At 38.9% G+C, this 127,321-nt stretch overlaps 1 protein-coding gene across 1 annotated transcript; it reads left to right on the top strand.

The window, feature by feature from the left end:
• The first annotated feature begins 13,000 nt into the window (after nucleotides 1–13,000).
• LOC126471166 (CLIP-associating protein 2-like) lies at nucleotides 13,001–75,255 on the top strand. Its single transcript, XM_050099269.1, has 10 exons — nucleotides 13,001–13,128; nucleotides 23,646–23,801; nucleotides 24,314–24,626; nucleotides 26,730–26,887; nucleotides 36,059–36,245; nucleotides 47,540–47,591; nucleotides 57,961–58,126; nucleotides 61,245–61,422; nucleotides 68,308–68,514; nucleotides 75,052–75,255. The coding sequence occupies exons 1-10, from the start codon at nucleotides 13,001–13,003 to the stop codon at nucleotides 75,253–75,255; spliced, it is 1,749 nt and encodes a 582-aa protein (XP_049955226.1).
• Nucleotides 75,256–127,321: the final 52,066 nt, after the last annotated feature.

Raw genomic sequence — 127,321 nt, 5'->3', positions numbered from 1 at the left:
AAGAGAAATACTCCAGTATTGTTCAGATACAGCATTAGCACTGTGCTGCTAATGTGGTCACTTCAATTAAATATTTATCTGTAATGTTGCAAAGTGATACGAGATGGAATGCGGACATAAGGACTGCAGTAGAAGGCAATGGTCGATTATGATTTAGTAGAAGAATTTTAGAAAAGTGTGGTTCATCTGTAAAGAAGACTGCATATATAACAGAAGTATGACCCATACTTGGCTACTACTCGAATCTTTGGGATACCCAGTAGGTCAGATTAAAGGAAGGCATCAAAGCAATTCAGACCAGGATGTTAGATTTGTTACTGGTAGGTTCGATCAGCATGTGAATATCACAGCGTGTCCCTGGTGGGAAGACTATGTTCTTTTCACAGAATACTATCAACAAAATGTAGAGAATCAGCATTTGGACCTGACTGCAGATTGATTCAACTGCCGCTGACGTACATTTCGTATAAGGACCATAAAGAACAAGTAAGAGAAATTAGGGCTCTTTCAGAGGCTTATAGATAGTCGTTTTTCCCTCACCACATTTAATAATGGAACAGCTAAGGAAATGACTAGTAGCTACTCACCGTATGGAGTAGGTATGTAGATGTACATCCATATTTGGTAACACTACAGAATGCAGATAGAACCAACAAGATAGTAGAAGCAGAACTGAAATATATGCATGCATTCCAGGAAGACTTCTGGTTGGGTAGCTGACTGAAATAGGTGAATCGATAGAAATCGAATGATGTTGACATGCAGTGATCGCTTGCTAGTCGCTAACAATAACATTATGTTTAAGGCCTCGCTAAAAATAACATTATGTTTAAGGCCAGTAACATTATGTTTAAGGCCACTATCTCTACAAAACCAAAGGCAAAAGGGTGAATTAATGATAGCTGAAATGTTGAGTGTAATTGAGTTTGAAATCAACTTATTTGTTGATGTATTTGATACGTTTAATTGTGTTGTCTTACGGCTGAACAGTAGCAACTGCAAACTGATAGGCCGTACTGGTCAACATGTTACAATTTTTATCAGTTTTCAGTTACTCCCATCCTGTTCACTTAGGTACATTTTACAAAGTAGCATTTATTAGGTAGTTTGCATTTTGAGCTGGAATTTGCACAGATATTAGCATTTATCACAAATGTGAATTTTTCAGGTCCATGTTTAAAGCATATTGATGTACCAGTTAAGACATTATTTGAGCATGTGAATGTATGTTTAATTTTCTTTCTTTATTACAGACATTATTATTTAATTTGTGTAATATATCCTATGTCCACCATAACTCGTTTTTTTTTTTTTTTTTTTTTTTTTTTTAAGTAAAACTAATGATAACCCAAAGGTTGGTATGAATATTACAGCGCTTTGCTATCCATTATGATTCATTAGAAATTGTCTCCCTATTACATTTTTTATGAACAGTACTTGGTGATATGAAAAGTACAGTTGAATTTTAGTAACAACAAACCAGACTTAGTATTGTTTTCAGGAATAAGAAGTACAGAGCTTTAAAAAAGGGAATGACTGAATGGGATAAATAAATTTAACTGTAATATTCTTGAAATATGTGATGTGATTTAAGAGTATTTTATACGAATGTGACTTAACACTCTGTGATGTTGCATTTTTCAGTATTTATTTAAACTATACTCGTAATAGAATTTGTTCTGCACTTGGAATTTGTATTTTCTACAGAGGGAGGTCTGGACATATTGGCAATGTGAGTGATCGCCAAGGACAGTCCCGACCAGTGATGGCCCAAAAAATATTACAACAGAGTCGGGAAGCTGAGTCTGCACTAGCTGATGCCTTGGTAAGTGTCCCATTGTTATTTTGAGTGTATTGTGTCACTATTTTTTTTCTTTTTTGTGTGTACACCTGTGTAACATAAATATATGTGCTAAGTCTGACAGTAGTTCATAGACATGCAATTCTTTCTTTAGATTACATTTATAGAAATGGAGAAGGGCCAGAACACTCAGATGACTACTTGTGATCTAAATACTATGTTTACTTGTTGGTATAAAAATTCCCTTTTTGAAACATGCTGAGTAAAAATCAAAGCATAATTTTGCACTCACTTAAAAAAGGAACTGAATATTTTTTATAAGCCTTAAGGCTACATATATTTTTTTTGGCAACACACGTAACTACGAGGAAACTGAACATAAAGTTTTCAGCATTATGAAAACTGGCATGGAATACACAGAAATAAAAGCAATTCATTCTCTTCAGTTTCACTCTTACTGTTCGTATTCTTGTAAGTCAAAAATTTACAAAAACATTATTTTTGAAATTGACATTTTGCAGATAAGGTAACTTAGTATTATTGTTTTACCAAATTTCTAGAATAACTAATGAAAATGTAGAGGTAACAACTCACCAAATAGTAGAAGCGTTAATTGTCTTTCATGCATTCTAAGAGTGTTACAGTAGAACCCTCATATATCTTAACTCATCACACACTATGACAGTTATATGTCGTTTTGCATATCTTCAGGGTGAAGGAAGGTCAAAAGTGAAAGATTGAGACATGCAGTAGTACAGAAAAATGTATATAGGAGGTGCTGGCAGATACAAAGTTTGACAGTTAGTCCTCTAAAGCAGTGAACATAGTGGTGAACCTGAGAAGTTAGAGAACATTACTAAACTGCAGAAAAGAGAGAATTTGTGTGTGTGTGTGTGTGTGTGTGTGTGTGTGTGTGTGTGTGTGTGTGTGTGTGTACCTCTAAAATAAATGTGACTGGAAAACACTCTGAGAATGTAATGTTGATGAGACTAAAATTCTATAAATAATTTGACAGGGTCCAGAAGAATAGAGGGCAGAGCGATGTAGTGAGAATGTCATGTTGATGAGACTAAACTAAATGATTTGACAGGGTCCAGGAGAATGGAGGCCAGAGAGATGTGGTGAGAGCTGTGCAGTTGAAATGGGAAATAAGAAATATAATGTTGTTCAGGTAGTTAAGGGGAAAGGAAAACCTAATTTTGAAGGGGGACTGGAATTTGACAGTAGTAAAGAGAAGAGAAGGAAAAATAGAAAGAAAGAAAGAAGAAAAAAAAGATGAATATGTACTGGGAAAAGGAATGAAAGAGTAAGGCACCTGGTAAAATTTTGGACACAGCATAATTTAAACATTCTTAACACTTGGTTTAAGAATCGTAAGGTTCAAACGTAGTATGTGTTCCAAAATCCTGCTGCAAATCAACATTAGTGGTATGGGTCTGTAATTCACTGGATTACTCATACTCTTACTCCAGTATTGGTGTGACCTTTGCAACTTTCCAGTCTGTAGGTTAGGATATTTTGGCAAGTGAGTGGTTGTATATGATTGTTAAGCATGGAGCTATTATATCAGCATACTCTAATTGGTATACAATCTGGACTGGAGGACTTTATTAAGTGATTTAGCTTTTTTTGCTACACTGATGATATCGACATCTAAGTTACTCATGTTGGCAGGAGCTCTTGATTCGAATTCTGGAAAACTTATGTTATCTTCTTTGGTAAAGGAATTTCAGAAAACTGTATTTTAACTCCATCTTACTGGCACTGTCTTTGACAACATGACCTTCACTATCGTGCATTGAAGGTGTTGATAGTGTCTTGCCGCTGGTGTACCTCCAGTATGACCAGAGTCTCTCTGGATTTTCTACCACATGTCAAAACAGAGTTTTGTTGTGAAAACTATTAAAATCACCTTGCATTGAAGCTCACCCTAAATTTCAAGCTTCTGTAAAACATCACCAACCTTGGAGATTTTGCATTCTTTTAAATTTGGTATGCTTTTTTGTTGCTTGTGCGACAGTGTTCTGACCTGTTTTTTGTATTATTGGAGTTTATTTCCATCTGCTATTAATTTGTTTGGTATAAATCTCTCTGTTGCTTTGATACCATTCCTTCGAATATAAGCTACATGTGGTCTACACTTTTATAGTTAGTTCATCGGGAATGGAGGCTGTCCCTTAAGAAAGCGTCGGGCGAATTTTTTCCGCTTTTTAAATAGGTATATTTTGTGTTTATTCTTGTTAGGTTTGGGTGTTGCGGTATTCAGTCTCGCTACAACGACCTTGCATTCACTGTACCCTGAATTCATCACAATGCTCCCAATTTGATCAGGGTTATTTGTTGCTAAGATGTCAAGTGTGTTTTCACCTCCATTCACACTTTTAGTGGGCTCCTGAACTAATTGTTTAAAATAATTTTCGAACAAACAATTTAGTACAGTTTCGGCCAATGTTTTGTATCTGCCACTGACTTCAAATATGTTATTTTGCTAACATATTGAGGCTAGACAAGGTCACCAACAAGAATAATTGTATGAGTGGGGTACCTGTTCGAAAGAAGACTGCTTTGAACTGTTCAGCAGCTGTATCATCTGACTTTGGAGGTCAGTAAAGGAACCAATTATTAATTTATTCTAGTTGTTGAGTATAACCTCTACATATACTAACTCACAGGAACTATCTACTTCGTTGTTGTTGTTGTTGTTGTTGTTGTGGTCTTCAGTCCGGAGACTGGTTTGATGCAGCTCTCCATGCTACTTTATCCTGTGCAAGCTTCTTCATCTCCCAGTACCTACTGCAGCCTACATCCTTCTGAATCTGCTTAGTGAATTCGTCTCTTGGTCTCTCTCTATGATTTTTACCCTCCACGCTACCCTCCATTACTAAATGGTGATCCCTTGATGCCTCAAAACATGTCCTACCAACCGATCCCTTCTTCTGGTCAAGTTGTGCCACAAACTCCTCTTCTCCCCAATTCTATTCAATACCTCCTCATTAGTTATGTGATCTAACCATATAATCTTCAGCATTCTTCTGTAGCACCACATTTCGAAAGCTTCTATTCTCTTCTTGTCCAAACTTCGTTAGACTACTTCTAACAGTAACCACCAACTGTATTTAAATGTATCCTCTCTGAACAACGTCAGGTCTTTTGTAATAATTTTGGCTCAATTTTTCTGTTGTTTACCTAGAACGAATTGTGCTTCAGTGCTTTCTAGCCCCTGGTTCTTTTGTTCTTTCCCAACACAACTACGACAATTTACTAATATAATACCTACGGTTCCTATGTCAACCCTTGTTCTGTGCCTGGCCATCACTCTTCAAAATTGAAACTTATTTTGTCTTTCCCTGAGGCCCTCTAACCTAAAAAATCACCCAGTCCAATCCACACGCGTGCACCCCCCTTCCTCCCCACTCAACACTTTCTGTGTTCAGTGGACCTCTGACCTGCCCACCATCCTGTGGCGCAACTCGAGGCTCCTCCAGTCTACATGGTTACAGAACTGTCGGAGCCTCTGATTCAGACCCTTCACTCAGCTCTGTATCAAAGGTCTATAATTGAAGGTCAACATTCAACCCTGTAGATGATGCTACAAATGGTGATCTCTGCCATCATCTTGCAAGTAAGACCGGCAGTCTGTACCATTTCTTCTAGCCACCTGAAACCAGAGAGAATCTCTTCTGATCCAAAGCAACATTTATTGTTGGTACGTACATGAGCCACCACCTACATCCTTTACTTTTTGTGGCATTCAGAAGGACCCATGCCACCTCTTGGGTGACTCCGCCAGGTATGCACACAGAGTGCCCACTGGATTTCTTCCCATCCATGGTAGCCATGTCCCTAATGGGTGCCATTACGTGCCTAACATTAGAGCTTCCAACGGCTGTTGATCCTACCCTCTGCAACCTTGCAGGTTGAGAGGCTTCCTCTAGAACAGGGCAAGCAACTACGTGTGGCTCAGGATGTGTATCAGCTGTAGATAGTACCATGATCCTGTTTGCCAGACAAAGCAGAGAGGTATTTTGATCAGTCTCCCCTCCCATCTCAGAAAGTCTTTCATTGCCTGTCACACCTTGGGATGACCTCCCATTCAGCCACTGGTGAGGGGTCAACCTCAGTGTGGGCAATAACAGGGACATCAACAGTAGTGGACCAGTCGAGGGACACATGGAATGTGCTGGACATACTATAGATCCCCACTTTCAGCCCTCCGCAGTGACGCCCATCGGCAGCAGCCTCAAGCTGAGTGACTGAAGACAGCACCGCATTGAGCTTTGAGTGAAGGTTCACCAATTCAACTTGCATACGAATACAGCAGTCCCAGTTCATATCCACACTGGACTACATTACATAGTCCCTATTCACACTACACTACCCAGGTATTAAAATGCTATACTGTGTATAGTAAGTACCCAAATATGCAATGTTGTTGTTGTTGTTGTGGTCTTCAGTCCTGAGACTGGTTTGATGCAGCTCTCCATGCTACTCTATCCTGTGCAAGCTTTTTCATCTCCCAGTACCTACTGCAACCTACATCCTTCTGAATCTGCTTAGTGTATTCATCTCCTGGTCTCCCTCTACGATTTTTACCCTCCACGCTGCCCTCCAATACTAAATTGGTGATCCCTTGATGCCTCAGAACATGTCCTACCAACCGATCCCTTCTTCTGGTCAAGTTGCGCCACAAACTTCTCTTCTCCCCAATACTATTCAATACTTCCTCATTAGTTATGTGATCTACCCATCTAATCTTCAGCGTTCTTCTGTAGCACCACATTTCGAAAGCTTCTATTCTCTTCTTGTCCAAACTATTTATCGTCCATGTTTCACTTCCATACATGGCTACACTCCATACAAATACTTTCAGAAATGACTTCCTGACACTTAAATCAATACTGGATGTTAACAAATTTCTCTTCTTCAGAAACGCTTTCCTTGCCATTGCCAGCCTACATTTTATATCCTCTCTACTTCGACCATCATCAGTTATTTTGCTCCCCAAATAGCAAAACTCCTTTACTACTTTAAGTGCCTCATTTCCTAATCTAATTCCCTCAGCATCACCCGACTTAATTAGACTACATTCCATTATCCTTGTTTTGCTTTTGTTGATGTTCATCATATATCTTCCTTTCAAGACACTGTCCATTCCATTCAACTGCTCTTCCAAGTCCTTTGCTGTCTCTGACAGAATTACAATGTCATCGGCGAACCTCAAAGTTTTTATTTCTTCTCCATGAATTTTAATACCTACTCCGAATTTTTCTTTTGTTTCCTTTACTGCTTGCTCAATATACAGATTGAACAACATCGGGGAGAGGCTACAACCCTGTCTTACTCCCTTCCCAACCACTGCTTCCCTTTCATGTCCCTCGACTCTTATAACTGCCATCTGGTTTCTGTACAAATTGTAAATAGCCTTTCACTCCCTGTATTTTACCCCTGCCACCTTTAGAATTTGAAAGAGAGTATTGCAGTCAACATTGTCAAAAGCTTTCTCTAAGTCTACAAATGCTAGAAACGTAGGTTTGCCTTTCCTTAATCTTTCTTCCAAGATAAGTCGTAAGGTCAGTATTGCCTCACGTGTTCCAATGTTTCTACGGAATCCAAACTGATCTTCCCCGAGGTTGGCTTCTACTAGTTTTTCCATTCGTCTGTAAAGAATTCGTGTTAGTATTTTGCAGCTGTGACTTATTAAGCTGATAGTTCGGTAATTTTCACATCTGTCAACACCTGCTTTCTTTGGGATTGGAATTATTATATTCTTCTTGAAGTCTGAGGGTATTTCGCCTGTCTCATACATCTTCCTCACCAGATGGTAGAGTTTTGTCAGGACTGGCTCTCCCACGGCCGTCAGTAGTTCCAATGGAATATTGTCTACTCCGGGGGCTTTGTTTCGACTCAGGTCTTTCAGTGCTCTGTCAAACTCTTCACGCAGTATCATATCTCCCATTTCATCTTCATCTACATCCTCTTCCATTTCCATAATATTGTCCTCAAGTACATCGCCCTTGTATAGACCCTCTATATACTCCTTCCACCTTTCTGCTTTCCCTTCTTTGCTTAGAACTGGGTTTCCATCTGAGCTCTTGATATTCATACAAGTCGTTCTCTTATCTCCAAAGGTCTCTTTAATTTTCCTGTAGGCGGTATCTATCTTACCCCTAGTGAGATAGACCTCTACATCCTTACATTTGTCCTCTAGCCATCCCTGCTTAGCCATTTTGCACTTCCTGTCGATCTCATTTTTAAGACGTTTGTATTCCTTTTTGCCCGTTTCACTTACTGCATTTTTATATTTTCTCCTTTCATCAATTAAATTCAATATTTCTTCTGTTACCCAAGGATTTCTACTAGCCCTCGTCTTTTTACCTACTTGATCCTCTGCTGCCTTCACTACTTCATCCCTCAAAGCTACCCATTCTTCTTCTACTGTATTTATTTCCCCCATTCCTGTCAATTGCTCCCTTATGCTCTCCCTGAATCTCTGTACAACCTCTGGTTCTTTTAGTTTATCCAGGTCCCATCTCCTTAAATTCCCACCTTTTTGCAGTTTCTTCAGTTTTAGTCTACAGGTCATAACCAATAGACTGTGGTCAGAGTCCACATCTGCCCCTGGAAATGTCTTACAATTTAAAACCTGGTTCCTAAATCTCTGTCTTACCATTATATAATCTATCTGATACCTTTTAGTATCTCCAGGGTTCTTCCATGTATACAACCTTCTTTCATGATTCTTAAACCAAGTGTTAGTTATGATTATGTTATGCTCTGTGCAAAATTCTACCAGGCGGCTTCCTCTTTCATTTCTGTCCCCCAATCCATATTCACCTACTATGTTTCCTTCTCTCCCTTTTCCTACACTCGAATTCCAGTCACCCATGACTATTAAATTTTCGTCTCCCTTCACAATCTGAATAATTTCTTTTATTTCATCATACATTTCTTCAATTTCTTCGTCATCTGCAGAGCTAGTTGGCATATAAACTTGTACTACTGTAGTAGGTGTGGGCTTCGTATCTATCTTGGCCACAATAATGCGTTCACTATGCTGTTTGTAGTAGCTTACCCGCATTCCTATTTTCCTATTCATTATTAAACCTACTCCTGCATTACCCCTATTTGATTTTGTGTTTATAACCCTGTAGTCACCTGACCAGAAGTCTTGTTCCTCCTGCCACCGAACTTCACTAATTCCCACTATATCTAACTTCAACCTATCCATTTCCCTTTTTAAATTTTCTAACCTACCTGCCCGATTAAGGGATCTGACACTCCACGCTCCGATCCGTAGAACGCCAGTTTTCTTTCTCCTGATAACAACATCCTCTTGAATAGTCCCCGCCCGGAGATCCGAATGGGGGACTATTTTACCTCCGGAATATTTTACCCAAGAAGACGCCATCATCATGTAATCATACAGTAAAGCTGCATGCCCTCGGGAAAAATTACGGCTGTAGTTTCCCCTTGCTTTCAGCCGTTCGCAGTACCGGCACGGCAATGCCGTTTTGGTTATTCTTACAAGGCCAGCTCAGTCAATCATCCAGACTGTTGCCCTTGCAACTACTGAAAAGGCTGCTGCCCCTCTTCAGGAACCACACGTTTGTCTGGCCTCTCAACAGATACCCCTCCGTTGTGGTTGCACCTACGGTACGGCTATCTGTATCGCTGAGGCACGCAAGCCTCCCCACCAACGGCAAGGTCCATGGTTCAAATTTAAAAATTAATCTAGTAACCACCCAGATAACTGAAAATAAATCACTCCTGTTTTAAGCTCATAAAAATAATTCATAAATGAAGGATGTACTCGTCTGTCCTGCTGCGAGAACAGAAAGACTGCCTCATTGACATCCTAATCAATACTTCAAAGAAATTCTCAATACAGTCAAAGTCAATAAATACTGTGTGTACCAAACTACTTTGGTCCTTCGCTTTAAGTATGTCATGTGCAAAATATGTTAGTTAGTTTTACATGACCAATGTTTTCAGAATGTACGCTGGTTGGCAGACGAGGTCATTCTCTTTGAAGTACCTCATTATGTTTAAGTTCAGACTGTCCTACAGCAGATGGATGTCAATGAAACTGAACAATAGTTTTGTGCATCACTTCTGCCGCTCATCTTGTCAATGTGCATGACGTGTGTTTTCTTCCAGCCACTGGGGACAGTCATCATCCCCCTTCCTGCAGATTCGTGATACATTATGCTTAAAAGAGAGACTGACTCAGCCACAGAATTCTTCATATAATTTTATAAGTGGTCTATTGGGTCCTGGAACTTCATTCAATAGTTAAGAAACATTTGGAAACAAGAGTTCCACATTTATGCTTTTGGTTTACTACCCTCTATTTCAATTCCTGTATCATCCATGAGTTCCTGGACACTAACTATGGTGCTGCTTACAACCTTTACATATGACCAGAATTGCATTGGATTTTTCAAGATTCTGTAGCGATAGTCATGGAAGTTTTCCCTCGTAGCCCCGTTAACAAGGAAATGTGCGTTATTCAGCATCCGTCTGTCTGTAGCCTAACATTCTGTTTTACATCTGCTGTTCAACAAATATAGATCTACATCTACGATCATAATCTGCATGATACTGTATGATGTACTTTCCATTCCACTCGCAAATAGAGCGAGGGAAAAACGACTATCTATGTGCCAAGTAGCATATGTTTCTTTAGGTTTACATAAATTATATACCATGAAGGATCTCCTCCATCACATGCTGTTGTACTATTTGTTGCCATGAGATGTAATATACTTCCCTCATTGAGCGGGCTTCTGTAGTACTTGTTCCAAATAATTTTCGGAGAAAGCAATTAGTATTGTTTCAAAGTTTTTCTGTCATGTCAACTCCTTACAAAATTGTAATTTTCCCAACTGATTGCTGGATGATTAAAGTCTCCTGCTATGATTACAGTATGACTGGGAAATGTATGTAATACTGAGGTGAGGGGATGGTTCTGGTGGGCAACAGAGCAACTCCTAAGCTTACACTCACCCTTGAATCTGACTCTTGCCCACGCCATCTTGAATGCAGCATCAGTTTTTATCTCAGTGAAATTTCTTGCCTACTGTGATGAATACACCACCTCAATTTACCACTAACCTATCCTTTCGATATACACTTTGATTTACCCTGAAACTCATACTGCTGTGCATTAACAGCTGATCACTAAGATTGTAATTGTCTTTTTCTGAGGGGGACATTTCTTCAGATCTTAGACTAAAACTTCAAGGCCTCCTATAGCTATCATTATCTTAAACTGGATCAGTAATCAAATTGAAATAATAATAATAATAATTATAATAATAGTAGTTAACAATAGCTTGTGTGCACCCTGCATCCAATCAGCAACTTGTGTAGCAGCCTCTGATGTGTAGCACACCCCTTATCAATTTAGGAAAACTCTACAGTTCTCAATCTGCTGTCCCAAGTGTTGGAAGTCTCAGCCTAACTTGTTGCATAACCATTGAAATCTCTGGTTCAAACCTAGCACTCAGCTAAGAATCAGATGGCAGCAATCAGTTCTGAGGGCAGCGCTGCATATTGTCATTGCAGTTCCATGAACAGGATGTGTCTTCTCACTTCTATCTGCTGGTCGCTAGAATGACCAAAGTACAACCTTGGAATTGACAAGTAATGATAGATTCAGTATTTCCTGGAAAGGAGTCAGTATCCCTGGGAGAGGATAGTGCATAAGGCACTTTGGTGAATCTTGTATGTTTCTCTCTCTGTCAAAAGCCAACCCAGAAAACCCCTTAAAGCAGCTTCCAGTCAACTGACAGCAGTTAGAACAATTTCCATATGTTTAGAAATATTAACTGGCTGAGTCTGGGCCTGTTAATAGCGTTTACTATGGGGCTGCAGTGTCTCTCTTGCAATATTTTTTTTCTGTTTAGCAAATAAATTACTTAAAATTAGGGGTGCAGCTTCACTTTTAACTTTTGGATCTGTTGCTCTTCAAAAATTAGAAGTTCTGTTTAAGAACTGAAGTGTTTTCAGCCGGTATTTGATTTGTTTTATGATGATAAAGAAATTGTAATCAAATTTTCTGATTCTTTCAAGCTGTTGGAACTTTCTGTCTCAAACTTCTGTTTTGTCATAATTATGCTCACTAATCGACCCATATAACAAGGTTTGAAAAAAGCAGACCTTTATGACTGCTACAGGCAGTATGTACTGTTATTGAGAGGAAAAATGAATGGAATGCAATTTGATATTTATAGTAGCAGAAAAAAAGTATAAACATATTCAAATTATGTAAGTACCTACACTCCAAGTGCTTCTGATAAAATCTGTCGAATGCACAACTGTAGCTTGCAGCTATTGATATACTATGAAATATGTTGTACACCTCACTCAAACTTCTAAAATTCCTCAAAACAGGTTCTTTAATTAAAATAGATGTAAACTGAAATTATGATTGTTCAAGTTAGGATGCTACTACCAAAGTTTATAGAATGCTTAAAGTGTGGTTTACAACGGATGACTTACATATTCTGATATAAACAGTTATAGTTAGTGTGGTTAAGGCATTAACACCATGTTCAGTTTGTACATAAAAAATATTAGGCTCTTGATATTCGAAGCAAACTTATCTGCCACACGTGATCTCATCACAAAGAAAAACTGGAAGTGGATTTAAGTATATTGAAGAAGATAAAGTGGTGACTGTAAATTTATTTACTGCAACAACCTAATGAGGTTTTGGAAAGACTCCACATAATGAGGAAAGAGATATACCTACGTCAGACAATGTGTGTGTCTGTCATCAGGGCAACCAAACCTAAATATTTTGTGACACTCCTAAAATGAGTTGTTGTCATCTTACAGCCCTTATCTAGTCTTGTGCGATTCCTTTCTCTTTACAAAAGTAAACAAAATGTTCAGCCGACATGGTTTTGACCCTCTCAAAAGTGATGGTGTTTGCTTGGATAAAAATATCTAGGTTAATATCTTAGGAAGGTATATTGTGATTTTGAGAGGACCAGTAAACATATGTGAAGGAGAGGACTTAATGGTTTGCTGTTAAGGTTTTGGAGAACCAGTAATTTGCGTTACTTTCTCAGAACATTCATTGTAATTGTTGTTTTAATTGTTGTACATTTAAGTGTTAAAATACTTTATACGGCTATTCTTACATCAGTAACTTTCTTACTTCCAAACAGACATTCGACTCAGTTGACGGAAATGAAGTTGGCAGCCGAGTACCACTCAGCCGCAAGGCATACAGATCGTTTGATGATCATTCAGATGACAGTGAGACATCCAGTGTGTGTTCAGAGCGATCTCTTGATTGCTACAGGAGGTCTGGTGATGTAAGTTTTATATTTGTAAGTTTTATATTTTTCTGCTCGTCTTTCATAGCATTTGAAGGAAAATGTCTGTTTCAATTGTCAGCTTTAAAGAATTATTAAGAGTAACCTTTTAGTAGTACCAGTATTTACAAAATATATTCAAAATATTCTGTACTTAATTATTGTATGAGAGTTCAGTGAGAGTGGGAAAAGGGAGAACAGGATGACTAACACAGAAAAATGATCTAAAACTAGGAAGTGTAGTATCTCCATTGCTTTTCATTGTGATGATGGATAATATATGTAATGTCACAAGTGACAATAGGGATAGGTGAGAGAATAACAACAAAATTGTTTGCTGAAAATTTAATGGTTCTGGGGACCAATTAGAAGGAATTGCAGAAGCAAGTAAACCACCCATCTGCAGGAGACTGTACTTTAACTATGTAAAACGTAGAAACTTGGGCTTATAGCACTATCTATTATGATTTTTATAGTACCACTACACCCTAGAGTCAGTTGCTTCACTCTGAAAGTGGCCATTTGTCTATGGCAACTATCCTAAGTTGACTGGGGTTGCCTACACCCAAGGGTGTCAAGTTAGATCGAGTCTGCGAAATTTAAATGCATTTTATTTCAAGTATGTGCACTTTGTTTTATCATGTCTTCTCCCCTTCTTTTCTTTACAATAGATGTTCTGTTCTAATAATGAGATGGTGTGTAATTTGCAAACTCGACGTATATGTGATAGGTTACTTGAAGTGTACAAAAATCATTAATCTGTGACAGCTCTAAGCACTATGGGACTTACATTAATCTGTGATGAGTGTGCATGTTAAAGCTATGCAAATTTGACTGAAATTCTTTCATTTCATTATAATGAACAGGTTTCTTCTATTTTCTAATCAAAATCACTTGAATATTGTTCTTAAACAATAAAAACTTTGCTTATTTTGATGGTAACAGCTTTTTCACTTCTTCACGATAGGCATACCTTTCATTTTTCAGAATAAATATGCTTCTTTATGTAGTTGATAGTGACTGGGCCAAACATCTCACGAAATAAGCATCAAACGAAAAAAACTACAAAGAATGAAACTCGTCTAGCTTGAAGGGGGAAACCAGATGGCACTATGGTTGGCCCGTTAGATGGTGCTGCCATAGGTAAAACGGATATCAACTGCGTTTTTTTCAATAGGAGCCCCCATTTTTTATTACATATTCGTGTAATACGTAAAGAAATATGAATGTTTTAGTTGAACCACTTTTTTCGCTTTGTGATAGATAGCACTGTAATAGTCACAAACCTATAAGTACGTGGTACCACGTAACATTCCGCCAATGCGGACGGCATTTGCTTCATGATACATTACCCGTGTTAAAATGGACTGTTTACCAATTGCGGAAAACGTCAATATTGTGGTGATGTATGGTTATTGTGATCAAAATGCCCAACGGGTGTGTGCTATGTATGCTGCTCGGTATCCTGGACAACATCATCGAAGTGTCCTGACTGTTCGCTGGATAGTTACGTTATTTAAGGAAACAGGAAGTGTTTAGCCACATGTGAAACATCAACCACGACCTGCAACAAATGATGATGCTCAAATAGGTGTTTTAGCTGCTGTCACGGCTAATCCATACATCAGTAGCAGACAAATTGCGCGAGAATCGGGAATCTCAAAAACATCGGTGTTGAGAATGCTACATCAACATTGATTGCACCCATACTATATTTCTATACACCAGGCATTGCATGGTGATGACTTTGAACGTCGTGTACAGTTCTTCCACTGGCCACAAGAGAAATTACGGGATGATGACAGATTTTTTGCACGCGTTCTATTTAGCGACGAAGCGTCATTCACCAACAGCGGTAATGTAAACCGGCATAATATGCACTACTGAGCAACGGAAAATCCACGATGGGTACGACAAGTGGAACATCAGCGATCTTGGCGGATTAGTGTATGGTGCGGCATTATTGGAGGAAGGATAATTGGCCCCCATTTTATCGATGGCAATCTAAATAGTGCAATGTATGCTGATTTCCTACGTAATGTTCTACCGATGTTTCTACAAGATGTTTCACTGCATGACAGATTGGCGATGTACTTCCAACATGATGTATGTCCAGCACATAGCCCATGTGCAGTTGAAATGGTACTGAATAGATAGCCCATGTGCAGTTGAAGTGGTACTGAATAGCATATTTCATGACAGGTGGATTGGTCGTCGAAGCACCATACCATGGCCCGCACAATTACCAGATCTGACGTCCCCAGATTTCTTTCTGTGGCGAAAGTTGAAGGATATTTGCTATCGTGATCCACCGACAGTGCCTGACAACATGCATCAGCGCATTGTCAATGCATGTGCGAACAGTACGGAAGGCGTACTACTCGCTGTTGAGAGGAATGTCGTTACACGTATTGCCAAATGCATTGAGGTTGACAGACATCATTTTGAGCATTTATTGCATTAATGTGGTATGTACAGGTAATCACGCTGTAACAGCATGCGTTCTCAGAAATGATAAGTTCACAAAGGTACATGTATCACATTGGAACAACCGAAATAAAATGTTCAAATGTACCTATGTTCTGTATTTTAATTTCAAAAAACTACCTGTTACCAACTGTTTGTCTAAAATTGTGAGCCATAAGTTTGTGATTATTACAGCACCATCTATCACAAAGCGAAAAAGTGGTCCAACTAAAACATTCATATTTCCTTACGTACTACACGAATATGTGATAAAAAATGGGGTTTCCTATTTAAAAAAATGCAGTTTGATATCCATTTGACCAATGGCAGCGCCATCTAGCGGGCCAAACATAGCGCCATCTGGTTTCCCCATTCAGTTTTGTTCTTTGTAGTTTTTTCATTTGACGCTTATTTCATGATATATTTGGCCCGGTCATGATCAGTGGACCACCCTGTATATCTCTAACTTCAGGAAACTCAGTTAAATTTTTGGCCATTTACATGATTTCTTTTAAAGAACCTTTAATGTTTTCAATTTTTTGTTGTTTTTTTTCTTATTTTTTGATTATATAACCCATATAACTTCAAAAAGTGAGTTTTTTGAGCAGCTATAAAAGTTTTCAAGTGAAGTTGTTCAGTAGATTATTTGTTATAACAGTTTTTGTCATTGGAGTGCGATCCCCCCACCCACTACTTCCATGCCCCAATGTGTCAAGCATGTTGCTCCATAAAAGCGTATCAAGTAAGGGTTACAATAATTAGATTGATTTTTTTACTTGTTTTCTGTTCTTTTTATGATGACAGCAGGGTTTAATTGTGCTCTCTACAGAAATCTAATTTGTTTTTGTTTTTGGAGTATTTGGGTCGAAGCGAGCTTCGAGGTGTGATGGAGATCCAGTTTTTACCACCATAAACAGTTTGTTAACATTGTAGTTTTATCATCATTTTGACACTACTTTTTTTATTATTTTTTGTTTATAGTATCACCTTTTGGTACTCAGTGTCACGAGACACTTAACAGGGTTGTATCTTTCATCATGACACACTACCACTACACCACCAGCAGTGTCACTGCCATTAATCATTACTGCTTTGAAGGTATTTGTAATGATCAGATTTATAACATTGAACACAATTGAATTAATTTAAATTTGTTGATCATCACACTTTTGAATAGTACTTGTGGAACTGTTGTCCCAAACATTTGCTGTGCTGTCATGTGAGTAGTTGACATTCCCTTTGATGGGTGTTTATGCCTGTAATATCTCTCTTCTCCCACATCAGTCTCTTCTTCTCACTGTGTAACTGCTCTTCTGCGTAATAAAGACTTTTTATATTCTCCTGCCATATATTTGCTCATTCTTTGCACATAATCATGTCCCCACAAATGTACTTTATAAGTGGTTTCCCAAATATTATGTTTGAAATTTTTATATGTGGTGACTCTTTTCTTGTGAACAAGTGTTTCCTGTTGCCCTACAAGTTCTTTCTCATTTACCTTGATTTTGTTTATTTCTCATTTTGATTTCGTATTAAGCATGTAGTACTGTTGTTTAGCAATCATGTCCTTTGATTCCATATATTTCCTTATTTCATTGATGAGTGCCTATATTTCATCAGTAATTCGTGTCTTAGCCACCTCTGCCTTCAATGTTTCTAAGCTTGCCTTACCAGTGTTTGTAATTCAACTATCTGAATACTTGGCATTGCCTGCATACTCCATCTCTCTATCCATCTCCTCCTACACCCGTCTCTGCCTATCTACTCCTTCCTTCTATCTCTGTCCATCTGCTACCCCTCTCTTCTGTCCGTCTCCTCCCCACCTCTTCTGTCCGTCTCCTCCCCACCTCTTCTGTCCGTCTCCTCCCCACCTCTTCTGTCCGTCTCCTCCCCACCACTTCTGTCCATCTCCTCCCCACCTCTTCTGTCCGTCTCCTCCCCACCTCTTCTGTCCGTCTCCTCCCCACCTCTTCTGTCCGTCTCCTCCCCACCTCTTCTGTCCGTCTCCTCCCCACCTCTTCTGTCCGTCTCCTCCCCACCTCTTCTGTCCGTCTCCTCCCCACCTCTTCTGTCCGTCTCCTCCCCACCTCTTCTGTCCGTCTCCTCCCCACCTCTTCTGTCCGTCTCCTCCCCACCTCTTCTGTCCGTCTCCTCCCCACCTCTTCTGTCCGTCTCCTCCCCACCTCTTCTGTCCGTCTCCTCCCACCTCTGTCTGTGTGCTCTTCCCCCCCTCTGTCTGTGTGCTCCTCCCCCGCTCTGTCTGTGTGCTCCTCCCCCCCCCCTCTGGCTGTGTGCTCCACCCCTCTGTCTGTGTGCTCCACCCCTCTGTCTGTGTGCTCCACCCCTCTGTCTGTGTGCTCCACCCCTCTTTCTGTGTGCTCCCCCCCTGTCTGTGTGCTCCTCCCCCCCTGTCTGTGCGCTCCTCCCCCCTCTGTCTGTGCGCTCCCCCCCCCCCTCTGTCTGTGCGCTCCCCCCCTCTGTCTGTGCGCTCCTCACCCCCTCTGTCTGTGCGCTCCTCCCCTCCCCCCTCTGTCTGTGTGCTCCTCCCCTCCCCCCTCTGTCTGTGCGCTCCTCCCCTCCCCCCTCTGTCTGTGCGCTCCTCCCCTCCCCCCTCTGTCTGTGCGCTCCTCCCCTCCCCCCTCTGTCTGTGCGCTCCTCCCCTCCCCCCTCTGTCTGTGCGCTCCTCCCCTCCCCCCTCTGTCTGTGCGCTCCTCCCCTCCCCCCTCTGTCTGTGCGCTCCTCCCCTCCCCCCTCTGTCTGTGCGCTCCTCCCCTCCCCCCTCTGTCTGTGCGCTCCTCCCCTCCCCCCTCTGTCTGTGCGCTCCTCCCCTCCCCCCTCTGTCTGTGCGCTCCTCCCCTCCCCCCTCTGTCTGTGCGCTCCTCCCCTCCCCCCTCTGTCTGTGCGCCCCTCCCCTCCCCCCTCTGACTGTGCGCCCCTCCCCTCCCCCCTCTGTCGGTCTGCTCCTCCCCTCCCCCCACTGTCGGTCTGCTCCTCCCCCCCCCCCACTGGCGGTCTGCTCCCTCCCCCCTCTGTCGGTCTGCTCCTCCCCCCCACTGTCGGTCTGCTCCCCCCCCCTCCACTGTCGGTCTGCTCCTCCCCCCGTCTGTCTGCTTCTCTCCCATTTCATTCCATTTCCTCTTCTTCCTGTGTTTGTCTGTCTGGTTCCCCCCCCCCCCTCCCACCCCCGTATCTCCTACTCAATATCTGTCCACTACCTCCGCTATCCTTTCCCTGTTCATCTCCTCGTCTGCCCTCTTTCTGTTCATTTCGTCTTCCTCCCCCTCTCTCTCTTCATTTCCTCCTCCCTCTCTCTATACCTATATCTTCCTCCCTCTGTTTCTGTCCCTCTCCTCATCTTTCCTTTCTCTGTCCATCCCCCCCCCCCCCCCTCCGCTTTCCATTTTTTACGTTCCCTTATCTCTGTCCATCTCCTCCACTCCTCATATCCCTCCATGGTATCACCCTCTTCTCAATAGGAGGCTGGTGGATTTTACTCCCGCAGTATCTCTTTCTAGATCGTAATTAATGTGTGTACCAAATTTGGTTGAAATTGTTCCAGGGGTTTAGGATGAGCCTTTTACCTGTAGCATTGCCCACATATGCACATATTAAATATGTTTAACATATATTTAATGTATTTTACATGTATTTATACACATATTGAGAATTTCACCCTGCAGATCAATTTTCATGCAGCTCAATAAATAGTGTCCAGGAATTTGTCTCCGTTAACTGTCATCATCATTAATGTTTTTACATTATTACCATATGTATTGTTTTACAAGTAACATTCTGAGAACATGTCTGTAGAACCATCTTCCATGGCACACAGTTTTTTTAAATCCATTGATGATGCCACAACTTTAAGTGTCACAATTTTAAAATTTGACAGAAATAATAAAAAAGACCCATTTGAGTATACTTGTGTAATTAATTGTCTCAAAATAAACATGAACTTAAATGTGTTTCTCACTGGGACATGGAGACAAAATATTATAATGTGTTTTAACATGTTACAGTTGGTACACTTTTTTGTTTCTTTTCCCTGTAGAACATTTCGGACATCATAAACAACTGTGCCAGCACACACTGGAATGAGCGTAAGGATGGGCTGGTCTCATTGCAAGCATATTTCCAAAATGAAAACAGACTAAGACGCGTTAAACTCCAATGAGTAACTGAAATTTTTACCAAAATGTTCATGGACTCCCATACAAAAGTAAGTTTAGACATATTAATATTTAACTTTGTCTTTCTTTTCAACAATAAAGGTTGATTTAAATTTTATTTTATTTAGACTTAGAATTGATGTCTTGAACAATTGTATTTTTGTTGTATCCATGTTCAATTCAAAACACTTTGTTTATACTAACTGCTTTCTTTTAAGTTGTATTTATGAACTGAGTTAGATTGCATCTTGTGTGTATAGTCAGGTGACAGGAATAATGTCCCTTGACACTACCCACACTTGGAGCGCATCGTGTGGGGGGAGCCTAGGAATTTGTAAATATTGCCATAGGGCACTACCATAAAGATCCAATCTCATCTACCATGAGGATCCAATCTCATTAACTCTTATATAATGTACAATGCTATTTCGAGGAAGAAAGGGATAATGATGGACCATTTACACTGTCTTCAGAAGTCATAGAATGAGTAGCTGCTGCTCTGAAAACTGAAGCGACCTCTGTAAGGATAAAAATGAGGGAGAGAGTACTGGAGATCTGGAGGAACCAACTGCTGCTATTTTGACTCCATGGTAGTGCATGCTGCTAAAACAGTAGAACTGGATAATGTTAAGGAGGGTGCACTTCAGGGACCTGTGAGACTATTACATGCAGAAAGAATATCCTACCCAGAAGAAGCTGCTTCTCTCACTACAAGGCAGCGAGTTGAGTTGTTTTCCAGAGAAAAAACTCAGCCTTTTAGTGATACTAAAAAAGTAGTGCAGACATTAAAAAATCATTTGATTGGACAAAATGTTGGTAAGTGCTGGTCGTTCCCTACTGACTCTGTGGAATTATGACATCACATGAGGAACGATGAAAGCTCCAGTTGGAAAAGGCAGTCAGCTCAATCTTTTACATGCTGGAGCAATTGGTGGGTTTGTTCCAAATGCTTTTATTATCCTCCACAGTTTTTTACATCAAAGAAATCGGGGGGGGACTAGCGCATATAAATGTCGGCAAAAAAATTTAAAGAGTGGTTCTTCCAAAAATAAGAACTTCCTGTAATATAATGCACCATACCACTTAGTGCAGTTAAGTAGAGCCCCTACATGCTGCAGCATCAGGAAGAATGACATTATGGATGGGCTAGGAAGAACTGCAAAGATTCACTTGATAGGGAAATGAAGAAGTCAGAACTGCTGTCATTCTTGAAAGAGCGTAATACCGTTTATGAAATTGACAAAATTACTGAATACAATGGTCATATGTTCCAACTTCCACCTTAGTACTGCCGTTTCAATGCAAATAGAACTTGTGTCACCTCAGTTGAAATCATATGTTGCAGACTAAAATAAAACTCTTAAAATTAAAAGATGTCGAATTTTCTGCGTGTGAAGTATTGGGCAGTATCACGATCATAAAGTGAAACAATACAGTCTAACGTATGTGGTACATCTGGGAAGAGGCATGACAACAAGAAGGTGCTCTGTAACAAAGAGTGGAAGAGGTTATAATAAGATTAGGGGATGATAGCAGCAGAAGTGAAGATGGGGACAATGACATAGGAGATGTGGATAATGATGACACTCTTTGAAGACTGTGGAGAGTGCCCTTTTACATAGCTGTGGGTAAGAGATGAATCTATGCATTCAAATACTGAAACATTGTAATCTTTACTTTTCCACAGCATATATTTCCAAACTTTCTCTTTATAACAACAAAGAGAGTATGTTTTGATCCTCTGAGGTTATTAGCATTTTTTTTTTTTTTTTTTTTTTCCACACTTCACTAGTATCGTATTGTAACAAACCTACAATTATCTGGTGTGATATTCAGTCAGACGACTGACATGGTGTAACAACAAACAGCCGCATAATAGCATTGGCAACATTTCCGTTGGCTGTCACAGATTTTCTTTCAGTGACCCAGTTATACCTCTACAGTTCCCAAGCAGTCTTACCTCAATTTATGGTAGAGAGTACTTTGGTATCACTATAATTTGCATACTTTCATGTTCCATTTGCAAATTATGCACAAATGGATGATTATTGGTAAGCCTCTGTATGAGTTTGCATTTCTCCGCCATTCCTGGCACAGTCATTTTGCGGTGTGTGTGTGTGTGTGTTTGTTTGTGTGTGTGTGTGTGTGTGTGTGTGAGAGAGAGAGAGAGAGAGAGAGAGAGAAGAAAAGAAAAGAAGTTTGTGCTGGGGGAAGGAGGGAGGGGGGGGGGGGGCAGAAAAGGAGAAAGGATTATGTAGGTGATCTGGTGGATAGAAGGCTTCTTTGGGAATAAGGAAGGGGATAGTCAGGTGGACAACAAGGACTAATTAAGGCTGAGTCCAGGGAACGAAGGAATTAGTGGTGTATATGGAGGGGGACTGCTCATCATTACAGAGAAACAAACAAATGAACACTCTCACCCTTCCCTACTACTGGGTTCCACCCAGAACTGGAGCTAATGAATCTGTTCTCCACCAAGATTTTGCATACTTCTTGTCACACTCTGAAGTAATAACCCCTACCACTGTCTGATATTCCAACATGCACACAATGGACACGACATCCTTTTCTTCCCAACTCCAATCTTGTTCCCAATCCCTCTGTATCAGGCTCATATCCTTTCAATAAACTTGCATCCAAAACCTATTCCTTACATCCTCCTCCCACCACCTATTCCAGTCCTGTCACAGGCATCTCCTACCCCATCAGCAGCAGGGCCACTTTTGGAAGCAGCTGTATGATCTATGAACTTAGCTGGAACCACTGTGTCACATTCTATGTGGGCATGATCACCAACTAGCTGTCTGTCTAATTGAATGGCCACTACGAAACTGTGGTCTAGAGACAGCTGGACCACCTAGTTGCTGAGCATGCTGTCCAACACTATGTGCTTGACCTCTGCAACTGCTTTGCAGTCTCTGACTTGTGGATTCTTCCCACCAACATCAGCTTTTGTGAATAGCACACGTGAGAACTCTCCGTGCAACATATCCTCCGTCGTGCCGTTGACCTTCACTAATCCCTTTCCCTGCACCTGTCTATCCTCTTCCCAGCTCCCACTCCAGCCCTGCACACACCTTACATCCTTGCAGAACGTCTGTATAGACCTTTCCCCTTCTCTGCTTTTCACTCCCCCCCCCCCCTCCCCCCCCCTTTCCCTCCTCAAGCAAAATTTCCTGATGCGGCACCTAGTAGCCCACTATCCTGTCCCTACACGCTGCCACAGGCAGGACTAGCACCTTCCTCAATATGTAACGTGCTATCCCCCCCCCCCCCCCCCCCCCCCCCCCCCACACACACACACACACACACACACACACACTCACTGCTCCGCACCTCTTTTGTACCCACAACTACCTACCACAACAAATATGCAATAAGGAAAACGTGGTTCCACCTTGGACAAACACAGTTTCTCTTGTCTTACTAGCCAAGCGTGTTTTGGAGTTTTCCTATCTTCAGTTGGTTTTATTTATTATCTTATTATTACATATTTGTATTCACAAGTCTCTTTGGTATTTGTAGTACAGCTATGATTATTGCCTTCCGTTATGTCATTTTTTGTAGATTTTGTGTTTTCGTGCTTCTGCAGGATGTCTAACTGAAGATGGAGAAACTTCACTGAAACGTGGTAGTAAAACAAGAAAAATTGTGTTTGCTGAAGGCAGAACCAAATTTCTCTCATTATATATTAGGAAGCAAGTGCAGACAAAGAAAGAGATTCAACCACAAAATGATCACCACACACACTCCTTTGTCATTTATTTACTAGCTTATTGACTTTTTCTTATCACTCTGTTGACAGTTTTCATTTTATCAATTATTTGTTTCTGTTCTGCGTATAATCTTTTGTACTGATATTCTCAAACTGTGCTTTGACAGTATGTTTCTGGATACTCTAAATGAACTAATTCTAGCACATAAAGATGATTTACATGATTGGATATACATTCTGCTTACACGTCTCATGAATAAACTTGGTGGAGATTTGCTGGGTTCAATCCAAAATAAAATACACAAGTCATTATCTATTGTAAGGTAAGTGTTATATATTTTAAATTTGCAAAATGTGTTATCTGTTCTGTGTTGAAGTAGGTATTCGGATTTGAGTTTTACATTACTACACAAATTAACAAATTCTGTTGATGTAAGACAATAGTAGCTTTCATAATTTTGCGCTTTCATATTCAGAGCCAGCTGGGGAATCTTAGCAGCAGAAAACAAGAAAGAGGTGCAACTATTCATTTGAATTATGAAAGGGAGCTTTATATTTATGGTCCCCCCGCCCCCCACCCGTAGCAGTACACATTTTTATTAAATGTTTTATCTGTGTTTTTAGTCATGCGTTCTCTCCCTCCCTCCCTCCATAATCCTCTACAACTATATTTAGTTTTAAAATTTTCCATTATAATATTTTTAAGATGCACATGCAACTTGCCAAAGTGGTGTGAAAGTTTTAAATCTCATTTGGCTGTGTGTGCTGCTGTTTTCTAAGTTTGCTTAATATTTCTAATAATATTGTTTTTATATTTTCTTGCTTTATCCTGCAGGGAATCATTTCCACTGGAACTCCAAATGAATGCAATTATAAGGTTCCTGGTTGATCAGACTCAAACACCCAATTCTAAAGTTAAAGTAGCTGTTCTTCAATACTTGGCCCAGCTTGCATCCTATATGGATGCCTCATCCTTTAACCCAGGTGCCCGAGAAGCAGCTGCAGCTTTAGCCAAAGTAATCAGTTGGACAAATGATCAGAAATCAGCTGAAATCAGAAAAGCCGCTCAGAACGCTCTAATTGCATTATTCAACCTGAATACACCTCAGGTGACAATGATTTTGTCATCACTGTCTCCAGATTACCAGGTAAGCATACATTATCAGGAAACACTTTCACTTATACATTGTTTAATTATGTGTAGCTTGAAACTTCATGTAGATTAGCTTGTGTGGTAATTAATAGTGATAATGTTAAGATTTAGGACACTCGATGTGGAACTGATTATTACTGCAATTCTGTTCAAATTCTGCCTCTGTATGTATAGCATTATGACAAACATTTATACTTGATGCACACTATTTCTGCTATGCTGTGAGCTTTGTTTGACTTTTTTTATCACTGAGATGACTATTTTTGTGAAAACCATCAGTGAACATTGTTTTAACACATTGCCAGTATAATAATGTCATGTGACGAGGGCCTCCCGTCGGGTAGACTGTTCGCCTGGTGCAAGTCTTTCAAGTTGGCGCCACTTCGGCGACTTGCGTGTCGATGCAGATGAAATAATGATGATGATTAGGACAACAGAACACCCAGTCCCTGAGCGGAGAAAACCTCCGACCCAGCCGGGAATCAAACCCGGACCCTTTGGATTGACATTCTGTCGCGCTGACCGCTCAGCTACCGGGCTCGGACATTGCCAGTTATTGTACTTTCTGTAATTTTGTGTTGTATTAAACATCTTGATTCCTGTAGTGATTCAAGCAACAATGTAGAAATCTTTTTTACCATTACATTTATATTTGGCAAGCCACAAATCATGCATGGCAGGTTTTACTTATCACTAGTATCACTTCTGCCTGCCCCACCTTGTTCACAATCAAGTGTAATATGATGTGGGAGAAGAATGAGACCCCCACCACTTGTCTGTTACCTCCAGTAATTGTTTGTTCCTGACTCCAGTGGCAATGTTGAAGTCAAAGCTCAGTGTTCTGCTCTCCCGGCCTTTTTTGTCAGCTTTCCTGACCTTGGAGCCACTACTTCTCACTCCTGTAGCTCCTCAGTTGGTATCATGAAGCTGAGTGCTCCCCATTTCAGTCCTCATACTAAGGAAAAATCCCAGCAGTACCAGAAATTGAACCCAAGTTGTCCACATAGCAGCCAGAGCTATCGAGATAGACACCAGGGCAATATGATCAACACAGTTTATAGTAGTATGTTGTGAGAATTTTCTAGAAAAACACATTACACAAAATTATTTTGTTCTGTAGTTAAAGGGGTTCAGAAAGATGTAGAAAAGTTTTTTATAAATTGCTGAGGTGAACAAGAAAGTAACGGACAGGATAAATTTTTTTTTTTTGTGATTGGGGTGATTCAGTAGGGTAAGCTGTTGGTTGTAGTTTGTTGCTGTCACACTCAGTCTTATTGTAGCATGGCAGCTATGAAATCTGTATATCTTTTATGGAGACAAGTTCTTTACTAAAGGCAGTAATCTCTAAGTTCATTACTCTTGATCAAACGCAGTCCTAAGAAATTAAACCAAAATTATGCCATCTATTTCGTAATGATATCACACATGTACACAATTTATACCTGAGAAGAACAGTGTTGTGTTTTATGCAAAACTTTAACATTTTTTGCTCGTCTCTCACTCTTTTGTTTCTTTTCATTTCCCCCTCCCTCTGCCAAATAATTGTATTTTTTCCCATTAAATAGTGAAATATTGCTGAAATGTTCAATCTAGTTTGTAATCAACTGTCCTTAACTGCCGTTGAATTCTATGTTGTACACTCCTGCCTGAAAATGTAATACATATAAATTAAACAGTGGCCAGTATGTGCTTCAACAGTTGGTCAGTTTTATATCCTCATGTTTCTGGCCTCACACCTTAATGAGGTCTTTGAACTTTGTTTGGATTAGAATACAGTGTGCAATTAAATGGTTTGCTAGTGTATCAATTGTCATGCGAGTGAGCTATGAACTAGTAGACAGTTCATTCAAGTCCATCACATGAAATGTGTAATAGGAGTAAAACTCAGTCACTAACAGTATCATCACTGTTGTTATCAGTAGTAGTAGAACTTTTAGTTGTAGTGGTGGTGGTGGTTCTGGTTGTAGTTGGAGGAGGATAAATAGAGTTGTAGAACTAGAGAGATGAAATTTGAATCATGTGAGAAATGTTAATGTAAGTACACTTCGACAATAGCAAAATCAAATGCAGGTTTATATGAAGTCATTTAATTGTACAGGAAACAGCAGCAAGCCTTGTAAATAGCCATGTAAGGCGCAGTAGCACAGGAAGTTCGCCCCCATCACCATCACCACATGTTCAGTCTCCAGCAACTCCACAGTCTAGGCCTTCTCTGGAGATGGATGAGGGAAGTCTCAATCCAGAAGAAGTGTACAGGTAACTAGAACCTCTTTTGTTGATATTTCTTTGTTCTTAGTCTATGGAGCCTTAATTATTATTTATTTATTCAAATCAGAAACAAAACCATACATGGTTATTACCATTAAAAACAAATGAAAGAATAACTGCTCTTTAATTTCACTCAGACTCACAAATAGATCTTCTTCCATGCAAGGTGCAGACCACAGTAGGTAATCCAGTAGATGCTCCAAGTTCTGTGGTAATTGCAAAAGGTAGTAAAGGAAAAAGATGGTGCACGGCTAGCCCACCATTCGTAGCTATAAATGCCTAATTTGGACTGAAAACGTTGCCGGCCGGAGTGGCCTTGCAGTTCTAGGCGCTACAGTCTGGAACCGAGCAACCGCTATGGTCGCAGGTTCGAATCCTGCCTCGGGGCATGGATGTGTGTGCTGTCCTTGGGTTAGTTAGGTTTAATTAGTTCGAAGTTCTAGGCGACTGATGACCTCAGAAGTTAAGTTGCATAGTGCTCACAGCCATTTGATTGAAAACATTGTGTATTGATTGACCAGTACCATGTAAAGCAGCTTGTGTGCTTTGCATTAGAAATGAACAAGATTTTGAGAAGTACTATGAGAGAACTACAGAAAAGTACACAACCCAGTATGGTGGTAAATGACTGAAAAACCACCAAACTTTTGGCAAGAACTTTCAACAATACTTGCTTTTGATTTATTCCTTTATTTTCTCATTCATTTCAGTACTCCCTCTTCGTCTTTACTCCTCTTCATTGAATTTCATTTTTAATGTGTGAATAATAACCACTGGTTTTGTTTCTTCTGTGATATTCATAGTGCTTAACAGAAATAAGCAAATTTTTCAATTTTACCTGTAGTCTTCAGAATATATTTCTATGATACTAGTAATAACAAGTCTCTGTGGTGAGTGTCCATTGAGATGAAGCATTGTGTAAATTAAAACTGTTTTCTGGGCTAGAAATAAATTTCCACATTTCACATAATGCAGCACTACTACACAAGATGTTGCGTTTGTAACGTGCGCGTGGGGCACACAATACTCCTTAAAGCCTGTACTATGGTAAGTTGACGGGCTTCACCTTATGAGAAAGGATTTTTGTATAGAAATTGACCGCGTGTACCTGAATGGAGGCAAATCAGACTTACACCCACTCTGTAATAACAATGATACGTCATGCAAGTCCGAAATGCAACTACACGTCAGGATGGACAAGAAACAACACAGAATATGCTACCAATTTGCTAATAATACGGTCGCCAGCCTAATTAGGCATTAACTGAGTTTCTTCCCTGTACAAGTTGATGTACGTTCATACAAAACAACACGTAATAACACTGCATAATATGGTAAATTTTAGAACCAGAAAATCTACCGAACTGATAATTTCACTTTCTGTACTAATATGGATAAACCATAAATACACAACATTACACTATAATGTTTACTACAAAACTTCGTACTGTCTATTGATCTGATTAAAATCGGGCATAGGTTACCCTAGAAATAGCACTTTGGAAACACAAACACAATGTCAATTTTGATAAAGGTAAAACACTGATAAATTTTGGTTTTTTGATATTGACTTTAACTTTACTGATCAAATCAGTTTGGAACACTTCAGAACTCAAATGAATAAAAAAGGGGGGGACCCTGAAACTGTTATGATCTCTGTATACAAAAAATTTAATTACTGAAATCATTGCGTGCTCAAAATTTCCACTATATGAGTTACTACTCTTTTTATCTTATTTCCTGCTCATTTAAATACCATTATATCTGTCTCGACATAATTAAACTTCATTACTAAACCAATTTCAAAATTATCTTCCAACTTTGTCAGACCTTCGTTATCTATCTAATGGTTCATTAACAAGACAGTTCCTTAAACATCACTCTAACATAGCTAGGTCTGCAGGTAATTATTATTAACATAAACTTTAATTCTTCATTTCGGGACGCTCGGATTGCACAACATTTGGAAAGGACCCTGGCTAGGTTAGTTGTGAGGATAATTAAATGATAGGACAGTTCTGGTAAAATTTAAGTTGTTATTGAACAGTATGGAACAAAAGTAACACTGGTCCACACGAATACAGTACTAAAAGTTTCAACCTGTTCGTATCGATGCGGCGGTTGGCGGGCAGCAAGATGGCGAGGCACAGAGCACACATACAACCACAGCAATGGCTCGTGATGTATCGGCACTTTACTTCTTCATAGCGTCGCAATGCTTTTCCATTTAGTGCCTATGGAATTTTGCCATGCTGTATAGGCGTCGGAATGGCATATCCGAGGCTCAATGAAACTATGTCTTCCAGGAGAGCCTCCTCGATCCGGACCGGGTTGCTCAGACCAATGCCAAACTCCAACTACTACTGCTGAGCCCGTTATGCCGTGCAGCGCCCGTGTGCATTTTCCTGCGCTCGCCTGCCATCCACCTTTTACCGCTCCCTTACAAGCCGGGTATTCACCCGAGGTTTTGCATTCTACGTATCCTAATACATTGCCTACGTATGGACCAGACGCACAATTAAAACTTTAACATCTTACAACAGTTACAACATTTGTTACACTTCAATTCTATTATAATATTGCTTGAAATTTGACATAAACATTAATATTCACATCGAAAATTGTTTACAGTTTCTTTATCATAATGGCATGAAAAAGAAAAGAAATGAAATCAGAACATCGATTACACTAATTTATCGAAAAATCAGAAAAAAATTATTATATGTACAATAGTACAGCGTTGTTGTTGTTACACGTTGATATGTAAGAACTTTGGAAAGTTTGTTAAACATGTCATCCCACACTACGACCATTGTGAAACAAGAGTGGCACATTGTCAGAACAGAATTCAGGTCCCAGTTTTCCTTCAGACTCAGTTGTGCTACATTACGAATAACAGATGTAACATAGTGTGTGAGGGAAATAGCACGGTAACTGGAGACGTCCTCCAAAGTTGAAGTACATGCAACAGTAAGATTGTTGCAGGCAAAACATGTACTTCCCGTAGTTCCCAAAGTGATAATTCACCACTCACCACCCAATGTACAAAATACTCTGGCCCATTCTTATGACACAGCTACTCTTAACCCTGGCCACATGTGTCATACTCTTGTGGAAAACAAAATTTCTAAATATGCACAGTGCACCGCAGCACATCATATTCAAGACCTATCACCTGTGAAAGCAGTCATGTTATTTACTGCTCCATTGTAACTTTTATGTGGACATGATTACCTACCAGTTATCTACCCGAATGAATGGCCACTGTGAAAATGTATCCAAGAGCAGAGTTAACCACCCAGTTGTGGAACACACTACTGAGCACAACATACTCGATGTCAGTGGCTGCTGAACAATCCATGTCCCCATGTCCCTCCTCCCCCAATGTCAGCTTCTCTGTACTGCATAGATGAACATTGCCCTTATACATCCTTCTATCCTTCAGTCCTCTTGGCTTATCCTGTCGTGTTGCTGCACCTTCCTCCCAGCTGTCAGCCACCCTCACCACCAATACTTCCTCCCCTTCCCCACCAACCCTTCCCCCTCTCCACCTTCTTTTTCCCTTTCCTTACTAGACCTGATACAACCCTTGCCCAAGTCTAGCTGCAGTACTGATACATGTAGTTGGGCAGTACAATATACACCTGCAGGTGTATGTATATGTGTATTCTGCACTAGTTAGCTCTGTAGACAGACATCGTCCAAGCTCAGCAACATTGTTAGTCTTGTTTTTGTGCCTTCAATCACTCGACACCAGAACTATACGGTGAGATGTTACCTTTACCCATTTAATTATTTATAGTGCACCAAGGAATTTCCGTTACATGTAACACAAGTTAGATTAGAGAAGCTTGCATTAGATTTTCCTCTAAGTCACATATTGTGTGAGGTGGTGCAGTTGTGTTTAAAACATTTGAGTGGAATGTAGTTCAAACTCATTTTTGGTTATTCTGATTTGGATTTCTCATAAATCTCTTGCGGCAGAGGATTTTAACCTAATTAGTCCTGCTCTTACCCACCCACACCTGGAGGGGTTTGAAATTTTGTAACCCTATTTAAAATGCAGTGCAGTATCACATGTCAGTGTAAAATACATTTAAGACTACATATTCAAAACGATTCACAAAATCAAATTTTTCATTTCCTATTTTTCTAGGAATCTGTATCTAAATGTCTTCAGAGCTGAAGATCACAGTTTATGAACATTTCAAAATAAATTTATTGCCTTTTGGCTTTCTCTGTTACTTGTCATTGGAGTTACATACAAATATTTTTAGAGTTCAGAGGTCAAGTATAAACAGTGTTACAAGCTTTTCACTTTGACATTGGTTCTTACAGGTAACCAGAATGAATTGGTGTTAACAATTTGAAATTATTGTGAAGCTAAATTCAAACTTACAGATGATCATGTCTGTTTTCAGAACAGAGCTTAACAGAGCATTATGTGATGCTTGAAATGGCTACGTGTTCCGAGTATTTTATTTTTATTCAAACACCCCCCCCCCCCCCCCCCTTACAGTCATCCCAATGTTGGTGAATATAATAGTTAGTCATTATGAAAGTTCTGTTTAAAGTATTACAGTATCTTTTAAATACATTTTGTGACAACCCAAAGAAGAATTGTAATTCTGCATTGCATGAATGTCCCTGAATCATAGAACTGATACAATCCGTCCAAAAGATATTGGAAAGCAGAACTGTCATTCAGCAGTTCTGTTGATGAATTAGGCACATTTTGCAAATTTTTGTGAGCAGAGGAAAAACATTATTTTAAAAATGAAGCATTCAGCAGCTATGTTTCAGCCCAAAGTGAAAATCAAACTATAATGGTGTACTCTGAGGTGACAGAAGTCATGGGATAGCGATATGCACATATATATACATGGCAGTAGTGTCGGGTCCACAAGGTACGGAGGTATGGCAGTAGTATTGGGTCCACAGGGTAGAAAAGGGCTGTGTATTGACAGAGGTGTCTTTTGCATCCGTATGATTTATGTGGAAATGTTTCTGAATGTGACTGTGGCCTCATGATGGGCATTGACAGACTTTGAACGCCAAATGGTAGTTGGAGTTAGACGCCTGGGGCATTCCATTTTGGAAATCATTAGCAAATTCACTATTCAAAGATCCACAGTGCCAAGAGGGTGCTGAGCAGCAGTGTTTGCGTAAAGTTGTCAGTGCTGACAGACAAGCAACACTGCAAGAAATAACCACTGAAATCAATGTGGGACGTACGATGAACATATCCATTAAGGCAACACAACAAAATTTGGCGTTAATGGGCTAGGGCGGCAGACAACTGATTAGAGTGCCTTTGCTAGCAGCACGTCATCACAATCATCGTGTCTCCTGGGCTCGTGACCATTTCAGTTGGGCCCTAGATTATTGGAAAACAGTGGCCTGATTAGATGAGTCTCAATTTCAGCTGATGAGAGCCGATTGTAGGGTTTGAGTGTGGCAGAGACCCAGCAAAGCTATGGACCTGGATTGTCAACAAGGCTCTACAAGGTTGCTTTGTAATGAGGTGGGCTATGCATACATGGAATGGACTGGGTCCTCCAGTCCAACTGAACCAATAATTGACAGGAAATGGTTGTGTTAGGAGACTATTTGCAGTCGCCCATGGGCTTGATGCTCCGAAACAACAATGAAATTTTCATGGTTGACAATGCGCCATGACACCAGACCACAGTTGTTTGCGCTTGGTTTGAAGAACAGTCTGGAAAATTTGAGCGAATGATTCGGCCAACCAGATAGCCTGACATGAATCCCATTGAACATTTATGGAACATAATCAGGAAATCAGTTCATGCGCAGAATCCTGCAGTGGCGACACTTTCACAATTATAAATGGCTATAGAGGCAGCATGGCTCAGTATTTCTGCAGGGGATTTCCAACATCCTGCAGGTCGAGTTGCTGCACTACACCAGGCAAAAAAAGAAAGGCCCAATACGATATTAGGAAGTATCCCATTACTTTTGTCACCTCAGTTTAATATCAAGTTCCAGAGTTTTCAACTGGGTGAGCTTGTCAAAAAAGTGCTGGAAATAGCTGTATTTTTCCCAGATACATTTATATGTGTGATATTTACTAACTAAAGTGCATTGCACAAGCTGATTGTTGTGATCATATCAGTGAAAACAAGTTTATTACTCTCTTTTTGTCACTATTCAAAAGATCCAATTTTTTACCGTGTGTTATCATTAGTATGAATATTGACAACCATATATTAAAATTTATTTCTTCTGTTGTGTCTTCAGTCTTCTTACGAAGCAGACGTGTTTTACCTTCTGTGTGGGATGTTTGTTACAGTTATTTACTGACATGCATTGAGGTGGTTTTCCGCTCTTCCAGAGAATCTTTAAGTGTAGCTTTTGAAATCCCTAGATGGTTATGCAATGTCTACAGAACATTTTCCATAGAAATTGGAAGGTAGTACTTACATACATGCAGGAAGATAAGAGCTAAAACTAGCCGTGTTTCACAAGTGTTGACAATTTTGTATAGATTAACTAAAAAGAGAACCAGTTTGGCACAGGTGTCACTGCTCCGGAGTGTACATGTCCATGTGGAAATTTGTGTGTTCTTCATTGACTCAAACCACTGATGTGGGTGATGGCAATAGTATCACCTAATTGACCCTGTAGGTTAGTTTCCACACATTTGCATCAGTTGGAAACGGCACACACTGGGGATGCAATGGTTTGAAAGTACTATGTGTTGTGTTCCTACCATGACTGAAAGCAGTTTTCATGGATAAGGGGGCCGGGCGCTGATAACCACGCAGTTGAGCGCCCCACAAACCTAACATCATCATGGATATGGGGTGGACACTAATACTGGCAGTTACTAGAACCAGGAAGAACAGATAAGCAGTCAATATCATCCTTTTTAGACAGTGAGGTGACATCATTTAGTTCCAGTATGATGAACATAGAAGATTTATGGGCAAAGTTTAAACGGATTGTAAATTACACTGTGGAGAAATGTGTGCCGAGTAAATGGATTAAGCAAGCAAAAGACCCACCTTCATTTAGCAACGAAATTCAGAAAAGTCTGAGGAAGCAAAGGCTATTGCACTCTTGATTCAAAAGAGGCCGTGCAAATGATGACAGGCAAAAGTTAGTAGAAATTTGTGCAGCTATAAAAGGATTGATGTGCGTGCCATACGAAGTCTACCACCTCCATACCTTAGCAAAAGATCTTGACGAGAACGCCAAAAATTCTGGTCCTGCATACAATCATGTAGCAGATCTAAGGCTTCTATCTAGGCACTCATCATAAGTCTGGTGTATTTATAGTGAATCTCTTGTTCGCACGAAGTCCCAAGTGGCTGGAATTTGTGCAAGTGACTCCTGTATATGAGAAGGGTAAAAAAACATACTGAAAAACTTACAGACCAATATCCTTAACATCAGTGTGCTGCAGAATTCTTGAACATATTCTTATTTCAAATATAATAAATTTCCTCCAGACTGAAGAGATTTTGTCCACAAATCAGCATGGTTTTAGGAAGCATCCCTCATGAGAGCTCAGCTTGCCCTTTTCTCATGTGATATCCTGCAAACTATGGATGAAGGGCAACAAGCAGATTCCATAGTCCCAGATTTCTGAAAAGCATTTGACGCAGTGCACCACTACAGACTATTAACGAAGGTATGAGCATACTGAATAGGTTTCCAAATATGTGGGTGGCATGAACACTTCTTAAATAACAGAAGCCAGTGTGTTGTCCTCGATGGCGAGTATTCATCAGAGGAAAGGTTATTGCCAGGAGTGCCCCAGGGAATTGTGCTGGACCGCTTTTATTTTCTATATAGACAAATGATCTGTGGACATGATCTGTGGACATGGTGAGTGGAAATTTAGGACTGTTTGCTAATGACACTGTGATGTATGGGAAGGATACAAGTTGGCTTAGACAAAATTTCTAGTTGGTGTGATAATAGCAGCTTGCTCTAAATGTAGAAAAATTTAAGTTAATGCAGATGAGTAGGAGAAACAAACCCTTAATGTTCTAATATAGCATAAGTAGTGTGCTACTTGACACAAGTCACATTGATTAAATGTCTAGGCGCAACGGTGCAAAGTGATGTAAAATGTAACGAGCGCATAAGGGCAGTAGTAGGACACAAATAGGACACATATAGGACACAAATGTGACTCCACAGAACAACCACAGAAATACAGAATTATAGTTTTGTTGATGGCCTCAGTTCTGTGAAAATGCTGGATAAAGAACGAGAAACTACATCACATGATTCTGGCATCAGTCAGATGTCGTGCGGTATGGAGAAATTAGAAGAACAAATGGAACTGCTTGAGTATTTGAGGTCCGCAGCAGGTTGCATTAAAGGAAAACTTTGAAGCAATTCAAAGTCAAGCTGCTAGTTACCGGTAGGTTCGAACAACACTCAAGTATTATGGACACACTTTGGGAACTCAAATGTGGGTACATGCAGGGAAGACAACATTGTTTTCAAGGAACACCATTGAGAAAATCTAGAGAACTGGTGTTGGAAGCAAACTGTAGAATGAGTTTACTGCCGCCAACATACACTGCATGCAAGGACCATGAAGAGAAGATGCAAGAGGTTAAGACTCGTGTGGAGTCATATAAATACTTGTTGTAGCACTCTGTTTGCTAGTGGAACAGAAAAGGAAGTGACTATTAGTGGTACAGGGAATCCTCTGTCAAGCACTGTTTGGTGGCTTGCCGAGTGCATATGTAGAGGTAGATGTAGAAGGCAAGTAAAATTTGTAGAATAAAGACTAAGGTGGTCTGTATGCCATGTATTAGGTCTCTGTAAGAAACAAAGGAAAGTGGTTGAGGTGTTCACCTCACCTTCAGGAGTGGGCTTTGTGTTCCTATCCCACAAACTTGATTTGCATTTTTCATTGGTTTTTTAAATAATTGCAGATAAATGTCAGAATGGTTCCTTAAACAGTCCATGGCTACTTTCCTTTTCATCCTCTTCTAGCTGGTTTAGTATCCCTCTTAAACTCCAACCCTCCTACATGAGTGGTCTGCAAGTAACGATTTACATAAATAGCAGGTCAGTATGTAATTTTTTTTTAAAATCAATATACTGCAGGGTTTCTACCTTTCAAATTTATTTTCTAACTTTCTGTTAATTAGGAATCTTTGTGTTTTGCAGGTCACTCCACAGAACAACCACAGAAATACAGAATTATAGTTTTGATGGTGGCCTCAGTTCTGTGAAAATGCTGGATAAGGAACGAGAAACTACATCACACGATTCTGGCATCAGTCAGATGTCTTGCGGTATGGAGAAATTAGAAGAACAAATGGAACATCTTCTGTCAATTAGTAGAGAACCTACAGTAAGTATTTAATAACTAACTCAAAGTTCTGAGCTTTATTAGAGATATTGTTCGATGACTGGATGGATAAATAGAAAATTTGGTTCAGCCAGATTATTAGAACCAGTGACACACAATACACAATGGAAACAAGAAATATCCCAGTCTGTGAAGCATATTGTGTGGAATAGCATACCTTATCAGGAAACTTTAAGATACAATTCCAGTTTGGTGTGTGAAATGACTTAAGTTGCACAGTTGTAGTCACTTTACTATCAAATGGGACTTCTGTTAGTAACTCAGTGGGATCCTTTCTGGTAGTGCAGGCGCACAGCAGCGGCAACTCCCATGGAGGCAGCTATAGCCATGCAATTTTCCTGCTCTGCAAAGCAGTTCATTTGAAACAGCTGTGTGCAGTTGGAAGTACTGTCATTGCAGCTTGTCTTAGTCTGTGGCAGCTCAAAATGAATTATTCACAGCTCATTGAATTAGCATGAGAACATCTAGGATTGTTTATCTCCAAACACTGTGAATACGAACATAGTAGTAGTAGTAGTAGTAGTAGTAGTAGTAGTGTTAGTGTTAGTGTTAGTGTTAGTGGTTGGTGTTGTTGTAGTTGTGAATATGTGAGTACAGATCATTTCACTGAATTCCTTCGTGATGCATCTTTATTAGAGTTTTTTGTGGTTCCTACTTGGAACATATCCTGCAATGAATCTGAAAACCTAAATCCCTGGGTGATGAGCTATTAACAGTCAAACTAGATTAGTATAACCAGTCCTAATATGGATTTTGATCTGCACTAAGAAACACTACTGCAGCCTACATATCACAAAGGCAGAACTCAAAATATCTTTAAAAACTATGGAGGAAAGGCATCTGATGTCTCTTAAGACATACTCCGTATACACTGACGACACAAAACATTAGGATCACTGCCCACCATGAGAGTGAATGACACCTGCTTGTGGTGTAGGCATGTGATACAGTAAGGAAAGTATATCAGTGGAGAGCAGAGGTGAAAGGGGAAGCATTTTAGTGACAATATTATCTGCAAATTGGGAAATCCACCAACATTAACGACTTTCACAGTGAAGTTCGTTGGCTGTTCATGTGCTGCTACCATGAGTATGTATGGAAGGTGGTTGAAGGATAGTGAAACCATGAGTAGGCGACAAGCCTCATCGCAGAACATAGAGGTTGGAGGCTTGCCCACTTTGTAAACCAGGGTAGACAGTGATACATGCAAATCTGACTACAGAGTACAATGCTTCTGTAGATATGTGTGTTTTGGAGCACACCTTTGATGACCCCATGTTGACTCCATGAGATCATCAAGTTTGGACCGTAGATCATTGCAAGTGTGTCAGCTGATTAGATGAATCACATTTCTCGTTACACCAGGTCAAAGGTTGTATTCTAGCATGCCACCGTCCAGGTGAACAGCTGCTCGAAATATGCAGTTGTCATAGTTGTATCATTTTCGTATATGAGCAGGCACGTGCGTGCATGGCTGCTTACACACACACACACACACACACACACACACACACACACACACACACACACGCAAACCACTTTTATAAGAAAAAACTTGCATGTATGTGTATGATACTTCCATGCCTTCTGTTTGATACCACATATCATGAGAAATAGGCCTGAATTATTATTGAATGCTGACAACCTCTCAGTTATGGTGGCCGTCCTTTGCTGGCCTGATGGTATGCAAAAACAATGTTTTGACACACATTTTATGGAAAAAAGGTGTTTTTCTATTGGGAACTTCATTGGGAGTGAATGGCTTTTTAAAAAGTGGCTACCAGCAAAAGACAGAGGACCATTGTATATTTGGCAAAGAATATCGTTTACAGTGCCAGGTTAGAAATACCTTATTAATGTCCATATCAATTTCATTGACACTTCTTTTCAGACTGCAGGCAAAGAATATGTAGCAATTTCTAACATGCAGAATAAAAAGTAAGAGCTTTAACGAATTTTTCCCTCTTTCCTGCCCACAAATGAGCTGTGGTATTTGCAACATTTCTCTGATTTTGGCTCTCTAATGCTGCTAAGTGAAGGAAATTATTTCATTAAACATGTGTATAGGTAAAGCAATGTTTTGTGGTTTGACAGTGTGACCACTGATGTGAATAAAAATGTCATTAATAAAAAGAGCTTCTGCTATGACTCTTATGGTTGCAAAATAGTAATGGGATATTAGCAGTCACCTTTCAAAGAGATCAATCTAAAATGCTTGTAGACCTAATGTAACACTATGAAATACAACTACATAAATCAAGAGTACACTTGCAGTGGCATGCTATTGATTGCTGAGAGTGCAAGTTCCTAAGGGCAAGTTCCTTTATATGCAGTGATCCAATTCAGGTGTTTTATGGACAACTAATGTCAGTGTTTTAAGATGCCAGTCAATACCCCTCCTCATTTATATTTTCATGTACGTCTCAAATTTTCCATTGTCACAAACAACATGGAAAGGACCATTACTATCTGCCAACACCACCACTGCCAATTATCTGCATCCAGTGTGTTGCGTCTACTCAATCATGCAGTGCCTTCAGTAGATATGGGTGTAACTGCCTAAACAAGTGACTACAAGATATCTACTGCTGTGCTTCAATGAGTGTAATAAGTTAAACTTAATCCCTTGAAAATGAGCTTCCATATCACTGTTGGCTGCCAATTATCAGCATGACCTTCCTTGACATTATCCTTTTTTCCTGACTCTCAACAGTCGACTAGCATCTTTGAACAAATATGTTTGTTGTCACATGAAAGTTGATCTGTATCATTACATAAAATGTTAATCTTCAAGAAACAACAGTCTCAAAATATTTCCACACCTCTGAAGAATTCCATTGCAATACTCAAAGGATTGTTATAGGTAGGAGGCTACACACATCAGGTTATAACCAACTAGTTGCACTTCCATCGTGGATGTACTCCACTTAGATTTTCATATAGCCACAAAACCATTTTTGTGCAAGAATATTGTTCTTTTATACTCTAAATTATTTCTTTTAACACTGTCCCAAATATTTATAGTTCCTTCTGAAATATCCATCATTTATTACATCAGATGCAGTACTTAGATACATTTGAATATTAAAAAATACTTTTTCTGTTCTGTAAAAACATTCATATTTTTCGTAATAAAGAAATTCATTATATGATATGGAAGAGGTCTTAATAGAAATTCTCCTCAGTTACTTGAGTCTTTGAAAATGGTAATTGGTATTAAATAGACAGTTATGGGGACACATGAAACAAAAGTTAGGTTAAAGTAACGCTTTTTTTGGAAATAATTGTTGTATTTACAAATGATTGCTTTGTTTACTTATAAGTAGAAGGTTTTGAAGTTGACACCAGTTTTCCACATTTGCCTATGCTAGAGTATCATATTAACATTAATTTTTTCCTTACAAGGGTAGTTAGTTCACACAATCACAACGAGATGTCTGTACTCTGGGTAGAAATCTGTGATGTGGCGTCTCTTTGTTGTTGTTCCCATGTAGTAAAATGTGAGGATAGAAAAAACAAAATTTTGATTTGTTATTAAGTACTTCGTAAAGGAAGGTATGAAAGCAAAGGAAATTCATGCCAATTTTCAGAACACACAGGGAGACTGTGCATCTTAATTTTCAACTATTGCCAAGTGAAGAAATGAGTTTAAGTTTGGTCAAGACAGCTTAGATGATGATGATCCACTGTTTCAGATGTGCCACCGTTTCAGAAGTTACAGCAATAGTGCGTAGAATGCTCATGGAGGATCATCGATTGAAAATGCAAGAAATTGCTGAAGCTTTAAGGATGTTATCTGAATGGGCACATCACATTTTAACAGTGGAATTGGATATATGAAAATGATCTGCTGGACGAGTGCCTTGGCTCGTAATGCAGGTTCAGAAATGTATTAGAATGAAAATGTCTAAATGTTGTTTGACCCTGTTCATAGCACTACTAAACCCCAGAGACGAGACAACCATCAAAGCAGTAGAGACTTGTTGATTCACCACCACCGGAGAAAGCAAAAGCAATACAGTTGGGTGGTACGGTCATGTTGTCAGTTTTCTAGGATCCAAAAGGGATTCTGCTGATAGTTTATTTTCCAACTGGTCAAACAATTATGGAACAGTATTATGCTGACCTGGACTAACTACAGTAAAATATCCATGAGAGAAGTCCAGGTTTGGCAAGGAAGAACATCATCTTTCATCAACACAAGTACCATTGAAATGGCAAAAATACACAAACTAAAATACTAAAATACAAATTGCTGCTAAACCCACCTTATTTGCTGGATTTGGCTCTGTCAGTCTTCTTCTCTTCCTCAAGCTGAAAACTTTCCTCAGTGGACAGACATTCTCTTCAAACAAAGGACTGACAGTTGAAGTTGATGGATATTTTGCAGAGCTGAGATCAAGGCACTGACTGTTGCTGGGTCAAGTACAGTAGTGTAAACAGAGACTATATTGAAAAATAAAAAAGTGAGATAAGTCATTTCTTTCAATCCCATTCCAAGAACTTTTCAAGCTACCCTTGTATTTCAAGTTTTTGGAGTACCAGTCAAAAAATTTGTAAACCTCAGGAGACATCACACTAATGCCATGTAACACTGTCTCTAACCATCATATGAGCTGGAATCTAAAATTTTCGGGACTATTGTCACCATCTGGAAAGTAGAAGAGTAGATCTTTGCCCCACTAGGTGGCTAGAGCTGCGTATCTGATGAGTCAGTGTGCAGGGTGGCATTCAGCTGGGAGGATGTGTTGCATGTCCAAGTGATTTCCGTAATTCTCTGTGTTGGGTGTGTGATGATTTTACAATGGATCCGCGAACAGAACAGTGCGTGTGTATCAAATTCTGTGCGAATCTCAGGAAAAGTGCTTCGGAGACCCTTGGAATGATTCAACAGGTGTTTGGGGGACAGAGCATGAGCCGTACACATGTGTTTGAGTGGCATGCTCAGTTCAGGGCCAGCTGTACAGACGTCGAAGATGATGCTCACACTGGAAGGCCCATTAGTCGCACAATGCCAGACATTGTTGCCAAACTTCAACAACTGGTTTGTGCGGATCGATGTCGAACCATTCAAGACTTTGTGAATGAAGTGGGTATTGGTTATGGGACATGTAAACGAATGTTGACTGATGAGTTGGGTATGCATCGTGTCGCCACAAAATTTGTGCCAAAGATTTTGACTGCTGATCAGAAGGCACAGTGTGCTGAAGTGTGCATGGACCTTTGTCAGACCGCATCTGATGATCCAACCTTTTTGTCACGGGTTATCACTAATGATAACAGCTGGATTTACAGTTACGACCCAGAGACAAAGCAACAATTGCCCCAGTGGAAGAGCCTGGGCTCTCCAAGACCCAAAAAAGCAAGACAGATGAAGTGCAAAGTGAAGAGCATGATCATCGTTTTCTTTGATACCAAGGGAACTGAACACAAAGAATTTGTCCAATCCAACCAAACAGTGAATTCCTTGTACTACTGTGATGTTTTGCGATTGCTCCGTGAAAATGTGCGGCGATAGTGGCCCGAACTTTGGTGTCAAGGGAACTGACTCCTGCATCATGACAACACACCCTGTCGTGCATCCTTGCTCACCAGGACCTTTTCGGCAAAAAACGACATGGCGACACTGCCCTATCCACCGTACTCACCTGATTTGGCATGACTTTGCGCGCTATTCCCAAAACTGAAACTCAAGTTGAAAGGCCGTCGGTTCAACACTCAAGATTCAAGAAGCATCGCTGGCAGTGATAAACACCCTCAAAGAACAGAACTTCCAGAAAACGTTTGACCAGTGGCAGAATTACTGGGATTGGTGTGTACGTGCTGATGGAAACTACTTCGAGGGTGGTGGTGACCATTATTCCAAAGGTAAGGTTTTCAACAGATGGCAGCACCAGACCCGAAATTTTGGATAGCACCTCGTAATAACCTTAGTTTATCAAGGAAGACAAAGCACTAGTTTGTCAAGGAAGAGGATCTACGAACTTCTTCAGGTGTGTCTGCTAAAGCAAACTCATTGACGATTAGGTGCCATGGAGATACAGAATTGTGTAGATGTTGATTGCTACATTTTGCCTGTTGTTCAGAATAGTCCCAACATTTCTATTGGATTGCAATTAGACTAGTTGGGGTGCAGTAATATGCATGAGTGTTCATCGAACCAGGAATGTTTGCAAGCAACCCTGGGAACACAGTTGTTGTCATTTTGGAAGATGGAAGTGTTCACAGCATGACATCACGAAGACAGGGTAACACTTGGCCACCGAGAGTATTGAAGTAAACATCCTGGTTCATGTTCGAGGTAACATGAAGGAGAGGTGAGCTGCACGGAACCAGTCTACATACTGATGATTAAAACAACAAACAACATTAAGTGCAAAAAATTAATTTTCTTACATTCGTTCATAAAAATCTATTATTGAATACACGCAATTTTATTAATTACATACACATTGAATAGGAAATCAATATAATGAAAGTTATGATGTGCAAACCCCCCCCCCCCCCAACCCCACACACACGCGCGCACGCACGCACGCGCACACACACACACACACTGTCTCTAATTACAATGGAACATTAACAACAAAGCAATAAGCCTATTATACGTTTTAATTAGGCATGAAGTGTGGGTAGCAGAAATCCCTGTCTCTTCATCCTGATGTCAATTTCCATAGGAAGGCATGAGTCGTGCAGGTGTAGGAAAAAAGGAAATTTAGTACAACTGTGAATACAAAATTTATACTGTTCCAAGAAAACAATGTTCAGCATTTGCACTAAGCTGACCCACACTCCATGCCTAATTAAAAAGTATAATAGACTTATTGCTTTGTTGTTAATGTTCCATTGTAATTAGCGGTGTCAACCAATTCTGCAGATTTTCTTCGTGAATCTGGCAATGCGATTTAGTATGGTTCACCATCACACCTTCCCAGATACTTTATTCCAACTGCTGCAGTGGCTCAAAACTTTGATACTATATGTCCGGAAATGTTTAACCAATAGACACATCACTTTATATAAATGATTTGACACACAATTAGGCACGATTTTAAATTTTTATTTCTGGGCATCGAAAACACTTCCACACTCTTGGCTTCCTTCCTTCTGCTTCCTTTTCACCACTGCATTCGCCACTTGGTGCTCCAAGGTCAAGGATGAATATTTGAAAATTGACTATGAACGAAATACTGTTCTGTGTGAGTGTTACAGTCATTTACATTTTTACATAGTATCATATTCTAATTTCTATTTAATACTTACTAATAACATTTGTTTAAGTAGGTCTAAAGAAAGTAATGTTTTTTCCGTCATGACAATATCGATATTTTTCTATACACAGTTTCATCAAAAAATTTTAATTTTTCATAGTTACATTACTTTCAGTACAGTTGTTATGTTATACATGCATTTAAAGGAGTAACCGTTGACTTGGATTTCAGCATTTCTTCTCTGTATAGTTTTGAGCAGAGCTGGGAGCAATTATCAAACAGTAAGCTTTTAGGTTTCCCCACATTTACAAAAAATACATACTCAACGTGTCTCTTCCCATTATTTTCTCATAGCATGCGCTTCTGTACTGTAACATCATTCCGGAAATTCCGACTTGCTTTTACAGCTTGTTCTTTATCAGAAGGTTTCTTCCTCCTCCTAACCTCTACGTCTTCAACAGCTTTTTATCTCTGCTGAACACATGCTGTCTCTTTAATTTAATTTTCTACAACATTGACTTGTGTTACTAATTTTTTTCGTGAGCTACTGTAACCTTTGCAAACATATCTTAATGTAAAGATGTTCCGTCTGCACTGAATACACATTCCTCCTCTTTTTTCCCTAGTATCTAGTTTGCTATCACTAATAGTTGGCTTCTTTATTCACATTGTGACATAACAACACTAATAATTCTTTCAGTTTGTGTGTCTTTTTCTTGAAATGTTTCTCTTCTATTAAAAATTGGTCTGAATTTTACACATCTTCATCATTTTGAATCCACATTGATACTGTATTGTATTTTCAGGCAAAGCTGTTTCCCTACCACTTGATATGTACTCCTCCTCACTGTCACTAATATCCACTAATTATAGGCTTCTTTATTCATATGTTGCAAAGGGATTATAAATTCATCATCACTACTGTTACGTCATCATTACTACTAATTGAATTGCACTTGTCATTGTGTACGTCTGCTTTTACCTACAAGTAGGCAAAATCTTTATCGGACATTTGAGGCGTAAATTATAACCTCAAAAAATAATTTGTTCGAGTGAAAAGAGTGGCGTATCGTATGCAACTGTAGTGGATCTTTTTTGTTTTGTGGCAGAAGGACATTAGCTGTCTACAAATTATTATTACTGTTTACTGGCATTTTTACGCCAGTAGACCGGTGATTCTGTTACATGAAGTGGTTTGCAAACGTGGTGTGTTTGTGTGTTTGTGTGTGTGTGTGTGTGTGTGTGTGTGTATTTTTCTGCTTTCATTGATTTATGTATTCAGAGTATCTTATTCTAAACTTTGTTTGTCTTTCACATGTATGCTTAATGATAGTCATTGAAGGTTAATTGACGTATGTCTGCACAACTTCCAACAGTGTTGGTAACTTCACTTTTCAGAGTCGTCGCAGATCGTGTTGAATATGTACCAGAATGTTTTTCCCTTCATCTCAAATATTCGTAAAACTTGTTTGGTAATTCCAGTAACTGAGGACGAAGTGTAAAGTACTCACCACTTTCTTTTTAATACATGTATAGCTCATTCACATGCCTTTGGCATCCTTTTAATAGCTAAAGCCACATGGTAGCACTTATCTCCAAGCACAGAGGTGGTGGTGTATCCATCCCAACCTAGGAGGTTAAAGTATAACCTACTTCGTAAATAGAATAGATTCTAATCTAACCTAACCTTCTTGATCCTGTCAAAAACTGACGAAGAAGATTGGATGCACTGTGACCAAGCAGTCGTCCAACGTTATTGGGCGATCTCTGTCGATGGCCTATGATGACCGTTGTCAATACTGCTGTGAACGTACTGCTGTCAGAAATCATCCTCCCCCATTTCACCACTCGTGCTTCTCCTGTGTTGTCACTACCACATGGTGTGTGCACATTTCCCTCAATCCCCACCACACCAGAACTGGTCTGTTCATGATTAAGAGCATGAGCAGGTACAAGTGCTCATACTCAAAATGAGTGAGTGTCTTATCCTCTGATACTTTGTTACACATTTGTGAGTTTTTACTCTTCAGTAATTCATTCATTGATTCAACTTACTCCTTGCTAATTGATTATATGTGACATAATCATCAGAGAATGCCTGCTTTCTAAAGCCTTGCGCACTTGTCTGTTCCAATAAAATTTTGATTCAACTTGCCAACTATTGACAGGAAATAATTAGTAAATAGGTTACACAACACTACATTCTGCCCTGCTACTTCGGTAACTACGGGTCTTACAGTTTTAATTCCATTCTGAGACCTGTCTGTCCTCTTCATATAATACATTATTTTAGCATGTTCAATTATATTCTTAAGTAATTTACAGTTTTGCCTGTAATAATGTTCTGTAAATGGGCTGTGACTGTCTGTATTACGATATAGCTCCCATTTTCTCTCTCTGTGTGTAATAATGCCATTGCTTCTCCAAACTTATTACTTATTTCTGCTTACAATTTCTGAATGGAAAAGACCTAAATAATGCTGAAGTAAAGAATGTGCAAACTTCGTATGAAACTGCAATGTAGGTGTTTATTTTCTTTGGCTGTGTTGCATTACTGTATTTCTGCCAGGAACTTTTCTGTTAAACAATGTGATTTTTAAGTCGTACACTATAATTCATGCAATTTGCACAATAATGCAACTCTTTCCATTGTCCTTAAATATAAAATTTGATGCTTTACAACTTTCATTCTGTTGAAGCTTTTCTGTATACTGCGTTAAATTATGAAATAGGACAAAACTTTTATAAAGAAATGAGATACCCCCCACCCGCCCCCAAAAGCCCATATGTTTCCTGTACTACCAAGCCTAATTTGATTTATCAGTGACTGATTCACTTCAGTATTTGATGAGCTAAATTTGCTATAAAATTAACTGTGTGGGGTGCAGAGTCTTTGAATAACTCCAAAACTTTCTAAATAGCCCAAAATAATTTTTTGATGCCCTGACTTAACACATGTGGAAAATTGGCACAAACTTAAAAAGTCTCTTTTTTTTTTTTTTTTGCATGTTAATAAAGTCGTTAAAACTTTGCCCAGCTTTCTGTAAAGTATTACCAGCTACTGAGTTTCCTTTTGTGACGAAATTGTAATTCCAAACTGTTTGGAATTGTCACTGATTAATCTACATCTTTATTTAACCGGTTTCTCAGTGATTTTTTAAGAGTTCTCCATAATACTTAACTTTCAAATTCCTTATTCATTGTTTCATTAAAAATAATGTTTACAGCGGTCCATAGAACATAGAAATTGAACCAATAAGTTGTAACTTCACATTTGAGTGTGATTTGCATTTACACAGTGATTCTCAATATGCTACTGTGTGGCGGGAGCCAAAAACACTTTCTTATTAATTCAAGTCTGAAAAGTATCAGTATGGAGATGCAGGATTTTTGGTTTATGGTGGTACCCCCCTTGAATCCTGTTCACTCTTGTGCAGAAACATGACTGCTCAGAAGTGGTGGTGTAGATCATTGTATTCAACAGTTTCCACAAGAATGACATGAAAGACGCATTTTCCAAAGTAATGATGTCTGCAGACAGGTAGACACCAAAAAATTTCTTTATTAGCCAATGCTTGGAGCAGCATAGTAACTGATTGCTGTTGTGGTTAACGATACGGTCATGCATAATAACTTTTAATTATTGTGTTTGCTGATATTTTTGGGGGTTACTTTTGTTGTCATTTGAGATTTTCATTATATTCATCAATTGTATGTGTGTAATACACATGCAATTTCAAATAAGCCAAGCAACAGATGATATCATTTTTCATTAATTGTGTGATTCCCATTTTTCATTTAATTTAAAATGGACATTGTATCTTAATGTATCAATGACACATCAGATAGGAATATTAGACTCATTTGAGCATAAATTAAGTTATCAAGAGGTAGATGAAAATTCGCTTCACTGTACTGCAGTTTTTAACCATTTTGAGTAGCTGCATATAAGGAGTAATTTATTAATATCAATCTACAACACATTGTTCAAATTTTTTGGTAAAAGAACACATATACAGTAGTTGAACATTAACTTATTATTGCTGTTTCCATTTTCTGTTGCAGAATTTGGATGGCCAAGATTCAGATCAAGATTACAAGAATATGCCATCGGCAGGTTTGTCACTTTAAAATAATTTCCATATAAAACTACATACTAAGTAAAACGTAATTTTACAGACATAGTAAAATCATGAATTTATATTGTAACAAATGATATTGCATTTGTTTTACGTGGGAATTCTGTGTAAAGCTAAAAAAGGTGTGTGTGGCTTCATTCACAACTTCAATATTTTTACTTTTTTAATCAGTTTGGAAAGAGTTTACTTGGGTGTAATGCTGATACTTCATCCCCATCTGTTACTGTATTCTCTGATCCTATAAAGTCTGCTTACATCACAAATTCATGAACCTTAGAAGGAACCCACTCAGGTATGTAGACTGGGCATTTTAGAACTTCATACAAAAGTATTATTATTCATGCTCTGCAATGATCTAATTGTAAGTGGCACAAGTTCTAAGGCATTTAGAGATATCATCGACAGTTTCATCATAGATGCTTTGATTTGAAGATCAGTCAGTCTTCATTTTGACCCCAAATGAAGGTGAGGTTTCTTGTATCCTTTATAAATGTGTATAAGAAAGTAAGGGAATTCAGAAATGCATTGCAATGGAAAGGAACCAGAATTAGCCACAAAATAATTTGCAAAACAATTGTGATTTAGACTGGAGATTATATTGATTTGATTTGCACAGGGAACCAGAAAAACAGCTCACTACATTTTGCACCAGAAATGAGTTTATTGTGCAGTTTCTCTCCCTGCCATTCCCTCGAAGTGCAGTAGGAGACCAGTTACCATAGCGGCTGTCACTAAAATAGACATCTCAAGGTCATCTCACCGTCCTACAGCATTGCCAGTTAGTGATAATTTCAAAACCTTTTTAAATGTTAGACATCTCTATTTTTAGTCTAGAATATAATGGAGTTCTTCACAAAATAAAATTCTTCCCAGCTGCTACGAAAGAAAATAAATAAATAAAAACTGATGTTAAAATAAGTTTTGAACAAAAGTATTTCTTTCCTTCAAGCTGCAGAAGAAAACAGAATCACTGACATGTGTGAACAGAAAATAATGTATGAACATTCTCAAACTTTACAGATGCACGTGGTACATATTTTATCTTGAAAACGTGAAAGTATTCAGAGATTAAAATAGAACACTGTAACAGGTGTGAAACTGTTCAGCCCATGTAACGAAAAATGTCGTCGGTGATGAATTTGTGTTCTGTTAGACCTAGTAGAAACTTACAGTCAGAAAGTTGTTAAGAAAACTGTGAAATTAATTTTGGTAACATATGTGACACTATTATTGTATCGTGTCACATAAGAATGCATTTTATTATGAGACACTCCATACGCGACAGCACGCAAGTACACGTACACCATCAACAGGATTTTAGTTCCGACAGGTCACCTTAATACAACCGAAAACATTCCCTACCTCCCAAAAAATTTGTATTTGCAGATTGTACTTCTTCTTTACTGCACCCATCACCTAAATTGCTGATATATGCTGTACAAAAAAATTGTAGATACTTTCAGGCCAATATTTCCATTGAAAACGAGCAAAATATATTTTTGCGTATGATTTTGTGAGACCCAAATTTAACTGCAGTATACTACAAGACTATTACCCTCAGCACACAGTAAGTGTATTTTACACAAAATTTTGCTTTTGCTGCTGCAATGTCTCTACATTCAATTAAAAATTTGTGGCCATCATTGTACTTTCTGAACCAAAAGCAGAGAGAGAGGAGGCGACAAAGAACAGAGGTCTGTGAGACAGAATAATTTAATTTCTCAAAAAGACCACTCTGTATTTTTCTAGCTGTCAGATTCTCTCCTCTGTTGTAGTATTAAAGTACAGTTCTACGCACTTAACATTTTGTCAAAATTGTGAAATTGTGTAGTTTCCATTTTCATTTACATGCTCATATCTAGAGATTCTGCCATCTTTACTACACTGTTAATATGGGATACTGTCAATTTGGAATTATCACAAGGTTTTGTTGTCATTTTATGAACTTGCACAAAATTTATATTATTCCTGGCTACTTCACTATTGGCCAGCCCAATGAAAAACCTTCATTACGTATGATATGACAACCTTGTCCTTCACGCACATTGACTTGTGTAGCCCCTTGCTACTGCATTACACTCAGCAATAAAACATGACTACACCGTTGTATGGAAGACGAAAAAAACAGTGGAAGAAAATTTCTGAAGTGTAAGAGAGAGGACAATGCAATAAGATGAAATACAAATGTGAACAAATTCGATACATATTTTGTGAAAAACTGTCATTGTTAATGAATGCAGTACTGAGAATCTTATTTTTAATGGCGAGTAAGCTAATTGTGACCACTTTTTACAGATTTATCGCATATCTAAGAGAGAAATTCATTTACAATCACCTGCTATAACGAAAATTAATTGCGGAAAAAATTTAAATCAAGTAAGCTCTTTATGTAGCCTACAGTTACCTAAATTGGAGCATCTTTTGATTCTGTATCTTCAAATTCACTGTCGCTTGTTTCTGCCAGGCGTTTATCTTCGTAGGTTCCCCTATGCTGACTCTTAACCCATGGCTCACAAAATCAGCTTCTTGCACTGCTTCCGGATGTTTTCTGTACCTCACCCAGTCATGCTGAGTAACTTTGTAGAGAGCGTCATGTGTTAGATGGTTGACAGCAGCAAGTATGACAGTAGTGTGTGTGTGTGTGTGTGTGTGTGTGTGTGTGTGTGTGTGTGTGTGTGTGTGTGTGTGTGTGTGTGTCCAACCACTTCTTGTTTAACCTGGAACTATATCAGCTCAATAGGGTTATATTGGCAGTGATAGTGGCAAGCATACCATTTGGTGTCCCATTTCATTTGCCAGTTGATCAAATTCAAATGTCTTTCTTGTACCTAGGATTTCTTTTACAGCCAGGAGTTCATCCTTCGTTTCATTGATTGAAATGAAACATTCTTTCTCTTTGACCACTCCATAATGTCTGCCTTGCGCCTATTTGGATGTGGCAGCTTTTGTGTTTGAATAGAATGATAACTGTCATTATCCATCATGGTATCTGAGTCTTCTTCCAGTGGAACAGTAGTTTGATGTTACCGCCAAGTGCGAATTGCGCGCAGTTATTCGGTTTTTGAATGCAAAGGGCACTGCGCTGATTGAAATCCTACGCCAATTGACAGAAGTATATGGTGAGTTGTGCATGGATGTCAAAAAATGTTTGTAAGTGGTGTGGAGAGTTTGCAACTGGTCAGATTGAAATTCACGATGAACAAAGAAGCGGGAAACTGTCAGTTTCTGAGGAGACAGTGTTGACGGTTGAGCAAAGCATGCGTGAAGATCGGCGGATCACCCTGGATGATCTCTGCACGTTGGTCCCTGAGGTTTCTCGAAGCAACACTCATAGAATTTTAACGGAAACATTGAACACCGGAATGTGTGCGCAAGATGGGTACGGTACCATGCATGCTGACTGAGCACCACATGCGGCAACGAGTTGAAGCTTCCCGCGCATTTCTTCACTGCCTTGCAGCTGAACAGGACAACATTCTGGACTCAATTGTCACGTGTTATGAAACCTGGGCATACCACTTTACACCTGAGACCAAGCAACAATCATGCCAGTGGCGGCATCCTTCTTCACCAAAGCTGCGGAAAATCAAACAATCACAGTGTGCTGGTCATGACAACGGTTTTTTGGGATTGGAAAGGGGTATTGTTTGTCAACTTTATGCCCACTGGGACCACAGTTAACGCTGACAGGTACTGCAAGACTCTGAAAAAACTCAAACGGGCAATTCAGAACTGGAGAAGATGAATGTTGAGCAATGGCATACACATTCTCCATGACAACGCTAACCCATACATCGCTCGGCAAACAGTTGCTCTCCTGCATCAGTGGAACATAATCACCCACTCACCCTATAGTCCTGACTTGGCACCCAGTGACTATCACCTGTTCCCTAAGTTAAATGAACATTTTGCCGGAAAGCAATTCAGCTCCGACTACAAGGTGAAAGAAGAGGTTCATAACTTTCTGAACAGCATGGCGGCGAGCTGGTATGACATGGGCATACAAAAACTGCCACAGTGTCTACAAAAACGCATTGAGAGAAATGGCGATTATGTTGAAAAATAGCTAAATGTTCAAGCTGTAAACTGATGTAAACCATTGTAGAAATAAACAAGTCTATGTACTTACAAAAAATAGGAGACCTTACTTTTGGGACTACCCTCATAATTTGTCCTCTGGCATGAAGCCTGCAATCAGTGAACCACGATGTGTGATGATTAATCTGACACCTCCACCAGTAGGCACTTTCAAACCACCGTTAACTTGGGAGTCGTGCCATATACACTTATTGGTGTGGTTCTGTCACACGCAAGTTTTATCTAAGTACACTACAGGTCTATTGTCCTTAGCATGCGGTAAATGCTTTGTATGTAACAACTTCGCTCTTGCTGTTTCATTTTCTTTGCAGCCTATCAAAAATGTTTGCCCATCATTTTGTTTTCTGAATCAGAAACCAAGGGAGCAGAGAATACAAAGGAAGGAGGTCTATGAGCCAGAATAATTGATTTTTTCATGGGGATCACTCTGTATTGTTTTACTGTTGGATTGTATGAACATCAAGAGCTCTGATGGAAACCCAGTTCTATGCAAAGAAGGGAAAGCAGAAAGGTGGAAGGAGTATATAGAGGGTCTATACAAGGGCGATGTACTTGAGGACAATATTATGGAAATGGAAGAGGATGTAGATGAAGATGAAATGGGAGATACGATACTGCGTGAAGAGTATGACAGAGCACTGAAAGACCTGAGTCGAAACAAGGCCCCCGGAGTAGACAACATTCCATTGGAACTACTGACGGCCTTGGGAGAGCCAGTCCTGACAAAACTCTACCATCTGGTGAGCAAGATGTATGAAACAGGCGAAATACCCTCAGACTTCAAGAAGAATATAATAATTCCAATCCCAAAGAAAGCAGGTGTTGACAGATGTGAGAATTACCGAACAATCAGTTTAATAAGCCACAGCTGCAAAATACTAACACGAATTCTTTACAGACGAATGGAAAAACTAGTAGAAGCCAACCTCGGGGAAGATCAGTTTGGATTCCGTAGAAATACTGGAACACGTGAGGCAATACTGACCTTACGACTTATCTTAGAAGAAAGATTAAGGAAAGGCAAACCTACGTTTCTAGCATTTGTAGACATAGAGAAAGCTTTTGACGATGTTGACTGGAATACTCTCTTTCAAATTCTAAAGGTGGCAGGGGTAAAATACAGGGAGCGAAAGGCTATTTACAATTTGTACAGAAACCAGATGGCAGTTATAAGAGTCGAGGGACATGAAAGGGAAGCAGTGGTTGGGAAGGGAGTAAGACAGGGTTGTAGCCTCTCCCCGGTGTTATTCAATCTGTATATTGAGCAAGCAGTAAAGGAAACAAAGGAAAAATTCGGAGTAGGTATTAAAATCCATGGAGAAGAAATAAAAACTTTGTGGTTCGCCGATGACATTGTAATTCTGTCAGAGACAGCAAAGGACTTGGAAGAGCAGTTGAACGGAATGGATGGTGTCTTGAAGGGAGGATATAAGATGAACATCAACAAAGGCAAAACGAGGATAATGGAATGTAGTCGAATTAAGTCGGGTGATGTTGAGGGTATTAGATTAGGAAATGAGACACTTAAAGTAGTAAAGGAGTTTTGCTATTTAGGGAGCAAAATAACTGATGATGGTCGAAGTAGAGAGGATATAAAATGTAGACTGGCAATGGCAAGGAAAGCGTTTCTGAAGAAGAGAAATTTGTTAACATCGAGTATAGATTTAAGTGTGAGGAAGTCATTTCTGAAAGTATTTGTATGGAGTGTAACCATGTATGGAAGTGAAACATGGACGGTAAATAGTTTGGACAAGAAGAGAATAGAAGCTTTTGAAATGTGGTGCTACAGAAGAATGCTGAAGATTAGATGGGTATATCACATAACTAATGAGGAGGTACTGAATAGGATTGGGGAGAAGAGGAGTTTGTGGCAAAACTTGACCAGAAGAAGGGATCGGTTGGTAGGACATGTTCTGAGGCATCAAGGGATCACCAATTTAGTATTGGAGGGCAGCGTGGAGGGTAAAAATCGTAGGGGGAGACCAAGAGATGAATACACTAAGCAGATTCAGAAGGATGTAGGTTGCAGTAGGTACTGGGAGATGAAGAATCTTGTACAGGATAGAATAGCATGGAGAGCTGTGTCAAACCAGTCTCAGGACTGAAGACCACAACAACAACAACATCCTCCTCTGTTGCAATAACCAAGAACAGTTCCACATGCAACCTCCTTGTTGAAATCGTCAGATTCTGTAGATTTCTGTTCTCATTGCTATCCCTTTCTAGGAGAATCGATACAGTTTTTCACATCTAGAGATTCTGTTGAGCTAAGACGGCCTATAGAAGATTTGGGAATAGCACACTCTTTTCCTGTCAGTTTATGAGGTTACACAAAATTTATGGCTTTTTCATTGTTGACCTGATCAGTAAAAATTTCAGTACATTTGACATAATGATCTTAGATAGTTTTCGATTGTCTTTTCACCCTTTATGCGCACCGACCTGAGTGGCACTATGTGCAGGCCTTTGCTCTTGCATTTCGCTCACTACCAAACACAGGTCAATGCACTGTTCCATGGGAGACTGAAACCACAAGTGAACACACGATATCGCATGGAAACACTGAACGTTCAGCCGGTGCTCACCTAAGGAATTTTTAAGATATTACATGTGGCAACAAAGCTATCAGGTGAGCGAATTGCAACGCTATGTGCCAGCAGACTTCAGGGAGCAGGTGTGTCCTTGAGGTGCCTAGTTTCATGGTGGCTGCTCTAGGTCTTTATTATACACAATTTGTTTAGGAATTAATGACCTGAATATACTGTGTCTTTTGGCCTCAAACAATTTGCATTGGAAAATTGAATGTGGTGCAGTTTTATTGCCCTCCATATCCTTTCTGTGCAAGTGTTGATTGAAGTTCCCATGGCCATTTATTGTTCCTAAAATGAGTTTCATCTATCATTCAAATTATAGGACGTATGTTAAATAATGGGTTTGGCATCATTAGCTTGCAATTTTTTGTTTTTGGATCTTAGTCCAATATTCTGCATGCTGCTTACTAATGCAGCTATGTGGCTTTTCCATCACCTCGGTGATGATTATGACAGTTTTCAGCCCAATAAATAGAGTAGTCACTCCTGTCATTGCCAGTTCAGCGTTGTTCATTGCTGTTAATTCCTGGGTGAACAGGGACCACAGCAGGTTCACCCTGTGACAATCCCTGAGCCTCAGAAGGTCTTTATGGCATTCTGTGATGATCTTTGATCTCGTTTCTGGGGCTGGTAGAGATTTCAGAGCTGCTCGGTTGTCTGAGTGAATGCAACTGCCACAATCCTTGTAGCACCTAGGCAGATTCTCTTCCACACACACTCTCTAATAGCAAGGACTTCCTTCAGTAATATTGTTGCCAGCTTCCCTACTGAGATTGCTTTCTCATGTCTAGGCTGTAACCTGTCCCCAGCACTTTTGTCTGTTTTCAATCCACCAGTAAGCCAGACTGTCTCTCATGAATGGTATTGTGGTTCATTCTTCCACTGCCCCTGACTGCCATTTGTTGTCTTGAAATGTTTATTGAAGCAGCTGGAAGCTATTGTCTAGTTAGCTGGCATTTCCCTGACCATTCCTATACTTAACTACATTTACTAAATTGGTGTGGGATTCTGGATATCCTATAGGTTTCCAAGTTTTAACCTGTATGCCCTTCTGCTGCCTGCGTTGTAACCCAGGGATGTAATGGAGGATTGTCCAGTATACTCTCCATCCCAGCAGTTGGTGTGCTGCTAATTCCGCCTGTTATAGCTAAGGAGACCAGTCTCTGTAGTATGTCAAGCACCTTCTGTTCTACTTTATTCTACTGTACAGTAGCCCCATAGATTATCATAGGTTTTATTACAGAAGTGTATATCCAGTACGTGCTCCTGGGACTTACACACCAGTTTTTACCACAGGCCCTTTTAGTACACATAATAGCACCTTTTCTTTTGGGACAAATATTCTTAATGTGAGAGGTCAAAGATAGTTTTCCATCAAGGGTTATGTATAGATACTTCATTATCAACTCTGATGGTAGAACTTCCTTGAAGAGCATATGATTTCGGTACGTGTGCTGTATATGCTTCCTCATGAACGTTAAAAGTACAGTTTTCACTGTGTTTAGCACACTGGGTTCGCATTCGGGATGACAGCAGTTCAAACCCACATCTGGCCATCCACATTTAAGTTTTCCATGATTTCCCTAAATCAGTCCAAGCAAATGTCAGCGTGCTTCCTTTGAAACGGTGTGGCCCATTTCCTTCCCCATCCATCCCTTATTCAAGCTTGTGCTCTGTCTCTAATAACCTTGATGTTGACAGGACATTAAACATTAATCTGTTCCTCGTCATCCTCCTCCTACAATGTTTTCCTGGGACAGAACCTTAGATTCTATTTCCTGCTGCATTGTTGCACAATGTTCAGAGTGAATTGTGCCATTGTTGTGACATGATTAATTCATCTGTGTATTCTTGGCAAAGTATCCTCCAGTATTTAACTCTTTGACAAGTTCATTCACATCTAGGTTCCACAACTGTGGGGACAAAAGGATCAACATTTTCTCATTCCTCATGGTTCTTCTACCTATCGTCAACTCAGCATGGTCTTCAATCCACCTGGCATATCGTAATCTTAATGCTATGGTCTTCTTGAAACTCTATAATCATAAATTGTATTGCTAAAAGCTCCCTCAATATCTAGGAAGATGCAGGGAGCTGTTTTCTGAACGTATAAAGAATTTTTCCACCTTTCCAACAAGTTCATGATGTGCTGTTTTGCATGATTTGCCAAGTTAATATGCACGTTTGTTTTCACGTAGAGGAACCTAAGTTAACTTCCTTTCCCCAACATTCACATTAACCATATTTTATAATATCATTAGGAGAAAGGAGGATAGACTGATTGGTCTCAATTCCTCAGCCTTGGAACGTTCAGTGTTCCCTGGTTTGGAATGAAAACAATCTTTACTGTCCTCCAAGCATTAGGCTCCTGCTACCAGGCTGACTCTTAGTAGTCAGCACACGTGTCTGGTAAGCCCTCTCTTGTTTGTTGCAATAGAGCCAGAAAGATTCTGTCTCAGCTTGGTGACTTGAATGGTTGAAACATTCGGACCACCCATGTGATGTTTTTGAAATCAACACATTGTCTGACAGATTCTCAGTTCTCCTTTTGGTTACTTGTAAATCATTACCTTCCAGGAACTGAAACCTGGTCTGTGTTACCAGCTAGAGTGCATTGAGGGAAATGAGTTTTGGGAGCAAATCCAGGATCTTTTGTGCTATCCTTGTATACCCGCCATCCTCCTTCCTTAGAGTGTCTCCTGGGTTGGTTGGTATTCTTGTGGGGATTTTATGAAGTCTGGCTCTAGTAGCTGTACCTTTCACCTCACAGAATATCTCCGAGGGTGATAGTTCCCCTTGCTTAATGGCAGGATTGTATTTGGCAAGGGCATCCCAATATTTTGCCCATTGTATTTTCCTTCTCGCAAAGTTGAACGTTCTTCTTACCTGCTTCCATTGCAGTTCCAAATGATCATTCCATCCAGGTACGCTCCTGTTTGTGCACGTCTTGGTGACTGGACAATTTTCTAAGTATGAGGTCATAATACCAGACATCACTTCATCTGCCATTTCCTCAAGATCTACCGGATTTCTTATCGAAGTTTTGACTTCAGATAAGTTTTAGTTTAAGTCTCTCCTATGTCTGTTTTCCTATGATTCCTATAGGCCATAGTGTGTTTAACACCCATTTGAACCCCAAACTTATTATACATGTGATCAGATAAGGATGGTGCCCACATGGCGTCTGTCTTTAGACAGACCCAAAAGTATGTCAGTTACTTTTTCCCTTTTTCTACTCCTGAGACTAGATTCCTTATCCCTATTCAAGATCTCTGAATTGCTGTGCAGTAGGTGTTCACATATCTACTCGCCACACTAGGTTGTGAACATTGGCATCATAAACAGCCAACAGTTTATCATTCAGCTGCGAGCAGCTGCCTACCAGTCTCTTCACTTCCTGGGAAGGTTGGTGGTACCTATAGTCAGAAGGTCTGTTTGTTCCCAATTGTAGTTTACAGTCACAAATATTTCTCTTTGATTGCATCTAAAGCTAACAACCTGTTTACCCCACCATAGCACCTGGCCACTCATAAATGAATATATGTAAATAACATACTGAAATCTGTAACTTGCAAATTCAGTGTACAATCTTCCTACAGATAGTGTGTATTTATAAAATGCATTAATTATTTTATTTGTTTGTTTATTTTAATTGCAGCTCTAGTAGAAGAAAACTGTCAAATTGTGCAGAATGTGATTGACACTTTAAAAGTTGATGATGAAGGAAATGCAAAAGTATCTGAGCAAGACAGTAAGAAAGCACTTTCTCAGTTAAAACACCTAATAAAATCTGGAGCTGTTGGTATCATAGTCTATAATTTCAAGTAAGTTTCAGAAAATTTGTTCTGCAATTTCTGTTACATAGTTTCAGAAGATATTACAGTACCATCATTTTTTGTGTTGTCCAAATATAATTTTGTTATTTCTACATCATTCATGTGTAACTGAGTAGCTTGATTTTCTTTTAATTTATTTAACTGACCAGTATTGTATGTAATACAGGTAGTGGTTCCACATTTCCTGTTTAACTAAAACTGTCGTAGGTGTTCAGATGATTACCGTGGCACACTACGCCCAGATTGCATTATTCTGTATTATTTGTTGACTTGCCTTTATATTGTAAGGCACAGGTCTATAACCATAGAAAGTGATGTGTTGTAAAGCAGCTTGTGATACAGTCATGAAAAAGCCAAAGTAAAAATGAGCCTGGTCTCAAGACATTCAAATTTGTCTGTCTGTAACATAAAGTGGGAAAACTGGAATGAGAGAATGTGGTAAATGCTACAGAAGAAATACACACTTTTTAGAAACCAAATGATAAAATGAGACTAAACAGTTAAAAAAAATCACTTAGCATCATAAGATAGTCAGCAAGAGAAAGTAGTGTAACTGAAAATGATATGAACAAACACAGAAAAGGGTGAGAGTATTTTAATAAGTGAATAAGATGACTTTTAGTGTGTTTGGTGCTCTTTAGTAAACTTGTGTGGAAGGCTGCTACAGGACTGCAGGATTTTATTTAAATGGCCCTAGCACAGAAATTGTTTGTTGAAAATTAATGAAAGATCTGGAAATTTTTAATAACACACCTTTATTACTTTGAAACATATATGATCACTTAAATAACCTGACATTTATGTCTCTGTCTTCTTTTATCTTTTCAGTAGCTTGATAAACAACAAATGTGTTATCTGCTGAAATATTAGCAACCTTTTAAATATATTAATATATGGGTACCATTTTACACTTTTTTTTCTTTCAGTGAGGATAGTTTTTAGTTCCTCATTTCTTTCAACTTGCTCACTTCCCAAAAAAGATCATAAAGGTGTGTCAACACTAAAATCTGTGTGCATAGCTGATGAAGTAGTGTTGCCTATTGTCAACGAGATAGCAGCTGGCGAATACATTATTGGATCACCAACAGTGTGGAGGCTCAAGTGCTATGAGTATGTGCTAATAGTTCTTTGCTTTTGGGGTTAATCTGTTACCATTCATTCTGTGCAGTTGTCAGGAACAGCAACTTCCACCTCCTCACAGCCTCTGAAATTCTCTCTGTATTTAATGTTTTTTAATATTCTATTATCCAAAACCTCTAGCTCCTCATATAAAGTCATTCAGATGGCAAAAAGACATTATGTGTTGACCATGATTATATAGTGCTTTATTTTGGTGTTTTAAGAGATGGACTTGTTATTGTAGTATTGTCTCCCCCCTCCCCTCCGCCCGAACCCATACACACTGTCAGTTTTCAAGATGCAATATTCAAATGTTGCTTTCTCTAACCCGTTCCCCTGCATAGTCCACCAGTGTACAACTTCTTGACTCTTTTGCATCATCCTGTTTGTGTTGTGAGGAGTTTTGGTCCATATCTGTCACCTTTTCTTCTGTTGGTCATGTCTGAATTCTGTAAATTATTAATTACATATAAAACAATCTGCAACAATTTGGGCAGTGATTTTAAATTTCCACCACTATACTATGGACACTAAGCAGCTGTCTTTCCAACATTACCTGCAGCTGTTGAGATAATGTTAGTGTTCTTTCATGGAGATAGTGATCTTCATAATGGAAGTATTCATGTTGCCTCTTACATTTATTATTTAGATTTTGTTTTTCATCCAACTGCACACACAAAATTCTAATGAAAGCTATCAGTAGATCATGATGACAGTTGAAATCATTTAAAAATGTTGCATTTAGAAGAGGGGTTACTTCGGGGCTAGCTGAGTAGGTAGAGCGTGCAAGTTAGTACAATAGATACAGCACTGGGCTTGAATTCAGTAGGATTGGGGCTCAAATCCCTACCCAGCCTCTATGTTTTCCATGGTTTATGTAAATCACTTACGGCCACTGGTGGGATGCTTCCTTGGAAATGGACATGGGCCATTTTCTTTGTTATCCTTGTCTGATTCGAGTTTTGGCTCATTTCTAATTACCTTCTGATTGATGGGGTGTTCAACTCCAGTTGTCCTTCCTTCGATCCTTCCTGTATGATCAAGGTCACCATAATGCCAAAAGAGCAGATCAGCTTCTTCTGTTAAAAATGACTTCCTGCAATGCTAGAGAAAGCTCACATCCCCGAATGGTTACAGACGTGACCCCCTGTAAGATGGTTTATTAATCCAGGAAATGAAATTGGCTGACTGATGGCCATGTGGAACATATATAATCAGAGAGTTGATGTTGAAAGTGACTCAAAAATTTTGTGTGTATTTTCTACTGATTGCCCATGTGAGTTGCAAATTTTATTGTTGGCATAGTGACTGAAAGTAACCCTTAAGTGATCAGAGTTAATTGAATTATTTGACAAAAACCTTTAGTCATTCACAATATCAGAGTAACATAACATCTCTTAATTAAACATGTTTTGATGATTATCATGTTGTGTGTGTGTGTGTGTGTGTGTGTGTGTGTGTGTGTGTGTGTGTGTGTGTGATAGATAGATAGGTAGATAGATAGAAGAGAGGAGGGGGAGGGAGTGGGAAGATATCAACATGAACAGATAGTTTTCGTGTGCTCATCGTATGTATTGGCCATATTCGTGGCATGAATATTTCACAGTTTTAATTGCTTGGAAACTATCAGATAGAAGTTCATTTTTCCCTTTATCACATGCTCATAGAGTGATTGCCATGTCAGTGCACATGTCATGATAGACTATAGCCATCACCTTTCTAATTCCATACTTGTTGCTAATAAATTGTAATTAACATCTTAAGCAGTGGCATTGTTGTTATCATCATAATTATTTTTGTTATTAATAATATTCCATGCATTTAATTCAGATGCACATAATGTAAAAACATGCTTTGACTGTGGGTGGCATTTTAAATACTGACAATGAACATTGTACTCATCTAGGGCAAAAGCTAAATTCCTAATATTACTGATACAGTGCACGTATGATTTTGACTTACGTATGCCATTACTTTATTTTTATAGGGTTCTATTAAGGGTTCTGGTATCACAGTTGGCACTACCTCACTCTCCAGTGAAGACGTACATTTTAAATGTGCTACACGATATGATCAAAGACCCAACTGTGAGACATTGTTTTAATATGTACGTAGAGTTAATCGTGCTGCGAACGCTAACAGCTTACAGTGACCCGTGTAAAGAGGTTTGTGTAATATTTATTTACTGGCATTTAAAATATGCGCATTCTTTTGTACATGATTTATATTGTAGCTACTGTCTCTGTGGCATGCAATAAAATACTATACTTCAAGTATAAAATAAGGTAGTGATAAACAGGATTTCTTAGAAACCAATTTTTGCTTTCATTGTTCTCTGATGTTTCATAATGAGATTAAGTATATTGTTCCTCTTTTAAAGAATATGAGAATCTCTGCAAAAAGTCTCTAGTTGAAATGGTTGTTTCCCATAATACAGTCACTTAAATGGTGGCTAATTCTTTCTTTATTAGATAATTCATAATAATGGAAACATTAAAACATGCATTTTTAAATACCATTGAAGCTTCACAATTGCACTTGACACACATTTGTTTTCATTTTAAATAGTGTATATTTTTACACAGAGTTATACGCATAACACACTTTCTCAGGTATTTGTAAATTAACAAATTTGATGTGCATATCACTTTAAATTCCCATATCGCATGTGGTGTCTTCACGTGACAGCACAGGATGCACAAGTATTCCATTACAGCAGAACACGGCATGCAGTGTGACTGGTGGTAACATCTCTCATTACTGGACAGGTGCCTTACACAAGTCAGCAGTGGCCTATAGCATACCACACCGTGTGTATACAACCATATTTAATTTCTTGGACAAAGTGGCCACACTAAAAGAATGATGTTCACCTGGTGATGGCATATGACCACCAGGCCAGTCCAGTGTAATGGGGCATACTCATTCATCAGATGGATCCCAGCTTTGTAAACTTGATTAAAAATGCGTGCATAATTTTGCACGTTGTTGTTTGTGTAGACAGCAGGTATCACAATATCCCTAGAAACTCGTTGTGGTGGTGTACATGCTCTTAACGTGATATTGACCCAATTGACAAAGCTGGCAGTGTATTAATTATTTTCCTAAATACTGGCAATATTGTAACATTTCAGAGGGACTTACTAGATGAACAAATGGTGAGAATCCTTCTCTAGACTAAACTTCAACTCGTCTGTGAACAGCACCCATGTTTTTATGAGACTAATTCCTCTGATGAGCTGTAAAGCATAGATTGCAGCCTCTATAAACCAACAATACTCAGTCTGATGGGAAATGTGTGCTGTAGCGGCTACCATGTGGTTGCAATACTTTGCCATAAAATTGTTTGCCCTGCCATCTAATACTCATGGGGGACTGGAATGCAGTTATAAGGGAAGGAGTAGAAGAAAAGGTTACTGGAGATTATGGGCTTTGGACAAGGAACGAGAGAGGAGAAAGACTAATTGAGTTCTGTAACAAGTTTCAGCTAGTAATAGCGAATACCTTGTTCAAGAATCAAAATAGGGGGAGGTTTTGGTATGAAAGCTTTCATGACGGGATGACATATCTTCTGGTAAACCTTCCGGGATGTAAGGTCGTGGTCCATGAAACTCTTCAGCTCCTAACGTTTCGTCCAGAGCTGCGCTGGACATCATTGAGTCTTGCCGACTGACGGGTCGGACGTCTGAGAGCGACTTATGTATCGTAGAAAGTGGGCGTGACCAGAGTTACACGAGATATGCAGAGATAACCTTTGTCAGAGATAAAACTTAACTATCGATCGTAATCTCGTCACGGATAAAACTGTCTAGCAATTCTGTAGTACTACTGTCCAAATATCACTAAGTTTCATGGTCTCTTCTTTCCTATTAAAATTATCCCTATGTTTATATATTTCAATTGCTTCTCTACAAAGCCGTGGGTAATAGTTGGTCGTCGTAGATAACATTTTTGTTTCAGAAAACTTCACTTGATGATTTCCTGGCTGAAAAGCGTGTTCTGCTGCAGCCGATTTATCTGTTTTTCCTAATCGGCAAAGACTTCTGTGTTCTTTTAGCCGTGTATTTACGCTTCTTTTTGTTGTTCCAACATAAACTTTACCACATGAACACGGAATTTTATATACACCACTGGCTGATAGAGGAGCGCGTTTATCTTTTACAGACCGAAGAACATGACAAATTTTCTTCGTTGGTCTAAAAACAGGTCTAATATCATGTTTACTTAAGATCTTTCCAATCTGATCTGTTACTTTCTTAATAAAAGGGAGAGAGACTGTATTCTTCCATCGTTTTTCGGACTTGTCCTTAAGCTTATTGTTGTTTGGGTGCAGAATTCTGCTTACTTCTTTCTTTGAGTAGCCATTTTTCTCAAAAGCGTGCTTCAGATGTTTTAATTCGTCGTCTAGATACTCCGGCGTGCAAATCCGTCTGGCTCTGTCAACGAGACTTGTAATCACACCTCTTTTTTGTTTTGTATGGTGGTTAGAGTTTTTATGCAAGTATCTGTCTGTGTGCGTTATTTTTCTAGAAATCTGTTGTTTCAATCTTCCATCCGTCTGTCTCATAACTAAAACATCCAAAAACGGTATTTTGTTATCATTTTCTCTCTCCTTGGTAAACTGGATTTTTGGATTTATATTATTAAGATAATCAAAAAATTCGCCTAAGGCTTCTCTACCATGTGGCCAGACCTCAAATGTATCGTCTACATACCGATACCAGCGAGATGGTTTCTTATCTGCTTTTTCCAAGGCTGACTGTTCGAATTTCTCCATGTAGAAATTAGCTACTGCAGGAAAATACAAAAAACTTAAGAAAGATCCTACAGCCAGCGTACTACGGAAAACAAATAATTTGATAAAATCGGCCACTTCTATTCAAAAAGAAGAAAAAAGAGCTTTATTGAAGACTGAAGCTGTGTGTCCTGGACTCTATGGCCTACCCAAGGTACATAAGAAGGACCTACCTCTGAGACCGATTGTTAGTACTATCAATTCTCCTACGTACGAAATAGCAAGATATCTAACAACTCGTTTACAACCATATTTTGGAAAAACGGACTCATATATAAAGGACTCACGTCATTTTATTGAGCAAATTGAAGGTTTAATTCTGACTCCTGAAGATATTTTAGTAAGTTTCGATGTAGTATCTTTATTTACTATGATTCCAGTTAATGAAGTTATGGATTTTATAACGGATATTTTTCCAGAAGATCTGACTGCTCTTTTCAGACACTGTCTTACCATGGAGAGAGAAAATGATAACAAAATACCGTTTTTGGATGTTTTAGTTATGAGACAGACGGATGGAAGATTGAAACAACAGATTTTTAGAAAAATAACGCACACAGACAGATACTTGCATAAAAACTCTAACCACCATACAAAACAAAAAAGAGGTGTGATTACAAGTCTCGTTGACAGAGCCAGACGGATTTGCACGCCGGAGTATCTAGACGACGAATTAAAACATCTGAAGCACGCTTTTGAGAAAAATGGCTACTCAAAGAAAGAAGTAAGCAGAATTCTGCACCCAAACAACAAAAAGCTTAAGGACAAGTCCGAAAAACGATGGAAGAATACAGTCTCTCTCCCTTTTATAAAGAAAGTAACGGATCAGATGGAAAGATTTTAAGTAAACATGATATTAGACCTGTTTTTAGACCAACGAAGAAAATTTGTCATGTTCTTCGGTCTGTAAAAGATAAACGCGCTCCTCTATCAGCCAGTGGCGTATATAAAATTCCGTGTACATGTGGTAAAGTTTATGTTGGAACAACAAAAAGAAGCGTAAATACACGGTTAAAAGAACACAGAAGTCTTTGCCGATTAGGAAAAACAGATAAATCGGCTGTAGCAGAACACGCTTTTCAGCCAGTAAATCATCAAGTGAAGTTTTCCGAAACAAAAATTTTATCTACGACAACGAACTATTACCCACGGCTTTGTAGAGAAGCAATTGAAATATATAAACATAGGGATAATTTTAATCGGAAAGAAGAGACCATGAAACTTAGTGATATTTGGACAGTAGCACTACAGAATTGCTAGACAGTTTTATCCGTGACGAGATTACGATCTATAGTTAAGTTTTATCTCTGACAAAGGTTATCTCTGCATATCACGTGTAACTCTGGTCACGCCCACTTTCTACGATACATAAGTCGCTCTCAGACGTCCAACCCGTCAGTCGGCAAGACTCACCGGAGGAGAAACACCCCTCTGAAGATGTCCAGCGCAGCTCTGGACGAAACGTTAGGAGCTGAAGAGTTTCATGGACCACGACCTTACATCCCGGAAGGTTTACCAGAAGATAGGAGGAGGTTTACTTGGAAAAGGCCAGGTGATACGGGAAGATTTCAGTTAGATTACATTGTGGTCAGACAGAGATTCCGAAACCAGATATTGGATTGTAAGGTGTACCCAGGAGCAGATATAGACTCAGATCACAATATAGTAGTGATGAAGAGTAGGCTGAAGTTTAAGACATTAGTCAGGAAGAATCAATACACAAAGAAGTGGGACACGGAAGTGTTAAGGAATGATGAGATACGTTTCGAAGTTCTCTAAGGCTATAGATACAGCAGTAAGGAATAGCTCAGTAGCAGTGCAGTTGAAGAGGAATGGACATCTCTAAAAAGGGCCATCACAGAAGTTGGGGAGGAAAACATAGGTACAAAGAAGGTAACTGTGAAGAAACCATGGGTAACAGAAGAAATACTTCAGTTGGTTGAGGAAAGGAGGAAGTACAAAAATGTTCTGGAAAACTCAGGAATACAGAAATAGGAAGTGCAGGGAAGCTGAGACGAAATGGCTGCTGGAAAAATGTGAAGACATCGAAAAAGGCACGATTGTCGGAAGGACAGACCCAGCATGCAGGAAAGTCAAAACAGCCTTCGGTGACATTAAAAGCAAGGGTGGTAACATTAAGAGTGCAACAGGACTTCCACTATTAAATACAGAGGAGAGAGTGGATAGGTGGAAAGAATACATTTGAAAACCTCTACGAGGGGGAAGATTTGTCTGATGTGATGGAAGAAGAAACAGGAGTCAATTTAGAAGAGAGAGGGGATCCAGTATTAGAATCAGAATTTAAAAGAGCTTCCAAGGATTTGAGGTCAAATAAGGCAGAAGGGATAGATAACATTCCGTCAGAATTTCTAAAATCATTGGAGGAAGTGGCAATAAAACAACTGCTCACGTTGGTGTGTAGAATGTATGAGTCGGGCGACATACGATCTGACTTTTGGAAAAGCGTCATCCACACATTTCCGAAGTCAGCAAGAGCTGACAAGTGCGAGAATTATCGCACAATTGGCTTAACAGCTCATGCATCCAGGTTGCTTACAAGAATAATATACATAAGAATTGGGAAGAAAATTGAGGATATGCTAGATAACGATCAGTTTGGCTTTAGGAAAAGTAAAGGCACAAGAGAGGCAATTCTGACTTGGCGGTTAATAACGGAAGCAAGATTAAAGAAAAATCAAGACACATTCATAGGATTTGTTGACCTGGAAAAAGCGTTCAACGATGTATAATGGTGCAAGATGTTCGAAATTGTGAAAACGTTGGGGTAAGCTATAGGGAGAGACGTGTCATATACAATATGTACAACAGCCAAGAGGGAATAATAAGAGTTTATGACCAAGAACAGAGTGCTCGTATTAAAAAGGGTGTAAGAGAAGGATTAGATTTTCACCCCTACTGTTCAATCTGTACATCGAGAAAGCAATGACGGAAATAAAAGAAAGGTCCAGGAGTGGAATTAAAATCCAATGTGAAAGGATATCAGTGATGCAGTTCACTGACGACATTGCTATCCTGAGTGAAAGTGAAGAAGAATTACATGATCTGCTGAATGCAATGTACAGTCTAATGAGTACGTAGTATGGATTGAGAGTAAATTGAAGAAAGGCGAAGGTAATGAGAAGTAGCAGAAATGAGAACAGTGAGAAACTTAACATCGGGATTAATGGTCATGAAGTAGATGAAGTTAAGGAATTCTACTACCTAGGCAGTAAAATAACCAATGACAGATGGAGCAAGGAGGACATCAAAAACATATTAGCTATGGCAGAAAAGGCATTCTTGGCCAAGAGAAGTCTACTAATATCAAATATCAGCCTTAATTTGAGGAGGAAATTTCTAAGACTGTACGTCTGGAGTACAGCATTGTATGGTAGTGAAACATGGACTGTGGGGAAAAACGGGAACAGAAGAGAATCAAAGCATTTGAGATGTGGTGCTACAGACAAATGTTGAAAATTAGATGGACTGATAAGTTAAGGAATGAGGAGGTTTTGCGCAGAATTGGAGAGGAAAGCAATATGTGGAAAACACTTATAAAGAGAAGGGACACGATGATAGGACATCTGTTAAGACATGAGGGAATGACTTCCATGGTACTAGAGGGAGCTGTAGAGGGCAAAAACTGCAGAGGAAGACAGAGATTGGAATACATCCAGCAGATAATTGAGGAAGAAGGTTGCAAGTGCGTCTCGGAGATGAAGAGGTTAGTTCAGGAGAGGAATTTATGCTGGGCTGCATCAAACCAGTCAGAAGACTGATAAAAATGCCATCCTGCTACCTTAGACCTCGAGTACTGTGTGGCAGGTCCACTATACCCAAGATCTGCATGCAAGGCCCGTTGTAGGACCAAAACGTCTTACACTGGCATTCCATGTAGGTCTGGCCTTTCTATATTGTTCCACCACATTTTATCCTGTGCAATTTCACCATGAAACATTAGTTTTCACAGTTCTAATTGATTACTAAAAGTATAGGCATGAGAGTGTGCTAGAGCAAAAATGTGTAACTAATTTTGATAAAATCAACGTAATGCATCAATGTTTTTCTTTGGAATTAGCAGTATATTGCGGAGCTATAAATTTCAGCTTAGACTGGAAATACAGGGTGTGTCTTCTTTTTTATTATAAAACTATTTATTCTGCACATTGCATACCATGCTCGGCAACTTCAGCTTATTTTCTTTAGTAAATGTTCTCTTTAACAAGGAAAGGCATTTATGTGGAATATTTTTCAGGTGTCGAAAGCAGCTGAGCACTGCATTTCAGCTATTGGAAAATCACTGCCTCCTGAACAACTCATTAATGTAGTTTGTCCATTGATAAAAACAGGAGATCTTCCAATGAATTTGGGAGCTATAAAAATATTAACTCGGGTCATTGAACACACTACGCAAGATATTTTAGAACCACATCTGAAAGAAATAATGGAAAGTCTCGTCAAAGTGAGTGAATTATTTCAGTAATTAAGAACAAACTTAAACTATAATTACTATTTAACTTTTGTCATCTCTAACAGGTTTCATTGTCAGATAATAGTCTTTCGATATTTGGCTGTATGAGGTCTTTTCATGTGAGTTCAACAAAAGGGGGAAAAATAAATAAAGAAAAAAATACCCATCCAGCTCCGGTGCTCATGTGTCGCATGCCTAGCCCATGCAGCTGCCAATCATCCCCTCTGTATTCATATCCAGCACATCTACTGCCTTCCTCCAAGCAGCTCTACACACATGCCCAACCCCACCCACTTTCCACCTGTTTCTCCCGCTCTTTCATTTTATTTGAAATTTATTACATTTTTAATACCACGATAGTGCAGAATGATACTTCATAATATTTTGAAAATAAATTTAAGTTTTCTTTTTTCATTTACCATCCAGTTTATGGGAAATTTGCTGATTAAGTACTCTGAAGAACACATTGTATAACACACAAAGGTAATGGAAGGCTACCCAAAATAATCCTGAAAGCATTAGCATCTCAATTTAAAGTCATTTCACAGACATTTAGCGGCAAAGTAGAAAATTGAAGAAGAAAATCACTAGGGTGTTTCGTCTTGTGTGCTATGTTAAAAATTTTAGGTCAATTTTTATGAGTTTGTCTTACAGTATCTGTTGTTTCAAACGTATGTACAAATAATTATTAAGAAATATATGTGTTCAGTGTTACTGTTCTTAATAGTGAATAATATTTTGTTTAAAAACAAAGGGAGGAGTGGTAACTTAAGTCATATAGTGGTAGGGTTCTATCTTTTGTTATTATGTCACTTAATGAAAGCAGTAAAAAGGGATATACAGAAGTTAAAACTTTGAAAATTATGGGAAAATGTAAGAAAGAAAATAAGAATTGCATTAGATGCTGAAGTGCCAGAAAATTCTTTTCATATGGACTTGCTGCTTGATATGCAGGAACAGTTTTCACCAAGTTAAAAACTGCAATAACTGGCTGCATCAGCATCTACCTTGGTAAAACATTTGAAATACTCTTGCAGCTCCCGACTATTAGCTGTACCAAAAACTGAATATTTTAAAGAATAAGGTTTCTGAACAGAAACTAGCCTGAAAAGAGATGTGAAGCTTAAACCTTAGATAATTGATTTAGTAAATAGATTTTATGAACAGGGAAACCGCTGGTTTTTGTAAAAGTTGTGTGAAATGCATTCCAATTTTAAAAGTGAATATCCTGGAGGGGGGGGGGGGGGGGGGCAGTTTATTTTATTCTGGTCAATCTGCCCCAAAGCTTGTATTTCAGCCAGTGCTAAAGGTACCACCACACAGTATGTTTCTGCACCATTCATTAGAACATGCATTGAATTTAATCAGTGGGTTTCAACAGAAACAAGACAGATGATGACACATTCTGCAGACATAACAGATTTTATAATGAACCTTTCATGTAAATTGGAAAAACTTGTTCCACGCTCTTATTTTGCAAAGTTTCAGTCAAAATATAACAACGTGCTTAGGGTCAATTGCATAAAGCAGTCCGTCTTAGATTAGCACAAAAAATGAACTCAGATCAAGCTGGAGTAAGAAATCAGCATTTTTATAAACGTTCATCTCAAATTATATCACCCTGAACTGATATCATCCATGATTAACACACTTTTGTGGATCAAATCAATTTCAACTACAGCTGTAAGTTTCCCTTGTGACGGTACACACAACAACAGGTTCTGTTGTGCTAATACAAGTTGAAAAAATAATAAAGAAATTGTTGTTAACACAAGATGTGTCAAGTAAATATGTGAATATGACTCCCTCACTGCTGAAGTTCAAATAATATTTTCAATCTGTGAGGCTGTGTTAAGTAATTTACCTATGATTTATGTAATGGATGCAGATAATAAGTGATCTCATAATAACTCTTGGAGATAACTCATAATTAATGTGTTAATTTAAAGGCATTTCATAGACACTTAAGTGGCGGAGTAAAAAATGGAATTTAGAACTATTTGCAGACACCAGACAGTAATGACTCAACATTTACTACAAAAATGCTGTCTAGACATGAATAGCAGTAACTAAACAAGTGAAATTAAATTTTAACTGCTGAACAGATGCTTAAACTGCTGGCAACTGCACGTACATTGATGAACAGAAAAAGTAAACATATGTAAGTCAATTCATATCGATAACAGCTCTACTTAAACAGACAGTGCAAGTGTACAGTTCTGCCACTGTCTGCACGAATAGTTTCTTCAGTATTGAATAAAAATAACTTTAAAGCTTGTGAACTATTGGAGCTTTCATTCACACAGAAAAGCATCTAAATCCATTGCCAACAGTCTGCATTATGTATGTTTTTATCATGTTTAGCAAACTCCTGAAAACCTAATGCAAAGCAACAGTTGTTTACAGTTTGTCTCTGCAGTCAAATCAGCTGTGCCCTCTAACAGCCAAACCTGAGTGGCTTTAAATTATCAGCTGTCGAGTAGTGTATTATGTGCAATAATGGTTAAAAAATAATTATGACAGCTCTGTGTTTTGAAGCCACACCACCTAGCATTCTAGGCAGATGTGGTGGACAATGTTCTATGTAGAAGAACATTAGGCACTGAGAATTATGTTGTTTCTTTTCTTTTACTTGGGGGATGTCTTGACTATTTTAATCTTTTCGTGCTATGGGGAAGTTTGTTATGCTTATTTTCCACTGTCTTTACAACACAAACCTTTCAACAATAAATACTTTGTGTATGTGATGTACAATTTATTCCTGCAGTCAAAGCACGATAATCATGATAATAGATGATTTAGCAGTGTTGCCAAGCATGTCTCAGGGTAATTCAGATCAACACAGAACCTCATTAAGTTGATACAAGTTCAGTGTAATAAGGCACAGCGAAATTGTGAAATGGGTTCATTTTCTGAATTATGATCAAAATTGACCTCCAATCAATGATTTTTATACAGTCAACCCTTAAATGGTCATCTGATGTACACGTTGCCACAGTATCAGTGGACTTTCGTGAAAATTACTGCTTTACTACCCAGGAAGAAACCCAAGGTTACAGTTGGACATTTGACTCTTGCACTATACACCTATTGCAGTTAACCTCAGAAATACTGAGGATGAAAGATCATTTAAATGTCAGACCAGATGACACGCAACATGATACTTGTATGTTCTACAGAATTCAAAAACTATGCCAGATTTTATCAAAGAAATGTATTCATAAGCACAAGCTGTCATTATTTTAGTGATAATGTGCAAGCCAATACAAAAATGAATATAATTTGATCAACCTATCTCTCCCATCAAAATAGTTTTGAGATCAGTAATGGCTGAACAGTTATTCTTTGCAACACATGAAAAAAGTGGTTGTTAGGGTGTAGAGAGGACAATTAAAATGTTATCTCAAAAGGAATGTATACAAAGACCTATGTGAATCAGGCCAGTTTCAGTTTTGTAATATTACAATCACCAAAGCTATTGTACCATGGAATAGTCTGTATATCAGTCACCTTCAGAAGTTAAAATACTTTCAGGAACCAGAAGTATCCATAACTTTAAGCCACTGGATTTATTAGGAAAATTGGAAGCAAGTAGGATCTGTAATGATGTGAAACCCCTCTGGAAATATAATTTAAAGAATAAATTGAAATCCCTTTTGTGAGAAGAAAATTTGATCCTATCTTGTAATGTAGCTTGCAAATATTACAATTTGTGGTGTGTGGGATTATCACTGAAATAAATAAAATAGAAAAGATGTTACTGTTCAATTCACGAACCCTTCAGAATCATCACTAACATTCCATTGGCTCAGAGTCCATCCTCTATTCAAATAAAAATGTTGCTGTTTTAAATTGTATTATTTTTACACAGTGTGGTTAAAAACTGAATAAATCAGGAAGTTTTTTTATTTTTTATTTTCAACTTAATTTTTTAAAACTGCTCTTGGTTGAGCCAGTTTGTTTTATAGCTTTGATTAATTAAGATTTCTCACTTGCACAGTTATGGACTACACTTGTTGCCATTGTTTCCTTGGTGTTGAAATATTATTTATTAAAAAACATAACACTGAAAAGATTTTTTAAAAATACAAATGTTTGCGCAGAAACAAATTTATTTTATTTATTTCTTTTATGTAATATAATTCTGAAAACCAAAATGTAAATGTAGATGTTATGCTGCCTTGGTGAATTTGCTAAAAGGTATTACGTAACTACCACTACGTTACATACAAATACAATGTTAAATGAAAAATATAATTTAGATTCATAATTTTAGCAAGCATCATTTTGCACCATTGTGGTGTTAAAATAGTAAAAACTGGCAAACTTTGAAATGCTACAGTATGAAAACAGAAACAGATTTGGTGCATCCCCCCCCCCTCTCTTTTTCCTTCGTTGTGTACATGGTGAGTCAGGAGGAAAGGTATACACATTGAGGAGTGATTGTATTAGTGGTTGTGAACAACAACAAAAAAAAACTTCATATAGACACATTCCCTATATTTAACACTACTGTTGTCTATTTCTCTTGAATAACTCGAAACCTGCTCCTTCCCATGTAAACATTTTTCAGTGCAAAATTAAACTATATTAAATTTCCTTCAAAAAAGGTACTATTTATTTTCTCTCTAGGGCTAATAGTCTGTGCTCGCGAAGAGAACATGAGAATATTGAAAATCTCACGCAATGTGTACGCATCATAGCTTAGGTAGCTTTTGTATGACAATTTGAGGTAGTTTCCTGCCTTAATAGACCACAAGTGCCCCTGTCAAGTTGCTCGTCACAACTTCCTGTACACTGCTGTGTTATGTTGTCAGCAATGACAATGTTTGAATAATACGAAAAAACAAATAACAGTGTATATTGAATGTGATCTATGTCGGAAACCATTCAGAATATGGCGTATGTCCATATTAAGTTTCTTGTTCAGAATCACCTATTATCACCCCTAAAAGTATGTACCCTCTCTCCTGACTCACCCTATATACAGAAACACAAATGGCCGAATGCTGTTTATCTCAAGCACTTAATCCGTTGGGGTGATAGATGGCACCTTTGTTGTTGTGATATTGTAATTCCATATTACAACAATAAGAAGCATGATTGTGTGGACAGTTGTTGAATATCATTGGCAGTAACATGGTGGTGGAAAGTCTTGAAACTTAGTTTGTTAAGATTTTGCTAATGACATGTATTGCATTATGGGGCCCCCTTGATGCACTCTTGTATCTTCTACTTGTCTCTGCTGAAATTGTGTGTTCTTCAAAGTGTAAAGCCTTACAAGACATTTGAACTGATGTTCTGCACTACTGTCCAGACCTATCGCCTTTGCATGGTTTTTGACATTATGTTGTATGAAAGACAGAATTTTCTGGTTTCCATATTATTTCAAACCTGGCATTTCTTTGTTCTATTTGTAAAACTTTTCCAATGTTATTCTGAAGTTATAATAAGCTTCTAGTAGAAGAACTGATTATTTTTTAACTCTGTGTTGTCCAATACAGAATTAAACAAAGTTTGTGTGATGTCTGTATGTAATAATTGTGGTATCACTTTTGAACATCTGCAATCCTTGTTGTTGCTGCCATGAATATGATATATAATATATTTTGAATGTAAGTAGTGAATTATATATAAAAAAACAAAGATTAGGTGACTTACCGAACAAAAGCACTGGCAGGTCGATAGACACACAAACAAACACAAACACACACACAAAATTCAAGCTTTCGCAACAAACTGTTGCCTCATCAGGAAAGAGGGAAGGAGAGGGGAAGACGAAAGGAAGTGGGTTTTAAGGGAGAGGGTAAGGAGTCATTCCAATCCCGGGAGCGGAAAGACTTACCTTAGGGGGAAAAAAGGACAGGTATACACTCGCACACACGCACATATCCATCCACACATACAGACACAAGCAGACATATTTTGGGTGACATGGTATTAGAAGGTAGTGAATTAGAAATATTGTGATACATTGTGTACATTTTTGTTATATGATGTGAACTGCTATGTGATAGATGTCAGTTGTAACACAAACATTCAACTATTAGGAAAATCATTAATGAGAAATTGGTATTTGTAAATAACTTTGCATCACAGGGACATAATCTTTTTTGCATTCATAAGTAAATGTCATATAATCGATCAACAGACCAGCAGGAATACAGGAAATGGGGGTTTGAAAAGTATCATTTACAACAGAGTGTATTCAGAGTTATGTTAAAAATGAAAATGAAATTAAAGACTTGCCTAGTTAACATCACCCAACTTAAATATTATTCAGTTATATCATTAATTTGGGAGACTCACACATGTAACAAGCAAAAAAGTGCTATGGTGTGAAAGAAAGAGTACAGCCTGAAATAAAAACAAAATATCACCCCATACCATAAAAACAAAACATATAATATTTTGATCATTTCCAGATATTTACATTATTTTAGATAAATTTTAAGTGTTAACATTTCTAGGACTAATTAGCTACTTTATCTCATTTTTATTTCAATAAATAATTTGTTTTGTTTACAGGCATATGATAACGAAGAAAGTTCTGTGAGGAAATCTGCTGTATTTTGTATGGTTGAATTACACGGTATTGTTGGAGAGGCAGTTTTGCAACCGCATTTAGCTAGCTTAAACAATAGTAAGCTGAAACTTCTTCACCTGTATATCAAACGATCGCACCATGGTGGTTCGAGTGGCATGACTTCACCAAAAACCACAACGTCGTGAAACTTTTAATACTCGTTAATTTTGGCTTTAATGTATTCTATCATTCCAGTGCTTGTCAATTTTTTTAACGAAACAGAGTTTTCCAGTTATTAAAGCCCAAAAATAAACAGTATATTGCATGTATTTATTTTTCACCCATTAATTCCCATATATATTTCATTGCGTTGTTTTATAGCTACAGAAATTATTGTAGCACATATTTAGTTCAGTGTAATACATGTGTGTGAATGAACAGTGAACAGGAAGTAAGTAACATTTTCTGCCAACTGCCAATACTGGTAACAGGTGCAGATACCAGCAGTTAAATGTTTTATGTTAGTGGCTTTTCAACTAATTTGACAACCGGTGACAATATGAAACACAGTCAGTGAAATGACACACAATAATTGGAACCAATTCTGTTACATTCTGTATTGCTACGAAATATACAGGGTAATTATAATTAAAGTTAAACTTTCAAACCACTGTAGAAATAATACCACTGGTCATAATGACGTCAAATTGCAACGGAATATTATCGGAGAAGGGGGAAAACGTATGGCAGAAGAAAAATAAATACTTACAAAATGTCACAATAGATGGCGCTGTAAGCATTATAATTTAATAGTGGTCAATTACAAATGACAAATGAATCTCACAACCATTCCTAAGGTGTAAATTTGATGTTAAACAAACTGTACTACTCAGTGTGCATGGATGTATATATGTGATACTGTTAATTATGTAAGCTCATCCACCACGGCAAGGTCATATCACATCAGATGGGAAAAATCGGTTTTTAATTGTGCTGAGCCCAAAAACCGCATAAAAAGCATCACTCACATCAGTTTTTAATTGTCCTGAGGCCAAAGACCACATAGAAAGCATCAATCACATCAGTTTTTAATTGTCCTGAGGCTAAAATCCGCATGAAAAATCATCAATCAAAATCAAATCGGATTATTAATTTCCATTTGACTGGTGCAAAACATGTTCTATGCTGTCCACCGTTTTCTGCAACAAGTTGAAATTGAGAAACAGCATGTTCCACAACTGATCAAAATGTTTCTGGGGTCATATTCAGAATGTGTTGTGCCTTTAATGCAGCTATATTTGCAATCAGCACACTGAATGTAACATCTTTCATAGCCCCACAGCCAAAAGTCACTTGGATTAAGATCAGGTGATCGGGACAGCCAGGCTGTAGGGAAATGGTGGCTGATAATTCTAGCATTTCCAAAATGGTGCTTCAGCAGCTGATTAACTGGATTTTCAATGTGTTTAGATGTGCCATCTTGCATAAAAATGGTCCCATCCAAGTTGTTGCCGAGCTGGAATGACGTATTTGCGCAAAAGACACTCATAGTGCTTACCAGTGACGGTACAGGTGTACAAGTAACAGGACCGGAAGCACCTGTCTCTTCGAAAAAATATGGCCCTATGATAAATGATGCCGTAAACCTGCACCACACAGTGACCTTTTCAGGATGAAGTGGTACTGATTGATTTGCGTGTGGATTTTCCATTGCTCATATTCGATAATTCTGTGTACTGACATATCCTGTCAGATGGAAGTGGGCTTCGTCTGTCTACAAAATCTTCCATGGCCAATCATTGTCCTCTTCAGTGCGAGCAAGAAATTTTAAAGCAAAGGTCTCTCTTGCTGGCAGGTCAACAGGAAGCAACTCGTGCACATGGGTAATTTTGAATGGATAGCAAAGAGGGATGTTTCGTAGGATTTTACACACCGTGCTCACAGGTGTGTCCAATGTTCGAGCAATTCTCCGTGCACTACACATTTGCACACCACCACCTGTCTCCTCCTGCATTGCTGTGGCCACTGCTTCCACGGACGTTGAGTCAATTCTTTTCCTCCCTTTACCACGTTGCACACCAAAGGAACCCATCTTTTCAAATTTCTGAAACATTTTCTCCAGACCCACAGCAGTCATTAGACCAATGCCTTTTTTCAAACCCTTCAGTGTCTGGAACTTCTGCAAATAGTGATGTGTACACAGTCATCATTCTTGTAATACAGGTTTACAAGAAGAGCACGATCCTGCATTGAGACAGTCATTGCGTACGTCGCAGACGCAAAAGGAAGAAAAGCCGTGTACCCAGCATGTGTATACCAACATCTATGGGTTGTGCGCATGCCAGTTGTTTTCATTTACGTATCCTGACACATACAGTCCCATCTATTGATAAATTTTCACACTATTTTTCCTCCATACGTTTTCCCCCTTTTCTCATAACATTCCATTGCAGTTTGATGTATGTATTGAGGAAACTTATAATTCTTTACATAATATCACGATTTATTTTGGGTGTTTACTCAATAGACATTTGCAGTAAGACATATCTGAAATTATCTTATTTCATAGTTATTCTGGGGTTGACACATCTTCTGCCCATACCTTATTCCATTTGGCTGTATTGTCAGCATTGTATTTTTTTGACGGATTTAAAGGGTTAAAATTAAGTGAACAGAATTACTTCATTTGCAAAATGTGTGGATCATTGGTCTCCATAATAATCTTTCTCTACTTATCTCAAGGAACAGTAAATTTAAACACAAGTAATGTTGGAAGTAGTTGTTGTTTCTCAGTTATCTCCAACAAGAAATGATAGAATAATAGATGTTGCAGATAATTACATAAGGAAATAGGTATAGAAATGCATATTTTTAGAGTGAGTGGACCTTTTTTTTTATATTTGATAGAGCATGTTGAAATTTTGCAGTGGCACAAAACATTTGCATAGTCATCATTCAGTAAAACCACTTTTTCATATTAATTGCCTAAAAAATACACTTAACTCATACTAAGGTAATCTGATAAACAGATTGGCTGCATATTGTTGCATCATTGCCAAATGTCACTACTAGAGATTGAGATACCTGAAGTTAGTGGCCACTCTACAAACAACAGATATTGAAACTTTGCTATGGAAACTTGCCCATAGCAAACAACTGTCACTACTGAGATACATTGATGTTGCCTTTCATGATGAATCGATAAACAGCTGCTGTTGACGCCAAACATACATGCCCTCATCTGAGAAGTTAAAACAACGACTTGTCAGATGTTTCTCCAGTTGTTAATAACCCTTTTTGTTGCATAATACATACTGATTTGATCAATGATCACCTGTGAAGCAAGTTTGGGTGGTTGTGGGGTTTCTATGGGGCTAGCTAATATGTTTGGGGCCATAGCACATGATCATGATTGAAATCTTGCCAGATTGATGGCTGTAGAATTGCAGGGTGTCATGCTTCATACTGCTACATTTGTTGCCATATATTATGTACCAAACCAAGCATTCACTATGGTCTTTGTAATACTCTGTAGTCATGTTTATAGCCTTTAATGTGTCTACATTCACGCCAATTGTGATACATTTTAACTATTGCAGCTCTGTAACATCTCACAAATGTAGCAATTTGTTGCACAAAGGCACTAGTCTTCTCCAGAGAAGAGAGAACTGGGAGGGTGTGGTGTGGGTCAAAGGTAGACACATGCTAGCAGTGCCACAAAGTATTTTCAGTCCCCCCCCCCCCCCCCCCCCCCTGCGTCTCCCCCTCTTTCCAGAACACATTTACATTTTTACTTTCACACTACTTAAACAACTTTATATTTACTCATTACATTTGTTCCTTGCCTTCCTATCCCTATTATTTAAGTAAGAAAGCTGCTATTCTACATTAGTTTCAAAATAGATTAAAAAGAAAAATAGGACTCAGCTCCCATTTTGACAAATGTTTTGAGACTTCTTCAGCAACATTTCTTACAGTCGTGGCACTTTATCAAATTTTGTCTCTATCAGGATGTTTAGTCTTAAATTTTAACAAATTTACAGTTAAATCTGTTGAGAGAGTAGATGTTGTCAGTATTTTAGGCCAGCTGTGACACCAAACTTTATGGCAACAAGATGACAGCCAGTGTGAAAATTTATCACATAAGAACATTATTTTTTCTGTTATAAAGAAAATGTGTGCGAATTGTAATGATGAAATTGCAAAGCTGAATGAACAAGTGTAAGGTTAACAATTCAGAAACAATGTGCTGAAAATGGACATCTCACATTTCATGTAGGAAAAAGTGTTCTGAATACACTGGAAGTTTCACAAAATATCTCTTCTGTTTCTGAAAAATGATCAAAAGTTGCATACGAAAACAGCATGCTGAAAGTACATTATCATGTAAGTAGTGAAACATAACGTAAAATTTGTGCACAAAAATGTCTTTCAGGTAATTTCAATTATGAACTGTGGGAGTGCAACTAGTAATCTCGAATCACGTCGAAAGAAAATAAGCAGTGTAAGCAAAGCACAGAGATGGATACAACCACAGAAGAATTATATATCAATCACCAATTTGATCGTTGTCAATGAAGCTACCTTAAGAGTTTCTCATTATGCGTTATCAGCTACCATGGACAAAAAAGACATAACAAACAGTCTTGTCACACATCAAAAAATAGACTTAAAATCTGTAACCGTCAACTGGTAAGAACAGGTAAATTTTTTCTTCATGCAGATTGTCTAGGGCAAAACTTAGCTGCAAAATTTTTTGTGTAAATAAAGATATGAAAAATGGTAATAAAGGAATTCAAAATGTGTGCATGAGTTTTAAAAATATAATATTTGACAACATAAGCAACATAGAAAGAAGGTTCTGCATGATGCAGTCACCATCACTTTATAATAACAAGGAGCCTACGAACGGTAAATAATAAGTTGGATTTGCTCATTTATTCATTCCACCCAACCACAAAAATTAATATTTTGGGAGAATCAGTCATGAACTTCCGTACCAGTGAAGTAATACATCTGCAAGACAAGTGTACAAGTTCACCACTAGTCAGCTATACTAGATAATGGCAGTGTATGTATCCACACAGAATTTCATATGAGAATACTGTGTCTTTTTTCATTAAAATGAATATAGCTTAGATAATAAAACAGATGGCTTTGAAGCAGTTGTTATAGAGTCGGTACCACTTGCAGTCATGATGGAACACCAGCAATCTGTAGATAACATTCATTGTTTTGAAATACATGATTATACCGTAGCAACACTTGACTACAGAGCACGTAATACTCCCTGTGTACAAAGTTTGCACTAGGATCTCCTTTGGTAGCACTCTTGAGCTTGACACCTCAAGAGAGCACTTGTATCATTTCAGCCTCAAACCATCTCTATGAATAAATAGACTGATTCTATTACCACAACACCAGAAAAATCATCCGGCCGTGGATATTTAGTGTTACCTAGTGGATTGTTAGGAGGTGTGTATGTGGGTGGGGTGCAAAGATCTGCTTGGACTAGTTCCTTGTAGAATACTTCACACATGCTTGGTTAATACATCAATGCCATGACAAATTAGGATCAAATTGTCTCAACAGATTCTATAAATTATCACCTCTCAGATTATTTAGGCCAAACTTTATTACTAAAATTCAGACTAAGAAACACATGAGTGCAATCTACACAGGCTGCCTCCTAGTGGTATAAAGAACTCCACAAGCAGTGTAAACATTAATTTCACTAAGTAGTAAGAAGATTAACACTTTGGAGGCTGGCAACATAGAAGGATATCGGCCTTATGAAACCGGCCATTTATGCTATTATTTAAAGCATTACTAGAACATGTGTAATTGATATGTCTTCAAGGGTAATACATACTAAATAACTGCCAAACTTCAAGATTTATTGTTCGTATTTACTTTAGTTCTTTGATGCTTACAGATTTTAAAATAATGGTGACAGAAAGTATAATTATCCTCGCAAGAAAAAAGTTTGTGGTGAGTTATCGAGCAATTTATTTCTCATGAGTTTCCAAAATTTCTTGCTCACTTAATAAACGTGACATATTTGTATCATACTTACAGCAGACTGCAAAACCTAAAGATTACATGCACAGAATTACGTCAGTGCAATCATATTATCTCAACCATTTGCGACAGTAAAATAACTAGAAATTCACAACAGAAGGCTGCTCCATTCAGTTTCCAGTTAGCGAGACATCTGTACATTGTTCTCAACTGAAATGAGTCCCGTTTTTGAGCAATAGATTGCTCATATGGCAAGAAAATTGCAGCCCAATCTATACTGAGGCACAGCCTTTTTAACACAAAGTTGTGGTCTGTGCTATGCTTGGGCTTGGTCTCCAGAGTGTTAAAAGCAATAAGTATTAGCCAACAGATACAAAGCTGATATCATGTTTCAAAATCTTGCTGGTGAGTTGTAGTAAAATCAGAAACAATGCAACAGAAGCAAAAATTAATACTCTAGAATTAATTGAGTAAGTTATTGCAGCTCTGAACTCTTCTAGTCTTTAATATTTCTGATGATTACTTTATAGATACTGTTGAAAGTGATGTCGGTGTGAAACAGGATGCACAGCATACATATAAAACAACTAATTTAGGCTAGCTTCCATAAAATTACATACTTAGTTGATTCTGATCTCCACAGCTATGCTGTTTCGTCGGGCAGTAACTGTTGTTCTACTTGGGTTTTGGAAGATTGTTATTATATTTACCTTACGACTAGTTTCAGACAGCTAATTTCAAGCAGTGTGTAAGATGTAAGCATGTAATTTGAACTGCTTGAAATTAGCTAACAACTCAAAGTCATTGGTATGAGTACAGTATTTTGTAGCTGAGGTGATACAAAGGGTATTTCTTTTCCATATATCATAAAATTATATTCTGTAACTGAGAAATGAAGTGTGCTCCATATTTCAAAGTTTCTTTGAAGTCTACACATAAACTGTGAATGTCCAGTCACCAGGGCGAAATCTGAACACATTGCAAGGCACAGGAAAGTACACTAAATCCTTGCTAATCTGGTCCTCAGTAATACGGCCTGGCCCACATCCAGCCTCCAGTTGCTCAAGCAGAAATGACACATATGGTAATGAATTCTTCCTTACAATAATTAATGTTAGTTAATTACAGTGTTACACAATGCTATATATGCTTAAAATTGTGGCTATCTTTACAGTTCAGTAGAATGCCTTCCAAAGGAAACATGTTATGCTGGACCTCAAGCAGAAACTCGAAATCAGGAATAAGTTGAACTCAGGTTCTTCACAGAAACCTGTTGCTGCTGTGTAGAATGTTTAATGAGCAACTTTTAATGACCAATCTTTAACAGATGAAGAGACAATCAAATAGCTTAAAGGAAAGTTATGATAATAAGCTGGCACTTCCACTAGTCTGACATCCATGTGTGCAAGGAATGACCATGTTAGCAATAGTCTAGTGTATGTTACATGGTTGCAACTCGATTTATCTCATTCACTTATTAGATGCTCACTAAACAAGGCACAAAGAGCTTACAAAGCCTCCTCTTGAGAATGGCTATTAAAGATTGAAAATATGTAATAAAATAATATTCCAATGTTCGTGCCATTGCATCCTATACATAGCAAACACACAGCTCCGTGGCCGGAAACTTAGCAATGCAGTAATGCCAGTTGAAATACACTCCTGGAAATGGAAAAAAGAACACATTGACACCGGTGTGTCAGACCCACCATACTTGCTCCGGACACTGTGAGAGGGCTGTACAAGCAATGATCACACGCACGGCACAGCGGACACACCAGGAACCGCGATGTTGGCCGTCGAATGGCGCTAGCTGCGCAGCATTTGTGCACCGCCGCCGTCAGTGTCAGCCAGTTTGCCGCAGCATACGGAGCTCCATCGCAGTCTTTAACACTGGTAGCATGCCGCGACAGCGTGGACGTGAACCGTATGTGCAGTTAACGGACTTCGAACGAGGGCGTATAGTGGGCATGCGGGAGGCCGGGTGGACGTACCGCCGAATTGCTCAACACGTGGGGCGTGAGGTCTCCACAGTACATCGGTGTTGTCGCCAGTGGTCGGCAGAAAGTGCACGTGCCCGTCGACCTGGGACCGGACCGCAGCGACGCACGGATGCACGCCAAGACCGTAGGATCCTACGCAGTGCCGTAGGGGACCGCACCGCCACTTCCCAGCAAATTAGGGACACTGTTGCTCCTGGGGTATCGGCGAGGACCATTCGCAACCGTCTCCATGAAGCTGCGCTACGGTCCCGCACACCGTTAGGCCGTCTTCCGCTCACACCCCAACATCGTGCAGCCCGCCTCCAGTGATGTCGCGACAGGCGTGAATGGAGGGACGAATGGAGACGTGTCGTCTTCAGCGATGAGAGTCGCTTCTGCCTTGGTGCCAATGATGGTCGTATGCGTGTTTGGCGCCGTGCAGGTGAGCGCCACAATCAGGACTGCATACGACCGAGGCACACAGGGCCAACACCCGGCATCATGGTGTGGGGAGCGATCTCCTACACTGGCCATACACCACTGGTGATCGTCGAGGGGACACTGAATAGTGCACGGTACATCCAAACCGTCATCGAACCCATCGTTCTACCATTCCTAGACCGGCAAGGGAACTTGCTGTTCCAACAGGACAATGCACGTCCGCATGTATCCCGTGCCACCCAACATGCTCTAGAAGGTGTAAGTCAACTACCCTGGCCAGCAAGATCTCCGGATCTGTCCCCCATTGAGCATGTTTGGGACTGGATGAAGCGTCGTCTCACGCGGTCTGCACGTCCAGCACGAACGCTGGTCCAACTGAGGCGCCAGGTGGAAATGGCATGGCAAGCCGTTCCACAGGACTACATCCAGCATCTCTACGATCGTCTCCATGGGAGAATAGCAGCCTGCATTGCTGCGAAAGGTGGATATACACTGTACTAGTGCCGACATTGTGCATGCTCTGTTGCCTGTGTCTATGTGCCTGTGGTTCTGTCAGTGTGATCATGTGATGTATCTGACCCCAGGAATGTGTCAATAAAGTTTCCCCTTCCTGGGACAATGAATTCACGGTGTTCTTATTTCAATTTCCAGTAGTGTATGCTAATCATCTCAAGGACTGTCATAAACAGTTTCTAGGATACAGGGTCACTCTGCTTTACTCCTCTTCCAATCGAAAATTTTCTTTCATTTTCCTCGCTGACAGAATCCATCTATGATACCTCGATGACTTCTGTCAGCATAGAAAAAAACACGAGGGAATATTGCATTGAAAGAGCCATAGAGCAGAGTATTGCTGTATTCCAAAACTGTCTATAGCACTCCTTGAGATGGCTATGCCCAAAATTATTTGGAAGGAAAGAGGAACTAGAATAAATGGAGAGAGAGTCTCTAACTTGAGATTTGCAGACAATATAGTAGTCCTATCCAATGATATGATAAAATTGTAATCCTCTGTAAAAAATTTATCTGAGAGTTGCGAGAAAGTGGGCCTTAAGATATAGCTCCCCAAAACAGATACTAGCACAGATGGATAAGTGAAAGACAAATAATTTTGAACAATGACTGCCTAAAAATGTTAACAAATATGTTTATTTGGGACAGTTAATTGATATCCTAGGAGACTTACAACCTGAAATTTTTCACTGAATCTAGCTAGGGTGTATGGCTTATGGAAGAAATACACCTATTTTTGAATCTAATATGCCAACAAACTTTAAAAAAAAGTTTGTTTTTGAAAAGTGTGTTTCTTCTGTTCTAACTAATAGCTGTGAAACTTGTATTTTAAAAGAGTGTTTCAAATGAAAATTACAAACAGCTGAGGGAGCTATGGAAAGTTCACTACTAGGTCTCTATAAGACAGTTCAGGAAAGAAGTGAAGACTTACGAGCAATAATAGGCATTCAGATTGTTGTGAAAAGGGCTGTAAAATGGAAACGGGTAGGACATATCGCACAAAGAAACGTTTGAAGATGGACAAAGGCAGTACCAGAGTATAGCAGAGAAGATGAAGACACGAGGAAGACTATCTGACCATGAAGAATTTAAGAACGTTGCAGGCTTCAACTGGTAGGGATGAGAGAGAAAGAGAGGCATGGAAACAACTATTAAAATTGTGTTTGCTAGCTTTGAATTAAGGGAGGTTACACCTTGCAAATGTTGAATTAGTTGAACAATAAATAGAGAAAATATCTATAACCAGCCACTTTTTAAGATTTCACAGGCCTAAGTAAACTTAATGTAAAGTTTGTGTTTCAGGACAATAGCCGAGCGATCTGAGGCACCTTGCTACAATTAGCACGGTTTCCCCGTCGGAAGTTCGAGTCCTCCCTCAGGCGTGTGTGTGTGTGTGTGTGCGTGTGTGTGTGTGTGTGTGTGTGTGTGTGTGTGTGTGTGTGTGTGTGTGTGTGTGTTGTCCTTAGCATGAGTCAGTTTAAGTTGATTAAGTAGTGTGTAAGCCTAGGGACCGACGACTCAGCAGTTTGGTCACATAGGAACTTACCACAAATTTCTAAATTTTCAGGACGATAACAGATAATGGGACAGTGCTGTAATTAACAAAAAAGAGAACAGCAAATATCTGAAGAACTATAGATCCAGTAATTGTTTGTTAGTGGTATATAACAGTTTTATTAAAATTATTACTAATTGTCTAGAATAAATCTACTCTTAATCCAGCGGGGAAAAAGCTGACCGTGCAAGAGAATCTAATTTAGTGGACTATGTACCAACTAAGTTGCAGAAAGAAGTAATGAATATCACGTACCACTTTATGCTGGTTTTGTAGGCTATGAGAAAAGTGTTCATCTCTGTCATTATAAAATCTGTGTGTGCAGCTCTTGAATAACAAGGAATAAAATCTATCTACATTAGTATGTTGAATAATTGATACAACAAGGCTACAGTTTCCATTCAATTACACCAAGAGAATGTGGAAAGTTTTGAATTGCAAAATGAAACAGCCAAGAAGACATTCTGTCATCAAAACTTTTTTATGCAATTGTGGAAGATTTCTTGAAATCATCATAAATGAATAAACAGATCTTACCTCACCCTCATTTTATGTGGGATTATGCATTTTGGGTGTTTCAGAGTACAGAAAAAAGAGCAGATGGATAAGAGAAAGGGCAAGAATTAGAGGACATTGTCTGTCGTATTCCTTATGATCGGATAAGATTTAGAGGACACCTTAATTAAAGATGGATTGACAAACAGAATACATAACCAACATCTCATATGCACCCAAATCACTAAAGCATTATTTTTCCAAAATTAGTGATCTTCCAAACTTTAAATACCTCAGAGAAACAATTCAAGAAACAGAATCCCTAAAAGTTGTATAAAATGTCAGACTGTAAAATTGAAGATGACAAACCAGCTGTCCAAGGACACCAGTAATAAAAAGTCAGTACAGACAAGTAGAAAAATTAGGCATGTGCTACATAGTTGAATGAAGAGTTACATTCACAATAGGGGAAATAAGGCAAATGGAGAAAAAAGAAAAATTCTTAGAACTAAAACAGTGGAAATGATAGTTGCAGATTAAGAAACAGTAAAGAAGTCCACACAAATCTCCCAAAGCTCTGAGACTCAATCCAGGAAAGCCCTGCTGTGTATTTTGAACATAAGAAAGGAATGGAAGGCGCCAAAATTTCCAATATTTCAATAACAAAAAGAAAGAAATATTAATGGCTCAGTGAAATTTAATAAGTCCTAGATGAGGTAACTGTATCAAATGACGACATTAAAAAAACAGAACATTTCAAAACAATAATTAAACACTTTCAGCATTTTTAATATAATACATAAATTTGAATGCAGGAAAACTTTAACTGAGAAACAGAAGACATCAAAGTGAAATAATGAAACAATACAATAAAGAAAACAAGTCTATCAGCAGATAGAATAAATAATGAGCAGTTGTTTATGATGTGCAGATTCGGTCAACTTCTCATATAGTTTAAGTCAATACTTCATTTATAACATAACCATTTGAAATAGATATGAATTCAAACAGTTTTCTAGAAACTGCAAAACAATGAAAACACAAATTACTCGTCTGAGTGATGTAGATTCATATTCAGGATTAAGGTTCGCATTTGTATTCAACCATCCTGATTCAGGGGTTCCATGGTTCCTTTAAATCACTGCAGGTGAATGGTGGTATTGTCCTTAAAACAGGAAATGGCTACTTCTTCCCTTATCATTGTTCTGTTGATTCATTAATCTGTCTCTAGTAACTTCACCATCAGTGAGATGTTAAGTTCTTCATGTTCAGAGTACTTTCTTGGGGTGAACAGTATCAAATGTAACTATAACTTCCCAATTATTGGCTACACAGTTAATTAGTTAGTTAGTTAGTTATGTATTCCATGTGTGATGTTCATGGTAAATGTTATGATGTGGAAAGTGTCAACTAAACAAACATAGAACATGTATTGTAAACACTGAAAACCTTTGTATGGGTGTATGCTGACCATTTACAGGCCTTTTTCTGCATAAGAATCCCTGCATACAAGAATTTCTGTACAAGAGTTCCTCTAAGGCAGGTGTGGGCAAATAGCAGTCCACGGGCCGCAAGCAGCTCAGTAATGGTTTTTTTGTGACCTTCCAAGACAGACAGAATATTTATGTAACAATTTATACCTTTTCTGTAATGCAGAGTTAACTAATGCATGCAACCATTTTAAAAGGTGCGGGCCTCAGCTAACTTGTGCTTCCACAAAGTAGTCCCCAAGCCAAAACTATTCTCACCTTGCTCTGCCATGCAGAGGGATTTTTTAAGGAGAAAGATGTTTAATCTAAAACAAATTTTTCACTCGGTGCTGACATGAAACTTTCTGGCAGATGAAATCTGTGGTCTGGACTGAGACTTCAACTCAGGACTTTTGCTTTTGGTGGGCAAGTGCTCTATTAACTGAGCTACCCAAGCATGACTCACAACCCACCCTCATAGCTTTACTTTCACAAGTACATTATCTCCTGCCTTCCAAACTTCACAGAAGCTCTCCTCTGAAACTTGCGAGACTAGCACTTCTGGAAGAAAGGACATTGCAGAGATATGGCTTAGCCACAGCCTTGGGGAATGTGTCATGAGTTTCACATGTGTAGCTTAGTCAGTAGAGTGTTTGCCAATGAAAGGCAAAGGTCCAAAGTTAGAGTCTCAGTCCAGCACATAGTTTTAACCTTTCAGGAAGTTTTGTTTTGGTGCACAATCCACTGCAGAGTGAAAAATTCATTCTTTAAACATTCCCCAGGCTGTGTCTAAGCCTTCTCTCTGCAGTATCTTTTCTTACAGGATTGCCGGTCTTGCAAGTTTTGCAGGAGGGCTTCTGTGAAGTTTGGAAGGTAGGAGATGAGGTAAAGTTGTGAGGACAGGTCACAAGTCATGATTGGGGAACTCAGTTGGTAGGACAGTTGCCTACGAAAGACAAAGATCCAAAGTTTGAGCCTCGGTCCGGCACACAGTTTCAACCTGTCAGGAAGTTTCATGTTTAATCCACATTTGAAAACATGTCTGCTACCTCTCAGTCATTTTATTTCTGTGGGAAGATAGTCAAAATGTTTTATAGATGTATATTTCACCCCTTTTGTCACAAAGTTGGATTGATAAAAGGGTAATGCAGATTATTTTTCCTCCTAGTTTTGTACTTTTCAGCATCTCTATTACTCTCAAACTTAGATGCATTGTTGATAACAAATTTCATAAGTGAAATGAACATGCTGTAATTACAATGGAAAATGATCTAGAAGAAAAAAAAACAAAAACAAACAAAAAAAAAAAAAAAAGGACACAGAGACTATTACCATTGGGAACATTTTTATATACTCATACAAAAATTAACATGATATGAAATAATAAATGCAGTGGGTTAATGATTTGTATCTTGTCCACATGACAGAAAGCAGAGTGAATCAGGTTGATGTGAATCATGGAGCAAAAAGCATTCAAATTTTAAACAATCAGACATGGTATTATACAAAGTCCTGTTGCCAAGAACCTCATAAAATTCTGGTCCTATGCAAAATCACTAATTGGGTCTAAGGCTTCTATCCAGTCATTAATTGATCAGTAGAAGATAGTAAAAGTAAAGCTGGAGTTTGAAATTTCACATTTAAGAAATCATTTATGCAGGAGAATTGTACTACCATACCATCATTTGATCATCCCACAGACTCCTCAATGGAGGACATTGTAATAAGCATTACTGGTGTAGAGAAACAACTGAAAGAATTGAAAGCAAACAAGCTTTGGCCCTTACTTACTTGTAGTTTTCATGAATCTCTCACCCAGCACAAAGTCTCAAGCAACTGGAAAAAAAGTGCAGGTGACTCCTTTATATAAGAAGGGTAAAAGAATGGACACACAAAATTACAGGCAAATATCCTTAATATCAGTTTTGCTGCAGAATTCTTGAACATATTCTTAGTTCAAATATAATAAATGTCCTTGAGACAGAAGAGCTTTTGCCCACAAAGCAGCATCATTTTAGAAAGTGTCACTCATGCAAAATTCAACTTGTCCTTTTCTCATACAGTATCCTCTGAATTATGGATGAAGGGCAATGGACAGATTAAATATTCCTAGATTTATGAAAATCATTTGACACAATGTCCCTCTGCAGACAGCTAATGAAGGTATGAGCATACAGAACAGGACCCCAGATATGTGAGTGGCTTGAAGACTTCTTAAGTAACATAACTTACTATGTTATCCTTGACAGCGAGAGTTCATCAGAGACAAGGGTATTGTGAAGAGTGCCCCAGAGAAGTGTGATAGCATTGCTGTTATTTTCTATATATATAAATGATTTGGTGGACATAGTGAGAAGCAGTTTATAGCTGTTTGTTGATGATACTGTGGTGTATGGGAAGATGGCATTGCTGACTATCTGTAGGAGGATACTAGTTGACTTAGACAAAATTTCTAATTGGTGTGATGAATGGCAGCTTGCTCAAAATTTAGAAAAATGTGAGTTAATGCAGGTAAACAGGAAAAACAAACCCATAATATTTGACTATGCCATAAGCATTGTGCTACTTGACAGTCACATTGATTAAATATCTAGATGCAATGTTGCAAAGTGATATGAAGTCTAATTAGCATGTAACACTGGCAATAGGGAAGGGGAATGATTTACTTCAGTTTACTGGAAAAAATTTAGGGAAGTGTGGTTCATCTGTAAAGCAGACAGCATACAGGACACTAGTGTGACCCATTCTTGAGTACTGCACCCCGTCAGATAAAAGGAAAATGTTGAAGCAATTCAGAGGCAAGCTGCTAATTACCAGTAGGTTTGAACAACACACAAATATTACAGATATGCTTTGGGAAGTCAAATGAGGATCACTGGAGGGAAGGCAATGTTCTTTTTGAGGGGCACTATTGAGAAAATTTAGAGAACCAGCATTTGAAGTGAACCTCTGAACAATTCTATTGCAGCCAACGTGCATTTTGTATAAGTATTATGAAGATGAGATTTGAGAGATTAAGGCTTGTATAGAGGAATATAGTCTATTATTTTTCCCTTGCTCTATTTGTGATTGGAATAAGACAGGAAATGGCTAGAAGTGATACAGGGTACCCTCTGACACACACTGTACAGTGACATGTGGAGCATGTATGTAGATGTAGGTGTTTAAGGTCCATTGTTGTTTCTATTTTACAATGATCTACCACTAAGATTGAAAGAAGATAAAAATTTTGCCCTTTTTACAGATTATAGAAGCTTAGGAATAAATAGTAATACTGTACATGTCAGGATGAATTAAAGAGCATAAGTGGGCATCGAGGACTGATCCTGTTCACTCTAGAGTTGCTAAAAAAATGGAGATTTATTCTCCTCCTCCTATTCTATGGGATACATTTGGTCTGCCATCTGCTATGACCATGGGGGGAACCACGCATCATGGTGGAGAGTATTTTGTCCTCGATGGGAGGAGCAGGCAGACACATCTGTAGAGTATGAGAGCTGATAGGCAAAAGAGCAATCCACTGCTGTGGCCACTGTCTCACTGGTCAACCAACACCCGCCACGTGGCTGATATCTTCTCTCCCATTGGTTGGCTTTGAACCTTACAAAAGTGTAACCTGCTCATGAGCCCTGTGGATAGCATCCCTAGATCAGCAGAACCAAGCATGGGATGCATCCCCATTACACAGTGCCACTGATGCACAGTGGAAGTCATAAGAAAAATACTGCAAAATCTGAAAAAGAAAATAATGCTCTTTTTTAGCCTTAACACCACTTTGGGCTGCACAATTCCCTCCCCCTCCTGTGAGAGCCAGTTACGGGTCATTAATTGATTTGCATAAAGTTTGATAATAATCAAGTAATGTGTAACTGTCTAAACAGCTTTCTGGAGGTTGGTTGACATTTAGTGTTTTAAGAAAAGGGGACTTATCCTAATGGAGAGTGTAAATGAAATGTTGAAAAAATACGAGGGCCAAGCAAGGTGCACAAAGTTTCAGTATTGCAATAAATCATGTTCAAAAGTATTAGTTCTTGAAGCTTCTTGCTTGTTTAAAATGTTACTTCTCAAATGTGCGACATTGTTGGAGTTGGTGCAGTGGATGGTTGTCAACCATGCATGGCTCTGAGCGTAGTAGCGGCAGGCAGCTGCCCTGTAGTTGAGCCAGTGCATGGTTACAAGGGCACCGTGATAAGGTCCCTGTGTCACGGCCGACATGCAACAAGTGGGTTGACTACTGGTGACTGCAACACTCACAGACGGGAGTCGCATCAGTGGGGGTTTGAGTAGTTTACATTTCATAGAAAGGAACAGAAGAGTAATAATGACTGTCATTAGAAATACAACAGTTTGCCATTAAAGACATGATTACAAAAGAAATGAATTACAGAAACTTTACATAACTCATAATAGTTAGTAAACACTTGATATTTAAAGTTAACAAATAAATGTAGGTTTTCACTTTGCTTATCTGGTCTGATTGGAACTGCAGCAGAAATGGACTAATTACTAGAAATAGAATTCATATCTTAACCTAAAGGAGTGCCATGCCTTTGAAGTGACCTTTTCACCCCTGATATTTACTAACTGGTTTGAAATCTAGTACAGCCTGTGGTGCTTGCTCATGTGATTTACCATAGTCATATTTATATAAAATCCATATAATAAAGCCAATGACAAGTAGAGCTAAAGGTTCAGACATAACACTCAGAATGACCACTCAATTGGAATAATTTTGAGTTTCATTCGGCAGGGTGTGCAGTAGCATGATCAAGAGAAATTTGCCCATGCTCCTGGGCTAGGTGTTTATTGATGGATTCTAAGAGGTGAGTCCAAGATGCACTGGATAATGTCAGACAACTATGTAGTTGTGGCAAGGGGACTGGCACTTCAGGTAGGTACAGCAGGAAAGGCCTAAGGCTATTGTTATAGTTATAAACTAAATGTGCAGAGAGCTTAATAGTAGGGGCAGTTATATTGCATGAAGACATACTGAACAAAAGACATCATCCACTAAAGTGACCTGAAAAGTTGGGGACATGGCAATGGGTTGAATACAAATCAAAAATACTGTAATGGGCTGGTGTATGGAATACAATAAGCTATTGCCAACATGGACGAACCAAGGTTTTTACTCTGTCTGAAAAATTTGAGGGCAAGGAGAAGTAGATGTTTTTGTTAGGAATAATGCAAGTTCACAGTTCCTCACCCCAGTGTTGAGTGATACTGTAGGACACATGTACTAATTGGTATGTATAGAGTATTGAAATTCATTAAAATGCATAGTGACGTGTGTTTGATAGTATGTAAGTAGAACATCATGTACGGGCAGAACTGTAGGCAGCAGTGTTCTATCGCAGGCTGTATTTGTGTTTACATTAGATGATGTTGCCAGTTTGCCATTGAAAGAAGCTGGTGAAATATTAGGAGAGTTGTTGAGTAGAATTGAGAGCATGGCTATGGGAAAAAAATGTGAAAGCTGGACAAATAGATTTTAATTTACAGATAAACCCTCTAATGCACTTTTGGCATGAAAACAAAACAGATAAGTGTCTTGATCTTCTAAGGACTAAGGAAACATTTTTTATTCCAAGCTATGTGCCTGTAACACATGTGGTTGGCAACCACACTGAGCTATCTGCATGCACATTAAGTTACAATGGAACCATAATTTATTACTACATGTTGATCCATTTTGTCTGAATACAAACCTGAAGCTGTTAGGTAACTAATGTATGCTTCAGTGTTTCGTGAGTGAAATTACAGACTAGCAGTAAGTTGTCAGAAAGTGACACTTGTCAGAAAACAGTAGCAAATGAACAAAGAAGTTTAGGGATATCAACAAGGCATAAATATGTGTCCACACTAGAAGTGCAATCTGGTGCTTCTGTGCCAGGACATCGCATGCAGAGTGCACCTAGTCATTAGTGTTATCAGCATAACGTTGGAGTAGGGGGCATTCATTGGCTTCTCTAATCCAATGTTGTTTGCTAAAATAGGCATGAATTATCATGTTTATCTTCCTTTAAGTGGAGTTTGTGTGCCTGACTAGTTGGAGTGGTGGCTGATATCTCATGATTAGGTCTGATTAAAATAATATGGATACTGCAACAGGAGAGGAGTGATACCTCAATATTAAATGGCTGGGAAAGAATATGATAGTGCTGGTACTGCCAGGGGATTTAGTCTTGATTAATCCAGCTAGTTCCTCAACAACTGAAGAAAGAAATATAGAATAGAGCTGACAACATGGTAATAGGCTAAGTGATGAAAGCGGGAGGGTCAAAAAATTAACTGCAGCAACAATGCAGCAGTGGGCACCCACTGGTCAATCCCAGCAGAATGGATGCACCTATTCCATGTCCCACCAGTAGCATGAAGGAACTGTATTATCTGAATTGTTCCACACTATAGCCTATCTTGAACTGATTAACAGAACTATGCAGTACAAAGTTCCCATTTGCTTAGGGGCATGGTAGTGATGCTATTTGTATGTGATATTTAGTATTCCTTAATTCAGGTGCAAGCTAGAGCTTGTGGTATTGGCAAGGTGAACAAAAGTTCCAGAGCTGTGTTACACAAATAATTATGGTAGTTCTTATGGGAATAATCCATTGTAATCTGTAAGATGGAGATTATTACCATAAGCCAAATATAAATTAAGTGCATCTGAATGAGCATATTGTGCCTCAGGTCAGGCACAAAAAATGTCTATAATTCGAAAAATGATTTACAATATTAAGAGCAAGAAGAGAAATGTCCTCAAAGCTAGGGTATTTCCCATAGATATCACTTACAAATAAACAAAATTGTTATCCAGTGGACTAATTACATTTGCTAATTCCCAAAGGCTTGTGCTTAGCAATATCTAACTGCATTGAAATATTCACACCTATTCATAAAATTAAAACACATCTTCAAATGGTGGTCAAGCTCAGAGAGAAGAGGTGGACTGTCAAGGGAAATACATGAACATGTTACATGAAATACAATGCTTTAAGGTGGAGCTCCAAACATTAAATTAGCAAAATATATCTATTCTTAAATAACACATATAAATAGCGGCAGAGCAGGAGCAGATGAGATAATAGTTTAGTTATTATCTTCAGTATTACATATTTCTGATCTTGGTCAGTATAACTTACATGAAAGTGCTGAGTAGTACGTGTCTAACAGCTTGTCTCATGGTCTGTTATGCTCGTATACTTCAATATTATTCTCGTGGTGTAGAAGCAAGGAATGATCTCTTGTATGTATTGCTGACAATTTCAAGCTCTCTCAAATGTGTTAATAATTGTGTGGTTATCCATCGAGGTTTGGTATCTGTGCGTGTTTTTATTCCTGATATCTATGTTCTTCATTATCAAGTTTTTGCTGCCAAGTTATCCTTGATTGCTAACTCCTCAGTGGTGTTTGTGGTGGTTTTTTGACTTATCTCCAGCATCCAATCAGTTATCGAGGTGATTCAAAGGTTCTTGTAGACAGCGGCTGCGGATTCTCCAGCGATGAACTTACATTGATGCACGTAGACTGTTTGTCTGTGCAGTATATCATAAATAAATTGCTTAAAGCATAAGGTATTTGTTTCAGAACATTGTGTTTAGCATCTGATAGATGAAATAAAATTAATTCAAATTAAATTGGTTGTTGTATCAAATGTATGGTTCACATGTGCATAGACAGGTATGCACAATTATGTTATTGTGATTTGCAAATATAGAGAGATGAAATAACATTTTACTCCAAAGTTTTTAAGTACATTACATACACTGTTGAGGATTGCAGCAAATGTATGTTTGGTGTGGCTGGTCTGCTGCTAAGTGCTTATCAGCAATGCTACATGAGACTCAGCAGGTCAAGTGTCTTTCCTGTGTCTTGAGCATTTCTTCTGTAGTGCAGGCAGCTAGCACCGAAAATCACGCAAGAAAAATACATTCAGTGGTCTTTTATTTGTTTATGCAGCAGCAAAATCAGTTTTGATCTATGGTACACACTGGTTTCTTTTAGTTCTGTATGCAAAGCACATGTAATTACCTTTACATAAGTTCCTCAAGGGATACTAAATGCAAGTAAAAATGACAGTTTAATAGACTGGCTATGTATGGTTGCTCAAGAGGTTCAGTACAGCTGTTAACAAATGACAAATTTTGTCTCACCTAGGTGAAATGTTACCGCATATCGTCAATAATAAGTCTCTATCACATTGTGCTATAAAGTAATATTTCACAATTTTGCATTTCCATTAGAAATCACTGCTTGGACTAAAGTCTGTGTTAGACATTGATTTGCCCGGCAAGAGCTGTCTATGCTGTAGTATACTGTATTGCCTCTACCTCACATAGTGAGAACTTTTGCAAAAGTGCTTGCTGTATTGGCACCTGCTAAAACATGAATCTCCATCAATTGCCTCATCTACTGCAACAGGTAGGATGGCCCAATCTGCTGACAATCAGTGACTGTACTGGGTTGGAATAACTCTTTTTATTCAGAATTGTTGGCATTAATATCCTGAGTTTCCCATCATGTGATGCAGTTAAGTTGCATTAGAGGTCGTCAATATGCCTATTTTTTCCTCCAAGAGGAACTCAAATACTTCTTTGGTATGCAAGGATTGTACCAAATTACCCATATGAGTACTGTACCTTCAAAAACTGGTTTTATTCAAGTCATTAGGCAGATGCCTAACTATTCAGATGATGATTGGGTTTAATTTTCACTTTCTTGTTACAAAATTTCATTGTTAAAGTATGATACAACATACAAACTTGGCGAGAAGAATTCATTTTTCGATATTTGGAAAGTTAGCTTGCGGTGTGGGTGTGTGTCCTTGCACAGGCGCCTCACCAACATGTGGAGCACAGTGTGGAGCTGGTGGCTAAAGGCTCTGTGATGTCACAATGCAGCCATTTTTCTGTTTCGATCTCACAGAGCCATGTGCTTGTAGAATGGTGCTGTTTGCGACATAATGCATAATGTCAATGGACCATTTCGACTAATGTATTCTCCCATATTCGTTATGGAGAAGGGTTGAAAAGCATCTAATGATTAACTTGCATGTGATGCTATGGTTTGATGATATGTAGTGACAAATTTGTTGTTCTGCTGTTTCCAGGCTGGCAGAAGTAAACTTAGCTTGACAGACTTCTTGTTCTTCTAGTTGTTTTTGTAAGCAGGCACAGGAGTGATAAAGGCATTAATGTGATGAAGAACTTCAGCAGTTCTTATGAATTATTTGAGTTATGTATCAGGTAATCTGAATGAATGTATAATCAGCAGTTATAAGTGTTGAGCTTGGCTGTGTTATGTCATATACAAGAATCCTTAAAAAGCTTGCTCATGTCAATCACTTACTGAAAATATTTGTAGTAGACTCTATCCAATAGAACTGAGGTGTACATAAACAAAGTGTAAAATACTGGTGTAATGATTTACAGATGTTTTACTTAAGTGTGTGACTCTTGGCTCATTCATAATATTGAGATACAATGAAGTATTTGTTTACACTTGTAAGTGTGATTACAGTATAATGGCAGTATTTCTAAACCCAGGCAGCTTCAACATTTTGTTACATAGCAATTAAACGAGAATGAAAGTTAGACTGAAATGTAGCATATTATAAAATATGTAAGATCGATGTCTGGTCTCCTGTAGAAAGGCTGATGCAATAAAATTCAGCAGTTATTCTCCAAAAGTATAGCATAAGAAGTAGTTTATGAACTAGTTTCTGACAAATCCTCTAACAGAGTGTAATCAGTAGTCTTTGAATATATTTAATGTTCAGATGCGACTTGTGAGTATTTCTGAATGGAAGTTGTTGGTAAGCATTTGAGAGGCCTTTTATGACGGCTTACATCTGTTTCTAGTGGCAATAATATTCTGTAAACTAAATACATCGTATATGCCTCACAGAGGTCTTTTGTTGTACATGACTTCCAAATTCAATGACCTTGTAACTGCTTAGTCTTTTCTACGTGAAGTGTCCTCATCCACAACCAGGAACATCTGGTTGCAAATGCTAGTCTGTGTAACTTAGATATTTCTATATCAAAAGCCCAGTTGTAGCTTCATGTGTTTCTGCAATTTGCATGATTTTGCCATGACTGCAAAAACAGTTACTATGACTCTCATTTAACATTTATCCTCATGTCCTATTGTTAATTACAAAATTATTTCTCTCTGCTCTGGTTGCTAATTCTCAAAACTATGCTTTATATTTATAACATGACTTTTATATAAACACATATGATCATAAACATAAAAAGCACTAGCAAATTCTTACTGTGTATAGGGACAGCAATGGATCTCCTTGGCAATTGTCTTCATCCTCCCAATCTGTTGCATAAATAAAACTTCTATTAAACTTTATTCAGCAATAACATTGATGTTTTTGCTCACTTATGGAACATATTTAGTCCCAAGAGCAAAGGGCATAAGGGTGCTTATTCCTTAAGACATCTTGGGGATGGGCTAGCACCAGTAGGTCCTTTTTCTTCGGCTTCCCTGTTGTGGCATTTTTACGTGCCATAGTTGCTTTAGAAGGAGAGGCAGGCAGAGCTACTTGAAGCAGTGCAGCCGATTCATGATACAGCTTTAGCCAGTCAAAATATACTCTCTGTATGATAGTATGATCAGATAACTGTATTTCAGCTTTCCCTGGAGAAGTTATCCTTAAGAGAGGGTAAGGGCATCATAAGGAGGAGTGAACTCCTTGATTCATCCTTTTTTCACCACAGGATTTTGAATGAATGATAAATCACCAGGCTTGTACTGAGTAAGTGTAGCACCTTTGTTGCTATGTTCCAACTGTTTTTGTGTGTCTTTCGAATTACTGTGCTTAACCTATTTGCAAATGGCTTTGAGATGGCAGGCTAGCCTTTTCACTTTGCCTACACTAATACCAGGGGGCAGTTTGACAGTTTCAGAAGGTTGATTAATGGGTCTCCCAAAAACAGCTTCACATGGGGAGAATCCCGTTGCCTTATAGACATAACTGTTTTATGCAGAAGCAATGAATCCTACATATCTGTTCCAATCTAAGTGTGCTTTTGATACATAATATGATAACATCTGCACAATAGTTTTTTTGTGCACATGCTCCAGGCACCTGCTGGCTTTAAGGTGAATGGGTGTAGTTTGGCTTTTTTCAGTTCATAATATTTTGCAAGTGATTGATGAAGGCACAAGGAACAGTTTCAGCAGTCATATCCGTAAGTGGTATCAAAATTAAGTACCTTGAAAAGTGATCAGTAATTGACAATACATATTTAATATTCTTGGTGCTTTGTGGAAATGGGCCTCAGATATTCAAGGCCACAATCTGGAATGATTTTGATGCTTCTGGTAATGTTTGTAAAGGAACTTTAGTCCTCTGTGGAGATGCTCTTTGAGCACAAGGCAGACAGTTTTGAATATACTTCCAGTGTTGGTTTGTTGAACTCTCCACAAGTAATTTGAGGCTATTCTCACATTTGTGGCCCATTACCCATTATGGCAGGGCTGTAAACTGTCATGACACTGTGCTATTATATGTTGTTGCAGTTCATTAGGTATTACCACTCTGTCACCCAACTGGGTTTTGCAATGTAGCATACTGTCTTCTACAACAAAATCAGAGAGTGATGCATACTGATGGCATTCTGCATATCTCATGTGATTTTTTCAATTCTTCTATGGAAAGATCACCTGTCTGCACAACTCTAATTTTTCTGCTAAACATGTCAGCATTTCTGTGCAAATGGCTGGGTTTATGCCGAAATGTATAATCATACTCAGATAGTTTAATGCCCACCTACTCAAATGACTGCTGGGGTCCTTTAAACTCTAGCATCCATACCATTGCAGTGTGGTCTATGACCACAATGAATTGGCATCCATGCAAGTATCATTTAAAGTAATTTTTGCCGAAATGAGGGCTAACAAATCTTTCTCAGTAGTGCTGTAGTTAATTTCTGCAGAATTCATTTGCCTAGAGGCATAATCTATTGGTCTTTCCTCACCATCAATTTCATGGCTCAGAATGGCCCAAACCATGTAATCTGATCCATCCATCAAAAGGATGAATGGTTTTTCAAAATCTGGGTGTACTAACAGGGGTGAACTAGTCAATATGTTCCTAAATTTTCCCATCAATGCCTCACTTTTCTCTGTCCATTCAAACATTGTGCCTTTATTTAGTAGATTTCTCAATGATTCTACTATAGTAGCATAATCTTGTACAAATTGATGATAATAACTGGCTAAGCCTAGAAAAGATTGTAACTCTTTAACATTTTTGGTGCTGGGAAACTATCCACTGCCTCAGTTAGCCTAGGATCTGGCTTATCTCCTTCTTAACTAAAGACATGTTCCAGGTACTGAACCTGTGACTCTGCAAAAGAACATTTTTCTAAATTTAAACTTAAATTTGCATTTTAGAGTCAAGATAATACATTTCTTAATCTGTCAGCATGCTCTTAAATTGTTTTCGCAAAAAATATGATGCCATCAAGATACTTGAGACACAAAGTAGATTTCAACCTCTTATTAACAAGTTGGCAAATATTTGAAAAGTGGCAGGTGCATTTCTTAGAACAAAAGCATGCGTAAGAATTCATAGAGTCCAGGTGGAACCACAAAAGCAGTTTCTCATCTGTCTTTTAGTGCAATCGGAATTTGGTGATATCCAGAACACATGTACAGGGTAGTAAAGTATTTGCAGTTTCATAATCTGTGTAAGGTCTCATCAATATGTGGCAGGGCTAGTTATCAGGTATGGGAACCTTGCTTACTGCCTCACATATCAACACACAGACAATAGGCTTTTTCCCTGTTGATTAATTTTTTGGGCACAACAATGATAGGACTTGACTATGGACTTGCAGATGGTTGAATCATCGCCGCAGCCAGCTGCTGCTGAATAGTACCTTCAAAAACAGACTTTAGGAGGTATGGTATTTGATATCCTTTCTGTGCGATTGGTCTTGTGTCTCCTCTGTGAATTTCATGATGTATGAGGCCAGTAGCCGGCAAATACTGCCATTCCTCAAACAACCACATGTATTCCTCTAAAACTGGGTACAACAGATTTTGCTCTGGCCCTGGCAAATGTGACAATTTCTTCTTTAACTGATCCCTTAATGAAGGGGTGATCATGAAAGTCTACCTTACTGATAAATGCTTCTTTTTCTTTCTTTTAAACTGCTTTAGCTTTGCCACTTCAGTTTCTATAACTGCCTCACCACTGGCCAAAATTGTACCATGTGGTATTTCTATATGCTGTTGACTAAAATTGTCAACACACACAGGTATTTGAAACCTGTTCCCCTTAATCTCTGGTTTGCTCAAACCTCTCTTAACATGTGCTTGCAACTTGTTGAAAAAGTCATTCTGGGTGAGTGGATAAACCAGAAAGTCTGATCTGTGCCCATATATGTGGCTTGGTTAGAACTTGTGAGGTAGGCTGCCCTTCACAAGTTCCTTGCGATTGTGACGCACGCTCACTGCTAAAACAATGTATGGAATCACTGAACTGAAGAGAGTGCATTTTTGTATCTATCGCAGCCTGATAATATGTTAAGAAAATGTCCCCTAAGATAACATCAAAGTCCTGTGTGTGATTCCTATCTACTTCCATATCAGGGGCACACATTTTCCTTTCAGTGTGCAGGTCTATTGTGCAGGTGCCCCTGAAAGAATGATTATCTCATCTTCAAGTCCTCTTACATTGTAGTGTGGTGGTTTTAGCACACACTTGTCATTATTAGAAACAAAAAGAACACTAATCTGAGCTCTGATATCCACAAGAATTTAGACGGTCTTCCCTATGAACTTGCATTCTAAAACTGAATTTGCCACCTCAGTGGGGTCTCCCCTTTTTATAGGTTTCACATATTCCATTGGGGGTGAGAGTGGGTGGCAGAACCAACCCCATGCTCATTTCCCTGTGTGTGTACTTCTGTTTGGCTGATCGATTTCTTTTTCTTTTTTTCTTTATTTTTGCCTACTAGAATGTTTCTCTTGAGGGAATTTGGCCACTTATTTTGTGGGCAACAATCTTGTTTGTGATTGATGGGATGGCATTTCTTACAACAGGAATCCCAGCAGTGTTACAACAGGAATCCCAGCAGTGTTCAGCTGTACAGTTCGGCTTCCCTCATATAGTGCTTCACTGGCATGTGTGGGGACAGATACAAATCTTCCAGCTTCCTCCCATAATAGAGCAAGTCTGACTACTTCGTGCAAGGGGTTGGGGAAGGCTACCTTTACTTCACTCCTAATTTGTGGATAGATTCCACACATGAATACATCATTGGCTCTTGCTTCAGCTTCTTCAATTAACACTTCATTTCATGTATTGTCTCTCCCTAGGGCATATGTGTGACAAGATACTGCCCTAATTCTGTCTGCCAATTCTTCAAAGTCCTCCCTGCTTTTCTGTCTAAGGTCAGACAACCAATCACGATAATAGTTAACCCCACACTTATTGGAATAGCGGTTTGCTATCCCCTTTGCCAAGAATTCGACAGTTGGTACTTCCCATAGTGCATCTAATGATTCAACATAAGTTTGTTAATCACCAGAAAGCTTCAGCTTGGTGACATTTAACAAAAAATGGTCTGGCCATGCTCATGTACATCTCATGTTCCTGATATTTTGCAAAATGATGTTACATTTTCGCCTGGATTTCCAGCAAAAGGAAGTACAAAAGTTACAGCTGGAAGCCTACTGGCTATATCTGTTACTATTTTTCAGTTTCAACCTTAGAGGTTCTTGATGAACCTGGAATTGCCACATCTTTCACAGCTCTTGCTTTACATTTGTGAGTTATCACATTAAGCCATTCCTGTAGCTCTATTTTTTAAGTGCCAGCTTATCTGCTGTTGCAAAAAAATGATGTGATCATGCTCATCAATGGCTGAAGTTGCAGCATCAGGAGCCGATTCAGTCCTCTGTGCTGGTTGGCCAGGATGTAAATCAGGCATGGTTATAAAACTGGGTTGAGACCAAACTGATGCACACAAAAAAAAGTCTCACCTCCAGCGGAAGTTTGCTGGAGTTTTTAACTGGCAGAATGCATTGCAGTGACTGTTATATCATGTGGAGATGGTGATGGTGTCAGTGTCAGCATTGGGGGTGATGGAGGCAGCAGCGGCAGCCTCAGCAGCAACACGGTGGCCTCAGCAGTGGCACTGTCAGTGGTGGCGGCAAGGGTGACAATAGCATTGGAGGTGACTTGGGGCACCGTCCTGCATCCATCAAAGTAATGTGGACTGTGGCATTCCAGCAATTGCAAGCAACTCGCCTCTGCTTGGTTAGGGTGGTGGTGGCACACAGCTGATAATGCACTCAGCAGTGTTACTTAGCCATTCCAGCTGACTGCCGTGGCAGGAGCACTTATCAAGCAAACTTATGTGCATGCATCTGGTGCAGGCAGACATGTAACCGGCAACAAAGTACCACTGGGCACATGTGTGTCTACCAGTTCATGTTAGTGGATAGGTAAAGGTCAGTGATGATCCCACTTCAGGACACTACTTGTACATGTCAGGGTGGGTTAAGGAGCATAAGTGGTTGTCCAGAACTGATACTGTTCACTCTAACATATGAAATGATAACTGAGTTGCCAAAACATGGAGATCTGTTCTCCTTCTCCTATTCTAAAGGGTACATTTGGTCTATCATATTCTATGACTGTTGAGGGAACCTTGTGTAGTGGTGGAGAGCATTTTGCCCTCAATGAGAGAAGCAGGCAGACACATCTATAGAGTAGGAGGCCCGGTAGAGAAGAGAGCGATCTGCTGCTGCGGCCACTATCTCTTTATTTAACCAGCACACGTGACTGATCTCTGCTCCCCATTGGTTGGCTCTGAATCTTCTGAAAGCATTACCTGCTCATCAGCCTCATGCAAAGAATCCCTAGTTCAGCAGGACTTAATGTGGCAGCCATCCCTGATGTTGCAGTGCTGCTTATGTAACCTACATCACTCCACTGAGGCACAGTGGCAGTTGCAAGAAAAATGTTGCAAAATTTGAAAAATATAAAAATGCTCTGCTTTACCCTTAGCACTACTCTCGGCTGCACAATACAAGTCCTCTAGCTGAGAAGGCAGCTAAAATAATATTTGAAAACAGCAGATGGTTAAGCCTAAATGGATAATCATTAAATTTTGAGAAGACACAGTACATACAATTCGTCACTTACCATAACACATTGTAAGCAATAAAAATAGTCTACTCAAACAACAAAACATAAGAACTAGATAGTGTTGATATTTTGAGACTACAGGTAGATCATAACTTTCATTGGGAAACACATTCCATAAAATTAATGAGACACCACTATTTGCTAATAAGTTTGCAATCCATTTTTGGAGGAAACTTAACTTACAGGAACAGTATTTTAAAAATACCAAAGCATAGTATAAGAATATCTGGTGTTTGTTCTCGAATATCCTTCAGAGAGCTCTTCAAAGGTATGGTATTTTGATAAGTATTCCACAGTATGTGTATTTATTAATGTCCTTTGTCATTACTAATATTCTTCTTTTCTCAAGAAATAGTGAAAAGCATTAATAGAATACTAGGACCCAAAACAATCTCTACAATGATTTTGTGGGCTTAGTAGCAGTAGGAGAAAGGAGTCAGGTACATGCATACACACATACTCAAAATCCTCTAGAGCATTTTACAGTAAGTGACTCATGAGTAATGTTGTAGAGTTTAAGACTGAATCAAAGAAATTTCTGTTGGGCAACTTCTTCTACTCATTGAAAAGTGTGTACACAGAAAATCTCAGAAATATTGTTTTACATTGTGTCATACATAATTTTAGCGGTATAACAAAAAATGTTTTCTTGAATAGTAAGTCATTTAATTGCATTGTACTTGATTAAAATTTGTATCTGTAAGTCCTTTCCACATCCCAGAGACCCTTCTCTGCAAGACGTATAGAAATGACTAATGTAATGTACAGTAATGTAACATACTGGCTGGCAATCTCTTATAGCTTCTGCATATGGTGAGTGTTTTCCAAGTTTAATAACAATGAACTGACTATAAACCATTTGTCTGCATTCAAGATAATTATTTAACAATCTTTTCTAAAACTGTACTTCATTTCTTAGTTATTGCAATGATTATATTCTATGTCAACAAAGAATATAACTAATGAGAGTTAATGTACACAAGAAAAAGCAACAGCACTAACATGGAACCTCATGAAACACAAAGTCTGCCATCTCAGTCAGACAATGACTAATAACTTAAAACAGGGTGATTATAATTAAAGTTAAACTTTCACAACACTGTAGAAATAACAGCGCAGGTCAGAATGAAGTCAAATTGCAACAGAGTATTATCGGAGAATGAGGAAACCATATGGCAGGAGAAAAAAAAAGTGTGAAGTTTGATCAATAGATGGCGCTGTATGTGTTAGAAAATGTAAATAAAAACACCTGTCCTGTGCATGACTGATTTAAGTTGGTAAAAACATGTTGGGTACATGGCTTTTCCTCCTTTTGCATCTGCGATGTTCACAATGACTGTCTCAATGTAGGATTGCGCTCTGCTTGCATAGCTGTATTACAAGAATGATGACTGTGTACACATCACTATTTGCAGAAGTTCCAGACACTGAAGGGTTTGAAAAAAGGCATTGGTCTGAGATGACTGCTGTGGGTCTGGAGAAAATGATTCAGAAATTTAAAAAGATGGGTTCTTTTAGTGTGCAACGTGGTAGAGGGAGGGAATGAATTGATTCAACATCAGTGGAAATAGTAGTCACACCAATGCAGGAGGAGATGTGTGGTGGTGCACAAATGTGTAGTGCAAAGACAATTGCCCAAACATTGGACATACCCATGAGCACTGTGCGTAAAATCCTACGAAATATCCTTCTTTGCTATCCATTCAAAATTACCCATGTGCACGAGTTGCTTCCTGTTGACCTGCCAGCAAAAGAGACCTTTGCTTTAAAATTTCTTGCTCACACTGAAGAGGACAATAATTGGCCATGGAAGATTTTGTAGACAGACGAAGCCCACTTCCATCTGACAGGACATGTCAGTAACAGAATTATCGAATATGAGCAATGGAAAATCCACACGCAAATCAATCAGTACCGTTTCATCCTGAAAAGGTCACTGTGTGGTGCAGCTTTATGGCATCATTTATCATAGGGCCATATTTTTTCGAAGAGACAGGTGCTTCCAGTCCTGTTACTTGTACACCTGTACCGTCACTGGTAAGCACTATGAGTGTCTTTTGCACAAATATGTCATTCCAGCTCAGCAACAACTTGGATGGAATCATTTTTATGCAAGATGGCACACCTATACACATTGCAAATCCAGTTAAGCAGCTGCTGAAGCGCCATTTCGGAAATGCAATAATTATCAGCTGCCATTTCCCTACAGCCAGGCTCTCCTGATCACCTGATATCAATCTGTGTGACTTTTGGCTGTGGGGCTATCTGAAAGATGTTGTGTTCAATGTTCCAATTGTAAATTCAGCTTGATGGAAGGTACGCATTGTGCACCACATACTGAGCATGACCCTGGAAACACTTCGATCAATTGCAGAACATGCTGTTTCTCGATTTCAACTTGTTGCATATTGAACACGTTTTTTTCTCCAGTCACGCAGAAATTAATAATCTGATTTGATTTTGACAGATGCTTTTTATGTGGTTTTTGACCCCAGGACAATTAAAACCAATGTGAGAGATGCTTTTTATACCGTTTTTGGCCTCAGGACTATTAAAAACCGATTTTTCCATTCAATGTAATATGTCCTTGCCGTGATGGATGGGCTTATGTAACTAACACTTGTACACCTATGCATACTGAGCAGTACAGTTTGTTTAACATCAGATGTACACCTTGGGCATTGTTGTATGATTCAACAGTCAATCACTATTAAATTATAAAGCTTACACTGCCATCTATTGCTACATTTTGTAACTATTTATTTTTCTTCTGCCATACTTTTTCCCCTTTCTCCGATAATATTCTGTTGCAATTTGACATCATTCTGACCAGTGGTGTTATTTCTACAGCAGTTTGAAAGTTTATCTTTAATTATAATCACCCTGTACATCAGACTTTCATATAAACTACCTTTGATTCCCATGATAAAAATATGGATCAACCTTTTTTTTAGCATTTCCTTTGAGGTCATATACTCTATTGTACTTAAAAATACCATGTGATCTACAAAGTCAAACATCTTTGACAAGTTCCAAAAATACCATTAATCAGTTTACACAATTCATACTTGTAAGCACCATTCTGGCATCAGAACCCTTGAGAAATCCAAACTGTGATTCAGTCAATATATTACTTGTGATCAGTTTTTAGGAAGTTTCTTGTACATATTTTTCCTGAGATTTAAAGGAAAGCTTTCAAAAGTAAAACTGCACAGAAATTTGATTGCATTTCTTTAGCCTTATACATATTCCTGTTAAGATTTTGCTAAGCTTGCAATATTCCTTTTTAATTGTTTTCATTTAAAAATTTATCATAAATGTTAAAATATTTTTATTTTCTTCTGGTGAAGTCACTGTTACATTAATTTCACTTCAGTTTTTATAAATACTGATCTCAGATATGCTCTTAACTTATCAGTAACAAATAAATGTAGCAGCTAAATAAATTTATCATGCTACACCCATCTGTTATAAATGTATCATTTACCCTTCAATTTAACCTTTCTTTGTCTTTTTCTGATTCTGTCAGTGTGCTACACTATATACCAGTTACACAAATAAGTCAGGAGATTAAAAGCAGAAAGAATTAGCCAACAGATATGAAACTCAGATAATGTTTAAAATCTTGCTGATCTATTGTGAATCAAATTAGAAAGAATGCAACAGAAACTAAAATTAATGAATTAGGATTAACTGTGAATAATGATGACATTTCTGATACCCGTATAGTTATCAATATTTTTTAATAATGGCTTTATAGATGCAACTGAAGAGGATGTCTGCATGAAAGGGGCTGCTTGCTGACCACTACCAAACAGAACTACAGTAGTCAGTGACAACATTCTGAAACTTATAGATAGCATAAAAAAGACCAGAATCACATGCAATTTACCCATGTCTACTGATGAAGTGTAAACATGTGTTATTGAATGCATTAGTTAGTCTAATAAACAGTTTTCTTGAAGAAGGAGTTTTCCCCGGCAAGTTGAAAGTGGCTATTGTCCAATCCTCAAGAGGAAAAGGCATGTTCTAAATTGCAGACCTATTGCCATGATCTCAAATTTCAACAAACTGATTAAGAAATTAATGTTAAAGAGCATCTTGGAACATTAAAATAATGCTGACACATCAGGTAATTTCCACAATGGTCTCAGAAACTGTCAGTAGCAGATTATGTACTTTAAAAAAGTAGCAGTGTTCTTAGAGATCTCTAAAGGTTTCAGCAGAGTACATCATTATGTACCTTAACAAAAATCCCAATGGGCAGCATCACTGGAAAACTTATGCAAGTACTAGAAATATATTTGAAAGAGAGACAGTAGTGTATATAAATTATATAAGATAACAGAGAATTACTAGAAAGTAGATCATAAAAAACAAGAAATATAAATTTTGGCCTCCATCAGTGCTCCATCTAAGGTCCATTACTGTATATTTGTTACGCAAATGATTTTCCAAGTTCATATACTGATGTTATGGCTATCCTCTGTTGGCCAGACAGTGAACCCAAAATTGATAAAATATTATGAATGATTAAATTCTGTGAAAGATCTGTTTGGTATGTAAATTTTTGGGTTTATAATAGAAGTAGCAGGTTCATCTACATCTACATACACACTCCACAAACCACCATATGGTGCATGCCAGAGGGTACCACTGTACCACTACCAGTCTTTTGTTCTCTGTTCCACTCACAAATAGAGTGAGGGGAAAATGACTGTTTGTATGCCTCTGTACAAGCCCTACTCTCTCTAATCTTATCCTCATCGTCCTTATACGAAATGTACATTGGTGGCAGTAGAATCATTCTGCAGTCAGCCTCAAATGTTAGTACTCTAAATTTTCTCAATAGTGCTCCTTAAAAAGAACATTGCCTTCCCTCCAGTAATTCCCATTTGAGTTCTGCACACCATCTCTGTAATACTTATGTGTTGATCGAACCTACTGCTATCAAATCTAGCAGCCCACTTCCGAATTGCTTTGATGTTTTCCTTTAATCCAGCTTGGTGTGGATCCCAATCATTCAAACAGTACTCAACAATGGATCACACTAATGTCCTATATGTGGCCTCCTTTACAGGTGTACCACACTGTCTTAAAATTGTCCCAATAAACCAAAGTTGACCATTCACCTTCTCTACTACAATCAGTACATGCTCATTCCATTTCATACAGCTTTGCAACATTATGCCTAGGTATTTAATAGACATGGCTGTGTCAAGCAGCACACTACTAATACCATATTTGAACATTATGGGTTTGTTTTTCGTGCTCACCTGCATTAACTTGATGTGCGGGGTGGCTGCATGGTTTGAGGTGCCATGTCATGGACTGTGTGGCCACTCCCACCGGAGGTTCGAGTCCTCCCTTGGGCATGGGTGTGTGTGTTGTTCTCAGCATAAGTTACTTTGAGTTATTTTAAATACTGTGTAAGTCTTTTTCTACATTTAGAGATAGCTGCCATTTATCCTACCATTCAGATGTTTTGTCTAAGTCATAATGTATCCTCCTACAATCCCTCAACAATGACACATTTCTATACCCCACAGTATCACCAGCAAACACCTGCAACTGCTGCTAACCCTTTCTGCCAGATCATTTATGTATATAAAAGATAACAGCAATCCTATCACACTTCTGTGGGGTACTCCTAATGATACCCTTGTCCCTGATGAACATCTACATCTACATCTACATCCATACTCTGCAAGCCACCTGATGGTGTGTGGCGGAGGGTACCCTGAGTACCTCTATTGGTTCTCCCTTCTATTCCAGTCTCGTATTGTTCGTGAAAAGAAGGATTCTCAGTATGCTTCTGTGTGGGCTCTAATCTCTCTGATTTTATCCTCATGGTCTCTTCGAGAGATATACATAGGAGGGAGCAATATACTGCTTGACTCTTTGGTGAAGGTATGTTCTCGAAACTTTAACAAAAGCCCATACCGAGCTGCTGAGCGTCTCTCCTGCAGAGTCTTCCACTGGAGTTTATCTATCATCTCCGTAATGCTTTCGCGATTACTAAATGATCCTATAATGAAGCGCGCTGCTCTCCGTTGGATCTTCTCTATCTCTTCTATCAACCCTATCTGGTAAGGATCCAACACTGCTGAGCAGTATACAAGCAGTGGGCGAACAAGCATACTGTAACCTACTTCCTTTGTTTTCGGATTGCATTTCCTTAGCATTCTTCCAATGAATCTCAGTCTGGCATCTGCTTTACCGACGATCAACTTTACATGATCATTCCATTTGAAATCACTCCTAATGCGTACTCCCAGATATTTTATGGAATTAACTGCTTCCAGTTGCTGACCTGCTATATTGTAGCTAAATGATAAAGGATCTTTCTTTCTATGTATTTGCAGCACATTACACTTGTCTGCATTGAGATTCAATTGCCATTCCCTGCACCATGTGTCAATTTGTTGCAGATACTGCTGCATTTCAGTACAATTTTCCATTGTTACAACCTCTTGATACACCACAGCATCATCCACAAAAAGCCTCAGTGAACTTCCGATGTTATCCACAAGGTCATTTATGTATATTGTGAATAGCAACAGTCCTATGACACTCCCCTGCAGCACACCTGAAATCACTCATAATTTGGAAGACTTCTCTCCATTGAGAATGACATGCTGCGTTTTGTTATCTATCCAATCCAATCACACAATTGGTCTGATAGTCCGTATGCTCTTACTTTGTTCATTAAACGACTGTGGGGAGCTGTATCGAACGCCTTGCGGAAGTCAAGAAACATGGCATCTACCTGGGAACCCATGTCTATGGCCCTACGAGTCTCGTGGCTGAATAGCGCGAGCTGGGTTTCACACGACCGTCTTTTTTGAAACACATGCTGATTCCTACAGAGCAGATTTCTGGTCTCCAGAAAAATCATTATACTTGAACATAATACGTGTTCCAAAATTCTACAACTGATCGACGTTAGAGATATAGGTCTATAGTTCTGCACATCTGTTCGACGTCCCTTCTTGAAAACGGGGATGACCTGTGCCCTTTTCCAATCCTTTGGAATGCTACACTCTTCTAGAGACCTACGGTACACTGCTGCAAGAATGGGGTAAGTTCCTTCGTGTACTCTGTGTAAAATCGAACTGGTATCCCATCAGGTTCAGCGGTCTTTCCTCTTTTGAGCGATTTCAGTTGTTTCTCTATCCCTCTGTCGTCTATTTCGATATCTACCATTTTGTCATCTGTACGACAATCTAGAGAAGGAACTACAGTGCAGTCTTCCTCTGTGAAAAAGCTTTGGAAAAAAGACATTTAGTATTTTGGCCTTTCGTCTGTCATCCTCTGTTTCAGTACCATTTTGGTCACAGAGTGTCTGGAGATTTTGTTTTGATCCACCTACCGCTTTGACATAAGACCAAAATTTCTTAGGATTTTCTGTCAAGTCAGTACATAGAACATTACTTTCGAATTCATTGAATGCCTCTCGCATAGCCCTCCTCACACTAAATTTCTCTTCGCGTAATTTTTGTTTGTCTGCAAGGCTTTGGCTATGTTTATGTTTGCTGTGAAGCTCCCTTTGCTTCTGCAGCAGTTTTCTAACTCGGTTGTTGTCCCACGGTGGCTCTTTTCCATCTCTTATGATCTTGCTTGGCACATACTCATCTAATGCATATTGTACGATGGTTTTGAACTTTGTCCACTGATCCTCAACACTATCTGTACTTGAGACAAAACTTATGTGTTGAGCCGTCAGGTACTCTGTAATCTGCTTTTAGTCACTTTTGCTAAACAGAAAAATCTTCCTACCTTTTTTAATATTTCTATTTATGGCTGAAATCATCGATGCCGTAACCGCTTTATGATGGCTGATTCCCTGTTCTGCGTTATCTGTTTCAAATAGTTAGGGACTGTTTGTCACCAGAAGGTCTAATATGTTATCACCATGAGTCGGTTCTCTGTTTAACTGCTGAAGGTAGTTTTCAGATAAAGCACTTAAAAAAATTTCACTGGATTCTTTGTCCCTGCCACCGGTTATGAACGTTTGAATCTCCCAGTCTATATCCAGCAAATTAAAATCTCCACCCAGAACTATAACATGGTGGGGAAATCTACTCAAACTATTTTCCAAATTATCCTTCAGGTGCTCAGCCACAACAGGTGCTGAGCCAGGGGGCCTATAGAGACATCCAATTACCATGTTTGAGCCTGCTTTAATCATGACCTTCATCCAAATCATTTCACGTTTCGGATCCCCGTCAATTTCCTTCGATACTATTGCACTTCTTATCGCTATAAACATGCCTCCCCCTTCACTGTTCAGCCTGTCTCTGCGGTATACATTCCAATCTGAGTTTAGGATTTCATTACTGTTTACATCTGGTTTCAGCCAACTTTCTGTCCCTAGTACTATATGGGTGTTGTGACACCATACAGCATTCTGTTACTTAAGAAGTCTTCAAGCCTCTCACATACTTGGCCAACTACTCCATATGCTTGTAACTTTGATAACAGTCAGCAATGTGGCACCATGTCAAATGCTTCACAGTAATGTAGGGATATGGAAACCACCTGTTGCCCTTCTTCCATTGTTCATAGAATCTCATGTGAGTAAAGGGCAAGCTGAGTTTCACATGAGTGAAACTGTACTGATTTGTGGACAGAAGCTTTTCCCTTTCAGGGATATTTATTATATAGAAACTGAGAATATGTCCAAGTATTCTGCAGGAAACTGGTGTTAAAAATATTGGTCTGTAATTTTGTGGGTCTGTTCTTTTTTCAGCCACACAGTCTGAGGCATCTTGCCACGGTTCGCATGGCTCCCCATGTCGGAGGTTTGAGTCCTCCCTCGGGCATGGGTGTGTGTGTGTTGTCCTTAACGTAAGTTAGGTTAAGTTAGATTAGGTAGTGCGTAAGCTTAGGGACTGATGACCTTGGTAGTTTGGTCCCATAAGGCCTTACCACAAATTTCCAATTTTGTTCTTTTACCCTTCTTACTTACAGGAGTCACCTGCAGTTTTTTCCAGTTGCTTGGGACTTTTGTCTAGATGAGAGGTTCATGATAAATGCAAGTAAGTAAGGCACCAATGCTTATTTGCTTTCAGTTCTCTAGACTAGTTATGCTTATTATAATGTCCTCCATACAGGAGTCTGTGCAATGGACAAACAATGGTAGGTTTGTGTAATTCTCCTATGTGAACATTTTCTCAGATGCAAAAGTTAAAGCTTCTGCTTTACTTTTCCTGTTTCATCTGCAAAAAAATAACATGCAGTCTATATGTTATAGTCATACCATCATTCTGGTAGCCTAAGAACAGTGTATTTTGGATTATTACATTTTTTTTTTGTCATATGGTATAACGATGTTGGGTAGGCCCTGACAACTAATATGAAAAGGGTTTTCATTGAAAAGTGACACTACGAACATTGTGTAAAAGTTTAGATACTATTTTTTTTTTATATTCTTCTATGTGTATGTTATACATCATTAAGTTAGTGAAAGAACACATAATGTGGCAAATAGGAGCATGCAAATTCGTAACATTGATACTAGCCTTACAACACAATTTCATAAGGTCAACAGAATATTACCATTAACAGAAAAAAGTCTGTAGAGGTATGTCAAATGAGCTGTTTTTCTCAATTTGTCACCAAATGATCTTAAGATGTGCATTGGAGACATATTTAGAAAGCTGCTTAAGCAGTAGTAAATGCATATAATTTTGAACTAACATGAATAATAATGTAATCAACTATGCTGTCTTAGCAAGAAATGTAGTACTAAATTACATGTAAAGCCAACTGTTCACTATGGATGGAATTCTTGTCCTACCATAGGAATTAACTAATTGTAGAATAGTGTAAAAAGTTCTCTGTGTGCACAAAAAGTTCTGTAATTGTAGTTTGTTGTCATTGCCCACGAATCCAGAGTTGGAATATCAGCAACACAGCAGTAAGATGGAACCACAGCACTGTTGGTGGCCTGATTGATTCACATCTGAGCCATGGTTTTGTTGTGGCTCATGTGATAGAAACTGATTCTGTAACAAAACAAGAATGGGACACACCTGTATAAATGATCATCATTTTCAGTCAAAGGTATATCAGTCCACCAGACACTAGTCTTGAAGGGGATTTATGGTCTTTGAGTCTAAATGGCTCAACCAGTCACCCCCTCTGGATTTTTGCTGCTACTAGCTATGACCCATTTGATGACAACAAGTCTGATACTGTGGACTTAGTGGCTCTGACTGGCGGGTTACCTGGTGGCCTACTTCAGCTGTGTTGACCTCCTATGCCGCAGGTCTACAGGTTGAGCTCAGGGCTGTGTAGCCGTTCAACCACCATCACTTATGCAGGCAACCTCCCTGCTGCCTGCTTCTGTTCATGTTGGCAGCCACTGCTGATGCTGTGAAGCAATCTCATTCATCCTGAGCCCAAAGAATGATTCTGTGCACATCTGCACACTACATTCTGGACTGCTGGACAGTCTTTAGTCTTCATTACAAGTCACTGTTCACTGCTGCAGTTGGTATCCTTGCTGAACCTCTGCTATCATCACCAATGGCCATTCAATATTGTGGGCTCTGAGGTCACCTGCTGACAGTCATGCAGCCTCATGGGCCATAGACAGCTTATGTCTTTGGGACATTGACTTCTCTGAGTATCATCAAAATTGTTGTAGCTGAAGAACACTGAAGTCATATTTTTACAATGATATTTTTGTGAGAACACAATGAGCAATTGCCAAGCATCCCCTCAATGCTACACTGCTACCCACCCAGATGGTGGACCATGTTGCCTTTCTGACCACTGCCAAGCCATCTCCATCACAATCAGAGGCCTTCCACTGTGGCCTTCACAATTTTATTAACAAATATTTGATAATATTTGTGTGTTTCATGAACATGGAAAACATCTCTCCAGCACAATCTCATAAAATACACAGTTAATGATGTATTAACTAGCCTCTGATACACAGATGTAATAGGTTTGATATGCAAGTAAGTATTAATGCTCAACATTGGGAACTTTACAGCACAGTCTGGAAGGCCACTGAATATTGGTTTTGTGATACAATTTTGTTCATTAGACATGTCTATATAAATGTCATCATGGATGGCCTTAGGTACCCTAATTATCATGTTTGCTGTAGGGGTTGCTGGAAGAAATTTAAAGAAAAACCATATCACAAACATCAGTCACTTGTGTTTTGATTAATAAATACACCAACATAGCACCAAAACAAATTATAAACTGGTTAAAATTTGGTAGAGGTGCTTAATATACTGTCACTATTATAAACAGTCTGTTGGGAATTACACTTTTATTGTATGTGCTTCAAGATGCTCCACTAAGCAAAACTTACTAATGTCAGTATTCTTTAATTTATACACCTGCCACTACTGGCATTTTACAACCTGTGAGACAGTGACACACCCTATCCAAATCCACATGCACGCATGACATAGGAGTTCATCACAGACGCTATACACAATAACATATCTTGATGCACATCAAAAAGTGGCACACATTTTGTATGGAAGGATTCATAAATAGTGAGCATCTAATCAAGGGGGTGAAGCCAAATTTATCGGTGCAATACATTTGTTAGTGCACCCTGGTGGTAATACTGTTATGTTTGGAGAGAAAACTGAAAGTGTGTAGATCTGTGTGTAGATTATTTTACAAGATTGACTCAGTCTAGGACCAATGTGCCTCACAATGTCCCAGAAGTGGACATTTTAATATGCTCATCTATCCCAGTATGTATGGAAATACGTGCTTGTCAAAAATGTTAAGTTGAGCCATCCATAATTCATTCAACTTTAGAAGTTGTGGGGTTATTCCTTGGATTAAAAAATACTAAGAGCATATCACTTGCTATAATGTCAGGCCTAATGAATCTGTGAGGTGCCCATCCTTATCTTGACATACATGACTGCTCTATTTACATGTACTGCACAAGGTTTCAGGTGAAGATGATACAAATGTCCAAACTTATAGTTCACTTTCTGCATGGCATCTGACTCAGACTGCCCCATTGCTGGGTTGTATAATAGATTCTGGCGTGACCTCATCAGAGGGCAGTCCAGCTGACAAATGCTCTTTGACTAGTGGTGCCATGGCTGTTGACAGTAATGTTGTACCAGCTATTCAGTTCCCCAAGTGACATTTGGTGGTGTTACTACATCCCCTACCCATCCAGGTTGCAAGTGACTACCAGGGTGGAAGAAGCAGGTGTTGGGTAGTCTCTAGGAGCTGCCACTGGGGAAGATGGCAGGTTGTTGCTGGGGGAGTTACTGTGGAAGTCTGAAGCAGGACGAGGCTTGATGGATGATGTGTGAGTCACTATGGGACCAGAGGGCCACCTGAGGCCAGGAAGTAGTTGGCTGTCGACCGGAATGGAAAAGATGAAGTTGATTTCAACCCACCACAGAAACCTGTGAGTGGAGGCCATGGTATACATCAAGGACCTGTGGCAAATGGAAATAGTCCCTCAGATCCGGGTTGGTTGGTGCCTAAACTGATGGATCTCTACTGGGGTATCCTCTCAAAAGAGAGAGGCTGCAGCAATAATGTGCACTGTAGAGTGGGTGCAGCATATCCAAGAGAGTGCTATGAGCATAGCCTTGCAGCCATCCATCAGGCTGCAGCTCCTTCAACACAGAGGCCCTGTAAGTTGGCAGAAAATTACAGAGGGCTTTAATTTCAGTGTTAGATGTCATTTCCTTGTAGAACTGGGTTTTGAAGGTGTAGATAAAGCATTCCATACAACTGAACTGTCGCATGCAAGGTGAAAAGATGCAGCGGAAAGGTGTTACAAGCAAAAAGCCATTCGAAGTCACAGGAAGTAAATAACATTCCATTATCTGAAGCCAAGCACACAGGATGCCCTAGAGGGCAAAGTTTTTTTTTTCAACTGTAGAACTGCTGGAGAAGTGCAACTTGATGTGTGCGACAGGTGGGACATTGGTGGGCGAGGCCCACAATTTCAGAGTGAACTGCTGCCCAGAGTATCTGTTGTCCGACGGAAATTTTTATCTGGGAAATGCCTCAATTGACAATGTTCAGGAGGTGTGTCACTCATGGCCAAAGAAAGGGAGGCACTAGGATGCAGCTGTGGTTATTGTCCAAGACCACAATAGAACCTGTTTGTTTAGGTATGGTTGCTGCTACCATGACCAATAAGGACAAAATTCAGATCCAAGAGTTCTGTCTGATCACCCATACTTACGAAGTAAACAAGGCAGTGTAACATTGCAGCCTTGTGGGTAGTGGCTGTAGAAACACACAATTTCATGGTGATCACATGGGGAATTGGTGGAGCACATCCGCATTTGCATGAAGTGTTGCTGCTGGATAATGGATAGAATAATGAAAATTTGACAACTACTGAAGTTGATGGGCAGTCTAGTCTGGTAAGTGATGTTTAGGGTCAGGGATGGTGAGTGACAAGTGATGATTTATGGCAGGAAGAACATTCTGTCCATAAAGAAATTATTTAAATTTCTGGATTGCATAAATGATAGCAAGGACCTCCCATTCTACTTGACAGTAGCATTGCTAAGAATCAGATAAGGTCTTAGAAGCATAGAAAACAGGGCACTCATTGCCATCAGGGTATTTATGGGATAGGGCTGTGCTGATACTATGGGGAGAGACATCAGTTCCTACTGCCAGAGACAGACCAGGAATGTATGCTGTTAAAAATGGTGCCTGCTTAAGGCAACTATTTCAAGCCTGGAAAGCTTGTTGAAAAAGGCTGCTTGGCATCATAGCTTGTTCATTGGACAAGAGAATACTACTAGATTTGAAATGAATCTGACATATCAATTTATCTTTTCCAGAAACACTTGTAAGTTCCTGGCAGATTAGTACTGTGTGCCAGACTGGGACTCAAAACTGGGACCTTTGCCTTTCATGGGAAAATGCTCTAGCAACTGAGCTATCCAAGTATGACTCACAGTCTGCCATCACAGGTCTACTTTCAGCAGTACTTCGTCTTCTTCCAAATTTCACAAAAGTTCTTCTGCATATCCTGTGGGATTAGCACTCCTGGAAGAAAGGATGTCAAGGTGAATGGCTTAGCCACAGCCTGAGGGATTGCTTACAGAATGAATTTTCACTCTGAAGCAGAGTGTGCACTGCTTTGAAACTTCCTGTAAGATTAAAGTAAGCTTAAAATTGTGTGCTGGACCAGGATTAAAACCTGGGACTTTTACTTTTCTTGGGCAAGTACTCTACCAACCGAGTTATCCAAGCACATTTCACAACTCACCTCCACAGTTTTTCTTGCAACAGTACCTCACCTCCTACTTTCAAAACATCACAGAGGTTCTCCTGCATATGTTGCAGGTCTAGCTCTCCTGAAGAAAGTATATTGCAGAGAGAGATGGCTTAGCCACAGCACTTGCCTTTGAAAGGCAAAGGCCTTAGGTTTGAGTTCCAGTCTGACACACAGTTTTAATTTGCCAGGAAGTTTCAAACATGTGTACACTCTGCTGGAGAGTGAGAATTCATTCTGTAAACATTTGTAAGTCTTTTATATTCATGGCTGCTGCATTTGATTAATTGCCATAACATAATCCCTGACTTCCCAGGAGATTCAGTTCTAAATATATGAAGGAAGGTTGTGTGAAAGAACATTTGTGCAGGTTTCATTTAAGCACTTTCCTTCCAGTCTTTGGAACAAAAGCTCAAAGTCGTGAATGTGATCTGCATGAATTGCACCTGTGACCACAATATCACCCAGGTGTGTGGCACGATTGGGATTATGTTGTAGTAGCTGATCCATAAAATGCTGAAATGTGGCAGGGTAAAGTCCATAACGGTGTATTTTGTACTAGGTAAACTTGTGATACTGCATCAAAGGGGATCTGAAAATATGCTTCTGTGAAGTCAGTTTCACTGAATGAAGTACCATGACCTAATTTTGCAAAGAGATTATCTGTGGTCTGTAGAGAATAAGTTTACACTCCAGCTTGTACATTTATCTTACTTTAAAACCACAACAAAGCTTGAAGGTGTTATTAAATTTGTGTACAGTCACCATGTGAGTGGCCCATTGGCTATGGTGAATAGGCGTTAACACAGCTTCATGAGGGAGTCTCACCAGCTTTGTTTTCAGGGCACTGAGCAAAGCTTTGAAAAATATGGAGTAACTGTCACTTTAAGAGCGTGTGAGTCTTGAAATTAGTTGCTGGCCCTAATCAAAGAGAGAAGATTTAATTGTATCTATCTCAGAGAATCTTTACGGTAGCACAATGCCCTTTTGGTAGCATATCATGCACTGCTTCATAAATGGTATGTCTGAAAGTGTGGAAATTGCCTATCCCAAAAACAATATCTACTTTCGCAGAAAATTTATATGGCAGATGACTTAGTTGTAAGTGACTAAAACTGTAAACTGCCCTAGCAAAGGCACATGATGCTGTCCATAGACCCCAAGATTTGTTTCAGTCACCTAAACAGTGGCAACCTTAAATTTAAATAAATAGATTGGTTTAGCAAGAACACAGAAGTGCCAGTGACCAAGAATAACTTCACAGGAGGCCAATGAATGCCGTTAAGTACATTTTATGGGCCAAGTTCTGGAAAGTCTGAACTTTGGTAGATTTATCACTCACTTGGTTCACTTCTACAGGCTGAAGCATATCTGCAGCAGATCTACTAAAACAGAACACTTGCAAGTGTGCAGGTTTTTGATGTCATCAGTAAATGGTCTCTCACTCCCAAGCCATAAATTTGAGAAGCCAAAACAATTAACTTCAATCATTAGCAGTAAGCATTCCACTCTTCATGCTGTTTAGTAAGTGGTGGAAAAGCCACAAACACAGGTGGTGCAAGAGACATTCCAGCTACATTTGCTAACGCTTGCACAACTGCCATAAGCTCCTGATAACCCTGTGTGGTTTGTGTTAGTAGTTCTTGCAAGTGTTCCATGGTTGAAAACCTGCAAACTTGCTTAATTACAAAAATGTTCATTGTCTGATTTGCACTCATCACTGATCTTGAGACATAACCACTTTTGTGAAAGATGATCTACACACACTACCAATGACATCAGTGTATAAAAAACATGTGCTGTTTATTGCAGATATCAGCATATACTCTTTAAATAATAGCAATAATTATTTGAAATACATTGACTTACTTCAGTGTTATAACTATTATCACATAAACTCAGAACCTAAATGAACTATTGCAGAAAAACAGACATGCATTGACCACATTCTCACAAACATAACAAAGGAGAACATAAATATAACCACTGTAGAAAACAACATATCTGACACCAGAACCCTTACTATGGAAACTTATGTAGGAATTGTAGATATAAATAAAAGAAAATTTAATTATAATAAACTTAAGAGGGCACTAGGCAATGAAAAATAGAAACCAATTTACAGTTCAACAAATGCAAATGATAAATGGGAAAGTTTCTATAAACTATTCAAGAAAACTGACACATCTAATAAATACACTACTGGCCATTAAAATTGCTATACCAAGAAGAAATGCAAATGATAAACGGGTATTCATTGGTCAAATATACTATACTAGAGCTGACATGTGGTTACATTTTCACGCAATTTGGCTGCATAGATCCTGAGAAATCAGTACCCAGAACAACCACCTCTGGCCATAATAACGGCCTTGATATGCCTGGGCATTGAGTCAAACAGAGCTTGGATGGCGTGTACAGGTACAGCTGCCCATGCAGCCTCAACAGGATACCACAGTTCATCAAGAGCAGTAGCAGTGACTGGCGTATTGTGACGAGCCAGTTGCTCTGCCACCATTGATCAGACATTTTCAATTGGTGAGGGATCTGGAGAATGTGCTGGCGAGGGCAGCAGTTGAACACCCAGGTTCATTGTTGAGTACACCATCGCAGGTGCTCCTTTCTGTGATGCAGCATCAAGGGTAACCACAGCCACGGTCTCCGAGCTGATAGTCCATTGTTGTTGTTGTTGTTGTTGTTGTTGTCTTCAGTCCTGAGACTGGTTTGATGCAGCTCTCCAAGCTAATCTATCCTGTGCAAGCTTCTTCATCTCCCAGTACCTACTGCAACCTACATCCTTCTGAATCTGCTTAGTGTATTCATCTCTTGGTCTCCCTCTACAATTTTTACCCTCCACACTGCCCTCCAATGCTAAATTTGTGATCCCTTGATGCCTCAGGACATGTCCTACCAACTGATCCCTTCTTCTAGTCAAGTGGTGCCACAAACTTCTCTTCTCCCCAATACTATTCAATACCTCCTCATTAGTTATGTGATCTACCCACCTAATCTTCAACATTCTTCTGTAGCACCACATTTCGAAAGCTTCAATTCTCTTCTTGTCCAAACTATTTATTGTCCATGTTTCACTTCCATACATGGCTACACTCCATACAAATACTTTCAGAAACGACTTCCTGACACTTAAATCTATACTCGATGTTAACAAATTTCTCTTCTTCAGAAATGCTTTCCTTGCCATTGCCAGTCTACATTTTATATCCTCTCTACTTTGACCATCATCAGTTATTTTGCTCCCCAAATAGCAAAACTACTTTACTACTTTAAGTGTCTCATTTCCTAATCTAATTCCCTCTGCATCACCCGACTTAATTCGACTACATTCCATTATCCTCGTTTTACTTTTGTTGATGTTCATCTTATATCCTCCTTTCAAGACACTGTCCATTCCGTTCAACTGCTCTTCCAAGTCCTATACTGTCTCTGACAGAATTACAATGTCATCAGCGAACCTCAAAGTTTTTATTTCTTCTCCCTGGATATTAATACCTACCCCGAATTTTTCTTTTGTTTCCTTTACTGCTTGCTCAATATACAGATTGAATAACATCGGGGAGAGGCTACAACCCTGTCTCACTCCCTTCCCAACCACTGCTTCCCTTTCATGCCCCTCAATTCTTATAACTGCCATCTGGTTTCTGTACAAATAGTTTCTGATAGTCCATGCTGCTGCAAATTTCATCGAACTGTTCGTGCAGATGGTTGTTGTCTTGCAAACGTCCCCATCTCTTGACTCAGGGATCGAGACATGGCTGCATGATCCATTACAGCCATGTGGATAAGATGCCTGTCATCTTGACTGCTAGTGATACGAGGCTGTTGGGATCCAGCATGGAGTTCCGTGTTACCCTCCTGAACCAACTGATTCCATGTTCTGCTAACAGTCATTGGATCTCGACCAATGTGAGCAGCAATGTCGTGATATGATAAACCGCAAGATAAGGCTGGTGATATAATGTATTCCATGCCATTAAATCATCTCTTCATTTATTTTCATTTTGCCTTAAAAAATGAATCTTCTCATATATTCTTTCTGTGAAGATTATGATTAACATTACTTCAATGAACCCCTGTTCCTCACATTGCTCTCAAATTAAGTAATAGGACGATTTCTGAAAGGAAGATGAGCTTCCAATTCTTATTCAACAAGGCTGAGTATTTCTGGCTTACATCTGCTAGAAGAATAATCTAGTCTATGTTCATAGAAACTTCTTGTGGTTTTACAGGTTTTATTATATTTATTAGCAGCTCCTTTCATACATCACATAACCATCATATGCCATAAATTTATTTTGAGTTTTTAGATTGACTGGACAATGTCTATCTATCAACACCATTTAAAGGATAAAGAATATATTCATAACTGTCACATATGTTGCATTATAGAAACAGAAGTGCATTGTTCTCATATTTTTGACTTCCTGAAAGTTTTCAGAGTTGTTTTCCACAGCTACACAGTAAATAGAATTAACACTTACAGAATGATAAAGGTCAGACTAAAGACTTCTTTCTAAACAGAACTCAGGAGATTGTTGTCAGTTGGGAGACATCAATGGAAGCAAAAGTATTTCCTGACAAATTGAACTGTAGATCTGGCAGTAATGGTAATAAACTTGGTTGTATGACGAGGTAAAGCCACATTCCAGTTCAAAGAGAGTGTGTTGGTGCCTCACAGTGCACAAGCGTGGAGAGTGAGCATGGAAACTGTCTTTGTGGGCAGCCTCAATGATTTGCTAAATTTTTTGATGTTAAATAGCAAAAAGGAACAATAGAGCTCACAGAAAAGGTGACAGAACATGCAAGCAAAATTACAGTTGAATGAAATAGGATTCGTGTATCTAGAGGAAAAGTGCAGTCAATAAGAATCCCATTGGTATATGGATAAATGTATTACTAGGCAGCAATTTCTGCAATATTACCAACAAAAAATAAAAATAAAAACTTTTGAAAAACTTCACAGGTTTTGTTACACACTTATATATGACACCATAACTTCCACAGAGAGGTTACATGAGATCATTCATCTTGTAATGCAAAATGAAAGAATATCAGTTAGTTATCTAAGGTTGTTGTCAGGTGACACAGATGTATTCAGGGGCACAAAAACATTGAAGAACTGTTGCAAAATTTGATAAAACCTGCAGATGATTAACACAGGGCGAAAGATTGTCAACTTTCTCTGAAGACAAATAAATGTAGCACATGCATGTAAATATATGAAAAGTGCCAATATTGTTTGATCACAGTAGGACTATGGGACCACTTGAATTATTCACAACTGCCAAGTACCTAAGTTTCTCCACCTGCAATGATTTAACATGGTAGCCATCTGTAAGAAATACACCTATTAGATTGGGATTCATTATAAGAAACTGAAGGACATGGAATTCATCCCTGAAAAAGATTGATTGGTTGATTGATTTGGAGGAGGAGACCAAACAGGAAGGTCACCAGTCCAATTGGGTTAGGGAAGGATGGGGAAGGAAGTTACCATGGCATTTTGAAGGAACCATCCTGGCATTTGCCTGAAGAAATTTAGGGAAATCACAGAAAACCTAATTCAGAATGGCCAGAGGCAGGTTTGATCCATCATCCTCCTGAATGTGAGTCCAATGTGCTAACCACTGCACCACCTCACTTGGTGAAAGAAATTGTTTTCAAAGCTATTGCCCAACTGACTGTAGAGGAGATGTTGAATCATAAGCTGATTTTCCAAAATCTTTACTACCAATTTCAAACATATGATAGGTACGATAGGCAATTACATCTCTACCATTAAAACTTTCAAGACCAGGTACACTGGGGATTCCACTACCACCTCTTACTGTGGCAACAGTGAACCATCCATTTCCATGTGAGAAATTGTCATTTATATCAAAGCTAAAATTAAGAGAACATCCAAGAAATACACAAGGTCCATCGACGAGGGCGTGGGCTGCAACACTCTTCACTGGAATGCGATTCTTCTTGTCTGCTGATGTTGTTGTAAGTTCAATGTTTCCTATGATTTTGTAGACTGTTGTGCGGGTATGACGAAACCTCCTGTAGGGCATTGAACTTACAACAACATCAGCAGACAAGAAGAATCGCATTCCAGTGAAGAGTGTTGAAGCCCACGCCCTCGTCGATGGACCTTGTGTATTTCTTGGATGTTCTCTTAATTTTAGCTTGGATATAAACGACACTCTCTCACATGGAAATGGATGGTTCACTGTTGCCATAGTAAGAGGTGGTAGCAGAGTCCCCAGTGCACCTGGTCTTGAAAGTTTTAATGATAGAGATGTAATTGCCTATCGTACCTATCATATGTTTGAAATTGGGAAATTGGGAAATTGGTACATCATTGTATCATTCTAATGAAGTTCAGTTACCATAGAAAATATGTATCATTCAAAAATGAGCTCTGTAATTTTGCTTGGTTTTGTTTAGTCAACATGAGGGCATTACAGAGATATTCAACAGTCCCCTGTGGGCAAGTCAACAGTAAGGACAGGTAACATATAATGATTTGCTCCTAAAATTTTGAGAGTGCAGAGTATAGGATGTCAAGAAACAACTTATTTCTTCCCACATCATATTGCACAATGGCTATAACAATGAAACCAGAAAACAATGAGATTACACAAGCAGGAGGGAGGAGAGTAGTGTTTAGCATGAAGTTGCCAATGAGGTCATTAGAGATGGAGCACAAGCTTGGATTAGGGAAGGATGGAGAAGGAAATTGGCTGTGCCCCTTCTAAGGAGCCATCCTGGGATTTGCTTTAAGTGATTTAGGGAAAATCTAAATCTGGATGGCCAGGCAAGGGTTTGGACTGTTTTCCTTTCAAGTGCTAACCACTGTGCTACCTAACTTGGTGGGATTATGCAAAGGCGTGAGACAACAAATTTAATATCCTATACTAAAGTGGACTAGGAAGGATCTAAAATTGTATCTTGTTTATTTTATACCACATCCACAATAGCTTGTGGATCACAGATATGTATGCACAAAGCACATTACATAGCACATATTCAATTTCAGATAACTTGAGGGTTACACACTAAGACAAAAAGAAAAAAGAAAATGGTGCATCATGAAGGAATTATCCAAATGAGATGGAAATCAGTAGATGGGATGTACATGTACAGACAAACAAATAATTACAATTTCCAAGAAAATGGATGATTTATTCAAGAGAAAGAGCTTCACAAATTAAGGAAGTCTATAAAGCATTGGTCCACCTCTGACCCTTATGCAAGCAGTTATTCAGCTTGGCATCAATTGATAGAGTTGTTGGATGTCCTCATGAGGGATATCATTCCAATTTCTGTCCAACTGGTGTGTTAGATCATCAAAATCCTGAGCTAGTTGTGTGGCATTGTCCATAATGCTCGAGGCATTCTCATCTGGCAAGAAATCCAGCGACCTTGCTGGCCAAGGTAGGGATTCTTAAGTATGAAGACAAGCAGTAGAAACTATCTTGCTGAAATGTAAACACAGGATGGCATGCCATGAAGGGCAACAAAACGGGACATAGAATATCGCTGAAATTCCTCTGTGCTGTAAGAAGTCCATGGATAACAACCAAATGGCTCCTGCAATGAAAAGAAATGGCAGTCTAAACCATTACTCCTGGTTGTCAAACTTTATTCGGGTCATTTACAGTCAAGTCTTTGGCCTGGAACCTAATTGACTAAAGTAAAATTGTCTTCATCAATGAGTCCCACTTTGGGGTTGGGTTGGGTTGTTTGGGGGAGGAGACCAGACAGCGAGGTCATCAGTCTCATTGGTTTAGGGAAGGACGGGGAAGGAACTCGGCCGTGCCCTTTGAAAGGAACCATCCCGGCATTTGCCTGGAGCTATTTAGGGAAATCACGGAAAACCTAAATCAGGATGGCCGGACGTGGGATTGAACCGTCGTCCTCCCGAATGCGAGTCCAGTGTCTAACCACTGCGCCGCCTCGCTCGGTAGTCCCACTTTGAACTGAACACCAATGACCAGTGAAGATGTATCTCAGGATGCCCCAGACAGTGGTTGGATATGAACCTGACTGTTGCCTGCCACACAGCCTGATAGCCAGGTGTGATAGTCTGGGATGTCATTTATTTTCATAGCAGGACATCTTTGGTTATCATCTGTGGCACATTGAGAGCACAGTGGCATATCTTTGATATTCTTGCCCCATTTTGTTCCCCTTCATGGCAAGCCATCCTGGGCTTACCTTTCAGTAGGGTAATGCCCACCAGCACACAGGAAGAATTTCTACTGCTTGTCTTTGTGCTTGAAAAACCATGCCTTGGCCAGCAAGGTTGCCAGATCACTCCCCAACTGAGAGAGTTTGGAGCATTATGGGCAAGGTCCTCTAACCGGTTCAGAATTTTAATGATTTAATGCACCAATTGGGCAAATTTTGACACAGTGTCACTCAGGTGGATATTCAACAACTTGTCAATCAGTGCAAAGCCAAATAATTACTTGCATATGGGCTAGAGTTGGACCAACATATTATTGCCTTGCTCCATTTGTGAAAATTTTTCTCTTGAATACTCTTGAATAAACACTCCAATTTTTCAGAAATTTTAATTATTTGTGTGTCTGTACATGTACATCACATCTACCAATATTTATCGCCTTCAGATAATTCCTTCATGGTGCATCATTTTTTTGTCTTAGATGTATATTATTCCACATATGAGTATTTTAATTTTTTGTGATTTCTGAACTATATGTTTGCTTATTTATAACCTATTTGTGTCACTGAGATAGTCTGAACCATTCTTATGACCTCTTGTAGCTTGTATCAAATGAAAAAAAAAAAAAAAAAAAAAAAAAAAACAGTTCAGAATATATGGAAGGTAATATAGAGTTAAGGATGTCACACACATAATTACAGACAGAGAAAGCTAATTGAACGATGAAAGAATAGTGTTTGCCGGCCGGGGTGGCCGAGCGGTTTTAGGCACTACAGCCTGGAACTGCATGACCGCTACAGTTCCAGGTTTGAATCCTGCCTCAGGTATGGATGTGTGTGACGTCCTTAGGTTAGTTAGGTTTAAGCAGTTCTAAGTTCTAGGGAACTGATAACCTTAGAAGTTAAGTCCCATAGTGCTCAGAGCCATTTGAACCATTCTTGAAAGAATAGAGTTTAATGATCCAATGTTAAAGAGGGCATTATGGATGGAGCAAAATCTCAGATTTAAGAAGATTGAGGAAAGAAACGGATTATGTCCTTTTCTAATGAATCATCCTGGCATCTGCCTTAACTGATTTAAGGAAATCAGGGAACCTAAATCAGGATAGCTGGACTGGGATTTGATTTGTCATCCTCCCAGATCTGAGCCAAGTTTCCTGGCCATT

Source organism: Schistocerca serialis, chromosome 3 (assembly GCF_023864345.2).
Source record: "Schistocerca serialis cubense isolate TAMUIC-IGC-003099 chromosome 3, iqSchSeri2.2, whole genome shotgun sequence".
Classification (NCBI taxonomy): Eukaryota; Metazoa; Arthropoda; class Insecta; order Orthoptera; family Acrididae; genus Schistocerca; species Schistocerca serialis.
The sequence above is the reverse complement of the archived record's forward strand: the minus strand, read 5'-3'. Positions and strand labels throughout refer to the sequence as shown.

Excerpts from the sequence above, each read along its gene's own strand:
- LOC126471166 (XM_050099269.1), top strand. The coding sequence starts at position 13,001 with ATGAAGTTGGCAGCCGAGTACCACTCAGCCGCAAGGCATACAGATCGT. Across the intron at positions 13,129-23,645 it reads GCTACAGGAGGTCTGGTGAT|TATGTTTCTGGATACTCTAA; the intron begins GTAAGTTTTATA and ends GTGCTTTGACAG. Across the intron at positions 23,802-24,313 it reads AAGTCATTATCTATTGTAAG|GGAATCATTTCCACTGGAAC; the intron begins GTAAGTGTTATA and ends TTTATCCTGCAG.